This window comes from Platalea leucorodia (genome assembly GCF_965183815.1).
Source record: "Platalea leucorodia genome assembly, chromosome: 14".
Classification (NCBI taxonomy): domain Eukaryota; kingdom Metazoa; phylum Chordata; class Aves; order Pelecaniformes; family Threskiornithidae; genus Platalea; species Platalea leucorodia.
Genome location: NC_138836.1, coordinates 11,688,220 through 11,805,769, shown reverse-complemented (window position 1 = coordinate 11,805,769; position 117,550 = coordinate 11,688,220). Strand labels below are relative to the sequence as shown.

At 58.7% G+C, this 117,550-nt stretch overlaps 5 protein-coding genes across 5 annotated transcripts; 4 read left to right on the top strand and 1 right to left on the bottom strand.

Moving 5' to 3' along the window:
• Window positions 1-779: 779 nt before the first annotated feature.
• On the top strand, window positions 780-9,198 carry LOC309597348 (TBC1 domain family member 24-like; the record flags this gene model as incomplete). Its single annotated transcript, XM_082326644.1, has 7 exons — window positions 780-882; window positions 2,736-3,771; window positions 4,063-4,221; window positions 5,681-5,744; window positions 7,235-7,330; window positions 8,041-8,317; window positions 9,053-9,198. The coding sequence occupies 7 exons, from the start codon at window positions 780-782 to the stop codon at window positions 9,196-9,198; spliced, it is 1,881 nt and encodes a 626-aa protein (XP_082182770.1).
• Window positions 9,199-11,624: 2,426 nt separating this feature from the next.
• Window positions 11,625-31,639, top strand: CFAP52 (cilia and flagella associated protein 52; the record flags this gene model as incomplete). Its single annotated transcript, XM_082326553.1, has 14 exons — window positions 11,625-11,685; window positions 12,876-13,075; window positions 13,830-13,966; window positions 14,604-14,732; window positions 15,757-15,856; window positions 16,307-16,423; window positions 23,283-23,383; window positions 24,339-24,509; window positions 26,379-26,527; window positions 27,212-27,357; window positions 29,499-29,650; window positions 30,267-30,369; window positions 30,539-30,650; window positions 31,464-31,639. 14 exons carry the CDS (start codon window positions 11,625-11,627, stop codon window positions 31,637-31,639), a joined length of 1,854 nt encoding a protein of 617 aa, XP_082182679.1.
• A 10,897-nt stretch (window positions 31,640-42,536) lies between these two features.
• Window positions 42,537-60,608, top strand: USP43 (ubiquitin specific peptidase 43; the record flags this gene model as incomplete). The annotated part of the gene is given in 17 exon segments (XM_082326552.1): window positions 42,537-43,031; window positions 46,687-46,827; window positions 50,585-50,685; window positions 54,361-54,453; window positions 54,770-54,905; window positions 54,980-55,103; window positions 55,928-56,090; window positions 56,207-56,318; window positions 56,985-57,088; window positions 57,341-57,418; window positions 57,514-57,643; window positions 57,778-58,126; window positions 58,578-58,736; window positions 59,698-59,810; window positions 59,812-59,821; window positions 59,901-60,586; window positions 60,588-60,608. Coding segments are annotated over 17 exon segments (3,015 nt in total).
• A 3,657-nt stretch (window positions 60,609-64,265) lies between these two features.
• On the bottom strand, window positions 64,266-96,243 carry ARHGAP44 (Rho GTPase activating protein 44; the record flags this gene model as incomplete). The annotated part of the gene is given in 23 exon segments (XM_082326566.1): window positions 64,266-64,414; window positions 66,722-66,773; window positions 66,775-67,064; window positions 67,163-67,235; window positions 67,237-67,255; window positions 70,213-70,434; window positions 70,715-70,732; window positions 71,297-71,477; window positions 71,770-71,861; window positions 71,992-72,105; window positions 72,191-72,271; window positions 73,199-73,280; window positions 75,153-75,264; window positions 75,401-75,528; window positions 76,359-76,440; window positions 76,518-76,586; window positions 78,718-78,835; window positions 79,970-80,046; window positions 80,839-80,950; window positions 81,396-81,472; window positions 81,563-81,667; window positions 84,359-84,398; window positions 96,191-96,243. Coding segments are annotated over 23 exon segments (2,346 nt in total).
• A 12,080-nt stretch (window positions 96,244-108,323) lies between these two features.
• LOC309597353 (cytochrome P450 2C5-like) lies at window positions 108,324-113,059 on the top strand (the record flags this gene model as incomplete). The annotated part of the gene is made up of 9 exons (XM_082326649.1): window positions 108,324-108,500; window positions 109,039-109,201; window positions 109,573-109,722; window positions 110,495-110,655; window positions 110,829-111,005; window positions 111,110-111,251; window positions 111,667-111,854; window positions 112,521-112,662; window positions 112,866-113,059. 9 exons carry the CDS (start codon window positions 108,324-108,326, stop codon window positions 113,057-113,059), a joined length of 1,494 nt encoding a protein of 497 aa, XP_082182775.1.
• Window positions 113,060-117,550: the final 4,491 nt, after the last annotated feature.

Below are 117,550 nucleotides of genomic sequence, written 5' to 3'. Positions count from 1 at the left end.
AGACTGGAAACGCCGAAGCACCAGCACCATGCCTGCAACGATCCCATTCTGTGCTCCCGCTGAGCACCCGCGCGCATGGGAGGCGCGGGGTGCTGCGGGGTGCACGTCTGCCTCGCCCCCAGTTCCCCCCGGCGGCGTTGCCGGCTGGTGCTAAAGAAGCGCCGCAGACAGGGCTGGCACAGCCCCGGCACGCCCATCCCGAAAAGCCTCCCTAGGGCGCACGGGGCGGTGGCGGGAGGCCGTCACTTGGTCCCCGTGGCCCCAGTCCCTCCCTTGGCACCCGCTGCCTGGCACTTGCTGAGGTGCTTCTCTGTCCAGCTCCCCCGGGACCATCCAGCGGGAAGCGGTTGCAAACCCACGGGCTGTGTTGGTGTTTCCTTCGTTCAAGGACAGGCGATTGCCGCAGCAGGCGGTTCGGCAGCTCCGGCCCTCCCTCGCCCCCGCGGCACCCTCCCTGCCCCGTGACGCTGGCGAAGGGAGTGAACCCCAGAGCAGGAAAATGAAGGTTATTCTTGGGGAAAAATAAATGATTAAGTTTAATGGTCGTGTTGGTGGTTTGATGGCTATCTCATCCCACAGGGTGTTTACGTCCCCCTCCCCGGCCTCGGCGCAGAATTGGGGCAGGAAGGGGCGACGCGGGCGCGGGAGCTGCTCCACCCCTCGCCCTATTTACACCAAACAACCCTGCTGTGCCGGCGGGCTGGCCCTCACCTTAAAAGTCAGGGCTGGTGGCGGGGACAGAGGGGAGCCGGCAGCGGGGTGCGCCGGAGCCTGGGCAGATGCTGCAGGTGGGGCTCAGCCTGCCCCGCTCCCCCGGGGGGGCGGCCGGCGGCCTCCCCACGGCCGAGCCGGCCGAGGGCGATAACACGGGCACCGGGCAAGGTGAGTGAGCTGCAGCCGGGGACAGCCACCCATCGCGCGCTGGGGAAGATGCAGGAGGCTCTCGCTGGCCCCGCTCGGGCCGGGGCCACATCCAGCAGAGGAGAGGGGCTGGAGCAGACCCGCGTTTCCTTCCCCGACACCCCCGGCACGTCCCGGGGCGGGCAGAGCTGGAGCCACCAGCCAGCACCCTGGGCCACGGCACCGGCGGCCGGGTGGGCTTGGGTTGATGCTCCGCAGTACTTCGGGCAGGGCAGCACCCTCGTGACATGGCCGGCTGCAAGGACAAGGTGAACTGGGGGACCACAGCAGCGCAAACAGCCCCGCTTCAACCCCAGTGTTCGTTTTAGTCTGGTTTCTACGGCTAGAAGCCTGCGTGGCTGTGCGCAGGGTTTATCTGGCTTCAAAGCAGGGCGTCAGGCTGAGCTGCGACCGGTTAAAACTGCTGCCCTTTCCCTGAACCAGAACTGAACCTGATCTGCTGGTTTTGCTGAACCTGAGCAGGGACCAAACCGAACTGGAGAGCAGGAGCCAGCGCCGGACCCAGCCTGCTGGCGGCCCGGACCCCTCGATGTGCCACCACGTGCTGCCACGCACGCAGCGCACGGGGCCGGGACCGTGCCGTGCCCCCGTGTCCCCTTGGGGCCAGAGCAGAGAGGTTTGGCTCCGTGCAAATCCATCCGAGATGCCCCGACCCAACTGAGCCCATCCAAGATCAATACATCAGAGAACTAATGGGTGCGCTAATCAACTTTATCCTTGCCAGCTCATCACTGCCCAGCAGAACTCACCCATGCGGAGACAACTCCCGTCTCCTTGTACACGGTTTGGAGCTGAGCTCTCTTGCAACCCCAGGGAAAATGCCGCTTGCCTCTCTCTAGGAGGAGCTCAAACTCTGCTCTTCCCAGAAAAGGGCTGGCGGCTGCCACAGCCCTGCCACGGTGCTGTGTGCCCCAGCCTCCCCCGAGCGTCCCCCGGGGACCCTCTGTCTCCCAGGGGCTTCCCAGGTGCTCGCCAGCCCCTGCGTGCCGTCCCTGGACGGGGTCTCTCCAGGCGCATGGGGGAAACGGGGGGAAACGGGGACCCTTCGGCACCCCCCAGACCATCCCTGCACGCCCCTCTCGCTGCAGCACCTTCTCCTGCTGCCTTCTCTCTGGCACCCGAGTGGCCGGAGGGGTCGGGAGACTTTTGCAGGAGACTTTGGCAGGAGGCAGTAAGATGGGGGCAAACACCTGAGGCCAGCTTTGCCCGCTCCATCTGGGCTCGTAGCAGCCTGGTCCTGGGCTGCCATACCCGGACAGGACATTGCCTCCCGCCCCGCTCTGCCCTTGGGAGGGGACACGATGCAAATGGTCCCTCTTGGCCTCAGCATCGCTTGGGCCCCCGCTGCCCATGAGGTCCCTCCTCGCCCCTGCAGAGCTGGGCCAGGACCGAGCTGCTCGTTATCCTCGGTGGAGTAACGCTGCTGTCCCACCGTCATCCCCGGGGGACAGGGACCCTGTCCCTGCTCCCTGCACCTCCCTCTCGGCAGGTCACAGGCTGGGAAGTCAGGAGCTTTTTGAGGGGTGCAAAGCCCCTCACGGTGGGGAGAAGCAGCCCTGACACCCAGCTGGTGCCTGGCCCCATGCTCCCCTGAGCCCCCGGTCTCACCAGGGGCCTGAGCCGACGTGAGCGGTGAGGGCAAAGCGAGCAGCTCCAGCCAGGCAAAGCCTTCTGAAAACCTTCCCTTTGCAGGGGGGAGAGTAACTATTGAAACACAAGACGTTGCTGTAAGACTTCAAAGCGCCGTCAGCCAGGGTGAAACGCTGTCAGCTGGGGTGGTGAAGCGTGTTGAATAAAAGGTCTTTGTCCTACAGAGATGTATGGCTCATCTCCAGTCACCGTCGTGATCACGTCCGAGGCTGACACCTGGGACATCGACGCCTCCTCTTGTCTGGGCTGTGGACAGTTCGTGGATTGGGACAGGATGCCAGACCCGGAGCAACAGGCCCATATCCCCGGGGACATCCTCAGCAAGCCCCCGAAGGAGCTGAAGAAGCTGGCAAGAGAAGGCTACTGGGCAGCGAGCCGCGCTCTGAGAGCTCAGGTCTACCAGCAGCTCATCCAGCAGGTCGCCTGCCGCCTCGTCACCCCGGATGCTCTCGTCTACAGGGACGTGGCGAGTCGGCTCTTTGGGAAGCTGAGTGTGAGCTCCCACCCTCTGCCCGAGTTCCTGGAAGGGTGCTCCATGCCCACGTACTGCCTCAACCTGGAGGGGGTCACCGCCTTGAAGAAGATCCTCATCTGTGTTGGCAACCTTTTCCCCGACATAACCTACAGCCCGGTCCTCCCCTCTCTGGTGGCTCTGCTGCTGCACTACAGCGAAGACGAAGCTCAGTGCTTCGAGAACATCTCTCGCCTCATCGCCAGCAACGCTCCCCACACCAGCTACATTGACCAGTCCTTCCTGGCCCACCAGGCCTCCTGCATGACTTTTGGGGATCTGGCCAACAAGCACTGCCCAGCAGCTCACAAACTCATAGCCAGCACCTCTGAGAACGTCTTTGAGGTCTACTCCGAATGGTTATCGTGGCTCTTTCACTACCTCCCCTTCAATTACGCCATCCGCGTCTTTGATGTCTACCTGCTGGAGGGGCAGAAGGTCCTCTACCGCATCGCTCTGGCCTTGCTGAAGCAGTACAGGCTCTCGGTGGCCTCCGCCGAGCCGGAGGGGACCGACATCAAGGCAGACCTGCAGGCTTTCGTGCAGAACATTGCTGAGCACGTGACTGTCGACAAACTCCTAGAGAGAGCCTTTGGCATCCGGCTGTTCTCCCGCAAGGAAATCTGGCTTCTCCAGATGGCCAACAGGAAGGCGTTAATGGAGAGGGGCATAACCATGGTGCAGAGCAGGTAAGGAGACCTCTCGGTCTGCCAGCTCTTGGGGCTAAGCAGACAAAATATGAGTTACAGTGGATACAACATGGGGGGAACTTCAGGTATCTCCCGTAGTTTGGCTATGCTGGGTGCCTCACGGCCCCTCGCGGGGGACCCCGTTGGGAGGCACTGTACGGTTAGAGCTAGCGAGGTTAACAGAAAGCTCACGATGCGAAAAGCATGACAAAACCTGCTGCGTGGGGGCTGCACCCCTCAAAGCAGACAGGCACCCCAACTTGGCAGTAATGGATGTTCTCCCTCGCGCAGGCAGTCCTTCCACCTGGCCGTGGACATGCAGAACTTCACCTCCAGCATTGTAACGGCTCAGGAGATGCGCATCATCTGGTCCTGGATCCCGGAGCGCTTCTCCCTCTTTCCCCCGCTGCTGCTCTTCTCCACCTCCGAAGATGGGTGCAGCCTGCAGAGGTAAAGCATCTGCCCGTCGGGTCAGGTCGGGTCGGATGGGCCAGGCGTAAAGCTGGGTGGTGTAGAAAGGAGCAACATGTAGTGTCCATGGGGCACGTCTGGGGTCTCCTGGGGACTCTCCTGGGCTCAATTCAAGACCTCGAGCGTGGTCTGGGCCAGCGCTGGCTGTAGGGGAGAGGGCTGAGGCTCAGTCAGACAGCAATCAGCAGCTCGGCACTGCACGGGGACCGTGGAGCCCTGCGGCTGTGCTGTGTGGGGGGTTGTCCCCACGTGCCACGCCGTGCCGGGCATGCTGCGATCGGCCAGGTCCGGCCAGCACGCCACCCCCAGGGTCCAGCTCCCTCCCAGCGGCACGGAGCACAGGGCGGCTGCTGGGCGCTGCAGTCAGTGCTGCGGCTCAAAACTGAGCTGGAAAACCAGTTTGCCGTTGACTTCCCAAGCTGTGAAGCGGCAAAAGCCTTCCAGTGGGCTGAGGCCTGAATGTTTCCAGGCAGGAAGCCCAAACCTGTTCCTCTGTAGGAGCACGTTAAGCTGAGAGGTTGCACTCCCAGAGCAGGCAGAGCTCAGGGCAGGGGCAGACCGCATGTGGGTACATCCTGCGATGGGGAAGACATCTCTAAATGTGAGTTAAGAGAGCCCAAGTGTCACAGCCAATGCCCAAAATTGCAATAGAAAGACCAGTGTAAGCGCTGGAAACAGCCCAGTGACACCCACTGCCAGGGCCGTGGAGCGAAGGGTGGGTGGGAAGCAGGGACATCCCCGCAACGCTCAGTGCCGGGGTGTTTCCCTACTGAGACGCAGCTCACTGCCGACTGGGAAGGGACGCCGGGCTGCCCAGGGACGGGATGCTGCCCGTGCCGCCCCGGTCCTCGGGGCGGTGTGTAAAGGTGGGGCTGCGACGGTGGTGCCTCTGTTAGCACCACGAACGTGCTGCCCCGGCCCGTGAGAGGCGAGCAGGAGCCCCGTGGCGCAGTGGGGCAGCCATGGGGCAGCCCCGTCCTGGGGAGCACAGCCCTGCGCCTTGCCAAGGCAGCAACGGGGTGCAGAGCCCAGATTACAAAACACCTCCAGATTAAAAGCAAGCTCGTTTGGTTAACTCCCCCCATGAAGCGTCCCCCCCGCCTGGTGCCTGAGGGTAGGGTGGGAGGATTTAGCGTTCGGATTTATCTGAGCTTCACCAAGCAAAAACGATGACTTGAGAAGCCCCATAAGCCAACTCCCTCCGCTCCTGCACAAACACTGGAGCTGCTCGAGCTACACGGCTATGAGTTTCTGCTGCTGGCCTTCCGCGAGCTCCCTGCGGGCAGCTGCCAGCCCAGCAGCAGGCTGAGAAGAGCCGCCACCGCTCTCCGCTGCCCTTGCCAGCCTCGTGCTCGCCGCACGCCCGGGCCGGCTGCGGGGCACGCTGCTCCTGGGTCTCAGCCCCCCACCAACCTAGCCTCCTTGTTCATCTCCGCAGGTTTTACACGTGCTGTGAAGGCTACGAACCGACGGTGCTGCTGATAAAAACAACAGAGGGGGAGGTAAGGACTTCCCAAGCAGAGAAGGGAAAGCACCCTTCCCAAGCACCGCCGGCTGCGCTGGTGCCGACGTGGGGAAGGGGACAGGGTGGTTGACCCCACCGGCACTCCTTGGAGCAGCCGCGGGGCTGCGTGGTCCCTCTTCTGCCCTGCTGCGGGGTCTGTCCCAGCTCCCAGGAGAGAACAGACTGCACCCCCGGCACCCAGAGCCACCTCAGACACGGGCTGGTCTAAAGGGTGCTGCTGGGGGGGAAGAGAGGAGAGGTCCATGAGATGGAGAGAGTCTTTTATTGCAAATACAGACTAAAACATGAAGTCCTTGCTAAGCAGATGTTCCTGAAGTCAGCAGATGCTTTGCCTGAGCCAGGACTTGCTTTCAATGCATGAAATGCAAAGGTCTCTCTCTGAGTGCAAGAGCAGCCACACAGGGAAATGGAGGAGAAATCAGGGCAGCTTCCACAATATTTGAAAGTCGTGAAATAACTGCAAAAAACCCCTGAGCCAGACCTCTTCCCGGGGACTCTGCGAGTGGCTCATAAACCCATATTTTATCTCTCCACTCTTCATCAACCAGCAGAGGCAAGTTCTGTAAATTGTTCAGGCTTCCCAAAGATTTATTGACCTACCAGTCCTGATTTCCCACGCCTGACACTTCAGCATGGTGCGCGGATAAACACCCTGCCACCCCCTAGGGCCTTGTGCAGACAAGAGAAGGTGACTTACAAAACCTTGTTTCCTACACGTTTTAGCTCATTTTATTCCTTAGCCAGTACCAAGGACAGGCACGAGTTCCCACCCCTTGGTAGGTCCCCTCCAGCCGTGGTCAAGTCAAGGACGGCCACACCAGGGCCAGCCTGACCGCGGGTGGAAGAACGCCTGGGACTGGTTAAAAGCCTTGTAGGTAAAAAAAAAATGTGTTACCTGAGGCTTTGCCATTTTAAAACACATTTTCCCTAAAGACTCCGAAAACAGGGAACCACCTTGTCACCGTCCAGGGGCCAGCTGAGGACAAGGGACGCCTAGAGCCCCGTCCACAGCGTGTGGCGATGCTCTTCATGCGATGCTTTGAGCCACAGTTATTCCTTTCCGTTGCGGGAGCTGCGTTGGGCTCGGGGGTGGGAGGCACGGCTCCTGCTCCCAAGCCTGGCACGGGGAACGCACCAGCACAGCCGACCAGGCCCGGCTCCATCGACCAGCACGCAGCCTGCTGCAATCGCCTCTGCTGCAAAAGAGCAACCCCCCGAATCTCCCAGAGCCCCCCCTTAGGCACTGAAGCTGAGCGGACTCACGTCCAGAGCACCGGTGACTTGTCAGTGCGGGATTTAGCTGGCCCAGCAGAATTTGGCTCTCGATTCCCCCAGGGGACCGCGCAGAGCCCTTGCCCTCCCAAATGCACGTGCAATGGCCGGCGGTTCTGGGGCTTGCTCTGGTCCCAGCCGTCTTCCCCGCTGACTCCCCGCAGCGCTGACGGCTCCCTCTGCTCTCTCCTGAAGGTGTGCGGGGCGTTTCTCTCCTCCGACTGGAGCGAAAGGAAAAAGAACGGGGCGACATCGGGCTTTTTTGGGACAGGGGAGTGCTTTGTGTTCACTGTAAGTCACATTTTATTTCCGGGTTTACGCTTATGGGTTTGTCTGTTAATGACTTCTTCCTTTACCCCGCTGACAACTCCGGGCATGGCGGCACCGAGCTGCTTTCTTACCACGGTCCCACCGCTGCCCCTCAGCTCTGGCAGGAGGCAGCAGCACAGAAATTGCTGTGCTGGACCAGAGCAAACGGCGAACGAAGTCCTGCCTCGGGTGAGCCGGCTTGGCCCGAGCCCCCGCGCAAGGTGCAGCAGCCCCGGGTGGGTCTTGGAGCATCCTCCCGGGGTGGCAGCAGGGCAGCAGGTGCGGCAGGGCGGGTTTCTGCCCTCTTTGCTCCTGGATGGAGCGTTCCCAAATCAGCCCCCGGGTTCCTGCAGAGGGAGCAGGCTGAGTTGGTCCAGGAGATCCTGGGGACAAAGTCCAGCATCCATCCAGTATCCCACTGGGGTCCATCCAGCACCCACCCGGCGATGGGGGCAGTGCAGGTTTGCCCATCTCCGGCAGTGCCTGGCAAAGACAAAACCAACTTCTCGGCCACAGCCACCTCCAGAGCAGCCCTGGCACTGCCAGGACGCCTTGTCCCTTCCCTGCCCCAGGTCCGGACCTGGCAGGCAGCATTTGGCCCCCGACCCGCCTGGCCAGGCAGCACCGTCCTCCCCCCGCAACGGAGAGATGCCCCAAAGGACCGGGCTCACCACGTTTCTCCTGCTTTCCAGGTGCGCCCCGAGACAGAGAGGTACGAGTGGGTGTTCATCAAGAAGCCAGAGCTGGCCAAAGCCGTGCCGCGCTCACGCCAGCGGTCGCCTTCCCCCTCTCCTGCATCCCTCCTCAGCTCCTCCCCGGACGGCCGCGGCACCAGCTCGAACCGTCTCACTGTGCCCACGCCGCAGAGGAAAGGCCGTCTCTCCCCGTTTCTGGCCATCAGGCATTTCCTTCTGCCTTCCAAAACAGCCTCCATGTTCATGTCCGGGTCACGGGAAGGGATCATTATCGGTAATTACCGAACGGTGGGCACCCACCCACCGACACGCTGCTGCTTTGGCTGAAAAGGGCTCTGCTCCAGATGAAAATCTGAGATGCCTGTAGAGGCAAAGACCTCCTGGTTTAGGATGTGAACTTAAAGTCAGGGGAGATGAAGTCATCCCCCTCTTCCTCAAATCAGCAGGAGAGTGCAAAGCTGCACAAGGGCAAGGATGCTCCTGAGAGCCCCAGATGGGCCCTGCCAGCCAAGGGGGAGCACCACAGCCCAAACCTCCTGGCGAGGTTTGCACCCCTGGGGCTCGCGTGTCCTTTCCCAGCCCTTTCCTCCACTTTGTGCGGGATGGAGAGGAGATGCAGATGGGGATCGGCCCAAGGAAGGGCCGGGCACGGTCACCCAGCAGCGGGATCAGGGCAAGCCTGGCTGCAGGGATGAGAGGAGCTTTCCTTGTTCTCCAGCTCTCCAAGCAGTTAATAATTCAGCTTGTGCTACCAGGGCAACCTCCCGCACCGGCTGCGTGTGCCAGCTGCCCTGCAGATAGCTCTCCGGGAGCTCCGCCGCCACGCTGACATCCCGATCAGCAGAGAAGGCGGCTCGGGGCATCCCCAGCCCAGCTCTGCGCTGTGGCCAAAGGACAGAAAGCCGAGAGGTGGGCGCAGTCCCGAGAGACCTCGTCGGCTGGGCCAGCGTCCCTGCTCGAGCAGCGATGGGGGGAGAGCAGATCCCAACCCTCTTGCTTGCTTTTGCAGGTGGAGGGGGAGGCCAAGCTCTGTCCCTCGATGCCAACCTGCTCTGGGGACGCACGGAGCACTGCGAGACCTTTGACAACCCTCCGCTCTGCCAGGAGAACTTCAAGGTGCAGCTCTTGGAAGTGTGGGGCTTTCAAAACGCCTAGGTCCCGTGGGGAGAGCCCCTCACGGGCCGCCGCGCCGGCCTGCCTGCTGCGGTCCCTGCCGGCAGCGCCGCGGGCAGCTCCGCTCGCCATCCTCCCCTCCACGGTCAGCCATCGTGGTGGTGTGGAGAGAGGGCAATGCGGTGCCGGGAACGGGGCTGCGGGCGCTGCCTTTGGGGACATTTGAGGTCCCCTCCCGCAGTTTAGACCCAGCCCACTCCACCCAGTCTGTCCCAGTTTAGGATGCTGGAGGGGAGGTGAGACAGTCCGGTGTTCCTCACACCTCCCCGGCCTGTTTGCGGCTTGGGGTCAACAGCGGTACCGCAGCACAGGCAGACTTTGTAGGCATTTTGAGCCTAGGCAAAACCCAACACCGAGGTACAAAGCTCACCAGCAACACGCTCAGACCCTGCTTCCCTGTGGTCCCAAGCCCACTGCCACCCTTCAAGCCATACGCAGAATTTTGTAGCCTCTGCGGGTTGCCAGGACTCCCCTGGGCTCACGCACTGACCACCATCCAACAGAGTGCGAGAGACTCTTTTTGTCCGTGGTGGAAACTGCTGATCAGTGATGAGTAAAGTCCGACCCCGTGTTTATACACCGGCAGCCAACGAGAACCCCCCAGCTGTGCACCTGCCTTGCCATTTTTGTATTAAACTGAAGATCTATATTCGCTGCAAAGCGCTGATGTAAGACTACGAGCAGTGAATATATATGAGCCTTAACCAACGTGTCCCAGCTCCCTGGGGTCGGGACAATGGGACACATGCCATTTTAAAACATGAAACGTGAACGTGTACGTGTAGCTCGGTCAGAGAAGGGAACCCTCACAGGAGGGTTGTAGACCACAGAGGTATCATTCTGGCTGCAGGATGAGAATGTCTCCCACGTCCAAATATACTTTCCACTTACGGTTTTATCTTTCATATATTCCACTTCTCGAGCTCTTCAGAGCAGGAGCTATCGCTGCCTCGGTGCCTGCTCCCGGCGATGGCAGGAGGACGTGGGCAGGAGCAGGCGCCGGCAGCAAGCTCACACAGCACCAGTCAGGCAGCAGACCGAGGCATTGCCTGTAGCCTTCAGAGGGTATCGGGGCAAGATGAGGAGGTGCGGCACAGCCCCCCACACCCAGCCTTCACCCACAGAGCTCAAATGAAAGAACACCGCAGAACGACTCTTTCCCTTCAATTACAAAGCCGTGCTAGGGTGTCCTCAGTACTTCTCGTTCCATGATCATGTACTGGACTCTCTGTCCGGCTGGAAGTTTCCCGTGGGAGTCCCTCTCTGCTCCCAAGAGGCTGTTTCTCTCCACCCAGAGACGTGCAGGATGGACGACATGCCTGGAAATGCAAAGCCCTTCACCAGCAGCCTGGCCTGACCTCCTCTCAGCAGTCCTCAGAGTATTTCCTCCAAAGGGCAAGCAGGCCCTGACTAATGTATTAAAACACCGGATGGTGGGGCTGTATCGTGCAGGCCGTGGATGCCTCTGATGCGGCGGCAGCGCCTGCGAGTCCCTTTGTGCCCGCCGGGTAGAGCCGCAGATCACGATGGATGTCAGCCCGCTTATTGCATTCGCTGCCTCTAATCTGATGAGTGCCTGTGCCATTTCTGAAAGGGACGCTACAGTCCTTTCTTCTTACGCTTTATTCCATTACTGAATAAAGTTCAAATCTCTTGGAGAACAAAAAAAACCAAGTCCTGAAAGCGCGGAGGGGAAGCAGAGGGCGGGAGGCGGGGGGCTGTGTGATGGGGTACGAGGAGACCCCTCGTCTGCGCCGCGGGGCCGGCAGGGACCGGGCTGCGCTCCAGGGCCGCGGCGGGGCTGGGAGAGAATCACAGGATCCTTTAGGTTGGAAAAGACCCTTAAGATCATCGAGTCCAACCGTTAACCCAGCACTGCCATGGCCACCACTAAACCATGTCCCCAAGCACCACGTCTACACGGCTTTTAAATCCCCCCAGGGATGGGGACTCAGCCCCTGGCCTGGGCAGCCTGGGCCAGGGCCTGACAGCCCTTTCGGGGAAGAAGTTTTTCCCAATACCCAACCCAACCCTGCCCTGGCGCAGCTTGAGGCCGTTCCCTCTCGTCCCATCGCTTGTTCCTGGGGAGCAGAGACCGACCCCCCCGGCTCCAGCCTCCTGTCAGGCCGTTGCAGAGAGCGCTGAGGGCTCCCCTCAGCCCCTCCTCCCCAGGCTGAGCCCCCCCGGCTCCCCCAGGGAGGGCGCAGGGCAGCGCCAGCCCCGCCGCCGCGGCCGGAGCCCCCGCAGCCGCCGGCCGGGCGCTGCCCGCCGGGGCCGGGCCGGGGCCGGGGCGGGGCCGCCTCAGGGCGGGGGGAGGCCGCCCGACAGCGCCCCCTGCCGGCCGGGGCGCGGGGCAGGGCCCGGCGCGCAGGCGCGGTTGCCATGGCGGCGCGTCCGCGCGCGGGGCGATGGCGGCGGCGGAGGGGAGGGTGGGCGAGCTGGAGCTGCGGGCGGCCATCGGCTTCAACGGTAGCGCGGGGGGCACCCTGAGGGGCAGCCGGGGGGGACGGGGCACCGGGGGGGAACCGAGGGGGTACGGGGCACCATAGGGGCAACGGAGGGGTTATGGGGCGCTGTGGGGGGGCAACTGAGGGGGTACGGGGAAACACAGGGGGCAACGGAGAGGGTACGGGGCACTGGGGGGAGGCAGCTGGGGGGTGTGGGGCACCATAGGGGCACCGTGGGGGGAAGCTGAGAGGGTATGGGGCACCATAGAGGGCAACTGAGGGGTTATGGGGCACTGGGGGGGGGGGGCAGCTGAGGGGGTATGGGGCACCATAGGGGCAGCTGGGGGGTATGGCGCACTGGGGGGGGCAACTGAGGGGGTATGGGGCACTGTGGGGTGATGCTGAGGCGGTATGGGGACCATAGGGGCAGCTGGGGGGGGGTTGGGGCACTGTGGGTTGCAACTGAAGGGGTATGGGGCACCATAGGGGCCACTGGGGAGGTATGGGTCACCATGGGGGGCAACTGAGGGGGTATGGGGCATCGTGGAGGGTGGGAGGGGGGTATGGGGGCAGTGTGGGGGCAGCTGTGGGGCACGGGTTGCCAGCAGGTAGGCTGAGGGGAGGGCAGGACCCTGCGGGGGGCAGGTGGGGGCAGCCGTGGGTCTCGCCTGGGGCCGTGGTGCTGTGGGGTGAGCCGGGAGCAGCGGGTGCGCGGGGTCCCTCCTGCCCCCCTCGCCGCCTCCTCGTGCTCCCCTTGCCCAGCACCCTGTGCCCAGCAGCCCGAGAGACAGACGCAAAGTTAAGAACAGGAAAAGTTTGACTGAATTGCAGGATTATTATTACTATTTTTTCTAATTACCTAGCTTACTAGCACGAGAAGAGTTTCATTTCAAAATAAAACCCGCTCAGGTTGCACAAAATACTGTCGTAAACACTCCTGTGACCCAGGGATGGGGGCTAGGCACTGGGGCTTCTCCAGCCGGCCGCCTGCTTGGGAAATTTATGGCTTTGCAGCTAATTTGAGGCAGGTCATGGCAACGCGGACTGGTGATGTGGCCTCCCTAAGTCAGCAGGTGCTCCTGGAGAACCCTCCCTGCTGAGGGGCTCCGACCTCCAGGCCAGTTAAATCTCCGGGTAGCTGTAGGAAGCGCAGCGCCGTCCAAAAGGTATAAAGGTGACCCTGTGTAAAACTTCCACTCCTTTCCCTTGCAGGGCATGTACCCTGTGGCCTCATCTGCCACCCCGATAAGGAGCATGTTCTCTATCCCCTGGGATGTACTGTAGTTATTCAAGACCTGGGCAGTAAGAAACAGACTTTCTTGCACGGCCACACCAATAATGTCTCCTGCGTCGCCGTATCCAGGAACGGGGTGTACGTTGCTTCTGGACAAGTCACTTTCTTGGGCTTCAAGGTGGATAACGCTCTAATTTTAACCGTGTAATATTGACCAAAGACATTGGAGTTAGCTTGCCAGCGGCGGGAACACCTTTCATTTATTTTTTCTTTTGTTAGAAAACAAATGCCTACAGTGGGAAGACGTTGCAGAGAATGGGAAATTGTGGCTTAGTCCATTGCTGGATGTGCCTGTATGTTTTTGTAAAGTATTAAGCAGTCTCCCTAGGATTGAGTTAACTAGATTGAGGGATTTCTTAGTTCCGGTCCTTTTTATCCAAAGTGGTGTGGGCATGTGGCAGCCTAAATCTCATTAGACATTAATTAATAAACGGTGTTATATTTAAAGTGAGACCTGTGTTCCAGAGCTGCTTAGGACTTTCAAAAGCCCTTGACAGGTACCTGCCTGCATTTTTAGACCTCTAAAGTTCTTTATGGTTTAATTTTTGCCTATTTGAAAAGACCCTGAGATGCCTGGAAGGAATCAAGTATTAGCGTTTTCAGTATTGTAAAATCTAAGTCAAATACTCAGTGTCTCAGGGTAAATTTTGGTTCTGAAATGAAGCAGAGCTACTCAGCCGGTAAGCTGGAGTAATGCTTCTTACAGCACCTAATCTGAAGCGTATTCATGTCAGTGGAGCCCTGGGCTGGAGAGAAGCCAACCTTCAGCTGGGCTGCTTCTAACAACGTTCCTGCCCGAGAAAGTTGTTCTGTCTAATCCCGCGTCTTAGGTTTAATGCTCCGGCTTTGACCCCTTCCGCTTTGCACCTCAGGCAGACGTCATTCTGTGGGATTTCCAGAGGAAGGAGTTACTTTCTCGGCTGTCACTGCATAAGGGTAAAGTTGAAGGACTAGCGTTTTCTCCAAACAGCCTTTATCTCGTGTCACTGGGAGGCCAGGACGATGGCAGGTAACGATTTCTGCTTCTCGGCACAAGATTCCCGACAAGTTGTAGGGCATCGAAGAGTGCTCCTAGGGAGTACTTGCTCCTCCCTCCTCCGGCAGTCCGGCTCTTTCCCCTGTTGAGGTCTCTCCTCGATGGTCCAGCTCTGTCCGATGGGAAGCCGGGGCGTTACTGCAGGCAGAGCGCAGGGAATGGGGAAGCAGCTGAGGGCGAAGACGAGGGGAGCAGCTAATTCTTAAGTGGTGTCATTGCCCAGAAACCTCAGGGAGCCTGCGCAGTTAGCTGGTTAGCTGAAGTATAAATTTCACTGAGGGCTTGCTTTGGCACACAGACAAGTAAGAGTGGAATAAAAAGTTATTTAAAATCAGATTCTACGAGTGGCCTAAGATAGGATCTTGCTCGGCAGAAGGAATCTGACAAATACACATACCCTTGCTTCAGGAGCAGGGGATGTAAACTGCAATTCCTCACATTTGCGATAAGGTTTTTCTTGGGTAAAATCTCTACAAAGTTACTTTTATCGTGCATCCTGGTGGGAACAGACTGCAGGAAAATAGCTTTTGTCTCGCTTTTGTGTTTTAGTAATTTGGTTTTAAGTAATGTCAAAAAGCAAAGCTATTTAAAGTCCTTCCTTCTCCCGCAGTGTGGTTGTGTGGCACGTTGGGAAGAGAGAGGCTGTCTGCGGGAGCCCTGCCTCGGCACGCAGCGCGGGGAGCGCGACCGTCGTGGTGTGCTCCAGCTGCAGAGACGAGATGTTTGTTACTGCTGGAAAGTAAGCTTTTATTTAGATGAAAGAAATGAGGGAAAGAACCCGTGGACCTATTTCCTTTTACAACGAGTCTTGACTTAAATACAAGGAAACTTAAACAACTGTGTGCTGGTGTTTTTTCTTTTTGCTCTGAATGGGCCCACGAATATCCATCAGCTTGTCCCTTTAAGGCATTCCTGCGTGTTCTACACATAACAATATGCTTTCAAAGCAGCACACAGGGACCCGCATGCGTCATTTCTGTTCCTGATAGCAGGATTTTGTACTCAGCATTCCCCATGCAGCGTTTAAAATATTTAGTTGCCAGTGTTTACACAAGAAAAGCAGTCAATGAGCGGCTCTGAACAATGGTTAATTAATGTAGAGACAATGATATCTTGCAGGTCGTTGGATCATCTCCTATCCTCACCAGATCTGAGGTACAGTTGGTCGCTGGCTTGTAACAAAAGCTTGTACAAAAAGTCACGTTTTGCATGGATTTGCGACAGCCCCCATATATCTAGCCTGGCATTGAAACGTGTTGAGGACCTGCGCCTCCCTTTATATCAGGGAAGGCTTTGGATGCTCTTGGCTTGCACTTACGAGTGCTGGTCTTTGCAATTTTAGCACTTTGTTAAATGTAAGGGTGACTGTGTGTAAAGATTTTATATTGGCTCCTATGTTGTCCATTAAATTGTACTAGAAAATAGTTGAAAGTGTCCTATACCATTCGTTTCCTATTCCAGGAACTAGGATTTGCAGTGTCTCTTTGGGAAGTGAAGTGCCAAGGTTGTTACATACTCCTCCGTAATCCTCGTATATGTTTTTGCTGAACCTTTAAGATTTCTGATTTACCTGAAAAAGTCACCGTAAGACACAGTGGAAAAGACAGAGACTTACTTCTGGCCTCTCTGATATTGTTCTTTTCCTCCTTATTAAAATTTCAGAATAATGTAATCTTGTAAAGGCTTTTTAATACTTCTAGTAGTGAAAAAACTTGGATGTTTCTGCATATATGGATTTGATCCCACTATATTTGTTCTTATAGTGGGACCATTCGAGTATGGGAATTGGATCTAGCAAACAGGAAAATCCGACCGACTGAATGCCAGACAGGGCAATTGAGAAGAGTGATCACATGTGGTAAGGTAAGTCTCAGCCAAAATGATTTGGCTAAACTAAGAAACTCTCTACAGACTAGAGAAAAACCACGAGCTTTTATAGTAATGCTGGAAATGCCAATTACAACTGCACGATGGCAGTGAAGTTACTAAGTGTTGGCTCATGGCAGATGGTCTCCCACTGTTTCTTTATCCTGGGAAAGAGTGTTTTGAATGCTTCTGAGGAGAAGCAGCATGTATTTTAACCACAGGCTCTAGCACCCAGAGAATCCCACCTTTGCTTCAAAATATTATCTAGATTTGGTTAGAAAATGTCTTGCATTCAGCAATGTTATGGATCTTTGAGTGTGACAGGATGAAAACATTGGCTGTATCCTCTCGGATTAGATCTCGGCAATACACTGAAATAAAGCCGTTTGTGCAGGCTTGGGACAAGTGTCTCAGTACCATCGTCTCTTTTTTTATGCTTTCCTATAGATGGCAGATGATGATAATTATTTTTATGTTGGCACATCGAGTGGTGATGTCCTGAAAGTGAATACAAACAACAAGCTGATGACTGACTATGGGCCCCAGAAGGCGAAGTTCAGCTCGGTGAGTAGCAGCTCTGTGACTTGAATTTTTTCCTTCTCCTCCTCTTTGTTAGTAACTGAAAGTAGGGCAACCTCCCGGAGAACCATTACAAAGTTGATTCACAGACTAGCCCTTGTTCTGTGCTGTTAGTTCTTTGTGTCTCAGTCTTGATCCTGAAGTCGGAGGCCGTTAGCCCAGCTTTGTTCCCTTTCATTTGGCCCAGAATTTGGGTTTTACCTGACTCTCATGTGTCATCCCACAAACTCTCTTTTATAATAAATCTGGTAAAAGTCATAAAAAGTGAAAAACAATCATAAAAATGGAGTAGTTCCTGAGTTGTTTTTTTTTTTTAGGAAGATACTAGCTGGCGTGAGACAGGACATTCCTGGGAAGACTGGTAGAAGTGCTTATTTGAGAGGCTTTCCCACACTTACCGCTTTAAGATCCTATATTCAGATCTTACAGATTTGGTAAGCTGCCTGGGCTGAAGTTTTCCAAGACAGCTGTTTGCCACAGGAACGGTATTGTGGAAAAACTTCAAAACACTACAACTGCTCTTAAAAAAAACCCAGCCCCCTGGACTTTTGTTTGTTCCCGGTACCATTCCTCCCCCTTCCCTTCAGGAGGTCGTCTTTTTGAAATTCTGATTCTGCCACTGATGAGGCAGAGGTCTTACTGAAAAAGGTAGTATAGATAATATAATTAAAGAGTTTATTATAATGCATATGCACAATTGGGACAAAACAGGGTCGCACAGGGTGCATTGATTCTGTTGCTTTTTAACTTCTGAATGCTTGACTTCCTAACCCCAAAGTTCTTCTAACATAGCTTTTTTTGTCTATAACTGAGATTCATGGGTCTTGGTATGAGTATCCTCAGACAGGAGTATCTCCTGAATAAGGAGCTTTTGGCCTTTCATTGTACAAGAATTCTGCATGCAGGGCGCTGTAATGATCAACAATCAGCACCAGCTAGTACACTTGTGCTTGATTTCTCTTTATTTGTTGCTATAAAAGACTTCTTGTAGCTTCCCGGTTTATACCCAGTGGAGAGAGTGATACCTAAGGAATTGAAACACTTGCCTGAAAAACGTTCTTGCGTAAGGTTGAATGTATTTTGCGATTCTATTAGCAACCGCGAAAATCAGTGAGCAGCAGGGGAAGCAAAGCAGATGGAAGTACCGAGTGAACCGTTAGGGATGCCACGGGAAGCTGTCCGACAAAGCAGCAGATCTTGTTTGAAAGCAAACACAAGACTAACAAGAACTGTAAGAAAAATTCAGCAGTCAACCCCAGCAAAAAAGCTACTCTGGACTTGTTCCTCTCAACCTCCTGAACTTTGCTTGTACCGACACATGTACATACAAACCATATAGGTGCCCATTCAAAATGTCGTGCTTCTTGCGTTACAAATGCAGGCCCATATCTCTGGGATAACCTGGAGCCACTGAATTCTTTGAAATATATTTCAATGTTTATCTATTCCAGAAGGCTGGAGAAGTTATTACTTGTTTTTCCCACTGGCACTGTAGGAATGTACATAACTTAATTCTGTGTACATATTAAGTGACAAGAATGTACGTATTTTGTTTTCCTGGTGGTAAGTTTGCTGCAGGTGCCTACTCCTGCGGGTACACCTGTACTGTCCGCTGTTAAGCTAGTCCTCCAGCAGCCATCCCGCAGGGTTTTGCATCCACGCAGGACCCGTGTCCTGCCTGATCTCTGCTGCCTCTTATGCCAAGGTCTTGAGGATTGAATATCACCTCCCCTTTTAAATGCTTGCATGCTTTGAGTCCTTCTGCATCTAGCAGTACCGTACCTTGCCTGGAGTACCTGGCTGAAGCCACACAAGGTCCTGAACTCCCTTGCTTTCAGGGGTGAGGGAAAGGTGCCGAATGCATTTGAAACAAAACTTCACCAAAAATATACTTCTGAGTAAATACACGTCTGAGACCATTGCTAAGCGATCAAATAGGGTCATTAGCAGGATGCCGTGCAATTTGGGGGTTGAAAAAGGGCCTAGGGCCTCTTAGGAAAAGCAGAGGCTCAAAGCCAGACCACAGTCCAGTCCATGCTGTGAGGGATGTTATCATAAGGCAAATCCATAGGAACCACAGTTCGTGGCAGAGACCTTTGGAGCATCGTGAGCTTCAGCTGACATTGCTTCTGCTAGTGAAAAGCTGAAGAAAAACAGGACCTTTGGCTACGCAAGAGACGGACAAGATGCTAGGGAGAAGAGAAGATGCAGAAGTGGATCTGGTCACAGCTGCCTGCCGGCGCTGTGGGTCAGACCTGAGATGGTAGGCATTCATCTGGCTTAAACTGTTTTATTAGTGTGATGTAATGGCAGCTACTTAACATCTACCATCGGTCATTTTGGGAGAAGGGAGAGAAAAGGAGGCATTCATGCTGGGTGGAAATAACAAGTAGTCCTTCCAACCTCCTCCGTTATCCTGTTGCTTAAAACAGACATTTTTGTTCAAAGACAGGCTTTTCCGTCAGACGCGTGCTCAACCCTATCGCCCCTTCTCCTCTTGCTTTCCTTCTCTCTGCTCTCTCCCCTCACTCCTACCCGTGCAGTTTCCATGCACCCGAAACGGGAAAGCCATCAGGGCAAACCTGTATTGTTGCAGTCAGTGGGAAGGGGCTGGTACGTTTTTATCTCCAGCTACTTTTAGATCCATTTTCATACTTCCCAGTTCTCCCCTCCTAGCTCTGTGCTGTGGTTCCCTCTCACCCACCCATCGCACACCTCTGCAGACAAATAATACCTCGTCACTAGACTGTCAACAAGTCTCTGCTGAACACACGGCGCATCTAATGTTTTATGGCAGAAATTCCCAATTGTAGCATAGCCTTCAATGCCAGAAGAGGTATTTTGCAGATGTTTTTTCAAGTCAAAAACACAGCATTTATCAAAACAAAAGCATTTGCATCCTTGTTTCTACACAATTTAGTACATCATCTTGCTAACCCTAGGAGAAGTGTTGATTTTTATTTCCCCCCCTGCAGAGCTGTCTGTATTTCACAAGACATCTGTTGTATCTTTCTGGAAAATGTACCGTCTCTTAGTACTTGTAACAAAAATTCTCACCTCTCTAGCTGTCCAAAGCAAAGCTGCCGCATAGCTCGTTTCAGAAGTGAGCCGTGTTCTTTCAGGGTAGGCAAGACTGCTCCGAAGCATGGCTTTTGGGACACGCGCTGCCTTTCCTACCCTGGCATTTCCCCCGCTCCCTGGCAGGGAGGTTGTCCGCACGGCCTCCAGTGGTGGACCTCGCCCGGCCTCCCTCCCTGTGGAAGCGTTTCCATCACTTCATGGCAATTCTATCTGAAAAGATGTGTATTCGTGCCCGAACGTCATCCTGTGTCTCTGAAAGCCTTGTTCGCCCGTCACCGGGGAATTGTGAGCCCATGGCATACCATGAAACTACACCTGGAATCCACAGCCACCCCGCGACGACTCTATCTTTAAAGAAAGAGTTTAGATACTGCTTGGGTGAGGAGAAGATGTTTATTGAAAATAAGTTTGGTCAACCTTAAAGGAACTTTGCCTTTAGATATATAAGAATGTGTTTATTATATAGGCATGATCTGAAGATTTCTTTGTTTCTGTTTTGAAGAGGAGTGGCAGAACAGTTCACAGGTATGATGAAGCAACTTGTTTTCCATCTACACGGAATTAAGTTTAAGTGCATTTCTGTAACGTCTATAAATACTGGAATAAACACCAAAATTAATTTGTATCCCCATTGCAGGCTTGAGGAGCTGTAAGGCACCCGTTCAGATGCAAAGTGGGATGTACGATTGCAAATGCATTTTCAGAAATAGTTGGAGTGATTTGCATTGTAAAAAAAAAAAAAAAAAAATTAGAGGAGTTGCACTGGAAGAGTTCACAGAGCGCTCAGGAGCTTTGCAAGAGATCAGAATGGGACAAAGAGCAAGTATCCCTGCAGGGAAGGGAATGGGCAGGCTGGATTTTTGCTGGTATTTTTATTTATAACCATACTTGAAAGCAGTGGTTTCTTTTTGTAAGAAGTAAATAATGAATGGTGATATTTTTAACCTCCTACATTAGGCTCTGCATTCATCCACAAGAGGACTGGCAGTATATAAAATAGAGTACTCATCATGTCGTTAACGTGAACTACTTGACTCCGTGAGTAACAAGTGCAACTTATAAAGCTGTCTGTTTACTCGTGGTGATTCAGAGAACAGACTGGACAAGAAAGAAGCAGAAGTGTCCAGTTAAGGTTGAAATCAAACTCTGATGATTTTTAGAGCCTGCCAATGAATCCTGGCCACTTTAAGGGTTTTTTTTCCTGTCTTAATAATACCCGCTTCCCTCTCAAATTGAAGAACTGAAGAGAACACCTCGGAAAAATCAAAGCGGTCCCGGCAGTGCTGCAAAAAGTTTAATTTATTAGCAAGTAGCAGGGAGCTCTAATCAGATAAACTACGTAGTCGTAGGTTTGATTTCTAAAGCTGCCACCTGCCATATCGCTAAACCCAAAGGGCATTTGAGGTGGAAGGCTCTTACAGGGAAAACTGCAAAACAGTAGATCAAAAGACAGCTGATGGGCCTGCGATAACAGGGGACTCGCAAAATGCTGCCAACACCTCGCAGGAAATTTTTAAAAACATTGTTCAGAGACAGTTCTGCTTGTGGATCATATTTCTAATTAAAAAGGATTCCTTTGTTCTCGTGCTTTTGCTAAGAATATTTGCATGAAACCTGGCTTTCTGCCTGGTAGTGTTGTGATAGTATGGCATCAAATCCTCTCTGGAGGTTGTGTTTTTCACAGTGAACAGTCCTGATATTACAGGAGACTCTGGATATGCTACTGGTGGAGACAGACTGCTGAAGAAACCCAGTGCGAATAAATTACAAATCAGGAACATTTTTTTCCATTTTTTTTCCTGCAATCCATATTTATTTGATCCTGAAGTGAAATCGTCCTTAAGCTGCTGCGTAGGTAGGTGCAAGGCTGCCTGGAATGCCAGTCCTGGAATGCACAGTTACGTACATGGTGATTACAATTTTTTTTCTTCAAAAAGCATAAGCAAGACTTTAAAAACAACCAGTTGCTTCTAGCTGGTTGGATAACTGAACCACAGTAATTTTCCAAATTCATCAGACCTTGTCTGTGGCTTTTGCAACATCCTTTCCAGGTTGAAATAGCTCCAATATCCATTTTGTTTTCTCTTCTTTCTTCACTTTCTCTCTCTCCTTCCTTAGAGCTTCAGTCCTTTCCACACAGAAAACCAACACTTTCTGGCTTTCATTCTTTTAACCACTCTGAAAATTTACTGGGGTTAGGCCAGATTAATGCTTGAAAAGAACAGGAATGCTGGGTGGTGCTGCTTAGATGTCAAACTTTATCATAAAGTGCTAACGCCTGGATTTGTTCAAAAATCACAAGGCAAGCGCACGACAGGGATTTCTTCCTAAAGCATAAATGCAGAATTATTCTGATTTGCCTCTTGGTTATTCTTTGACAATTCGCTTCTTCATGCTTTCACAACACCAAATGCTAGAGGTGGGGCTTTTTTTTTCCCCCAGAAAAAACTCCACCAAACGGGAATTGTTGTTTTCACATAATGGCTCTGTGAGCTCAGGCTTAATGGAAAAAAATCTCAATCTTGTGAAGCTGCTGGTACTACCCCAACAGTTGGCAGTACTGCTTATTAACCTGGGGGGTGGCAAATGTTGCTGGAGCCTGCGTTGCCACTTCAAATGTCAAGCTCACCAGACTCCGTACAAGTCCCGGGGAGCCGGGAGCCGCGACCAGCTGGCCCCTCTGCTTTGGGGAGCCTCTGCCCTCTTGGTGAGCCTGGAAGCGCCTCGTGTACGCACCTGCTTCGTCACAGAGCTGAGGTTTCAGTCCGAGTTTTGATGGCATAAAGCTCCTTTATTTCCTTTTTTTTTTCTTTCTCTTTCCATTTCGCTCAGGCGTACGTTCCCCCGAGCTAGGAGGGATATTTTTCTGAGTAAGCGTATGAGGATTTAACCCCACAGAAGTCGTTTCACCCCTCTTGCAGCCTATCTTGGAGGCTCTCGGAGATTTTTCAAGAATTAATCTGTTGTCTTGTGTACGGAAGAGTAATATTACTTCACAGGTAGCAGAACTGAAGCAGAGACTGACTTTTCTTATACTTGAAATTTTGTGGCAAGGCTGAGGGCTGGGTTTGTTTGTTTGTTCCTTTGTTGATTTGGTTGTTGTTGTTTTTTCACTGTAGTCTGGTACTTTATCCACCGAAAAGCACTTCTCCTTTTTCTAATGGCTGACCTCCTGTTGATCTGCTCATCTTAGTAAACAGCAGAGCCCCGTGTTGATGGTGGGCCGACTGATTTCCAAAGCTTTTCTGTACCAAATGTGGTTTATTACTAATAGGCGGGAGATGGGATTGCATCTTTCAGACAGGGCGAGAGGCCTGGGACGCAGAGGATCTCTCCTAAAAGGAGCTGTAGGAAAGGCTGCTTAGGCTGGGTTTTACCCCCTGTTGCTTTCACGTCTGACAGATGAAGGAACAGCGGAGGCACTGGTACCAAATGTGTGTATTGCTTGCTGGAATGCGGTAAGGGGATGTAGGCGCGTACGTGGTCCCAGCTGCTCTGAAGGATCCATGATGATGCTGTTTGCTTGCTCCTCATACTGTATTAGTTCACGTATACCTGCAATTCATAACTCTTTTCTCCCTCCTCCCTCTAGAGTCACTCTTTAGCCTCGGTCAGCCAAAGAACACTGCTAAAGCCATATACGAGTGGTGTGAGCACTGCCGTCGGGAGCACGATGGAGACTCCGTTGTGATATTCAGCATGGCTGCAGCAACAGAGAGGCTCTGCTGCCATCCAAGTGTGTTTTAATCCTGTTTTCTCCTAGGGAGTCACAGCTTTGCTTTTGCTGAAGACGGGAGATTTAATAGTCGGCACCGGAGGAGGGATTGTAGCTCTCTGTAAAGGCTCAAACTACAAAGTAATGAAGTGAGTTTGTAGATGGGAGAATCAGGAGGGTAGAGGTGACAATTCCCCCAAAGGGTCACAGTATAAGAACGAATCATTTCTACATAAAAGCATAATCCAGTTTTTCAGTCCTGCAGACAAAACAGACAGTATGGTTCCAGCATAATGAGGCTGAAGCAGACTGAAAATTACTGCATGCGTTTGCACAGAAGTGAATTGCCCTACTCATCGTTCATTTTAAACGACGACTGTTTCCTTTCAGGCCTTAGGAGTCAGATCCTCAATTGATGCATAGTGAGACAGGTTTGTTGAAATCAGTGAAATTATGCTTATTTGCACCAGCTGAGAAAGAGATTTGCCATCTAAAAAAGGGTTTGTTGGAGGACATAGGACTGTAAAGGAGGGCTCCGTTAATTTTATAGGCACGTGTCTGGCAGTGCTGGAGTACACACAAGGCTTTTTTCTGCATACAAAATAGAAAGTTGCAGGCGTCTTTTCCCCATATGCAATTTGAAAATTGGGCTCGCAGCTATTCATTTTGCGTTGTTTGAATAGCCAACTTAAGCGTACAGTTCTGCAAGCTTAGCTTTGTACAATTAAAACTATTCCCAGGAGATCTAAACTGTCTGGAAATATTCTCGAATATGGGATATTGAAGTGCACTTGAGCAAGAGTATCAACAAAGATGCTGTTAATTTAGGCCCTGGTCCAGAAAACAAAGTCTCCAAAGCACTGCCTTTGCAAGCCCGGGCAGGGTAGCAGGTGGGACAGGCAAGATCATCTGAAATATTAACATGTGGCTGGGAATGAAATGTTAGTCCTGACCATGTTCTGGCATATTGGTATCCCAGCCTCGTATGGAGCTTTTTGGGGAAGCAGGGAAAGTCAAGACTCTATAAATCCAGGGGAAAAAGGAAGCCGGAAAATAAGTACCTCGGGGTCAATGTCGGGCCAAACCTCTGCTTTCTCTTAACAGGAAAATTCAAGTTCAAGGCACTGTCACTTCCCTGACATGTAGAGGTCAGGGCCACCACTTCTTTGTAGGGACAAATGAGTGCCAGATTTATCGAATTAACTACACGGCGTTTAAAGAGGAGCTGATTGCTGCCTGTCACAACGAAGCTGTGCACGACATTGTTTTTCCTTTGTGAGTATAACTGGCTGGGATGCTTTTGGCTGGGGAAGAGGTTTGAGTAAGCTGCCAGTAAGGTCAGGATACCTATGTAAACGCCTTTTAACCAACAGGAACCCAAAGCCCGTTGACGTCCTTACGGGACGATTCACACAGGCAGTGCTGTCACCCACCAGCGAAATGCAAGGGTGACGGCGAGCGGCTGCTTGAAAGCAGAAGGCAGCAGTTCAGTTTGAGAATTGGAAAAATCATCGATTTACAGAAAGAATTCTAAATAAAAAGACTAGAATTATTCATGGTTGGGGAACGGCAGCGACGGCAACCTCCCCCTTTTCTCCTAGGGTTGGTGCTATGAGACTCGGGCCTCGTAGCCTGCCCGCAGTGTGAATTCTGAGTCAGCTTTTGGGCTGCAGCGAGAGCTGGTAGAGGTGTCTGCTTTCCTACCCCTGCAACATCAGCTGAAACCCGACTAACGGAGCTGTTCAAAGAGGCTTTTTGGGTCTCAGCCTCACCTATGATTTCATGTTTGACAATATGGTATGCTATGTTAAATTCTAGGCTTGTGACGAGAGATGCTGGGTATACTGGTGTGTCCTCTGTCTGCTTTTGTCTTGTGAACAGACAGCAAATGTTCCCTCTTCCTGTATAGTAGCGTCATGGCACTTTATTAAAAAAAAAAAAACCACAATGGATTGGTTGTTTCCTCTCCAAATAGAGAATGGGAGTTTGATCCCAATGAAAGTTTTTATTTTTGGCATGTTGTTATTGCATCGCTTCTTGACATGGCACAAAGGATCACATCTTATCAAGGTACAGCATAGTGCACAATGCGAGATGCCCTCCTCCCTGCTTGTCGCCAGCCTGAAAAATCCCCATCCTTCTGATTTAATGAGTAAATCATTTGGAGCTTCAGGGTAATCTGATGCTAATACACCTGACGGCGCATCTGTGTCACAGCGGTATCTGGATGAGCTGGATTTAGTGATGATTGTAAGGACTACAGGACTACATCCTTGCATCTATGTTTAAATTTCTTATCTGTTAACTGCTCAGGAGCAGAGCATATCACTGACGGGGAAATACAGGCTTAATTTCCCTGTTCTGGCTTATTTCAGAATACTTCAATTGCTGACGTTATCCTGCTTTATAAAGCACCCGCGCAAGCCTGGCTTGAAAGGGGCCACATTTTTGTTGTGCCAGTTTTCTCTGTCCTGGTTCATCTTTCCGGGCGTTGATGGTGATGTTGAACAAAAGCTTGTGGTACCTTTCTACATTTCACTTTCTATCGTATCCCTAGGATGTGTGGTTTAGAGCTTATTTCAAAGCATTCAGTCCCATAGCTTTTGAAGTGCTGCAGGTCTTTTTTTATTCAAACGTGTGTAACAAGTGTATTACGAACAGGCTTTTGCCATCGTTTCTATTGCCTTCAGCGATGTTAAATAGGAATCATCCAGTAAGCAAGATAAAAAATGACATCTTTACAATATGAGGCTGCTGTTAGTCCCTGATGTTAAATCTGGGCAGCCAGCACCTCTACGCCCACTTTTGTGTCTATTATATACGGCACGTGAAGTTGTTTAGAGAATGGATATGGGAAAGAAATGTCACAACTTCACCTGAAGTGGAAAGAATTCTCTTAGTTTCACTTTAATTTAACTGTTTCTTGAAATAAATCTTTGAATAGAAACCAAACCAGGGGAATTCTGTGTGAGAAAGGTGGTCCTATGAAAAAAGCCTTTGTCTTAACCGTGGTGATCCCTGTTGGGAAGGTTACAGTTGCACGTTGGAAACAGCTAAGCTTTGCAGGATGAGTTAAGGCCTGACAATGAAAGATGTGTTTTCTGTGTGCCCCTCCTCATTCTCTCTCCTCTCTGAATTTTCCAGGGGAACCTCCGACTTGTTTGCTACCTGCTCCAAAAATGACATCCGGGTGTGGCACACTCCAGAAAACAGGGAGCTCCTGCGAATCGTCATCCCCAACATGACCTGCCATGCCGTAGAGTTTATGAGGGATGGCAAGAGCATCATTTCAGGTAACGATCAGTCCAGACCCATGGTTGGGTCCCGTCTTTAAGTGTTGCCAACTTTCATAACCATCAGTATGTTGGAATGAAGAGAGGTTTAAATTGGGAATGAGTTTCAGTTCAGTTCATTGCTTGACCCAAAGGCCTCTTGCTTGCAGCTGATCCGATGAACTTGGCTCGTGGCCCCCAGCGTCCTGGTGCTGTAGTTACAGTGTCCGTGGAAGGCAAGGTTTTGAGACCTCACTTCGGCTGTGAATTCCAGCAATTCAGAACTCAGATCAGTCTTATTCAAAAGACCTAATTCTAAAATATTAACCTTTTTGTATGCAACAGATTAACCTGTGATGTGTGTAGACCACCTTTTGCATAAACCCTGCTACCCATCGCCGTATGCAGATTGCTTACACAGGAACTACTGCAGTCCTAGAGAAGCAGTGCAGTCCCCTCATTGCTACCAAACCAATTTGGCCATAGCCAGAACCAAAAAGGAATTAAATTTCAGTAGTTTATTAGGGGCTATAGCTCTCTGTGGTTATCTATAGTACAGTGGTTTTCACGTGTGTACTGGTGATCTAACAGGGTGGCCTTATAAAGGAACTTAATAACAAAACAGGTTAATTTGGAAAGGAGAGAGAGACAATAATATGAGGAAAGTCTGTGCACCCAGGTAATCTGTTTCTTATTATTCATCAGGTTGGAATGATGGGAAAATCCGTGCCTTCATGCCAGAGACTGGACGGCTAATGTACGTGATTAACCATGCCCATAGCTTGGGAGTGACGGCAATTGCTGCTACAAGCGACTGTAAACGCATCATTAGTGGAGGAGGTGAAGGGCAGGTAATTTTTGCTGCAAAACCTGGAGCAGCTCTGTGCTTTCATTACAGGGCCTGCGAATTGTCTGTGACTGCTTAGTCAGAAAGTCAGCTATTCTTAGCTTTCACTTGAGCAAAGGACCGACTTTGAAAATATTAGCCTTTGATATATGCAAATCTCTTGCTCTCAGAGGGCATAATGTAAAACAATGCCCCGATTTCTTCTGGCATGGTAGTCTTGGAAATCCTTCCAATGCAGAATATGCTCTTAATCCTTTTTGTTCATTTGTCTCTCCCCTACGTTTGGCTTATCTGCATTAGTCGTTGTTTGCAAGCCTCCATCTAACGGTGCTCTAGTGCAGATTTTCCTTCTGTCATTGCTTTGGAAGTCTTAGTCCAAATGGACCTGTATGAATCCATTTAATAGCACAAAGTTCACTTTATATTGCTGTAGTGTCTATGGGGTAACTTCCTAATTTTCTGGGATGGTACCATCTGGTTTAGGTGATGGTGTTAATAAGGGACTCTAATAATAACGCAGTTTCTAATACAATCATGGAAACATTCCAATTCAAATAACAATAAAACTCAGAAAATGTGTTGTAGGCATCATACCTGTGCAGTTCGACAATTTTTTTCCAGCCATACAAAACAAACACCATGTACTTTGGCTGCTCCATGCACTTCATATAGTTGTGGCCCTTTTCGGTCTGTAAGAGTGACACTCCTCTCCTAATGTTTAAATAATTTAAACACAGGGGGGTTATTTATATGAAAAATAAATAATTAGACTTGGAAGGCGCACGTTCAGTTTCGTGCCTTGCTTTGGATTGCCTCTCTGCGGTCTGGCAGGCGCTCAGAACCCGACATTTAATTGTGCGTGGATCCTGACTGTGATTTACGCGCTCTGCGCTTGGTTTGCGTACCCTGATCTCAAGTGCTCAGTGTGCTGTGCTGGAGATGGCACGGCAAGCGTTGAACAGTGAGGAATTGAACTTTGGTTTTCCAAATCTCCGGCTAATGTCCTGACCACTGAACCATCTTTCTGAATCATTGTGCACCGCAGCTCTCCTGTAGAGCAATAATGGCAGCACTGCCTTGTCTCGCTGCGTTAGAGATGATGAGCCACTTCAAGCCTCCACTGATAAAAGAGCAGTTAAGTACCTTGGGTGATTAGGGCTAGCGGATGCAGAAGACAGAGGACGTAGATTCTGTATCAACACACAGAGAATGGCACGGGCTCTGGTGAGTTGATCTCGGAATTGAAAAAGACAGCTGAGACAGAATTAAAGCTAAGGGTTGGTTAAGTAGAAATGAGAACGGCAGGGGAGCGCTTGCAGTATTCATTCGGAACACAAAAAAAGGTGTTCTGAAATGCTAATGGTTCTGTCAAAATCAGTCATCTGAAAGCTCTGACTTTCAGGGTTGCTTAAGGGATCTGGATCCTCTGATCATTTAGCAAGTGGGAATCGGACATCCAGGTCCCATAGGTAACTCGGCATCAGACTTGAAAACGTGCAAGGTCAGCGCACTCTGCTTTTGATGGCAGTGTCTAAATTTCTAAATTTTTACTAGGATTTGACCTTAGCAGAATGTAAAAGCGAATAGATATCATGAAGTTTGGCACTAGTGGGACAATAAACGCAAGTTGTGAAGGATCAGATCCTCAAAGCAGAAAGATTTTTGCTGTTACCACCACTGGGAAAAGAGGTGCCTTCAGGCACATATTTCACATCAAAGATTTAAAGAGCTGTTTTGTATTTACTTACTGACATTATATGTAGCACAAATAGCAGGTAGCTTTTTCATATTCCATTTCAGAAGCCTTGCTCTTTGATCTTTAAAGCACCACTGGAAATATATCATGGACTAGATGCTTTTTCCTTGTCGAGAGATGAATAAACTGAAGCATGGGAGAGTGGGAACTTGGCAAAAACAAGGTCTGGGGTTAATGGTCGGGAATCCCTGAACCAAGTGGATTACACTCTCGAGAACTCAGTTGGTTTTATGAGTCAGCTGCATGAATAACCCACAGGAAAATAGAGACGGTCCGTTGAGATCGAGTTGCTGTATGTTATAAGAAGAGTTCAGGAAAGCCTTAGGCACCCTCCTGAGCTCAGTCCGGACCAGGTGGTACCAGAGCAGATGTTTGTTGCTCATTTTCAGGTGCGGGTCTGGGAGATCGGTGAGAGGACCCACAAACTGGGGGAGGTTCTGAAGGAGCACGTATCTGCCGTGTCCTGCATCAAGATTAAGAAGAACGACCGAGAGTGTGTCACAGCCAGCCTCGACGGAACGTGCATCATCTGGGATATTGTGTAAGGAGACAGACACGTGTTGCGAGGCACTCAAAGTGCTGGTAATGTCTCTGTTGGGTCACTGTGCCCAATGGGGGACACCACATAGCGAGGAGGAGGGGACAGGGAGCATTAGGAAATCAAAATAACTAGAAAGAACACTCAAGTCAGGGAATGTAGAACCTCCAATGCTAGAAACTTCTCAGAAATGTTCAGATAAACATTCTTCTCGAGTCATTTACTTGTATTGGATCCTGCTTGGCCAAGGGGGGGAGCAGGCAATTCCCTAAGTTTCCCACTAGCTCTGGTTTCCAGCACTGTGTGACTCTTGTAGAGCTATTGCAGATCTGCAGACGTTCTGCATTGTGGTAAGGATAAGGAATTTTTTGCGCAGTGAATAGCACCTAAAAAGCATTCCGGATTAAAAAACTTTATTTCATATGACAGCAGATCAAAAGTCTTAGGAGGCAGCTGTGATGGGGAACAGAACTGATGACCCTGATAGGCTTCATGAAGCCCTGAACTCAGACCAACACCTGAAAATATCCAAGTAGAAAGAGAGCTCTGATGTAGTTCAGGCAGTCGAAGTTCATTTTTTGACCCTATTGCTCTATCCTGTTTCGGGGGTGTTTTGCAGGCGTTTTGTAAGAAACCAAATGATTCTAGCCAACACGTTGTTCAAATGTGTGTGTTACCACCCCGAAGAGCACCAGATAATCACCAGTGGAACAGACAGAAGGGTAAGCAGCACCGCAGGAAGGCTGTTTGCCGTAATTCCGAAACACGAAGTCTGGCGCTTGTGACATGATGAAACTCCTGGACCTCCACGGAAGGTTGTGTTACAGGGCAGTGCTGAAACCTGTGTGCGGTTCGTGCACGCCTGAGCCTCCTCTCTGCTCTGCTCTCTAGATTGGATACTGGGAAGTGTTCGATGGCTCTGCAATCAGAGAAGTGGAAGGGTCTGCATCGGGTTCCATCAATGGGATGGACATCACATCAGATGGGGCATACTTTGTCACAGGTGAGTGGGCGGATGAAACTAGAAAAGAGGAGGTCGTATTAAGAGCGGGAAAAGGAAGGCAATGAACCAAGGATCTCAGTAAAGAAAGAAAAACTAAAAGGAGGGGTCAGCTAAAGGGGGAAAATAAAATGAATCACTGAAGAAAAATACTTAGAAAAAGGCTGTGGTTCAGACTTGGAAGATCAGATATAATGTAAAGGTGAAGACAAGGTTCAAATGTCTCCAAGGCAAGAATACAGGGCTTCACCTTGCCCTGCTCCTCGTTCAGCTCCGTGGTGTTCCCCGTGCACTTGAATGATTTGTTCAAGTGCCCTGCTCCAGCAGCCTGGCAGTCTCTGTGGGTTTGCAAGTGGGAATGACTCCAGGCTCCATCCAGCCTCAGGCTCACATGTTCCCCACCGTCGTGACATCTCTTCTGGGAGCCTAGCACTAGCATAGACGAGCCGTGGTATCGTGTAGAACAGCTATAGTTAAAACCCACAGATTTGATGTCAGCACCAGTTCTTTTAGATTAACCTCTTAAACAAATGCTGGTTAAGAGCCTTTTGAAGGGCCTCTGTATTATCGGTACCGATTGCTGCCCGTAGCTCACCGTGATCTGCCGGTGCAGGTCCTGAGCACTCTACTGGGCACGGACTCTCTACTTCGGTTGAAAAGAAGTAGTTTTTGCCATAATGCCCAAGACAATGTATCCCTAAATCAAATGTATTCCTAAATCAAATGAATGCCTAAGTATTCCCCTGCCTGTGATCTGGGAACAAAAAGCAGCAGAACTCTGTGTAATCGTTTGTTCTTCCCTCGTGCCCAACGCAGGTGGTGATGACCATCTGGTGAAACTCTGGGACTATAACGAGGGTGCAGTGACTCACGTTGGAGTGGGCCACAGCGGCAACATCGCCCGTCTCAAGATCTGCCCCGGGAACAAGTACATCGTGAGCGTGAGTGCAGACGGTGCCATCCTGCTCTGGACGTACCCAGACTTGCACTAGCAGCTGGCACGGGAGCTGCTAGGCTGCTACTTCCTCGGCCAGGCCTAGCGATCCTCTTCTCTTACCGCTGAAGTTGTTTTAAAGCATTTATACTATTAGAGGAGATGCTATTTTTATACTCCCTGGTATGCATTTACCAGATCCTTCAGATATCCTTTCTAGCAGTGAATAAATAGGTCTGATTTTTTTTTCAGGGTGGCTAAGAATTTGCTGTTCCTTTCAGATTGGTGTGAAAGGATTCATCACTTCTGAAAATCATCTTGGCTGTTGTTATAACACTTGCATGTTGTTACTGCCACCTTTCCTGGCAGTCTCCTAGCGTAGTTTTACTTGTCTGTCTGCTCATTTGTGGGCTCTCGCTTGCTTGCACGTGGTCTCTCTTTCTCTTCCCTACCCCCTTCTGTCCCTTCCTTTAATGAATAACTTGTTGTGTAAATTCAGTCTTCTGTGTTCATTTTAATTTGTCTGCTCCCGATTAAGGAAAAAGCCCTCGGCTCCAACTCAGGCGTTTAACTGCGAAGCTCTTTGGAGTCAAGCTTTTAAATCACTGTTCTCAAAGGAGTACAAGGACGTCGAGGCTTCTTCATTTGCGGTGTCCAATTTAAAACTCTCTTCAGGGGCCTGGTTTTCAAGAGTGAGAGCGCAGTCATTTCTAAAAAGGCCTGGATGTTTCCAGCTAGACACGCTCAAATTCCTGGGCATTGGCCTAATTTTTCAAACGGGCTCCAAATTTGCATGAAATATGTATTTAGTCTGAGAATGAGTACCCGGTATCATATCTAGTATTAAACCCAACAGCTCTCAAGATACTGTTTGTTTAAAGATGAGCGTAGGCAGACAGCCTGTGAAGTGATGCACGCGAAGTAAATATTTCTTTCGCAGGCATTGAAGGCCTGTGGGAATTCGGTCATAAATTAAAATGGTAGCAAAATGTTGCATTCCTTAATGTTAGGGCTTGCAGATGTTTTAGTTAACTAAGATGAGGATTTAAAAGCAGTTCCAGCTAGATACTGTCATACCTGTATTGATATATAGATATATATTGAGAGATATGTATTGATGAATTGATATATAGATATATATTGAGATATGTATATCGATGAATTGATATATAGATATATATTGAGATATGTATATCGATGTATCGATATATAGATACATATTGAGATATGTATATCGATGTATCGATATATAGATATATATATAGCTGTTCTGGTAGGCAATGGGGGATAGGAATTTAAAGGTATGATTGCTTATTATTCTTTATATGCCATTAAAAATGTTTACTGCTCATAACACAATAGGGGTGGATCCTTTTGGACTGGCTCGGAGGGTATCTGTGCGCCCGTGTTGTCCATCGCTACGCAAGTCGTATTCCTTCTGGTTGAAATATCTCTGCTCTTACTGATGGAGTCTTTAGCAAAGGAATTCAGTCATTCCTTCCCCTTTTTCTTTGGAGTCAAGACTTGATGCTATGCAGCGATAAACACTCCAGCAGGTTTTACAAGCTCTGCAGCAATGCTCGCTGTGGTTTGGAAGGCAGGATCAAACCGCTGGAATGTGGGACGGACAGGCAAAACATTTCTGCTTCTGCCAGGAGAACGCCAACAGAAGCGGAGGCTGGGAGAGCTAACCAGGCAGTCCCCAAGTCCCGCGTCACTGCCAGCTCCCCGTGCTCTCCGAGGTGCGGGTTTTCCGATGCAGATAACTGTCCGGCAGAGTCCCACGTCAGCAAAGCAATTCCGTTCCCATCGGATCGCACCAAACCTGTCATTACAGGTGGGAGGAGAATCCAAGCACCCACCGGGGAGCCAAAGCCCTGTTCTGGTGTGGCTGTTCCTGGGGTGTAAAGCCCAAAGCCCTGCACACCCCTCCTGCACTAGCTGGTTCGTCACGGCTCGGAGGCAGCAAAGCGAGGCCTGGCCGCTGTCACCCACTGACTCTGTGGAAGACGGGAGTGGGCAGGCCGAGAGCAAAGGCTGGTAAACCACACTTTCTGTTTGTTACAGCCAGCCAGCAGGCTCAGGCCCTGTGTCTGTCACCTTACAGAGCTGAAAAGTGAGAGCACAGATTCTTTGGAGAAGTCCTGTCCTGCCCATCGTTCTTTTTCAGTGTGAAGCAGCATCACTTTATTGAAACCAGCCCAAATTTTAAGCACGGACACTGGCTGAATTCGCTTGCTGCGGCGTAGCCAGCCGATGCAGGTCGCTGCCCGGGGTGATGCTTGGTACGCTGTAGCAGCAGCACGGCATCTCCCGTCCTACGGCACGGCGTGCACCCTCTGCTCCGTTAGACCCCCCGTGTCCATGCACAGAGCTGTGCCATCACATCCTTGTGCTGCAGGGGCAGATGATTTGGGCTGCTGCCCCACATACTGTAGAGAAAATAGAGGTGATAACCACACAGGCTGTGACTGCAAGTAGCTGTGTGACCTTTCAGTCTGTTGGTGCGTTTGGAAAAGACGGGCCCCCGTGGCTGGGCCAGGCGCTGGCAAGCTCGTCTGCTTTCCGAGCAGCGCTGAGCTACGCGGCAGCTTGGCAGCACCGGTTCCCCCAGCACAACCTTCCCCCTCCCGGCACATCTCGCACGAGTGCCAAGAGCCGTGCACGCTCCTCACCAGCATGGCCGGGGTCCCCAGGGAGCCCCCGGAGCTTTACAAATGGATGTGACCTACATGAATAACGCCGGGAAGCAGACATGCAGAGCGACCTGGGCTGCTCTTCCGCCAGAACTCAGGCTGTGTTTGGAAAACATGAACTACAGTCACAAATTTCCCCATGATGCGCTTGCCTGACGGCAGGCATGTTGTATTTTACAGCATGAATGTATTAATTCCGCTATCATTAGTCATGAAGAACAGCCCGATTAATAATGGAGATCTATCATGCTTGTGCACAGTCAGCCATAATGACCGTGCTCTTGCCATAAAGCGCTGGGGAGTTTCAGTGCCCCCCTCTTCGCCGAGGCAAAGGGAGCTGACGTTGCTCCAGTCGTACCAGCAGAAGCAAAGCGGTGTCCCTGGCAGAAGGCGTCTGCGGTGGGTACCACCGCGTCCGCTCCTGACCTCCCTGCCCCTGTAGCTGGCCGCTCATCGGGAGGAGGAGCGGCCGGGGCAGGGCAGGGACGCACGGCACCGCCCTTGCACCAAGCTCCCTTACGCTGTCTTGATCGACTCCAGTGATGTTCAAGTGGAGTTAAATTCTGGTCCTTGCGGGGCTGGGGGAGCGGATGAAGGGAACGTCAGTGAAAATCAGCCATGTAGTGGGGTTTGGAAACGGCTTTATAATCCTTATTGTTAGGGGGGGAAAAAGAAAGTTATGGTAAACAGACTTCGGTGATGTCTGACTCTTGGTGAAAGCAGTCATCGGCTTTACGGCGTTGGGCCATGCGATGGGAGCCCCAGGTTTCCAGCTGTACCATCGATTCACGGCACAGTGCTGGGATCAGAGCCCCTCACCACCGGGAATTCAGCTTCCAGCCCCCTGATGCCATTCCCCTGCTGTGAGCCGCTTTCTCCTGGGCTCGGGCCACGGACACCGCTGACGTACAGCCCTGCAGAAAGGCTTCTATCGCCCTCCGTGCCTTCCTATCCTCAGCATGAAAGCTTCATAGTAAGGTTTTTTAACACGTTAGCATCCAAAGTTAATTTTTTTTGCTGTTGATTTGCACATCCCTCAGCACCTTGGGGTGTCTGCTTGTGCGGGAATGAGTACCCCGGTGCTCGTCCCGGTGGGTGCCTGAACGCATGGCTGGGCCGGGAGAGGGGGAGCCCAGCCCCGGGCTCAACGTGGGCAACAAGTCCTGGGGAATTCAGCTTACCCAGACCTTGCTGAGAAAGGTCACAGCACGGACATCTTGCTGGAGATCGCAGGGCCAAGCCATCGCAGTGCCGCAGCTCTAAACACCGGGATTTTGGGCAAAGGTTAGCAGGAGACACCCCTCGATCTGTTGGCGACGAGCGAGGCATCTCCGCTCGCCCTGAGGCTTTGACCGCTGCGCTGTGCTATTTCCAGTCGGTCTGGACTTTGCAGGTCCTTTAAGGGCTTGGTCCTGAGCAGCCTGACCGCTTCCCCCAGTTACCCGGGCTTTCCTCTCTGCCAGGGAGCGGGGCAGTGGTAGCGTTCGGCTCGGCTCTCCTCCGGCGGCTTCCAGAGCAGCCGGGCTAGGAGCCGAAGGCTGGCAGAGCCCGAGGCAGCGCGGTGCTTGCCAAACCTCCAGAGAAGGCGCTCCTGTTCTGGGGCATCTCAGCGTCTCTGGCCAGCCAGGCAGGGATCTGCTAGGAGACCTGTGAGGAATTCCAGTGGCCCCTGGCCACGAGCGATGGCTTTATGGAGATCCTCGCCGAGCGCCGTGTCCGTACCCTGCCCCGTGCGGGGCGCTGGGGTCCCGGGATGTACGGGCTCCCCTGGGAAAGGGGGAAACTTCCCATCCTTCCTCATGAACGTACCTCCCCTGGCATCGCGCGGGATTTGTGCTGGTGCTCCCTGGCCTGCCCTGTCCCCTGCAGCCATGCTGCGCGCTAGAGGGGCGAGATGAGCAGAGGGGTCCTGCCTCCCAGCACCAAACCGGTGCTTTCCCAGTCCCTCAGCCAAAAATGAGGTTCCTGGTTGAGCAAATATGGGAGTTTGTTGTATGGAGCTCTTCGAGCTGGTTTTGTTTATCCTGGAGATACCCAAGGTGCGAGGCTGGTTCCCACTCGAACCCTCTGATCTCCCCCAGCCTGGCCGCGACGCCTGGGAGAGCCCCGGGCGGTCTCCGCAGCGCAAGCCCTGCTCGCCACCGGTGCATCGGGGCTCGGCTCTCCCCTCCCGCCCCCAGTTTCAGTGCCTGCTGCCGAGATCACATCGTCTTAGTTCAGAGGGGATAATGGGTGAAAATAGCCTGGAGACACCTGCTCAGTGAGGCAGCCAGGGACCATACATACGCATTAAAAACAAAGCAAAATGGCTGCAAACAAAGTGCAGGAGTTCCTGCAGCTCGGGGTTATCCGCTGGCTTCCCGTGTTCAAAACCGACGGAGCATGTTCATCGCTGCTCAGCAGCATGAGGTGAGATCCCTGGAAAAGCAGCGTTTACCTGCCTTGGTGCTGTTCCTCCTCAGCCATGCTCCAAAAAAAGGCAGGACCCATGCATCTTTAATAGGGGTACTAAATAACTTAGTTTGCTATCTATAATTTAATTATAGTTGGAGAGGCTGAATATGGAGTGTCTTCTGCAAGGGGAAGCTTTGTCTTTGTGCCTTGAGACATAAAACTGGATGTCACCATTAGATGGGGGTTGCTGGTGACGCTGTAATCACCTGGGCAGGCTGGAGAGGTGGCCCTGTGCGAACCTCATGAGGTTCAACAAGGCCAAGTGCAAGGTCCTGCACCTGGGTGGGGGCAACCCCCGGTGTCCGTACGGGCTGGGGGATAAAGGGATGGAGAGCAGCCCTGCCGAGAAGGACTCAGGGGGACTGATAGATGAGAAGCTGGCCATGGGCCGGCAATGTGCTCTGGCAGCCCAGAGAGCCAAGCGTCTCCTGGGCTGCATCCCCTGCAGCGGGGCGAGGGGGGGGATTCTGCCCCTCTGCCCCCTCTGGGGAGACCCCCTGGAGCCCTGCGTCCAGCTCGGGGGTCCTCAGCACGGGAAGGACACGGAGCTGTGGGAGCGGGGCCAGGGGAGGCCACCGAAATGCTCCGAGGGTGGCCCAGCTCTGCTGCGAGGCCAGGCTGAGAGCTGGGGGTGCTCAGCCTGGGGAGGAGGGGGCTGCGGGGAGACCTCACTGCGGCCTTGCCGTGCTTAAAGGGGCTCAGAAGAAAGATGGGGGCAGACTTTTTAGCAGGGCCAGTAGCGATAGGACAAGGGGGAATGGTTTTAAACTAAAGGAGGGGAGATTCAGACTGGATATAAGGAAGAAATTGTTTACGCTGAGGGTGGTGAGACACTGGCAGGGGTTGCCCAGAGAGGTGGGAGCTGCCCCATCCCTGGAAACGTTCAAGGCCAGGCTGGCCGGGGCTGTGAGCACCCTGCTCTGGGTGAAGATGTCCCTGCCCATGGCAGGGGGATGGACGGGATGGGCTTGAAAGGTCCCTGCCAGCCCAAAGCGCTCTGTGATTCTGTGATCCCCCCAATACCAACACGATCAGGTTATCAGCCCTGTTTTGCCAGCAGACCGGCATTACGAATCCTCTTGAGACTTAAAGAATCTCTTAAAAACCACCGCAGGCTTCAGTCACCCTTGCTTGTACCCAGCAAGCGCTTGTCATTACCGAAATCTGCAAAGCCCTGCGCCAACATTGCTGCCCCAACCTGCCTGGTGCTCGGGCAGCGGTGCGGGCAGCAGTGCGGGCAGCGGTGCAGGCAGCGAGCCGGGCAGCGGCTGGACCATGCTGGTCCTCCCGGACCCACCTTGTCTCCCCCCAGCTCCCCTCAGCTGCCCGAGCCCCGGCAGCGGGACGGGGGCGTCGAAAGCACATTTCCACTCCGCCGCACAGATGTTCCCAGCCCGTGCCAAGATTGCGGGAGAGGCTTAAATAAAGAAAACATTGTCCTGTGGCAAAGCCCAGCGAGCATGTACGAGGATTTCTCTTTTTTTTTTTTTTTATTGTTGTGATTTGGCAGCATGAAAATGAATTTCTGCCAAGCCTGAATCAGCTCGGTTAGGATCTGTTTAGGATTTTTTTCTTGCGCTCATCCTAATACCCAAGTGCCTCCCTGGCGCAGAGACTCTTGCCCAGCCAGAGGAGACGTTTCTAATGCCATCCTGTCGCCGCGTCTCCCCAGTCCAACCAAAGCTATTTTATATTTTATTATATATGTTTTTATATCCATCCCAGCAGCCTGGTGTCCAAGGCACCGGGACAATTCATGCTGTAACAACAGGGAATTTGCCATAATAGCAAGCAGGCATTTTCCTCCCTCTCTTTGCATTTGACACGGAGATTTTCCCCACCCCAGATGTGCTCCGAAGTCTCAGCCTGGTATGCAGAAACCAGCAGCTGAAGCTGGAGCTGGAGGCAGCCAGGAGCTCCCGAAAAAGGCATTTTTAGAGAGAAAGTGCTGATGCAACCCAGCGCTGCAGGCGTGCTGCAGCGCCGATAAATATTTGATTTAGCCTGAATAAGAAGGCATCGCGTTCAGAACGATTTGAAGAGGGAGGATTGCAAATATGATATTATTAAAAGGAAGATGAGCATAGCGAGCAATCCTGGCGCTCGCTCCAGCGTGTGAATTGCTTTGGATTGGAACAAACTGGCGTTACCTGTCAGAAAGGTATCGCTGCCTGCCTGCTGCCTGCCTGCTGCCTGCCTGCTGCCTGCCTGCACCGGGAGCCGGGCGGGCTGCGCTGCCGGCCCGCAGGACGCCTGCACCCCGGGGCCTGGAGAGACGCTGCTAAATCAAAATCAGAGCAGGGTTTTAAGGCGTTGGCTGGCGCGTGCTGTGAATATTCCCCCGTCAGCATCGCGGGGGGCGGCTGGGAATCAGAGCACCTCTCGGCGCTACGCCGCTGCTGCACGGTGTCGCGGGCTGCCAGGGTCCCCGGGAGAGCCGCTTTCACCATCTAACACTTCCTAATTCGGGCAGGTTTGGGGTTTTTTGACTTGCCTCTGTTTCACTGTCGCATTTTAGACTATATTTCCCCTTCATGCCTGCATCAGGTCTCGCTTTCTCTCCATCCCCTTCTAACAAACGCCGGTTTCTGACCTGACTCCCTCCGTCTGGCTCCTGCCTCTCCGACTTTCTGGCTCCCCTTTGCTTTTTCTTTAGGCTTTTCCTTGCTTTCATTACCAAGTTGCTTTGGATTTCTGGTTCCAGTTAATTCAGCATTAAGCCCTGCTCGGGTTCCCTCTCTCGCTCCCACCACTGCTGTTTTGGCTCGGGTGGGATGCTGCCGGGCTTGAGTGTCCAGCCAAAACCAACCGGAGAGAAACAACAAGTACTTTTATTTTCAACGAGCCAGGAGCTTTCTAGATTCGATAAATTCCATTCTTCCCACACTGCGTGAAGCACAACCTGCCTTTGTCAAATAATTCAGATAGAAAAAATCCCCATATCCTCATGCAAATGCTCCGGTGGATTCCAGTTGCCATCTCCCAGGGTTTGCAGCAGGGTTTGCAGCGGGACGGTGCTGTAAGCAGGGAGCCCCAGGGAGCGCTCGGGACTTTGCTGTAGGGATTGTGACCTTTGTATAGGAGAAGTGAGCCCAATTTTAAGGATGCCTTTCCAAAAGGAGCATTTTATATATTGGCTTTGTAAAGATGGATTTCACAGCTCTCTGGCCAGGAGCATGCTGAGAAATGAGCTTTAACTGTGGGTGCAGAGCCAGCCTGAGAGTCAAACCTCTGAGCTTGGAGGTGTTTGTAGCCGGAGTTTCGGCTCAGCCTTGATGCCGTTCCCCGGCTGCCTGAGATGGTGAGACCCCCCTGCAGCGCCAGCAGCCAGCGGCTTTCCTTAGCCGGGACGGGAGCCGCGAGCCAACGCGGTGCCAGGGGCTTTCTCCAGGGTCAGACCCTGCGCGAAGCCACCGCACCGCATCCCACCAGCCCGGGAGCCTGTGCCCCAGGAGGGTGGGCTCAGTCCCCCAGGCAGGGCTGCTTCCCACCTTCATTCCCATCTCCCTGGGAGGAGAGAAAAGACCGAGCGCCCAGGCTGGCCCCAGGGCAGCAGCCCCCCGGGATGGAGATTTGGGCAGCCCCTAGAAGGGGGCTGCTCCCCCAGGAGGCCTGGCAGGGGGCAGGGGGTGCCCCCCACCAGCGCCAGGCTCTCGGGGGCCATCCCGTACCCATCAGGGCTAACTGCGGTGGGGAGGAAAACTTCAGCTGGGCTCAGTCCTCTCTCCTCTCTGGATCAGCAGCTCCTGAGCCTGCCGGCACCCTGGGGCCACCCACCGCAGAGCCGTCCCCGGAGGATCCGTGGGCAGCTGATCCCTCTCCATCTGCTCAGCATCGCCAGGCCGTGATGGATTTTGTCTGAGATCACGTCTGGCCCCGGCAGCAGCGCATGGCCCTCTGCCCGCGCCAGCCCGCTGCCTCTCTGCCCTCCTCCGTGCCCACCGCGCTGACGGCCGCCAGTCTGGCGTCACCCGGGGAGGTCACCGTCTCCCTGCCACCGCCTCGCCTGAACTCACACCCACGGCCCTGCCCCACGGGGAGGAGGGATCCGACACCCGAAAGCACCTCCTGGCCCTTCCTCCATCACCTTGCCCCATCTCTTCTGAACCCCCGTCACCTCCAGCTGCCTCCAGGGCTTGCAGCACATCCCTGTGCCCGGGGTGCCCGTGGGGCAGGGAAGGCGGTGGGGAGGCCGCCTGGCACAGCAGACCCTTCCCTGGGACACGGGGAGATGCTGCTGGGTTCCACCAAGACCCGCAGGGATGGAAGAGAGCCCGCAGCACCCACAGCCAAGCTCAGCCCCCCAGGGACCCCCTCCCCAGCTCAGCATCAGTCTCGGCAGCTCCCCAGGGAGACAAGAGCCACACGGCCGCAATGGGGCCGCTGCCACCCCGCTGCCCTGCAGCCAGGTGACATTTAGTGGCACCCCTGCCTGGCAGAGGGACCCCCTTCCCGCTCCGTCCCTCCCCAGCCCCTCGGCCCTGGTTAAGGACAGCGGCTGCCCGAGACGTGCCCGGGCTCGTCGGCACACGAGGCAGCCCTGCCGCCTCCCGCCTCCGCTCAGGGCTGGTATCTCAGCGGTTTGGGGGGGGCTGGCAAAGCAGTCCCGGGCCAGGGTTAATCTCGGGGTTGTTTGCAGAGGCGAGCGGGTCCCAGCCTCACGTGGCCGGACTTGGTTGGGAGATTTGAGTCTCCTGCGGCTGTTTGAAGAGCAACGTGCTGCTGCCGGGTTGCAGTCGAGCGGAGGGAGAGTTGCTGCAGAAACAGCCAGTCCCGCTGCAGTGCCCCTCCTTGTGCCGGCGTGGTGCTGAGGGATGGAGCCAGCTGGACCAGGGGACTGATCCGTCTGAAAACCGCCTGTCAAAACCACAGCGGGCTTCCTCTGCTGGCGGTGCTGCCGGTGGAGAGCAGGGAGCTGGTGGTGCCTGGGCACCCCGGGGGTCCCCGGCCACGCAGGGAGGGCTCAGGTGCCGATCCCTGCGGCGGGGGGAAGGTGGCACCGTCCCTCCCCGGCCAAGCTCTGCCGGTGCGGGGTGGGCAGGAGGTGGCCAAAGCCTCCGGGCTCTGCCAGTGCTGGGTTGGTAGCCCTGGTTTTGTGGCTCTGTGTGGAGGGATCCCCATTAGGTCGCAAAACCTGAGTGCGGTGGGTGCAGAGGTGACCATCGTCCCCCTGTCCCAGCTAAGAGCACCCAGAGGTGGCAGGATTGGGGCACCTCACAGCCACGCTGTGACACCCTGGGGTGATGCTGGGGGCAGCGCCGGTGGGGCATGGCTGGGGCTCCTGGGAAAGCCCTGGGGTGATGCTGGGGGCGGTGGGGGTCACTGGGGAGATACAGCTGGGACGCCTGGGAAAGCCCTGGGGTGATGCTGGGGGTCACTGGGGAGATACAGCTGGGACGCCTGGGAAAGCCCTGGGGTGATGCTGGGGACTGGGGGGGCCGCCGGAGGGATACGGCTGGGACCCCGGGAGAGCCCGGGGGCCGTGGCGGGGGCAGCGGGCCGGGGCACCCCGGGGTGATGCCGGGGACGCCGGGGCAGCCGGGGCTGGGCCGGTTACGCCGCCAGCGGCAGCTCCCCCCGCGCCTTCCTCCTCCTCCTCCTCCTCCTCCGCCCTCTCCCAGCGCCCGCCCGCTCGGGGGAGGAGCCGGCCGCGCACAAAACCTCCCGCCCGGCCGCGCCGGCCCCCGCACCGGCACCGGCACCGGCGGCGGGGGGCGCCCAGCGCCCGCCCGGGGCCATGCGCGCCGCGGCGGGGCCGGGGCCGGCGGGGCCGGGGGAGGGCGGCGGCGGCCGCCGCCCGGGGCCATGAGCTCGGCGGGGGGCGGCCCGGGGCGGCGGCGGGGCGGCGGGGGGAGCCCGGCGGGGCGGCGGGCGGGCGGCGGGCGGCGGCGGCGCGCCCTGCGCTCCCTGGGCAGCCTGGCCGGGCGGCTGCTCCGCACCTGGGCCCGCCTGGCCGGGGGCCGCGGGCGGCGCCGCGCCCCGCCGGAGGACGACGAGGGCGGGTTCCGGGGGGGCGGCGGCCCCGGCGGGGAGCGGCGGCGGCCCGGGGCGGCGGCGGCGGGGCCGGGGAGAGCGGAGGGGCGGCCGCCGGGCGCGCAGGGGCTGCGGAACCACGGGAACACCTGCTTCATGAACGCCGTGGTGCAGTGCCTGAGCAACACGGCGCCGCTGGCCGAGTTCCTGGCGCTGGGCCGCTACCGCGCCCGCGGGGCCCGAGCCGAGGTCACCCACCGGCTGGCGGCCCTGGTCCGCGCCCTCTGGACCCGCGACTACACCCCGCAGCTCTCCGCAGAGTTCAAGGTACCGGCCCCGCCGCGCCGCGCCCGGAGCGCCCCGGCGCCCCCCGCCCGGCCCCCCGGCATCCAGCTGGGAGCTGCCCGGCAGAAGGGACCTGGGGGTGCTGGTCGACAGCCGGCTGAATGCAAGCCGGCAGTGTGCCCAGGTGGCCAAGAGGGCCAATGGCACCCTGGCTTGTGTCAGGAGCAGTGTGGCCAGCAGGAGCAGGGAGGTGATGGTGCCCCTGCGCTGGGCACTGGTGAGGCCGCCCCTCGGGTGCTGTGCTCAGCGCTGGGCCCCACACCCCAAGGCGGCCATGGAGGGGCTGGAGCGTGGCCAGAGCAGGGCAGCGAGGCTGGGGCAGGGGCTGGAGCACAAGGCTGGGGAGGAGCGGCTGGGGGAGCTGGGGGGGCTCAGCCTGGAGAAGAGGAGGCTGAGGGGAGCCCTCAGCGCTCTCTGCAACGGCCTGAAAGGAGGCTGGAGCCGGGGGGGTCGGTCTCTGCTCCCCAGGAACAAGCGATGGGACGAGAGGGAACGGCCTCAAGCTGCGCCAGGGCAGGGTTGGGTTGGGTATTGGGAAAAATTTCTTCCCCCAAAGGGCTGGCAGGGGCTGAGTCCCCATCCCTGGGGGGATTTAAAAGGAGGGCAGACGTGGTGCTTGGGGACATGGTTTAGTGGTGGACTGGGCAGTGCTGGGTTAATGGTTGGACTTGATGATCTTAAGGGTCTTTTCCAACCTTAACGATTCTGTGATTCTCTCCCTCCACTCCCAGCACCCACCGGCACCCCCTGGTCACATCACCCGCTCCCCTGCCTCACACACCCCGCTGTCCCCCAGCCCCGCTGTCCCCCAGCCCCGCTGTCCCCCAGCCCCGCTGTCCCCCAGCCCCGCTGCCATCACCTCGCCTGAGTTCCCAGCCCTGGTCCCCCCGTGCAGCCGTAAGGGTGGGCGCGATGCTGGCCGTGATGGTGAGGTGAGGCGGGATGGTGCCACGGGAGCCCAGCTCAGTGGCCTCGGGCTCCGTCACTGAGTGCCTGTCACATCCCTGCTGGGCATGTGCCAGCGTGCCGCAGGCCTGCGCCCGGCTTGGGGACAGGGACAGGGTGGTGGGCGCAGGGCAATGCTTTTAGCCTGGCATTGCAGCCCCCTGCGCCCAGGGACGCGTGCCCGCAGGTGACATTTTGCCAAGGACCTGCTGCTGCAAATAAACTTTGCAGAGCGCTCTGGGCACCGAGGAGCTGCTCGGCCCCCTCCTGGGTTGGGGTTTCCAGCAGCGCTGCTGGCTCCTGTGGCGGCAGCCAGGCTGGTGCTGCCGGGGTGGGGGTACCCGCTGCTCTGCCCCCCTTTCCTGGGGGGACCTGCCTGCCTGCCTGCCCTGCCTGGAGGGTGGCAGCGCCCACCCTGCAGGGACTGCCGGGGTGCAGTGGGTGCTCCTGGGGGAGCAGGGTGCTTGTTGCCTTTAATTTCCTTGTAGCAAAGTAACCAGCTCTTGCAGTGCCGGGCACAACATTTCCGTGCCCTCTGCTCCCAAACACGCACGTTCCTTAGGCACAGAGCAAAAAAAAAACCCAAAACTTCCAGCCTTCACTTTGAATTTCCTCCCTCCGGGTGGTTATCTGCATCTTCCATGAATTTCCACCTTATGTTTTGTTTTTTGTTTTTTTTCATATCTGCCTAAATAAGATTTTTAAATAAGAGCTGAGTCTGAGACTCATTTTGCTTGAAGCCCATCCGTGGTGGCCTTGCTCCCTCTGCTTGTACCGGGATGCGTGTACCGGGATGCCTGTACCGCTGGGAGCGGGGCCGGGGGCGCGCGGGCTGGCGTGGCGGGTGGCCGGAGGGGGTCTTGGCTCGGGGTGTTTCCCGGTGATGCTGGAGGTCTGATCCCTGTCCTGGCAGGTCCCGGGGTGCTGGTTAAAATCGGCACAGATGGCTGGGGTTTAACTGCATCAGCTGGTTAAAATCCACACGGATGGTCAGGATTTCTGCTTCTCGGTGCTGGTTTTGGGACTGAGCTCCCAAATTGTCCTTTCCTGTTCAGCTCTGAGCAGCCACTGCCAGCCCAGGCTCAGAGATGGGTCCTTGGGGACCCCCAGCTCTGCCTTTTGGGGTGCTCCCTGGACCCCCAGGCTCCCTATGGGGAGGGGTTTCCCAGCCCTGTGCGTCCTGCCCTTTCAGGGTTAGGGACCCATCCTGGCTCTGCAGGTGCTCAGGGCAGAGAGGTGACCCCAGCCTGGGACCGCTGGGCTGGGAGCTGGCGGTGGACCCCCCGCGGGTGCCACCCAGGTGGGTCTCAGAGGAGGGACCCCCTCTGAGCCGGCAGCGCCGCCTCGCCAGCCCCTGCCTGTCCCCGGGTCCCATCCTGGCTCACAGCCCCTTGCCTCGGCCCCACGGCATTTCCAGCCACGTTCTTCCCACCGCAGCCCCTCGCGAGGGGGAGCCCCTGTAAGGTCGTCGCGCCGCTTGCCCAACGGTGCAATTAATGCTAATTAGCCAAAATGCTGTGGCGTGGCTGGTGGGAGGCAGGCACAGAGATTAGAGCCTGATCCAGGTGTGGGCAGGGGCATGCTCGGGTTGGTGGCACGGGGGACCTGGGATTTCAGGGCAGGGCATCCAAAGGGAGCATCATGGTGGCTTCATCCCCTTCATGCCTGCTCTGGGCCCGATTCCTGTGCTGTGCACGGAGCTGCACGTTTTGGGGGGGGGGGGGGGAGGGGGAGAGAAGGTAAGGGGAGGGTGAAATGGGGGGATGCACCAGGGAGCCCCGTCAGCACCTCCTGGGGGGACGGAGGAGAGGGGGTGAGCAGAGGGCAGCCTCGGGCAGGGGGAGCTGGCAGGGCTGTGGGTGGAGGGACGGAGCCTGGCAGGGCAGGCAGCAGCACTGCCCTCGGTGCGGGGGGGCTGGTGGGACCCCCGGCATGTGGCTCCATCAGGGACATCTCTGGTCCCTGTCCCCGGTCTCACCTGCTCCGCTTCGGTCAGAGGGTGCTGAGTGCTGGGCTGCGATGGGCCGAGCATCCCCAGTTTTGGGATGCAGGAGGTTTGCTCAGGGGCTTCCCTCCTGCCTGTGCAGGCAGGGCTGCAGCTCCCCTGCCCACGGGCCACACGTTTGCTTGACTGTATGAACAGCCCTTGCCTCTTCTGGGGACTTGGGTGGCTGAGCTGGCACCGCCAGCATCGCCTGGCTGGGGAAACTGAGGCACGAGGAGGCACTGGTGATGGGGCAGCATGTGCAGGCAGGGGCAGGCAGGGCCTGGGGGAGAGCTGCTACCTGCCGAGTAATCCCAACGCTGGGAATTGCCTTCCCCTGGCTGTTACACCGAGTTGATGCCATCAGAGTGTGTGGGGTGGGTGATGCTGGTGGGTCCCCGTGGGCTGGGCTTGTATGGGTTTGTTGGGGTGTGCCCTGTCCCCTCCGCTGCAGCAAGCTGTCCCCTCCCGGCCTCACCCTGGCAGCTGAAAGCCGGGACACCTTGGTGATGGGCCACCGAGCTGCTGTCTTGGCCGCGTGAGCCACTGTCCCCACTGCTGCTGTCCCCGTGGTGTCCCTGCAGAGGCAGCGCAAGGGCAGATGCTGTTGCAGGCAGGAAGCGGGGATGGGTGCTAACGAACCGGCCCTTCATTAGTGCCGGGCAGCGTGGCCCGAGGCTCAGCACCCTCCCTGCCCGTCTCTTGCAGAACATCGTCTCCAAGCACAGCTCGCAGTTCCGGGGCAACGCGCAGCACGACGCCCTCGAGTTCCTGCTCTGGCTGCTGGACCGCATGCACGAGGACCTGGGTGCCGCCTCCCCTGCTCAGCAGGCCCGTGTCCCCGAGGAGGTGGGTGGCCCCCGCCGGGGTGGCCGTGCACCCTGGCTTGGGGTGGGGGTGTCCACGCCAGGTCTGGGACCGGGGAAGCCGAGATATCCTGGGAAGGGACGGGCTGGGGTTGTCCCCCCACCCCAGTACGGGATGGGGATGCGGGTGATGGCCGGTGTGGTGGGGGAGGATGGCGGGGTCCAGGTGCTGCGGGGCTGAGCAGGGTGGCTGGGGCGCTGGGAGAGCGTGGGGGTGTCAGCAGGAGCCTGTCCAGCTGAGCACCCCGGTTCTGCTGGGCACCCTGGTTCCTGGGGTTGCCAGGTCAGGAGGAGATCCAGCCCCGCCGTCCCTCCCCGCCTCCAGCTAAGCCCGCTGTAATTACAGCACTCGGTGGCTTTACTGCTGGCAAAACGAGTAATTAAGTCTCCTTCCATCCATCTGCGCTCATGGCATCGCCCTGGCCCTGCCTGCTGCCTGCCGGGGCGCTGCCTGTTCCAGCAGATGGGTTTGCGCAGCCGGTGTTTGCCGCGCCGGCTCGGCTCAGCAGCGTGCTGTCCCCGCGGCGGGGGTGATGCCCGTCTTGGGCACGGGGGTCCCGGGAGCAGCTTCATCCTCCCTGTCCCCAGCCTGGGGCATCGCGGCTGTGGCTGAGGGGCTGGGGACCCCGCGGCAGCCCCAGCCTTGCACGGGCACAGCCCCATCCTGCGTGGGAGAGCTCGGCTGCGGTGCCCATCTCCAAAGCTTCTGGCCGGGGCAGCCCTGTGGCTTCCAGCCCTTCTTGGCTGGGGGGCTGCAGCCATCCCTGCAGCGAGCTGAGCCATCCTCAGCCCTGCCTGCCTTTCCCCGGAGGCACTGAGATACCCCAGGCTGTTTGGGAGAGCCTGGCAGCGGGCAGCTCCCCTTGCTCGCTTGTTCAGTGCGAGGTGCCAGCACGTGCCGTGGGCTGTGGCGTGACGCCGGCGGTGCCCTCAGCTGCCCGCGCTGGAGGCGGTGGCGTGGCAATGCCCAGGGTGCCCGCCTGGCTCTGGGGACGGGACCCTTTGTACCCCCCCCAGCATCCTTGGTTTTGTTCGGCATCCCCCAGTCTTGGCCCCTTTTGGGGGCTGCCACCTGAGCGGCCCCCGCGGGCCCGTGTCCTTGGGGAGGGGGTGCCCGGCGGGGCCGTGAGCCTGAGTGAACGGCTTTGAAGTGTCTGGATGGAGGTGGGCACGCAAGCGCCCGTCCCCGTTTTGGGTAGCGTGGGCTGGAGGAGGAGGAGGCTTTGTGCAGATACCGAAGGATGGGGGTGGTTTGCTCCTGGTCAAGCCCGTGCCAAGGCTCGTGGACCGGGGGAGCTCAGCTGGTGGAAAGCAGAAGATGAGGAGGTCGGTGGTCCAGGGCACAGAGCCAGGCAGGCTGGAAGGGTGGAAATACCGTCCTGGCTGTTCGATGGATGCCCAGGAGGGCTGTGGCACCCAGGTGGGGCCCAAGGCTTGGCTGCCCGCAGGGCTGGAGGAGGAGGAGGCATGCCCTCGGGTTTTGGGGGGATTCTGGGGGCTGTGTGGGGCACAGGCGCCATCCAGGTCCCCTCTCTGCCACACCAGATGGACCCTGGCCGCAGGCAGACTGTAAGGCCACGTCAGGCTCAGCAGGACCCAGTGCCAGCAGATGGCGTGAGGAAAATCCACCTCCTGGCCAAACACCTCATTGATTTTCCGTCTTGCTCATCATGACACTAAAAACTCCATTTCTTGCCCCAAAACAGCCCAGTCCTTTTCCAAACTATCAAGGCTCCTTTCTGCGATGTCTCTTCTGCCATCGGGCTCCGTGTGCCATAGCAGGGGGTGAAGCCGGTGGCTCCTGGCCCCTGTGCGTGGGGACGGGGGCTCCCCGTGGTTCCCAGGGCAGCGGGCAGGCAGGGAGGCGTCTCCTAACCAGGCAGGTCTGGCTGTGTAACGTGGTCGTGTCCCAACATCCCTGTTCCCTACGGAGCGGAGCAGAGGACCCGGCTCCTCTCAGGGCGTCCTGGGTACGGGGCACGTCTCACCTCCCCCAGCCGGCGCTGGCATCCCCCGAATTTGTCAAAGAAGGCTGCCTCCCCGGCCGGGCATCCAGCCTTTCCTCGGGATGGAGGAAAGGATCGTGTGCCGTCCCTGGGAGCGAGCGGCAGGGACGTGGGCAGCCCACCAGCGCCATGCTCGGCGTCAGTCCCTGTCGAGAGCAGAGGCTGTGCCTCAGTTTCCCCATGCACCACGCGGGGGGATGGAGGGAGAGCTCCCCCGTGCAGGGCTCCTCGCCCACCGAGGCAGCGTGCGGCCCGTGGCAGAGCCGGTTTCTCTCGGGGAAGGGGGCCCGGTGTCGCTCCTGCTCTTGCTCAGAGATGTGCCGTGGACTTGCCCGGGGGGAATGGGTGCAGGCACCCAGCCGGGGAGCGTGGCTGGCTGCCGTGGCTCAGGGTGCCGGGAGCTGGTGCCTCAGGCCCGGAGACAGATCTGGTATCTGCGGTGTGGGGGGAGAGGTGGTTGCCCCAGCATCCGTGGCCGAGCTGGGGGACGTGGTGATGTGGGGAGGTGGCCGAGGGATGGGTCATCAGCGGAGCCAGCGCTCCCCATGGCTGCCTCCCCTGCCCCGCGGGGGATGCTGGTGGGATGGCATTGCTCCCACCGCCTGCGCCGGACACGCGGCCCCCGAAAGCTCTGGGGCAGCGAGTCGGGGTGCTGGGTGCCGTGCCTGGGCTTGGGGTGCTGTGCCAGGGTGCTGTGCCTGGGGCTCAGGCTGCCATGCTGGGGTGCCGTGCCTGGGTTCAGCGTGCCACGTGCTGTGCCAGGGTGCTGTGCCTGGGCTTGGCGTGCCGGGTGCTGTGCTGGGTGACCTGCCTGGGCTTGCTGCTGGTAAGGGCGCTGGGGGAACACGCGGCGGCGGCGCTGGCAGCCCCGTGCTGGCACACCTGCCTGGGAGGGCATCGTGCCAGCCAGGGCTTTTTTTGGCTCCCTGGTTCTGGTGATTTGCATGTGGTTACTTCACACCCGGCCGTGTCTGCCTCGGGCGGGTGCACGCACAGGAACGTGCACACCCGCTCCGGGAGCTCTTCTCACAGACACGTGGACACGCACGCAGACACACGGACACCTGCTCGCTGCAGCATCCCAGCCCGTCCACGCCCCAGCTCCCCGCAGCACGGCTGCTCCCAGCACCCATGGGTGCGTTTGCCGGCACAGTGGGTGCCGGGGTGCTGCGGGTGCTTCCCTGCCGGGGCTGCCGCCCCTGCGGGTGTGTGCCCGTGGGTGCTGGGGCTCCGTGGGGGGGATGTCACAGGGGGGCCTGGCTTTTCCCCCGCAAGCTTTCCCCTGCCAGAGGTGCCCGTGTGACAGCATGGATGAGCCGTCCCAGCCGACTCCCCCAGGATTTCCCTCCTGGAGCATTTCAGCTGGGCTCGAACGCGTTCCCAGCTCCAGTTCCTTGGCGTCCAGAAGCTCCGGACACCGGGGCTGCGTTGGGTGGCCCCTGGGGGTCTCGCTGCTGCAAACCCGTGGCCAGGTGCTGGGGTTATCCCTTGGTGCCCCACGCTGGCTGGTGGATGGGACGTACCCCAAAATTCCACGAGAAGACACGCAGGGAGCCTGGAGGGCATGAGGCCGGGGGGTGCTGGGCAGGGGTCACTTTGGTGTCACCTTCAGCTCGTTCGTGCCATGGGGACACTGAATCTGGGCTTGGTTCACTGGGACGTGTCCCCAGCCACTCAGGGGTGGGGGGGTCACCCCGGCGCCTCGCTCACCCCACTTGTCTCTTGCCCCTGCAGCCCGGCGAGGACGGGAGCGGCGGTGCCGGCAGCTCCCCACCGGCCGCCCAGCATCCCCGTGGGCAGAGCTTCGTGCAGAGCCACTTCCAGGCGCAGTACAGGTGAGCGGGGAGGGCCAGATCCTGCCCGGCCGTGGGCTTCGTCCTCCTGCGAGCCCCGGGCAGCATGGAGGGGCTTTGCTGGTGGGTGGCCGGACTCTGCGAGCCAAGGGAAAGGATGAGCTGGGGAGCGCTCAGCCCTGCAGTGAGGCTCCATCCATCCATCCATCCATCTATCCATCCATCCCACCCAGCTGGGGTGCTGGAGCTGCTTCCCCCGCGGGCGGTGCAGCCACGGCTGAGGGCGAAGCGCAGAGCGAGGGGTTTAAGGACATTTCTTAGTCCGCTTCAATGCCAGCAAATATTTTTGCAAGTGCCGTAAAAGACACGGGGAGGGTTGGAGCCTGAATCCCCATGGCAGCGAGCGGGGAGTCCTGCCCGCTCTCCACCCCTGTCTGAGCCCTGGGCTCCCAGGGATTAGCTGGGAAGCCCCGGGAGCAACGAAATGAGGACGGAGCCGTGTTTTGGTTGCACGGTGCAGTGCTGGCAGCGTTGTCCGGGCTGTGTGGGTGCAGTGGGGTGGGGGTGACGGGCCGGGCAGCTCTTCCCAGAGGAGGCAAATTGGTTTTAGTGTGGACTGATCCGGAGCAGGGTCTGAACTGCGTCCCGGGGGGTGGTTTGGTGCAGGTGGATGCCTGGGAGTGAGGGTGCAGGGGGTGACATCAGCCACGTTCAGTGTCACCTCTTGGCGTGGACACGGACATGGGCAGACCCCAGCCCTGCCCCTGCTTCCACCCACCGCGCCCCTTCCCTGGGCGTTTCGTACCCCCTGCCTTTGGGGGCCCCGCTGCCCGCCTTGCCTTGGCCCTAACGAACCCTTAAGTGGTTCCCTTCCTCATCACCGCCCCAGGGTGGGGAGGGCCACCAGGAGATGGCTTTTGCTGGGACAGCGGCTTTTGGGCCACGATAGCAGTTCGCTGGCAAAAGCAAGGCGGCTGCTGAGCTGGCGGGGCTGGGAGGGCTCAGCCTGGGGCAACGGGCAGGGCTGCAGGCAGGGGTTGGGCAGGGAATGCCCTGGTTGTCCTCTGTTGGTGCTGCTGGGTTGGTGGTGGTGGCTGGTGGAGCAACCCAGTAAGGCATGGTGTCCCTCAAAGGTCCATACTGGGACCAGTGCAATTTAATTTCAGTGTTGGGCCCCACACCCCAAGGCGGCCATGGAGGGGCTGGAGCGTGGCCAGAGCAGGGCAGCGAGGCTGGGGCAGGGGCTGGAGCACAAGGCTGGGGAGGAGCGGCTGGGGGAGCTGGGGGGGCTCAGCCTGGAGAAGAGGAGGCTGAGGGGAGCCCTCATCGCTCTCTGCAACGGCCTGAAAGGAGGCTGGAGCCGGGGGGGTCGGTCTCTTCTCCCCAGGAACAAGCGATGGGACGAGAGGGAACGGCCTCAAGCTGCGCCAGGGCAGGGTTGGGTTGGGTATTGGGAAAAACTTCTTCCCCCAAAGGGCTGCCAGGGCCTGGCCCAGGCTGCCCAGGGCAGGGGCTGAGTCCCCACCCCTGGGGGGATTTAAAAGCCGGGGAGATGTGGTGCTTGGGGACATGGGTTAGTGGTGGCCTTGGCAGCGCTGGGTTAACAGTTGGACTCGATGATCTTAAGGGTCTTTTCCAACCTAAATGATTCTGTGATTCTGATATCTTTGTCAGTGACATGGTGGGATTGAGCGCAGCCTCAGCAAGTTGGCAGGTGGCACCAAGCTGAGTGGTGCCGTTGATCACCAGGGGAGGAGATGCCGTCCAGAGGGCCCTGATGGGCTGGAGGGGTTGGCCCATGCGAACCTCATGAAGTTCAGCCAGGCCAAGTGCAAGGTCCTGTGCTTGGGTTTGGGCAGTCCCCAGTACCAGTACAGACTGGGTGATAAATGGAGAACGACTTGGGGATGCTGGTGGATGAAAAACTGGACATGAGACGGCAATGTGCACTTGCAGCCCAGAAAGCCTGACAGATCCTGTTGGATCCTGCGTGGCCAGCGGGTCAAGGGAGGTGATTCTCCCCTTCTACTCTGCTCTCGTGACACCCCGCCTGGAGCACTGCGTCCAGCTCTGGGGCCACCAGGGCAAGACAGACACGGGCCTGTTGGAGCAGGTCCAGAGGAGGCCACAGAAATAGCCAGAGGGCTGGAACACCTCTGCTGTGGAGGAAGGCTGAGAGAGTTGGGGCTGTCCAACCCAAGCCATTCCGCGGTTCTGTCACAGGACTCAGGATCCGGGTTGTCCCAAGCCTGTCCCAGCGGACCAGCGTGGGGATGCCCCCGCATGTGGGTGATTGGACACCCCACATGTTCATCCAGCTGAGACTCACGGGATGCTCGGGTGGGCCAGCATCTGGCCACCCCGTCCCCATCCCATGGCATGGCAGGCATGAGGGGACGCATCTGGCACCACAAGTCCTTCCTCCTCTCTAAATCCCTCGCCCTGTATGAAAAAAAATTCTTTAATCATCCACCCCCTTCCACATGCCGGAGCCCGTCTGTGCGCAAAAGGATTTATTAATTGGTGCGGCTGCTTCCTGGGGAGCTCGGTGGCTTTTCGAGGTGACGGATAACAAGGGCTCAGGATTTTGATTTGATTTTTAATTTACTTTTCCCTTTTTTGTTGAACAAAAAGGAGGGGAAAAAAAAAGAAATAAAAGACAGAATTGAAAAGAAATAGGGCCTAAGGTGGGTGTTGGTAGTAAAGGTTCACTTAAGCCGGGCTTTGGTGGAGCATCTCCTGCGGGATGCTGTGGGAGATGGGGAAGCCTCCCCACTGGCCCCATGTCCCCTGGCAAAGTGGCCGTGTCCCCTTCACTGTCCCCAGGGCTCCCCTGGAGCTGGCGGCTGTGCCGTGGTGGGAACCAGCCCTGCACCGGCAGGCTGGGAGTGCTGGGAGCACAGCCCTGGTGGGTGCAGCATCTCTCCCTGTGGTGCTGATGAGGATACCAGCCCGGCGGGTGCAGGATCCGGCCCTGCGGTGCTGGTGGGCAGCTGGTTCCCAGCAGGTGGACGGGGAGTGTGGCAGGACCGCGGTGTCCCCCGGGGCAGTTTGCAGGTGGGATGGTCACCAGCCGGTGCCACCACCGCCCCTGCCTCTGGCTGTGGGTGCCAGCGCGGGCAAGGGGCCAGCGCTGCCTCCCTGGGGAATGCACTGGGGTTTGTCACGGGGCTGCAGGCAGCTGCCCGTTTGCTGCCCACCACCGTCTCCTCCCTGCAGCCCAGCCACAGCCCTGTTTTTCAGGAGGGGTCCTGTCTCCTCCCAGCACCCCAAGGTGTTGTTCCCACTTAATGCCCAACTCGGTGGGCTGGGGTCACCCCAAAGCCTCCAGGAGCCAGAAGCCACCCTGGGCTCTGCGAGCCCTTGGGAGGGGAAACAGGATTTGGGGGGATTTCGGGGCAACAGCCACACATGGCAGTGGGAAACCCTCCAGCCCCAGCCCTGGGAGTTCACTCTGGCTTCTGTAGCACAAGTTACTGCAGGCACCCTCATTAGGTTTCAGAGTGAACAGACCGTTCAGCTGGGCAGGTGGGTCCGGGCTGCAGTGCCTCGCCCTGCAGGAGGTTGTGCAAACCCTGCGTGATGCTGGGACCTTCCGAGCCCTGTGGGATGTGGTACCCGGGGTGCGGCACCAGTGGCAGGGCGCTGCAGCCCCAGGGTGGGGACTCCGGGGGTGCCATCCCCACGCCGGTGACGCGCCCCGGCTGTGTTTCGCAGGTCCTCCCTGACGTGCCCTCACTGCCTGAAGCAGAGCAACACCTTCGACCCCTTCCTGTGCATCTCCCTGCCCATCCCACTCCGCCAGACCAGGTGAGTCTGGCCCCGCGCCTCCCCAGCCGCTCGCCAGTGCGGTGAGAGGCATGGCTGCTGCTCGGTTGGGTTTTGGCTCCAGTGAGAGTAATTTGCATATTTTGGGGTAAATGATTAATTTGGGAGGTTGTGGCAGCACTGGGACAAGTGACGGTCACTGCTGCAGGAGCTGTGTCCAATGGGTGTTTGCTACCCAGGAGTCGGAGCTGCCACGTTGGGATGTGGATCCCTCCGGCGTGGTCACGAGCGGTGTTGGGTCTCAGCACGGCATGCGGTGGCTTTCCCTGCTGAGGTGTGTGTGTCTCCGTGTCCCCAGGGCTCTCAATGTCACCCTGGTGCTGCAGTGCGAGCGCTGGCGGTTCGTGCGGGTGGGGCTGGCCGTGCCCCTGCGCGGCACCGTGGCCGAGCTGCGGGAGATGGTGGCGCGGGAGGGACACATCCCCCCGGAGCAGGTAACGGGGCGGGGGTAGGGGGCGGGGGACACCCCCGATTAGGGACACTGAGGGTGCCGGGTGCCATCTCGCAGGTGATCCTGGCCGAGGTGTCCCCGCGGGGCTTCCTGCGCTCCCTGGGCGACGCGGAGGAGCTGGGTGCTGCCGGGGAGGGGGCTCCCCTCTACGCCTTCCAGCCCCCCCCCGCCCGCCGCACAGGTACCACCCCCTCCCGTCCCGATTGGCTGGCAGCTGGCCACCTGCGCAGCCCTGATTGGTTGGGAGCGGCTTGTGAGGTGCTGGGGTTGGTGGGATGGGAGCTGTGCTGGGGGAGGCGGGAGCATCCCCGGGATTGGTGGGAGGCGGTGGTTCCCCCTCACTGTAATTGGTGGCTGGGAGGTGCGCTGTGATTGGTGGGGAAGTGGTGTCCTGTCTGCTGTGATTGGGTGGAGGGAGCTGCTCTCCACTGGGATCGGAGGGAGGTGGTCTCTACTGGGATTGGTGGGAGACTGATATCCTTTGCTGTGGTTGGTGGGAGGCAGGTGTGCTCCACTGTGATTGGTGCGAGCCTTGTTTCCACACCCCACCCCCCCCCCATGATTGGTGGGAGGCAGGTGTACTCTGCAATGATTGGTTGGAGGCAGGTGTGCTTTCTCCTGATTGGTGGGAGCCTTGTTTTCCCTTCCCCCTAGCCCCATGATTGGTTGGAAGCAGGTGTGCTCTGCAGTGATTGGTTGGAGGAAGATGTGCTCTGCTGTGATTGGTGGTGGTCTTGTTTTCCCGCTCCCCTCCTGCCCCTGATTGGTGGGAGGCAGGCATGCTCTGCTGTGATTGGCAAAGGCTATGTCCCTGGGCCGTGATTGGTGGGAAGGCTGGGGGTGCAGGCGGCAGCGCTGCAGGCAGGGGAGCACAGGCAGCCCCAGCAGCAGGCAGGGGACCCGGCAGGGGACCCCCGCACACTAATTAACGCTTGTGCTAAACGAGAGCCCCCTAATTACCCCGTGCGGCGCTGGGCGCTGACCCCTGCCCTGCCCCGCCCGCAGGGTGCCCCCGCAGCCTGCCCGCCTCCCCCGGGGCGGCCCGGCCGGAGGGGCAGCGCCTGCTGCCCGCTGCTGCCCGCTCCTCCGACTGCCTGCACCGCGGGGCGGGCGGCCGCATCCTGCTCCTGCTCTGCAACACGGCGGGCGCCGGCCCCCAGCTCGCCAGGTACCTGCCCGCCCTGCCTGCCCTTTGCCTGCGTGCCGCCCTCCCTTCCTTGCCCCCCAAGGGTGAGGGGGCGCGGGGGTGTCCCCCCCTCAGCTGGTGTCCCCCGCTGTCCCCAGGTTCGGGCCGCCGCTGGTGCTGCGGGAGGAGCGGGGCATCTCCTGGGAGCAGCTCCAGCAGAGCATCCTGGCCCAGCTGCGGGCCCTGCTGCGGGGAGAGGTGCGGGCGCAGGTGAGCCGGAGGGGGGGACACCGCTGTCCCCTCCCGGGGACACGCTTGGACGCAGCTGCTGGCAGCTGCTGGCACTGCGGCCGTGGTGGGGAAGGAGCCAAGGGTGGCTGTGGTGGAGCTGGGGGTGGCTGTGGTGTCTCCATGGGTGGCCATGGTGGCCCTGTGGGTGGCCATGGTGTCTCCATGGGTGGTCAGGTTGTCCTGTGGGTGGCCGTGGTGTCTCCATGGGTGGCCGTGGTGGCCATGTGGGTGACCATGGTGTCTCCGTGGGTGGCCGTGGTGGCCCTGTAGGTGGTTGCATTGTCACTACAGTTGGCCAATGGTGTCACCGTGGGTGGCCACAGTGCCACCCAGCTCCCACGGCAGAGCTGCCCCGGCCCAACCACCCTTCCCAGCGCCCAGGTGTCACCGCCCCACGGGCACTGGTGTCCCCGTGCTGCCCCTTTGCCCCCCAGCCACACCACAGCCAGTGGGACAGCTCGTCCCCCAGCCCTGCCTCCCCATCCCCACGGGTGTCCCCTGCCAGCCCGGCCACGGGGACCAAAGAAATCTGATTTTGGGGGCTTTTTTTGTCCCATGTCACAAAGCACGGCTCCTCCTGTGTGATGGCAGAGGTGGGGGGGCTCTGCCCCCCAACCAGCCCCACAGCCCCCTCTCCCCTTGCAGGGCGCGGGAGCCCTCTTCCGCATCCGCCTGGCTGGGGGCTCGGCCCCCTGCGCCTACCTGTCCCCGCAGGACCCCCGCCCTCTCTGCCACCCCGCCATCGACAGGTAAGGGTGCCCGCAGGGATGGGATTGTCCCCAGACTGTCCCCTCATTCCCCGGAGGTGGCCAGTGGTGTCCCTGTGGGTGGCCATGGTGTCCCTGTGGGTGGTTATGCTGGGTCCCCAGCCCCATGTCCCCACCATGGGTGCCGCTCGGGGAGGCGGTGGCCATCCCTGCCTGCCACCGTGGGCTGGCAAGGAGGTGGCCCCACAGGGACAGGGGGTTTTGGGGGACTTCTCACCTCGTCCTCGCCCCCAGAGCGCTGCAGCTGAGCGGGGCGGGTGGCCCTCCCCACGTGAAGCTGACGGTGGAGTGGGACGTGAGCACTAAAGAGCGGTGAGTCCCCTGCACCCAGGGTGGGGGGACACCCCAGCACCCAGGTCACCCTCCCTGACCACCCCGGTGTCCTGTGTCCCCCCCGTCCCGTGCAGCCTTTTCGGCAACATCCAGGAGGAGGTGGTGCAGGACGCGGAGAGCGTGCAGCTGCAGCAGCAAGCGCACCGGCAGCAGCACAGCTGCACGCTGGACGAGTGCTTCCAGCTCTACACCAAGGAGGAGCAGGTACGGGGCACCCTGCCCGCACCCTGCCCGCACCCGGCAGAGCCGCCACTGAGGGCAAGCCCTGCCAGTTGGCGGTGCTGGGGGTGGCTTTGGAGGTGGCGGGGGGGAGGTGGCATGGCATGTGGTGTCCCCAGCTGGCCCCGGATGACGCCTGGCGCTGCCCGCACTGCAAGGTGCCCCAGCAGGGCACGGTGAAGCTGAGCCTCTGGACGCTGCCCGACATCCTCATCATCCACCTCAAGCGCTTTCGCCAGGTGGCTGAGCACCGGCACAAACTCACCACGCTGGTGAGGTTCCCCCTGCGGGGTCTGGACATGGCTCCCCACGTGGCGCAGCGGGGCCAGGCCGGCGGGCAGCTGTTGGGGCGCTGGGCGCCCTGGCAGCCCCCCCGCTGCCTGCCCCCGAGCTGCCCCCGCGACTACCTCTACGACCTGTACGCCGTCTGCAACCACCACGGCAGCATGCAGGGCGGCCATTACACCGGTGAGCGTGGCGGGGTGCGCGGGGGGGCTCGGGGCGTGGGAGCGGGGTGGGGGGCACGGCAGGGGATGCGCTGGGGGGCACGGCGTGGGGTTCGGGGGCACCGCAAGGGCTGTGGTGTGGGGCACGGCAGCAGGGTGGGGGGCGCTTCGGGGGACATGGCGTGGGGTTTGGGGGTGCTGTGGGGTACTGTGGGTTTGGGGGGACCTCGGGGATCTGCTGTGGGGGCACGGCACGGAGTTGGGGGCACCTCAGGGGTGTCTGCTATGGGGTGCAGGGGACACACAGGATGGCGTTGCAGGCATGGCACTGGGACCTGCCCCCAGCAGCGTCCTGCACCCCCAGGCCGTCCCTGCACCGTGGGGCTCACGCTCCCCCCTGCACCCTGGGGCTGGGGAGGGCCAGGGCAGAGCCCCCCTCACCCGCTGTGCCCCCCCTCACCCCCTGCCCCCAGCCTACTGCTGCAACGCCCTGGACGGGCGGTGGTACAGCTACGACGACAGCCGGGTGGAGGGGGTGCAGGAGGCGGAGGTGAGCACCCGCAGCGCCTACATCCTCTTCTACCAGCGCCGCAACGCCGCGCCTGCCTGGTCGGCCGGCAGCACCATCAGGGGTGAGCACCCCCACCTCCCTGCCCGCCTGCGCCCCGACAGCACCCGGGTGCTCCGAGGCCACCGCCACGGGCACGCGTGGCACGGCCGAGGGCACACACGGGCACACAGCGTGGTGCATGCACATGCAGCAAAGCCAAATGCGCGTGTGTCCAGCACATGTGCACACACACAGAGCACTAATGCACATGCACACGGTATGGTGTGCACACACCGCACAGCTGCATACACATGCATGCACGTGGACACGCGTGCACACCTGGGCACGGACAGTATGGCAGGCACATACGCATACAGCATAGCGAAGGGTGCACACATGCGTGTGCATGCCTCTGCACACTGGCACGGTGTCGTGCACACACAGCACAGCCAAATGCACACGCTTGCAGATGCGTGCGTGAGCAGTGTGGTAGGTGCCTGTGCACAGTCGCAAGGCACAGCTGAGTGCACATGCTTGCACACAGTATGGTACGTGCAGACGCAGCAGAGCCAAATGCGTGTGCCTTCAGCACGCGCACACACAACACAGCTAAGTGGACTTGCATGCACATGGACACGCATGGACAGTGCAGCAGCAGGCACATGCACACAGCCTAGCCAAGTGTGCACCTGTGCATGTGCAGGCCATGCACACCGGCATGCAGTGCTGTGCACACACAGCACAGCCACATGCACACGTGCATGAACAAGGATACATGCACACAGTCACACAACTCAGCTGGGTGCACACATATGCACACACGTGTGCCTGCAGGTGCACAGCATCGCAGGTGCATGCACACTCGTGTGCTGGAACTGCAGCCACATGGCCCGCAGCACTGCGCGCTTGCCACGCACTTGTGCCCGCACACGTATGTGATGCACACGCAGCTGGTCGCAGCCCCGTGCTCCCCCGTTGCTGAGCGCCCCGGGGTGCGGGCACAGGGCGCCCCGCAGCCCGGCCCAGCCTCCTGCTCCCCGCAGGCTCTGTGGCCGCCTCGCTCCCGGATCACTGGCTGGCCCGCCTGGGCGGCAGCACCCAAGACGCCTCGGCCACCCGGCCCTCCCCGCCCGGCACCCCCGATGCCACCGCCGCCCCCGGAGAAAGGTGATGCTGAGCGTCCCCGCCCCAGCACCCCAGGGTGGCTCCCGCTTCCTCCCAACTGATGATTTTTTTCTAATTACAGGTGGCTTCGAGGCCAGGCCCTTGGTGCGGGGTGTCCAGGGCCGCAGCCTCAGCGTCAAGCTCTCGCCAGCCAGTGGCGCCCCCAGGGCCATGCCCCCACGCTGGTCCTTCACCAGCAAGGAGCGGGGCCGGCCGGGGGTCCCGGGGGAGCTGGTGGCCTACCTGGAGTCGGGGCGCCGGCCCCGCTGCACCCGCCGCTCCCTCCTCCCGCTCGCCACGGCTGGGGAGAGCGTCCCTGGCACCCCCCCGGCCCCCAGCCCCGCGCCAGCCGGCCCCTCGAAACAGCCCAGCAAGGGGCAGGAGGAGCCGGGTCCCCCCCGAGCCCCCCGCCGGCCCCTCCGTGTGCCCACGCTGCGGCGAGCCGCCAGCGCTGGCGCCGAGGGGGCCTTGCGCCTGCCCCCCAAAAGCCAGAGCAGCCCGGAGCAGAGCGGGGGGCTCCATCGCTGCGGGCTGCCGCGGCCGGCGGGGGACGCGCGTGTCCCCCTGGCACAGCTGTCCCCCGGCCCACTGGCCCTGGCGCGCTCGCAGAGCTCAGCCAGCTTGCCCCCGCGCCCCGAGGGGGGCCTGCGGCGCTCGGCCCTCGTTGGGGAGGGGCGCAGGGGGGACCCCCCCCTGCCCGGCCAGGGTCCCCCCGGGGCCACGCTGCAGCGGGGACGGCAGCCCATGGGCTCCCTGTGTCGCCCGGCGTGTGCCCGAGTCCAGCTTCTGAGCCACGGCCAGTGGCCATGGCTGGTGGGCATCCCCCACCCGGAGCAGCCCCAACCAGGGGCCATCTTGAACTGGGGGCTCCCAGACTGGGGGTGTCTCAACCCAAGGGCTCCTGAACCAGGGAATCCCAAACAAGGGCATCCCAAAGCAGGGTCACCCCGAACCAGCAACATCCCAAACCTGGGGGGCTTCCCCAAACGGGGACATCCCGACCTGGGGGCTCCCAAACCAAGGCACCCCCAAACTGGAGGCATTCAGGTATCCCGAAGCTGGGTCATCCCAAACCAGAGGCTCCCAAACTGGGGGCTTCCCAAGGGGCATCCCAAACTGGAGGCTCTTAAAGCAGGGCATCCCAAACAAGGGGCTCCCAAACTGGGGGCATCCCAAACTGGGGCCTTCGCCCGCTCGCCTCCCCCGTGCCCCTTCCCGGGAGCGGGCAGGGGGGCGCGGGCTCCCCGGCTCCGCCAGCTCTGAGACGCGAGAGTATTTATTGTACCAGGAGAGTTTTATTCAGAGACGCTTTTTGTTTTCTAAAAGGCGACTATTTCGGGGGGCAGGCGGGTCCCCCGCACCAAGGTCTATGCAATACGCTCCTGCCAGCTTTTGTACGTGGGCGCTGCGGCCCCACCGCCGGCGGTTTCTATTAAAGACACGTGAAAGGAGCCTGGCACGGTGCCTGGGGGCAGCGTCCATCCCGGGGGGCCTATCCGGGGGGTGGGAATGGCTTCGTGTCCCATCAGTGGTGGCCACGGTGCTGTGGTGCGTGCTGTGCCCTGGGGTGGTGGCAGAGCGGGGTTTGGAGGGGTCAGCGCGGGCCCGATCCTGCCCCCGGTGTGGTGGCCGTCTGCCTGGTGGGAGGTCCTGGGGGTGGTGGGAGGTCCTGGGGGTGGTGGCAGCACCGAGAGCACTGGAGTCGTGGTACTGTGCGGCTGTGCCCACCAAGGAAGGGGATGTCTGGAGAAACTTGGTGCGGCCACAGCAGGAGGCAGGGATGGAGGTGGGATGGAGGTGGAGGCAGAAGTGGAGGAGAGGAAGAGGGTGCTGGAGGTAGACATGGAGGTGGGATCAGGGTGGAGGAGACGGAGATGGGTGTGGAGGAGGTGGGATTGGGGTGGGGGTGGAGGAGATGAAGGTGGAAGTGGAGGAGGTAGGGGTGGATGAGGTAGGATGGAGGTGGAGGTGATGGAGGAGACAGAGAGAGATGGAGGTAGAACTGGAGGAGATGGAGGTGAAGATGGATAGAGATGGAGGAAGTAGGACTGGGTTGAGGTGGAGGAGGAGATGAAGGTGAAGGAGACCGTCCCTTGCTGGATGGCTGCTCCAGGCTAAGGCCCTTGCTGTGTCACCGCTGGTGCCATGGCTGTGACCCAGCAGGGGACAAACGTGGGTTTGTCACCCAGGCAAGCAGCGTCCCTGCACACAGCGGGTTCCCCAGGGCACTGACCAGGGGATGCCACCAGTCACAGGGTGTGATCGGCCATGGGATGTCCCTGACGATGGGATGTCACCGGCCATGCAGCGCCATGGCATGCCAGCGGCCATGGGGTGCCGTGGATGGGGGCAGCTGGGAGGGACGGCCGTGCTGCCCGGGCCTTCGCCCCCGTTGCTGTTGGAGTTGGAGGGTGGGAGGTGCTCCGAGAGACGCTGTTGGGTGGGGGGTTTTGATGCCACCCTTATGACCAACCCGAACAGCCGCGACCTTTCGGCTCCCTGCAACGTCCAGAGTACCCAAGTGTCCCTGGCGCCGTCCTGGAGCAGCTCCCAGAGGTGTCAGAGGTGGCCCTGGGGCTCCTGGTGGCGTGTCACGCGCTGCAGAGCCCCAGCAGCCCCCGTACCCCACAAGCCACCCCCCGCACCCCGGCCTTGGCTCGCGTGCGTTGCACCGGCGGCGGGGTGCTGGGGGAGCAGTGCTGAGCCCAGGGGTGGCACGGGGGCTGCTTGGGGTGCGCAGCCCTTCCCAGCCGTGCAACCCTTTTTGGGGTGGGGGATTTCCAAGCTCTCCTTCACCAGAGGGGCCCCCAGGCTGGGGACCCCCCAACAACGGTCCCAGTGTAGGCAGAGCACCTCACCTTCCCCAGTCCCTGCGTCTGCCCGCAGGCAGGACGGGACGGCCCAGAGGTGCCTCCCCAGGCAGCAGCATCCCCTCCCCGCACCCCACGGACGTGCCCCTGCGTACCCCACGAAGCAGGGTCCCGGCCCCATCCCCACCCCGCCAGGCTGGGGGTGCCCCTGGTGCCATACAGCCCCATCCACTGCCTGTCCTCCACACACTGCTCAGCCCCCAAATGCAGGGATCACCCCAAATCCAGGCTGGGACCACCCCAAATCCAGGCTGGGACCACCCCAAGCCCGGTGCTGCCCCATCCCATGGGACCAGGACCACAACAGGCTGCACAAAGCAAACCCCATCGTTTTACCACCCCAAACCCTCCTTAAACCCCATTTCCTACAGCAAACCGCCCTCCGAGTGTCCATGTCCATCTCCATGTCCACCAATCCAGGCTGGGACCACCACAAATCCAGGTTGGGATCACCCTAAATCCCAATCCAGGCTGGGATCACCCCAAATTCAGGCTGGGACCACCCCAAATCCAGGCTGGGATCACTCCAAATCCCAATCCAGGCTGGGACCACCCCAAATTCAGGCTGGGACCATCCCAATTCCAGGCTGGGATCACCCCAAATCCCAATCCAGGCTGAGACCACCCCAAATCCAGGCTGGGACCACCCCACGCCTGGCACTGCCCCATCCCACGGCACCAGGACCCCACCACCCCGTGCAGCCCCCACCCCACCATTTTACCCCCTCCACCACCGCCGCCGCCACGGCGCTGCCGGTGCCGACAGGCATTAACCAAACGCCAGCGCGGCCGGGCAGGTCACAGCCAGTGGCACACGGATTTATTGATTGCTTTGGGGTGCTGGTGCCCCCGGGGGCCCGCCTGGGGCGAGGGGCACGGCACGAGCGGGGCGGGGGGCGAAGCGCTGCCATTTCCATCCTCCCTCTGTGCACCGGGCGGGCGGGAATGGCTCCAAATAAAACAAATCTCTATATATTTCTTCTCTATATATACAAATATATAATATATATATATCTCTGCCGATATATATATATCTCTCTCTTATCTCTCTGGAAAGGATAAAAGGTTAATTTGTCTTCGCATGCACGACCAAAGCCACCAACCCACAGGGACAGCGGGTGCCGAGGGACGCGTGCCCTCGCCCGCCAGCACCCCGCGAGCCCGGGGGGGCCGCATCCTGCATCCCCAGGTTATTGCTGGTCAGGTCCCATCCTGCTCCGGCAAACAAGCGGAGGGGGAAGAAGCCAAAGAAATGAAATCCCGCTGCAAAGCGCCAGCGAGCTGCTTGTCACCTGGCCGGTAGCCGGTAGCACCCGCCGCCGGGGCACGGAGGAGATGGTGGCGTCACCGCAGGACCGTGGGTGCTGCGGGGTGGGGGGGCGCAGGCACCCGGCCGAAAGGCAAAGTCTGGATAAGGCGAAAAAAAATGAAATAAAGAACAGCGACCGCCCCCAAACCGGGTGCTTTGCCACCCAAAACTGGCGTGCCGGTGGCCCTCGGTGCCGGTGGCCCTCGGTGCCGGTGGCCAGTGCTGGCCCCTGGGTGCCGCAAGGATGAGCATGGGGACAGGGACACTGTCATAGGGCTGTGCTCTCCGATTCCTCCTCCTCCTCCTGCCGGGTGGCCGGGCCTGGCCCCGAGAGTCTCTGCGGTGCCTCCGGCGGGTCCCGGCACAGGGTGGCATCTGGGGGGACGTGGAGGGAGGGGACCTCAAAACGGAGCAGACCTGCGGGAGGGCAGAGTCAGGGGGACGCCGCGGCGGCAGGACACCTCGCCGGGGCTGGCGCCACGTCAGTGCCACAGCCAGGGATGTCACCGTGGGTCCCTGCTCTGTGCCACCCCACCCCAGCTGCAGCCTGTGACGCCAGCCCCGGTGTCCTCGCTGTCCCCGCACGCTGCCCGTTCCACGCAGGTGACGCCGCTGTCCCCCCTCCCGAGGGACGCGCAGGGTGAGGCAGCACGTGCCAAGTGACACAGGGTGACCCACAGCTGAGGCTGGCGGTGTCACCGCCGTCCCTTGCTGAGAGCGGAGCAACCCACCCCCAGGTAGAAAAAGCGCTGCTGCCTGCGCTGCCAGGCCCTGCTGCCTGCTGCCAGCTTGGGGACCCTGCGACGTGGGGACGTGGCGGGGGAGCTGCACCCATGCCAGGGTGCGATGTCAGGGCTGCACCCGTGCCAGGGTGCAGTGCCAGGGCTGCAGCGATGCCAGCGTGCAATGCCGGGCTACACCCATGCCAGTGTGGGATGCCAGGGTGCGATGTCAGGGCTGCACCCGTGCCAGGGTGCAGTGCCAGGGCTGCAGCGATGCCCGCGTGCAATGCCGGGCTACAGCCATGCCAGTGTGGGATGCCTGGGTGTGATGTCAGGGCTGCACCCATGCCAGGGTGCGATGCCAGGGCTGCAGCGATGCCAGTGTGGGATGCCTGGGTGTGATGTCAGGGCTGCACTGCTGCCTGCATGCAATGCCGGGCTGCACCCATGCCAGGGAGCAATGCCAGGGTGCAATGCCGGGCTGCACCCATGCCAGGGAGCAATGCCAGGGTGCAGTGCCAGGGCTGCAGCGATGCCCGCGTGCAATGCCGGGCTGCACCCATGCCAGGGAGCAATGCCAGGGTGCAGTGCCAGGGCTGCAGCGATGCCCGCGTGCAATGCCGGGCTGCACCCATGCCAGTGTGGGATGCCTGGGTGTGATGTCAGGGCTGCACTGCTGCCTGCGTGCAATGCCAGGGTGCAATGCCGGGCTGCACCCATGCCAGGGAGCAATGCCAGGGTGCAGTGCCAGGGCTGCAGTGATGCCCGCGTGCAATGCCGGGCTGCACCCATGCCAGGGAGCAATGCCAGGGTGCAGTGCCAGGGCTGCAGCGATGCCCGCGTGCAATGCCGGGCTGCACCCATGCCAGTGTGGGATGCCTGGGTGTGATGTCAGGGCTGCACTGCTGCCTGCGTGCAATGCCAGGGTGCAATGCCGGGCTGCACCCATGCCAGGGAGCAATGCCAGGGTGCAACGCTGGCATGCAATGCCAGGGTGCAGTGCCAGGGCCTCAGCAATGCCAGGGTGCAATACCGGGGCTGCGCGGGTGCCAGGGTGCAATGCCAGGCTGTGACGCCGGAGCCGCGCCAAAGGCCGGCTGCCCGCCGGGGGAGCGCCTGGCCGGGCTCTGCGGGGTGCCCGGGGGCTCGCTGCCACCCGTGCTGCCCACCCCGTCGCAGGGCTGGTGGGACCCGGAGGAGCAGGCCCCCCATGGCCAGCTGGGCCAGAGCCAGGGGCTCCCAGCCGTGCCCGGCCCCACGCTCCCCTGGCCTCCGCGTCCCCCGCTGTCCCCGATGCCACCTGGCACTTCCAAAGCATCGCCCTGACGGTGCGCCCCCCAAAGAGCGCAGCCCCCACTGCTGCAGGGACACCGGGGCGGGGGGGACACCAACAAAACGTGGGGACAGGGAGGTCAGGACAGCGGCACAGCCTCGTGGCGCTTCCCGGGGACACTGCCACCTTCCCGGGGACACTGCCACCTTTCTGGGGACAGTTCTGCCTTGCCAGGAACAAACATTGCACCTTCCTGGGGACATCACCGCCTTCCCGGGGACACCACCACTGTCCCAAGGATGCTGCCACCCTCCCAGTGACATCGTTACCTTCCTGGGGACACTGTCACCTTCCCAGAGACATTGCCACCTTTCTGGGGACATCATCACCTTCCGGAGGATGCTGCCACCTTCCCAGGGACAGTTCCACCTTTCCAGGGACATCATCACCTTCCTGGGGACACCGCCACCTTCCCAGGGACAGTTCTGCCTTTCCAGGGACACTGTCACCTTCCTGGGGACATCATCACCTTCCGGAGGATGCTGCCACCTTTCCAAGGACGTTGTCACCCTCCCAGGGACAGTTCCACCTTCCTGGGGACACTGCCACCTTCCTGGGGACACTGCCACCTTCCCCGGTGATGCTGCCACCTTCCCAGGGACACCGCCACCCTCCCGGCCCCCCCCCCCCGCCGCCCCGTGTCCCCCCCCCCCCCCCCCCCGGGGTTACCTGTGGCGGTGCCGTCCCCGGGGCCTGCGGCGTCCAGGCGGGGGGGCTCGGGGGGCGGGGGGGGGGCCGGGGGCGGCGGGGGGGGGCTGGGGCGGGGGGGGCAGGGCGGGGCGGGGCCGCGGCTTGGGGGTGGGGCGGGACTTGGGGGGGGCGGCGGCGGCGGGGGGGGGCAGGGGCGGCGGCGGAGGGGGGCAGGGCTGCGCGGCGGGGGGGCAGGGGGCGGGGGGGCCGTAGGGGGAGGGGGTGCTGGGGGGGGTGGGGGAGAGGCTGGCGGGGGAGGGCTGCCCCCCCCCCTGCTCCCCCGCGGCCGCCCGCGGCGGGATGGGCGCCAGCTTCTTGGCCCCTGCGGGAGAGACGGGGGGGGGGGGGGTCAGGGTGCGGGGGGGGCCCGCACCCAGCGGGGGGGACCCCTCCCCCCCGTCACCCCCGCCCCGCTCCTACCTTTGCGCGGGGCGCGCGGGCTCTGCTCGGCGGGCGCGGGGGGGGCGGGCGGCGGCGCGGCCCCGGGGGGGGGGGTCCTTGGGGCGGGGGGTGCTGGGGGGGGGAAGGGGGGAAAGGGGGGGAGAAAAGGGGGGGATGGGGGGAAAAAAGGGGGCGAAAAGGGGGGGAGAAGGGGGGGGAGAAGGGGGGAGAAGGGGGGGAAGGGGGGGAGAAGGGGGAAAAAAGGGGGGGAAAGGGGGGGAGAAGAGGGAAAGAAGGGGGGAGAAGGGGGAAAGGGGGGAAGGGGGGAAGAGGAAAAAGGGGAAAAGAGGGAAAGGAAAAGGAAAGATTAAAGGGAAAGGAAAAGAAGGAATTCAAAGAAAAATAAAAGGAAAAGAAACAAAATGAAATAGAATGAAATAATGAAGAAACTGGAAAATGACAATAAAATTTAAATAAAATAAAAAAATAAACAAAACAAAAACAAGAAGCATAAAATAAAAATTAGAAAATATGTATCATTTATAATAACTTATATAAAAGAAAAAATTGAAATGAACACAAAACAGAAATGAAATTAAACAATAGCAAAACTTAAATGAAAAATAAAAATTAAAAAATTAAAAATTAGCAATAGTAATAAAAAAAGAGAATAAAAAATTTTTAAAAAAAGTTAAAAAGTTAAACATTAGCAATAATAATAAAAATAAGAAAAAATAAAAAATTCAAAAGTTAACAATACTAATAAAAAATAAGGAAAATAAAAAATAAACAAAAATTTTAAAATTACAAATTGAGAATAATAATAAAGAGGAAAATAAAACACTAAAACTGAAACCCGAACGATAATAATAACCAAGAAAAAGGAAAATAAACCCCAGCGAAGGCAGGAGGCGGCAGCGCCCTGAGGCCCTGCCCCCTCCCCCCCCCCCCCCCCCCAGCGGCGACCGGGCCACCACCCCCCCCCCCCCCCCCCGGGGTTGGGGACCCCGCGGCCGGGCGGGGGGGGGCCACCCCGGGGGGGGCCGTGCTGGGGCCAGGGCGGGGGGGCGAGCAGCGAGGAGGAGGAGGAGGAGGGAGGAGGAAGGCTCCCGCCGCCTGGGGACGGGGGAGGGCGGCGCAGCCGAAGCCCCCCCCCCCCCGTCCCACTGCACCAGGCTCGGGCCCCGCGGCACGACCCACCCGGGGCTGCCACCCCCACCCATGGGTGCACCGCGGGGCAGAGCGCGGCGCGGGGGCAGCTGCAACGCTCGGCTCCCCTTTTGGGGCAGGACAAGGGGAACTTAGGCGCTTTCCCCCCCCTGGCCCCTGCAAATTGAAGTGGGACACAGGGCAGAGGAAGGGCTCGGGCTCCGTCAGGCTTCTCCTTGCACCCCCAGCCCAAACTTCGCTACGGCCCGGCGACACCCGCTGCGAGCCGGCCTCGGGACCCGCAGGAAAATCCCCCAGGATGGGGACGTTGCGGTGGTGGCAGGGATGCTGGGCATCCTCCTTCCCGCTGTCCCGTGGATGCTGCTCCTCTCCCAGGGATGCTGGGCATCCTCCTTCCCGCTGTCCCGTGGATGCCGCTCCTCTCCCAGGGATGCTGGGCATCCTCCTTCCCGCTGTCCCGTGGATGCTGCTCCTCTCCCAGGGATGCTGAGCATCCTCCTTCCCGCTGTCCCGTGGATGCTGCTCCTCTCCCAGGGATGCTGGGCATCCTCCTTCCCGCTGTCCCGTGGATGCCGCTCCTCTCCCAGGGATGCTGAGCATCCTCCTTCCCGCTGTCCCGTGGATGCCGCTCCTCTCCCAGGGATGCTGAGCATCCTCCTTCCCGCTGTCCCGTGGATGCCGCTCCTCTCCCAGGGATGCTGAGCATCCTCCTTCCCGCTGTCCCGTGGATGCCGCTCCTCTCCCAGGGATGCTGAGCATCCTCCATCCCGCTGTCCCGTGGATGCCGCTCCTCTCCCAGGGATGCTGAGCATCCTCCTTCCCGCTGTCCCGTGGATGCCGCTCCTCTCCCAGGGATGCTGAGCATCCTCCTTCCCGCTGTCCCGTGGATGCCGCTCCTCTCCCAGGGATGCTGAGCATCCTCCTTCCCGCTGTCCCGTGGATGCCGCTCCTCTCCCAGGGATGCTGAGCATCCTCCATCCCACTGTCCCGTGGATGCCGCTCCTCTCCCAGGGATGCTGAGCATCCTCCTTCCCGCTGTCCCGTGGATGCCGCTCCTCTCCCAGGGATGCTGGGCATCCTCCATCCCGCTGTCCCGTGGATGCCGCTCCTCTCCCAGGGATGCTGGGCATCCTCCATCCCGCTGTCCCGTGGATGCCGCTCCTCTCCCAGGGATGCTGAGCATCCTCCTTCCCACTGTCCCGTGGATGCCGCTCCTCTCCCAGGGATGCTGGGCATCCTCCATCCCGCTGTCCCGTGGATGCCGCTCCTCTCCCAGGGATGCTGAGCATCCTCCATCCCACTGTCCCGTGGATGCCGCTCCTCTCCCAGGGATGCTGAGCATCCTCCTTCCCGCTGTCCCATGGATGCTGCTCCTCTCCCAGGGATGCTGAGCATCCTCCTTCCCGCTGTCCCATGGATGCTGCTCCTCTCCCAGGGATGCTGAGCATCCTCCATCCCGCTGTCCCATGGATGCTGCTCCTCTCCCAGGGATGCTGAGCATCCTCCATCCCGCTGTCCCGTGGATGCCGCTCCTCTCCCAGGGATGCTGAGCATCCTCTGTCCCGCTGTCCCGTGGATGCCGCTCCTCTCCCAGGGATGCTGAGCATCCTCCATCCCGCTGTCCCATGGATGCCGCCCCTCTCCCAGGGATGCTGAGCATCCTCCATCCTGCTGTCCTGTGGATGCTGCTCCTCTCCCAGGGATGCTGAGCATCCTTTCCCGCTGTCCCGTGGATGCTGCTCCTCTCCCAGGGATGCTGAGCATCCTTTCCCGCTGTCCCGTGGATGCCGCTCCTCTCCCAGGGATGCTGAGCACCCTCTCCCGCTGCCTCTGGTGTGGCGGTGGGGTTGGTTTGCTGCTGGATTCATACGTGAGGAGGATGCCCGGGCTGGGGACACGGTGGGTACCGGTGGCCTTACCTTGTCCGCTCGGCTCCCGGGGGGAAGCCGAAGCTGGTGGGAGGTGGGGAAGGGGTAGCTGAAATATCCGGCGATTGCTCGGGAATGGGCGAGTGGGGCGCGGCGGGGAGCTCGGCGGGCGGCGCGGGGGGCTGAGCGGCCGGCGGGGTGGAGGACGCCTTGCGCACCCCCGAGGTGCCTCGGCGAGACACCCATGAGGTGTCCATCACCCTGACGCCCATGCTGCGGGGACACAGAGACAGGCGCTCAGCACCCGCCCAGCCGGAGGGGACCGCCGGCACCGTGTCGCGGCTCCTTTGGGGTGCCTGGTCCCTAAAAACGCCTCTTCCACAGGGAAGCTGCTGGGAATGAACCTCCACGGCAACAGGGCAGGGGTGGCAGTGTGGGACGTGCTTGTGTCACCCACCGGCCACCTCTCCCTTCCCCAGGTACCAGCATCCTCCCAGCACCTTCCCAGCACCCTCCCAGCACCCTCCCAGCACTGCTGCAGAGGATACAGTACCTTTGGATTTTCCTAAGGCTGCATGGGCAGAAACACACGATTATTAGTGCAAAGAAAGCCTAAAACTTGACAGTGCCCAGGCTGAGAGCCCACTGCTCGGAAAGGAGCTGCGGGGGCAAGGGGCTTTGAGCGAGGGGGCGGGAGTGGCACGGGGGGCCCAGGCTCTGCCAGAGAAGGGGAGAGCCCTGGGGACATATTTTTTGAGCTGGGGAGAGCCCTGGGAACATTTTTTGGCGATGGGACGAGCCCCAGGGTGTTTTCTGGAGCCCACCCGACCGGCTGTGGTCCCTGTGAGGCGGCACAGCAGGGGACACGCACAGGCTGGGAGCAGGGAGCTTTGCCCAGGAGCGGAGCCCGCAGAGCTTGGGGACACCAGGGCACCCGACCCCGCCACGGCACAGCCCCGGTGCCACGCCATCTCCAGCGGGCTGGGGGCAGGCATCAAGCCCCCGGCCACCTGAGCATCCCCAAGAGCCCAGCATGGGGAGCAGGGCGTGTTCCCGCCCCAGGACCACCCAACCTCCCCCAGCTCAGTGCCACCACCTCCCTTCTCCCCAAACCCTGGCACCGCAAAGACCCTACCCATCCTTCTTGTAAAACTCCAGCATCATGTTGTCCGTGGCCACGCTGAGGGGCCGCCGCGCCTGGTCGTGCTGCCGGCGGTCTGCGTGGTCCATGTCCGGGGAGGGCATGGAGCTGTAGTTGGCGTTGTGGTTGACGTGCATGGGGCTGCCGTAGTTGCCCGTCACGTTGAACTCGATGTCTGCGGTGGGGGAAGGAGAGGGGAGGGGAGCTTGGGTTGTGTGTCCTCAGCGAGGGGTGGGATGGGGGTATTGGCACTGCAGGAATGCTCAGGGGGTGCCGGAGCGGCTGGGTTGGGCTCACTGCTGTGATGAGTCTTGCCAGATCTCTGCCTGAGACCCCCCCCTCAAGCCAAGGCAAGCAGAGGGGGGTGGCAAAAATAACTACGGGAGCTCAGCACCCCCTCCCCAGGGAGGGCTGGGAGGTCCCATGAAGCCCATCCTGCCCCACCACAGCGATGGGGCACAGCCTACCTCCAGGGAAGAACCAGTCGGCATGCTGGATGAGCGGCTCGATGATGCCCACGATCTGCAGCGAGACGGTCGTCATCATCTCCGTCATGTTCCTGCAAGGCAGCGGGCAGCGGCTCAGCAACCCCGCCACAGCCCAGCATGATTCCCAGCAGGATTTTGGCCCCAGACACCCCCTTCCCCAGCAGCCCTCTGGCACGCTCGCTTTCCACCCGGATACCTTACCCATCCGCCTGCGGCCAGAGGAGGTTGGGTCCCAGCACGATGGCCACGTTGCTCGGCGTCATTTTATTTGTGTCCTGGTACTCAGTCAGCTTGGCCAGGAATTTAATCAGGTACCTGGCAAGCAGAGCCAAGCCGTGTGGGTGTTTCAGGATGGCACCCTCTCCGTCCCCTCCCTGGGTCCCGCTGGCCCCGGGCTCACCTGATGTTGTTGTAGTTGGCTTTGGGCAGCTTCTCGCAGGCGTTCCAGAGAGCCTGCAGCCGCTTCTCCTGCTCCGGGATGCTGCGAGGAGGTGGGCGAGAGGGTCGTCCCCATCCCCACCCCACCCCAGGGCTTTGGACCCCCCAGCCCTGCCCTCAGGGACCCTGCGAGACCCTGGGGCTGCTGCCAACATTATAGAAATAAATTAACCCCCAAAACCTGGCCAAAATGAGGAAACCTTTCGGCTGCAGGCTGGATGCTGGTCCTCCCCTCACCTCTGTGCAGCCCCCCCGAGGTTTGTGTTTCGGGGATGTGTTCTCTTTGGAAGGGGAAATTACTGCAAACAGCCCCCCAAAACAAGAGCCTGCTCCCCCACGTGCCACTCTTGGGGACCGTCCCCTCCGTCGAGCCACCACCACATCCCTGCCACGCTCCAGCACTCCCAGGACAGGGGGAGGACATGGTCAGACCCATATTCAGGCACCCCTGAGGTGGTTCCCACCCTAAAAGGAGATGCTCCTTCTCCCACCTCCCTCTGCCCCTCACTCCCTACCCCAAACACCTCCCACGGTGGAGCAGGCACCCTGGTGCCACCTCAGCTGGCCCCATCCTGCTGGTTTGGGGGTTTCAGGGTGCAGAGCACCCCAGCAAAGCAGGTGGGAGCTCCCTTGGCCAGCTGTCCCCAGGCTTTGCACGCCCATCCAGAAATGGCCCCAGCGCCCGGCACCCATGGGCTTGCCGAAAGATGCTAGGAGAGCTCAGCCACCATCCAGGGTGCTCTGGACCACAGTGGGGACATCAGGGGTGGGGGACATCAAGGCCACCCTTGCTGCTGGGACCCATGATGCTCAAGGAGCATCACAGGAACGCTCCTGGCTCTCAGACCCCAGAGGAAACATCCAAAACGCTGTGAGCCATGTCAGAAATCACTCACGGTCCCCAATCCACGGGGACCCGAGGTGCTACCGCCCGTGTCATGGAGGAACGGGGGAGATGCCCCAGACTCACTTGGAGGCCTGGATCCACTCCTCGTACAGCTCGAACGTCATGAGGGGCTCTGGCAGCTCTCGCAGGTAGGACTTGAGGGCTCCTGCGGCATGCAAGGGACACAGGGCTCGGCACCGCGGGAGGCGTCACGGGTGGCACTGGCCACCAGGCACCGAGCGGTTTTGCTCCTTGGCATTTTGACTCGCATCCCTCCCAGCCTCCCCACCCACACGTCCCAAAGCACCCGTTAGTCCCTCCAGCCTGGCAGAGCCCGTCGCATCCCCTGACCCCCAGCAACCACCTTGCCACCTCCACCTACTCCCTCCGGGCACCTCCCCAATTCCCTCCACCGTTTTTGCCTCCCTCGGGTGTTCACCCAGCTCTTCAATACTCGTTTTTTGTCTAGGACATTCACCGCTCCTTGCGGTGAGAAGGTTCCCATTGCAGTCAGTAGGAAACCAGGGTCCAATCCTGCGTCCGCTGGAGAGCCCAGCCCAGGACAGGGGCAGCTGACTGGCAGTTAAACCCAATTAATGCTTAATAGCAGCCCTGCGGGCTCGGATCTGTGCTTGGAGAGGGTCTTCACCCCACAAGAGGTAGAGAGAAGACGGCTAGCTTGATGATAACACGTGTGAAACATCCCGACCGCTCCCTGCTCCTGCGGAGCCACTCCTGATCAGCATCACCCTCATTAGTGTCACCCTCATTAATGTCACCAGCTCCCCAATGCCACCTTGGATTACGATTGCATCCCTGTTTTCTTCCTTGCTTGCGACCAAAAGTGCTGCTCGAGCCCTTGGCTGGGGAGGGGACGTGCAGGTCAAGGTTACGCAAACTTGCTTGTGCGCCTTGGTGGATGGCAACTCCCAAACGCCCCAAGAGCTGTATTTCTGCACCTGCATTTGTCCCCCCATATATGCTGTCTTTGCTGTTCAAAGGCTTTGGGACAAATCACAGACGGGTTGAGGTGGGAAGGGACCTCCGGAGGTCATCTGGTCCAACCCCCTGCTCCAGCCGGACCATGACTGTGTCCTGGTGGCTTTTGAGTATCTCCAAGGATGGAGACTCCACCACCTCCCTGGGCAACCTGTGCCAATGCTCGGTCACCTGCACAGTGACAAAGTGTCTCCTGATGTTCAGAGGGAACCTCCTGTGGTTCAGTTGGTGCCCATTGCCTCTGGTCCTGGCACTGGGCACCACTGGAGAGAGCTCGGACTTCTTGGCACCCTCCCTGCAGGTATTTGTATCCATCGATGAGATCCCACCCAAGCCTTCTCTGCTCCAGGCTGAACAGTTCCAGCTCCTTCAGCCTTTTCTCCTAGGAGAGATGCTCCAGGCCCTTCATCATCTTCATGGCCTTTCACTGGAGACTCTCCAGTACATCCATGTCTCTCACAGTGCCCAGCACTGGACCCAGCACTCCAGGTGTGGCCCCATCAGTGCTGAGCAGAGGGGCAGGATCACCTCCCTTGACCTGCTGCCATCACTCCTCCCAGTGCAGCCCAGGACACTATTTGCCTTCGTGTTGCTGGCCCACGGTCAGCTTGGTCGCCACCAGGACCCCTGGGGCCATCTCTGCTAAGCTGCTTTCCAGCTGGGTGGCCCCAGCAGGTCCCAGTGCCCAGGGCTGCTCCTCCCCAGGGCCAGGACTGGCACGTCCCCTGGCTGAACTTCTCCAGGTCGCCCTCAGCTCATCTATCCAGCCCGTCCAGGTCCCTCTGGACGGCAGCACGACCCTCTGGAGCATCGGCCACTCCTCCCAGTTTGGTGCTGAGGGTGCGCCCTGCCCCATCGTCCACGTCATTAATGAAGATGCTAATGAGGACCAGACCCCGTATCAACCCCTGGACTACACCCCTAGTTACTGGCTTCCAACGAGACTTCGTGCACCCTCTGGGTGCCCAAGGTGGGTGCTTGGGGGGCTGGATGGGCCATCCTGCTCACCCCAGCCCCCCGGCCCTGAGGCAGCCCCTACCTGCAATGGCGTGCGGGTCGGCCGAGTACTCCTGCACGTCCACCACACAGCAGTCCAGGGCGGCCTTGAGCTTCTTCAGCTTGGAGGCCGAGGGAGCCACTCGGAAGAGACCCTTCGCAGAGGACACGGGAGAGCGTCGGACAAGCTTTGGGGCCAGGGATGTCCCCAAAGCCCCCCGGTTCCTTATCCCCTTGCGCCCATGTCCCTTCCATCACGCCCAACCCAGGGCGGTAGGACATGGGACCCACCTCCTCCTGCATGCCGCACTCCAGCAGCATCGTCACGCACGCCTCCACCGGGAAGGCGATCTCCCGCCCGCTGACAGCCAGGTGCTCCTCCAAGGGCTTCCCAAAGGAGGGCTTCTCCATCCACGCCTCTGTGACGGGCAGAGGGGGTGAGAGGAAGGAGAGGACACGGCGGGGACGGTACTGGATCCGTCCTCCCCTCCCCGAAAGGCCCTTGGATCACAGCGTTTCAGCAGCAAAATATTCCGTCTGGGTGTTGCTAAAACAACAGGACCCCGCACCTCTGTCCTGGGCGGCTCGGGAAGTGATTTTTAAAGATGAAATCCAAAACAAAATGTTTTCCAATCATCACACGGGACATTTCAATGGGGCTGGATAATGTTTTCCGGGGGGAGCACTCACAGGCAAACCTTTGCAATATATTCCCCCTTCTTCCATCACAGTTTGAGGCAGGAATATTTTGTGGGATCAAGAGAAAAAAATAAAATACAGATCACTCCCTGCCCCGGCAGCACCCCGAGCCCTGCCCTGGGGAATGCGCTGCTCTCGGGGCCATCGTGCGGGGCTTTCCCCGACCTCGGTCTCCCAGCCCAGCTCCTGCGGAGGTTGCGCACCGCAAAGCGAAGCCCCAGGATCCCCCTTGGCGCTGGGTTCCCACCTCTGGCACTGCGCTCGATGGGGATATTTGGGCAGGTTTCCCCCCGCCCCGCTCCACGCCGCCGGCTGGATCCTGCCCCCCGCCACCAAGTGGGACGGGGATGCCCTCCCCAGCGCCGGGGCGGGCGGGATGCAGACGGGGCGAGCAAAGGGAGGATGCTCAGCCACAAACCCAGCACCACTCCATGCCACGGGGTGACACCGCAGCCGGCTCATCGCTGCGGCGAAGCCCCGTACGGCTCCGGCGTGACGTGGAGTCCTCGGCATTGCATGCAGGAGCGGGACAGACCCCGCCGGCACTTACCCTGCTGGGCTTTAATTTGAGGCAGGACGTTCTGCAAAAGCGCTAAGGATTTCCGATGGTACTCTGCCTGCACCTCGATCAGCTGGGGGGAGAGACGGCACCGGCTGTCACCCCTACGGACGGGGACGGAGGAGTCCCGTGGGGACGGGTGGCACTTACGGTTTGAAAATAGTTTGCATAGTCTACTTCTTTGGCCACAAAATTGTACATGTCAGCCGAGAGCTGGTCCTGCGGAGAGCAGAGAATTAGTCAGCGTCCCGCTCATGCTGCCCTGATACCACCATGATGGGCTTTTCGGAGGCCACCGGGAGGGACCGGCTCGGCCACACCAGGAGCCAAGGTGCAACGTGGCATGTTGCAGCACCCGCTCAAGATGTGCTTGGGATGCCGCACACACGGCAGCATTGCAGGGGTTTGCTTTCTGCTGCCCTCCACCCTCACCACCCCGCTCCTTCCGGAGCCCACAATTAGCCAGCACCTTGCAACGAGCTCTCTGGAAGCGAGAATTACTTGGAAACAACCTGTCAGCCTGTGCTGGTTTGGCTGGGAGAGAGTTAATGTTCTTCACGGCAGCTGGTGTGGGGCTATGGTTTGGATCTGTGCTGGAAACAGCGTTGATAACACAGGGATGGTTTCGTTCCTGCTGAGCAGTGCTGACACTGAGTCAAGGCCTTTTCTGCTCTCACCCCCCCACCAGCGAGGAGGCTGGGGGCACAGGGAGCTGGGAGGGGACACGGCTGGGACAGCTGACCCCAACTGACCCCAGGGATATCCCACACCGTATGGCGTCATGCTCAGCATGTAAAGCTGGGGGAAGAAGAAGGAAAGGGGGGACGTTGGGAGCGACGGCGTTGGTCTTCCCAAGTCACCGTTACGCGTGATGGAGCCCTGCTTTCCTGGCAATGGCCGAGCACCTGCCTGCCGATGGGAAGGAGGGAATGAATTCCTTGTTTTGCTTTGCTTGCACGCATGTATTTAGCTCAACCCACCAGTTTTCTCACTTTTACTCTTCCACCGGGGGGGGAGCGAGCAAGCGGCTGCGTGGGGCTCAGTTGCCAGCTGGGGTTAAACCATGACACAGCCAAAGGCTGCACATCCCGGCGGGCTGAACGGCGCAAATTAAACCCCAAGTTTGCTCGTCCCAGCACCTTGCAGCATTGCTCCTCGCGTGCAAGTGGCTCATTAACCACAGGGCTAATTGCTGCGTGGCAAAGCAGCGCGCCCGGCTCGGCAGCCGCGGGTAGCGTCCCAACCGCTTGGTGTGGACCAGACTGACGGGGCATCGGGTGCTTCTTGCTCCGAATTGCAACGAGCCCGTTAGCACCAGGACACGCGTCTCTCTGTCCTCATGCTCGCAAATAGACTTTGCCACTTCCCAAATTGCTCCCTTCTGAGAATCCCCTTGGATAACTCAACTGGAGGAAAACAATCAGGATCTCAAAACACTGCGAGCACGTCCCGGTTGCAACACCCACCATCAGTAGGGTGAATATACTGGGGGGCAGCTCCTGGCTGAGCTGGTTTGCTGGAAATTGCTGGGCACGTGGGGCTGCGATGCTCGAAGAGGGAGAGAGCATGAGTTTGGGACTGGATGTTAAAGGCAACACGGGTTCTAGTTGTGCTCCTGGAGAAAAGAGCCAGGATTTGAGACATGCACCCAGCTCCATCTCCTGCCCAAAACTCATAGCGCAAAGTTCAGCTGAACCTTTGCATCTTCTGCCCGGGGGAATTTAAAGCCACACAAAATTGCCTGCAGGTTTCATCGCTGAATCCCGCAGTGCATGATGAAGGCGCTGGCAGCAGCGTCCCCCTCTCTTGGACACTTTTCACACCCAGTGTGACCAGCTGGGCGGGTCCTGCTCCCACAGGATGGCGGGGGAGACGCGGCTGGGCGGCACGCGTGGGCTCGGCACGTGCTGGCGCTTCCCGCAGGTCTCTGGGCCAGGGCTGGGTTTACTCCGTGCTGAGCTTCTGGCTCCTGCGGGGATGGGTCCCCTGGGAAGGGGATGCTCTCTGGCTCCGGCAGGGTATGGATGGGGACATTGGAGCTGGGGTCGCCCTGCTTGGCTGGCAAGCATCACCCATGTTCAGCAGCTCCGGTGCAGCTGCTGTCTCTCAAGGGTGGCACCTCGAGCACCCGGCGAGCCCCGGCAGCGCCCGGTGGTGATGGGGGGGTCAGGGCTGCCGCCGGGCTGCCTCTGGGCATGGGACCACCTGGAGGAGGGGTTCCCATGGGCACCGGCATAGGAAGAAGGTGAAGAACGGGGTAAGAGGGGAGGCTGCGGGTTTTCCACAGTGCCTGGGATGCCGAGGTCCCCCCACCCCAGCAAGAAGCGATCCCCCCAGGACCCCTGGGTACCCTGCAAATCTCCACTCTGTTGGCCGCCTCCTCCATCTCCTCCCTGAGAGCGTCGGCTTTGGCACCCGAGGGCTGCAGGTTGCTGGCCAAACCCGAGGACTTCGCGGACTGCTGCCACCTGCGGAGAGAGGGCAGAGCTGTCACCGGGAGGGACGGGGACCCGCAGAGCGCTGGCCGGATCCCTGCGGACTTGGAGGGCAGCCCAGGGACCCCACTCAGCCAAGCCCACCATGGTCCCCAGGGCTGAGCACCACGGAGATGGTCCCAACCCAGGCTGGGATGCAGCACCTGCTCCCAACCCTACACATCCCCAGTCCCCACAACCGGCTGCACGCGCTGGGCTCTAATTAAGCAATTATTTTCAGCAGAAGAACAAGGCTCATCCAGGCGGGAAGAGAGAGGAAGGTGATGGGAGAGCCTGGACATGACGCTGGGGACTACGGACACCTCCCAAACCTCTCCCCAGGGCACGCCGCGATGCGTGGGGCTTGGCCAACTCAACAGCCCAGGCAAAACCCAAAGCACAGCCTGCTGGGTCCCACCGCAGCGTCTGGGACACAGGATGGTCCCAAGGGTCATCCCAGCTCCACCCCAGAGCTACTCTACAGCGGCAGGAGCACCCGGCTCTTTGCCATCATCTAAGAATTGATGATCTTAAAGGTCTTTTCCAACATAAACGATTCTATGATTCTATTGATAGGACGAGAGGAAATGGCCTCAAGCTGCGCCAGGGCAGGTTTAGGTTGGATATTAGGAAAAATTTCTTCCCCCAAAGGGCTGTCAGGCCCTGGCCCAGGCTGCCCAGGGCAGGGGCTGAGTCCCCATCCCTGGGGGGATTTAAAAGCCGGGGAGATGTGGTGCTTAGGGACAAGGTTTAGTGGTGGGCTTGGCAGTGCTGGGTTAGTGGTTGGACTCGATGATCTTAAAGGTCTGTTCCAACCCAAACGATCCTATGATTCCATAAGAACTCACCAAGATAGGGAAAAGAGGAAAAAAATAAAGATTTGTGCCAGAAAAAAATACTCTTTTCTGCAGAAGGCAGGCAAGGAAAAGGGGTCTACGGATTCTGCAGACAAGAGAGAGAAATCTTGGCTCATTGCAGAGCTTGACTTCAAGGCACATGGTGACACGGCTGACATTTATTGTCCCAAGGGAGCTGCGGTACCAGGGCTCTGGGACGTGCCCTCCCCGGCACTACCCATTGCTTGCGAATTTTTATTTTTTATAAAGCAGCTTTGAAGCTGCTGCCCACCGTGTCCTGGAGGAGTCCATGTCCAGCACGAGCTTCGCCAAGTGCTTCCTCTGCTTTTGGATATTCGGGATTTCCACCTGCAGCAACACACAGGAATGGGAGGAGATAAACATCCCCGGGGAGAGGTGCGGGGTAGGTCATACCTGACTGCGACGCTGGGAGTTTGGGCTGGTGCAAGCCCGGCGGGTAAGGATGCAGCTCCTTAGTTAAACATCGTTAGGGAGATGGCAGGGCTTGTCCCTCCTCCGCGTCCCCACCCGGGCTGTGCCACCCCCTGACAGCTCCGACCGCAGAACCCGCATCCCGGAGAGGAGCATCCCTGCGGGATCAAAGCCTCCTGCAATGGGGAGCTGGATGAAGGCAAGAAAAGGGTTTTTGGGGAGGGCAACGCAAAGCCTGCCATGCATGGGCACTGTTTGCCAAAGGATCTGGCAAAATAAAGCTGTGGTCCGGCTCTGCTCGCCCATCCTGGGCACCAGCAGTGCCATAAAGCTCTTGCTGTTTCTGCCAGGGAAGATAAAATCAGAACCAAGTCCGAGACATTTTGTGAGATGGAAAAGTGGGGGAAAAAAATTGTTGGGTAAAATAGAAAAACAAAGTTGGCAGCAGAGGGGAAAAGGAGGAAAAAAAAAAAATCCCAAACAACAATGGTATGTGTTTGGAGCTTGGAAAAACGGGTCAGAAATAAGAGTGTTAATGCCTCTGCCCTCAGGAGGGGCAGGAAGGAGCAAGGGTGGTGAGGGCAGGCGAAGGGGCCCGACAGGGACCACCGCCCCAAATACACCACCGAAGCACCGAAACCCTGCTTTCCCCCAGGCTTGTTTCAGATGCGACACCCCGACCCAAGGACCCCCCCGCCCGCCGCTCACCTCGGCCAGCACGAAGAGGGGCTCGATGACGTCCCTCTCCACCTGCAGCTCGAAGTGGATGAGCTCCTGAGCCAGCTTGTCCTCCGCCTCCCCGCACAGCCGCAGCATCTTCCTGCAAGGCACCGGCGGGGAGCGATGGGTCCTGCGCCCACGGGGGTGGGCAAGGGCCACCCAAAGCCCCTGGGGTCTCGGCAGCGGCGCGGGGCAGCCCGTCCTTGGCAGCGGGCTGGAGGGAGGGCAGCAGCCCGGGAACTGCGGGCACCCCGGCTGTTAGGAAAAACCTCATTCCCTATTGTACCAATTATAGTCTGAAATTGTACAAACTTTCTTAAAATATATATAGTTTACATTGTATACTGCATGACTAAAGGACCCCAGCTCATCACAAGAATAAAGCACACCCCTGGGCTACCGAGATCACACCACCATCCCAGCCCCTCCGACACCGCTGTGAAACCCCCCCATTATCCGGCATCACAGATAAGGAATGGCAGCAATTCCCGGCAGCGGCATCCCGGCAGCGGCAGAGCACCAGGGGAGACCCAGGCCCCCCTTACCCCAGCAGGGAGTCGTCGCCCAGCACCGCCGATCCCTCCATCAAGCACTGCGCCAGCGTCGTCAGCGGCAGCTTCTTCTGCAAAGAGAGGGCTGCGTTTCCCACCGCGCCGGCCCCGCCGCCGCCGGCAGCCCGCCCGCCGTCCGCAGCTCCCCGCCAAAGCCTCACCGAGCGCTTGTCGGCATCCACGCCTTGCTGGCCCTGCAGACATGCCGTCAGCTTCTTGTGGGTGCTGTGGGAGACCTGCTTCACCAGCTCCAGGCGCTTCTCCACCTGCGGATGCAGCCGTGCCCATCACCGGGGTATCCCGCCTGGTCCCACGCCCGCCGCACAGGGACATAAGAGACTTCTTGCTTTTCAGTTAAAGCAATTTTAATTGCTGCTGTCTTGGATGCGACGGCCCCAGAGGCCAGCCCCTTCCCAGGGCAGGGATGGGTTAAGCAGGAGAAGGTTTCACCAGGCTGAGGCTGCCCCATCTTAACGCTGGATCCCGAGCAGCCTCCACGGCCCTTGTGTCCCCGGGCGAGGTGTCTGTCCCCGCCGAGCCCTGCCACAAACCAAACTGGCCGCAGCTCCAACCCAGCGCTGCAAATTGCCTTATTCGCCACTGCATCGATTAAATTAAGAATTTCATCCCAAAACTCAGCGAGATGAGCCATTCAATGTAAGCAAACAACATCTGCTGAAATACATAGCTGAGAGACTCAGGGAAAACATGGGAATCTCAAAATCTTGGGAAACAATCTGGAAAAAAAAACATTCCCTAAAGCTCAAAATTTTGGGAAATATTCTGGAAAAAAAAGAAATGCTCCCTGCCTGGGGGAAGTGGGAGAAGTGCTGAGCTTCTCCAGCGCGCGAGTCCTCGAGGCAGGAGGGAGCCACGCAGGGACGGCAGAGGATGCTCTGCCTCAGCCAGGCATCACAGAGATCTATTATTTTAAAATATATATATATAATTTTCATAATATATATAACTATATATATAATATATATTATTCTTATCTATATAGATATATACGTGTCCATGTACATGCTGAAAGGAAGGGGTGTGATGTTCAGAAGGGCACAGCCGCGGGCGCACACCCATCTGGAGGAGCCGGACTGGAGGCCGTTAGAAGGCCCAGAAGGGTTTGGGTTCCCCACCACCCCCGGAGACAGACCCCCGTGAACGTGGCGGACTCTTCAGGAGACACCCAGACAAGGCAGCACCCGCCACCCTCCCCGCCGAATTACCCACCCCTCCAAAAGATGCAAAACCCCCCGTTGCCGAAGCCAAGCCTGCCCTCGCCGGTGCCGGCGCAGATGCCAGCTGGCGCCGGGATGTCACCGGACAGCTGTAAGAGCAGGGTCTGGCTCTCAGTGCCGAGGGGTCATGGAGACCTCAGAGCTTGCAAGGAGAAATGCCCAAAAAATTAGAAATAAAAAATAAAAAGGTTCATTATCGATGTTCCCCCTGGTTGCTGGTAGCAGGGAGCACTCAGCTCCCCTCTGTCCTACTGGGGCTGCCCAGCCTTGGGGACAGCGGGGCACGTCACCGTCGCACCCTGCCCATCCCTGCCACCAGCACTGGTGAAGAAAGGAGAAAAGCCCAAATCCCCAAGGCTGGAGATGGACTCGCAGGGGTGCATACCACGAGGACGGCGCTGCCGACCAGCAAACCAACCCACCAACGCCCTGGGAGCCTGCCTGGCCGCTTCCACCAGCGATTCCTCACCAATGCTGGTGGTACCAGAGACCAACCTCGCTCCCCCCGCACAGGTCGGGCTGGTCCCAATGGAAACGGCCGCTAAATCCCTGGTAAAGCAGCAAAAGGCCATGGGAGGGATTAACCGATGCGGGCGGCTGGGACGTTTGCACCCAGAGCTTCATTTCACCCTCTTCCAGCACGGTTTCACCTTCAGTGATGGCTCACTCAAACCCTGCTCACGTTTTTGGCTAGGACACAGCTCTTGCTAAAGCCCAATGTGTGCAGGGAGCAGCGTCACTAGGTCCAAGCGAGGGCACACATAGGCAGGACACGGCGGCCAGAAAGAGCTAAAGGTCACCCTGCAGTCACTGTCACCTGCAGGCCACTGCCTCCTGCCACCGGCATCCTTGCACACCGGTTCTCTGGCTGTTTCTGCAGAATCCGTGACCTGACAGCAACGGCACAGACCAAATCCCAAGCTGGAAGGCACAAATACATCAGCTTCCCCCTAAACCAGGTTTTGAAGTGGATCCAACAGCAGCCGGCCCGGCTGACGCCAGGGGCTGCCCGCGCCGAGAGGGAGGAGGAGGAGCGGGGAGCACCCTCACCGACGGCTGGGCAGCTGTTTTGCTCATCGGTGCCCAAGTTACGAGTGATGATTTAGAGAACGTGTGAGTTAGAAACCTCAGGAATTCAGTGATGGATTTGGGAATTCACATCCCTTTGCTGGCAATTTCTCAGCCGCCTCCCTCCCCGGGGCGTGCAGGAAGCCCTGCTCCTGGAGCGAAAAGCACCAGGACGAGACGTCCCCGACAGGCCGTGACCCGAGCATCACGGCCGATGCTCCAAGGCACCGCGGGAGGTTTTTGGCTCGGGCTGTTTTGCTGAAGTCGCCCAACCCATCAGCTTTGGGGACCGTCCCCTGCTGCCACATGTCCCTTCCCCAGGGAGGGTTTTGCAGCAGAGACGGGAGACGCGGGCGCCCGCAATCCGGCCGGCCCTATCAGGTTGCCATCCTGGCAGAGACATGACTGGATCCGATTCCAGCTGACCTGAAAACCAGGCTGCGAAAGGGCTGGGAGGGTGCGTGGGAGGGAGACAATGCCGCTTCCCAGGCTCCCACCCCCCTCCTCCTCCTCCCAGCCCATGTCATCACTGCGGGACACCGTGGCACCAACCGGCACGGAGCTGCTGCCGCATCCAGCACCCATGGGTGGGCTGCCTGGGCACCCACGGGCACCCTGGGCACGGGTCGGACCAGCTGCAGAGGACCTCACCTGCAGGAGATCTTCGCTCAAAACCTCCGTCTTCTCAGCCCTGCAAGACAAGAAAGAACATAAAGCGTTGGCGAAGGGTCCGGCACACGCGGCAGTGCCAGGGCTGCACGCCGCGGTACCAGGCACAGCTGAACGTGCTTTTCCATCGGGATGCAACCAGTGCTTCGAGGCTCTCTGGTCCCACCAGCCATCCCCTCACCTCCTAAATAAGCAGAGGAGGGAGACCTTCACGGCTCACTGCAAGCATGCCACGTCCCAGGCCACTGTAGGGTCCTCCCCTGATCTCCCCCTTATTTTTCCACTATCCCCAGCAAAACAGGGATGCTAAATTCCCAGGAGGATGTGGCCAGTGCTGCACAGGGAGGTGGGCTATCTATGCATGAAAGCAGCTCCTGGGCCATGCCGGGCTCTGGCACCTCCTCAGCTCCGTGGATTTCAAGGACACAACGCGTCCGCACGACTGAGCCTCTTCACGACTGAATCCGCAGTGGCAGCTGCGGCCCAGGGCTTTGCTGTTAACCCTCCCCGCTGCTCGTCGGAGCCGGATTTCCCGCTCCAGAGCTCGTGTCATCGCTGCCTTTGCCAGCGAGGAGCACCGGGGATGCAGAAGGAGACACAAACCCACTGCAAGACCCTCCTCGGCCACGCACGGACCCGTGGCATCCCTGCCCGCCAAGCCCCTGCGGCCGCTCCTCACCCGATCTGCTCAGGCTTAGTTAAACCATCACGCTCTGGATCATTTATAATTTTCTTCGGGGTTTTTTTACAACTTTAGTGCATCATCTCTCTTTGAAAAATGACCTCCGTCAAGATGTGCTCGGGCAGAGCTGTGATTTAGCCAATTAGGCCCTACAGGTTCATTAACAAACAACAAAAGCTCGGTGCTCTTCAAAAAATACCTTTATTGCCTGAGCCCTGGTTGCTTTCTGCTATCCAAGCTGGTTTCTCAGCTTTGAGAGACTGAGAGAAGCATTGAAAAAGTGGAAATAAGGAATAAGCACCAGCAGAGCGAGGTTCAAAGAGCGAGCCCGGCACGGCAGCAGCGCCAGCCAGGGCAGGGCTTGGTCTACGGGCTCATCCGCAAATACACCACGTCCAAAGGCTTTTAAAAAGCATAAATTAACTGCATTAAATCAGGTTTGTGTATGAAAGTTGTCCCAGTGTCTGATTTAAGTTGGTTTTAAAAATGAAAGAAAAAATCCCTGTTTATTTTAATTTAAAGAAAAAGGGATTTAAATGAAAGCATTATAATATCTTCTATATGACACGCAAGCGATGCGCTGGCCGCCCTGGAGCAAGGGCTGCTCAGGTTCTCCTCCTCTTCTGCAAATCACCTTCGCTATCGTTTACGGACAGGGTTGGAAACGCCGCAGAATTAGCACAAACGGGGAAGAAAGCACCAAATATCCACCGGCACCGACCCAACGGCCGGCCCTGCTTCCCCACCCCGGCGCAGGATGTATTTCGCATCCCGAAGGAGAAGGAGGTGGCAGGGATGCAGGCGAGTGTTGTGCACCCCAAAAATAATTTCCAAACTTTAAAAAAAAATGCCAGGGGAGAAAGAAGTCCCTCCTGTCCTTGCACCATTGGGAAAACATGCCCCCAAAAGTGATGCTTTTAGTGCGTTTTCTCCTCTTCCAGCCGGGCTGATGGATGGGTTTTGCAGACCCCACGGTCCCGTGCCAGCAGGTCTCCCTCCCAGCAGCCGCAAACCAACACGTGCTACGCTCTGCCGTGCGTTCGGGAAGCAGAAAATGATGTTTCAAACAGGATAACAAAAATCTGGCCTAGTTCTGCTTTTAAGCATATCCTCAGCATGAGAAACCTCAGCGACTCTTAACAGAGAGCATCCCCCAGCCACAGCCCCGGCACAGACGCCCGTGCCAGCCCTGCCACATCCCGGGATGCTTAAGCAGGTTGGGGAGCCTGCCAGAGATTATTTTGGCTTTAAAAAGCGGGGGAAAAAAAAGGCTGCAGCATTTTATGGAGAGGAATAAGCAAAGAGGCTGTTGGAGCCCTGTGACACAGCTGCCCAGGACGCGGCGGAGCGATGGGCACGCCGTGGCAGCATGGGTTTCCCTGCCTGGTTTCGGCATCTGCGGGAGCTGGGATGCTTTCTCCTCCCCTCTGGCTTGCGATGGGGATGGGGGTCTCTGCGTGGCCTCAAGGACACGCTGCAGCCACCGGCGGTGGCATGGGCACGTGGCAGGGCTGCGGTGGACCGGTGTCGCTCGCGGCGGTGGGAGCCGGGTACCGCGTCCTGCCAGCACTGAGCGCCGGCACCCGGAGCCGGGCATCACCCTGCTCCGGCACCTTGTCTTGCAGAATGGGGTAAAACGTGGCCCCAGAAGCCACCACGGGGTGTTTTCACAAAGCCAAAGCAAGGGACGTCTCCTGCCTCGGGCAGCTGGACCCTATGGGTGATGGCACCAGCAGCCACGGCACAGAGCTCCCGCGGCAGAGCCCGGCCCCGCGGAGGTACCGGGGCAGCAACCCGGCCGCAGCAACATCCAACGCGGCTTAGCAGCTGCGAGCGGGACGGATCCTGCTGCTCTACATATGCACTGTCCTGCTGACAAGGTGGCTCTGCTGATGTCCTGCCACCCCACCTAAAGCTCCTTATTAACTTTCCAGAATGCACCAAAAAAATACAAATAATTCCCCTTGCCTCCGTACTTGCTCCCACCAGCAGCACTCCACAACCTGCAAATCATATCCAGGAGTGCGAGAACCGAGCGGTGCCTCCAAACCCACAGAAAGCCCAGCCCAAGCTGCTCTGCATGGCCATTTTACGTGAAAAGACTAAAAAATATTCTAAAAAATTCTACACCACTGACATCGCATTGCATTATAGCTCCGTGCTGCTAATGCCACCGGGAAAAATCCCATTATATCCGTTATGTTTCTAAAGTCTCAGCCTAAAGTTAATACGGTTTTACGGGAGCTTATATGGTTTTATGAGCCATCCTGCGAACCTGCAGCAAGCGATGCTTGGCGGCAAAACACACGCCCTGCCAGGGAGCAGCCGGGGCGATGGAGGCTCTCCTGCACGCCCCGGGCTCCGTCCTGCCTGAGGGGTATTTTTTGGGTGCTGAGCCCTTGTCGGCACTCAGATGCTGAAGGAGAATCCCGGTGCCCCAGTGCCACCTCCCTGGTACCCAGGGATTTCCCCGGGCCACCCAGCAGGGATGGAGGAATATCCTGCTGCCTTCTCTGGGGACGGGATGGCAGCATCGCTCCAAGGACTTCGGCAAAGCATCTTCAGCGGGCTCAGCCCTGAGCAACTCCGCTCAGCCCCTCCTCGTCAACAAACCTTTCTGGTTTGTGCTTTCTTCTCTCTCCCCATATCGTGCTCCCTCCTGCTCCAAACAGCGTCCCACTCGAGGGGGCTGTGGGTCCCCGCGCCTCCCCCGAGCCCTCTCGCCTTGGCCTCCCATCCCCGGGGAGAACCGCTCGCTGGAAGCCCCTGGGGTTCAGGAGCCCCAGCTCTTGGGTTGCTCTCAAGTGCTTCGTCCAGGCCACGCGGGACTTTGGAGCCCAAACCGCAAAGGGGCTTCCGAAACCGCAACCCTACAGAAACCCATTAACAGCGTCAAGAGGAACCAGTTTGGATGCGACCGATGCTGGGAAACGTGTCTGGCTCCAGCAGAGATATTCTCCCTGTTCCAGCCTGGCATCTTGCTCTCATCCAAGGAATCTCTAGCTCCTCCTGGCATCCCCAGCCCCTCCAGGCACACCCCAGCCCATCCCCAGCACCCCCCAGTCCATCCCCAATACTCCCCAGCCCCTCCTGGCACCCCCCAGTTCCTCCCCAGCACCCCCAGTCCACCCCAGCACCCCTCCTTGCCCCGGTGCTGGTTCCGTACAAGCAGCCGGAGCCGAGCGGGGATGAAGCTGCTCGAGGGGTCGCACAGAGCCCCGAATTCAGCCTCTGCTGTAGCAGCAACGGCCGCCCCGAGCCCAGGGTCCCCCAGGACCTGCTCCCTGCCCGTGCTGCTCCAGTCGCGGGTGGGAGGCAGCCGAGCTCCTGCCTGCACAGACCCATCTCCTTCCCAAATTGCCATCACGCCCGGGAGAATTCCCAGGGGTGCCAGGACCTCAACGCCGGGCGGGCAGAGGGACACAGGCTCCCGTGCCCTGGGGCAGCTGGGGAGCTACATCAGCCCCCCCCTCCTTGTGCCCCGGCGGGGTTCAGGTCCCATCTGTGGTTACCCCATAACCTCAGCCCCACGAATGATGTTCAAGGGTCTGATGTGCAGCAGAGCCCTGGGAAGGGGCGATCCAGCGGCTGCGGCATCCCACGGCCCAACCATCAGGGCAGGCAGCTGGCAGCACCAGTGAAGCATCTCCTCTGTGCACCAGTTTAAACCAGTATCAGCTTTGTGCAATTCTTTCCGCCCATTCATTTTTACGTGGGTATTCCCATCCCCGTGTCTCACGGGGTGGATGCAGCCAGGGCTCCTGCGCTGGGACACAACCGCCCCCGGGGAACCGCAGACGGTTTTTGCTCATGCAAGGTGGCCTCAGCAAACAACAGCACCCAAACCAGGGGTGCAGGAACCCCCCCAGTTTCCCTGGCTGGTCCCTAATCCCCCAACACTTCATACCTTACGAGTCAGATGCATCCTGCAGGAGCATCCCTTGGAGAGGCAGCCAGGATTACTGGCTTTCAATGCTTTCTTTCATCTTTCCTTTAGGCAAGTAAAAGCCCGCTCCTCCCCTTTCCCTCCCGTTTTCCACCCTGGAGCTGTTTTTCTCAGCACAAATCCAGGCAATCCTCAGCCTCAGCCAGCACCCAGACACTCAACAGCTGGGAGAAGAGGGACAATTAATACGGAGAGTTAAAAGCAAATGAGCGGGGGATGCAGCTACAATTTGGTTGGGCATTCGCTTCTGCAAAAACTAATTGCTGCCAGCAGAAATCAACACCAATCAAGCCAATTAAGTTGATTTCCAAATAAATACTACGTGAGCTTCCAGTGCCTTGACCTGGGGAGCTGTAGCAAATCTGGTGCTTCCCTGGAGCATCTCCTGCTGCCAGGCATCTCCATCTGTGGACCATCCAGTGCCTGCCCCGTGTCCCCGCTACCGGCCCCCTCTGATGCCCAAGCCACCCAAGACAAGGAGCTCCCAGTCTTGGACTTGACCCTTAGCCAGCAAAACTCGAAGCATGAGGGGGACTTCGCAGCGATATTCCCTCCGAAGGGGGAAAACCATCACACCTGGCTTGCGGGCAAGTGCTTCACCCAGCACGGGGACGGGCAGGAGCAAGGACGCGTCTCTGGAGGCAGGGTGTGTCCACGATGCCCCAAGGACCCCCTTGCCCACCAAACACCCCTTTCACCCCCGTCCCCAGCCACCCGCTTGCTGCAGCGTGCCCAGAAATATTTAATTACTGCCTCCAGCTGGTTCCCCTGATTTCTGTTTGCTCCAGCCTAAAAATAGCCTCATGGCCAAGCGCAGGCGGAGGGAGGCACGAAAACCTGGCCAAGGCCGTCCCGCGCCGGGAGTGTTAACTCCCACGGATGGGTCTGCTCCGCCATCCCGCGCCGGCTCGGGGACGGTGCCCGGCTCCATCCCGGTCCTGCCCGCATCTCGCTCCGGTGCCGCCGCACATGCCTGGGGGCTGGTACCCGCGGGAAAATTCAAGGTCCTCAAGCCCCCAAAGCTCAGAGGTGAGGTTGGTAAGGTGAGGCTCAACCATGCAGCTCGGACAAGGTGCTGAGCATCCACCGTGTGTGCTGGAGGGAGGAGAAAACCCCTCGGGTCTCATCCAGGCAACCCCTGGAAGCGCCGGGCATCATGGTCCAGGCTGGATGCTGGTCCAAGGACCACGCCGTCCCCAGCTTCTGCCGCCATCTGAGCTCTCCTCGCCACCGCATCCCGGGGGACACGCGGCCCGATGGCTCGTAACCAGGATCCGGCCGAGGCCAAACAGAGCTGCGGATTTTTCCCGGTGCCTTTTTTGCAGGCGAGAAGCGAAACATCAAATATTTATATCTTCAAATTGCTGCTCAAATCCCCCAGGGAGACAACTCAGGGCTGCAACATCCAGTGAGCTGCGGTGGGATGGCCCCGCCAGCGCCTCCTCCAGCGCATCCCGGGCTCGTCCTGCCCCAGCGGGTGACCCGGAGTGATGGCCCCCGTGTCCCAAACCGGCGGCTAAGGGCAGCGATGCCCACCCAGCAGGCACGGTGCCAGGACAGCCCCCGGCCGCTCGCCTGCCTTTGGCGGAGCCAGGCTGGAAAAGTGGGGTGAGATGGGTTGGGGAAGGCTGGTCCAGCTTTCCTCCGTCCTTCTGCCCACCCTTGGGAAAACCAAAGGAATCAAAGCAAAATGGGGAACAGAGTTTTAAAGGCAGAAAAGCCTCTTTTCCTCTCCTCCTGCCCCTTTCCAGGCTGCGAGCTCTCTGTATCAGCATCCCTTCGGCACGGGATGCACGGGGCCCTTTGCTCCTTGCTCCCGGCGCATCCCCGGCAAAGGAAAACGCCCCCCAGGGTCGCATCCTGACCACGCTTCGGTCCAGATTTGAAAATCATGGAGAAGCCCCTGCAAAGCACAGGGTCCCAAGGCTGCTGGCCACGGGGACAAAACCTTCAGCCCGCTCCATGAATATTTCAGTTTGTCAGCGCTGCCGCCTTGCGAGGAGGATAAAAATATCCCCGGGGCTGCAGGGATGCTGCCGGCACCATCCGAGGGGTGCGGCGGCGCTCGGCAAAGCCAAAAAGCCCAGGGGGAGTCTGCTGATGGCGAGCCCCCGGCACCCCAAAGTGCCGACGTGGAACCCAGCTATTTAAAGCATGTTGTCCCCTCTTGCAAATCCCATCGGAAAAATCCCAGGTGGTGCTTTTATTTCCTCCGTCCTTATTTTGTACATGCAGAATAGAACATCCTTATTTCTTGCAGAATATTCTTGCTGCACAGAGAATAAAACCTCACCATTTCAAGGCTTTATAGTTACGTGCAGACGTCCTGGTGCTTGGAATAACATCTGCCTTGAGAGCCACCGAAGTGACAGCCAGTCCAAAATGCCACCGCTGTCCCCCGGGATGGAGGATACATCTTGGGATGCTCAGAAAGGACCAGGAGGCAAAAACCAACCCCCCCGAGCTGACGGTGTCCCCCCACCACCGGCCATGCCGTTCGGGAACCCAGACGTGCCATTCTGCACGCGGCTGCGAGCGTCTGTTTTATTCCCGATGGAAGAAAAAAACCATATCGAGCTAATTCTGGAAAATTCACGGGGCCGTTCCGGCCGCTGGAGCGAGCGCTGCGGCACGCTTGCGCCCATCGTCCTGCGACCTCGAGGCGAGGGTGCGAGCTCCCGCCGGCTTGGCTGCCGATGAAACAGGTAAATAAAGAGAAATAAAAAATAGAAGCACTTTGCAGAGAGCATCTTCAAAATGTTTTACAGCCACTTATTGATTTATCTTCCCTTTTTCCACCCCACAGAGATAAATATTATGGCCCCTTACAGACTGGGTGCAGTCGTTCTCCTGAAGTTGGGTACCAAGCACGGGTCTGGGCTGGGACGAGCATCCCCAGTTCTTTCTATCTAGGGATAGATAGATTCTATCTAAATAAATCTAAATAAAATAGAGCAAGTAAATAAAATAAGAAAATGAAATAAAATAAATAACGTGCTCAGGGCACAGCAGAGCGTGGTGTGCTCTGGTTGGCCCCGTTCACTCACGCACCGGGCACCCTAACCCTGATCCTGACCCTAACCTTGACCTCAAGCCTAATCATGACACTAACCCTTATCCTGACCTTGACACTGACCTTAACCTTAACTCCAACCCCGACGCTGACCTTGACCCTGACTCTGGCTCTGACCCTAACCCTGACCCTAACCTTGACCCTGACCCTGGCCCACCCCGCCCGCTCCCCATGCAGGTGAGCCCTGTCCCTCGGCCGCTGACGGCCACACGCTCCCCCGGCACAAGGGCCAGCTGTGGCCACCTCACAGGGACAAAGGGCTGCTCCTGCCTGTCTCCTGCCTGTCCCCTGCCTGTCCCCTGCCAGGGTACTTCTGGCAGCTCTGGCAGACCCAGGGACAGGGTTTTTCCCTTCGGCTGCCTTTTTTCTTCCCCTTTTTAAGGAAACCGCATCACCAAAAGCAGGAAAAGCCACCAGGGGCTGGGACCTCCCTCTGCACAGCTCGCAGGGGAGATGTCACCCCTGTCCCCCGGTCCTGCGGGACAGAGCCCCAGCCCCCCGGGCTGGTGGGGGGAGCACAGCCGCCCCCGCGGCAGCGGGATCTGCTGGGCCGGGTGCTGCTGGGAGGAGTGGCACCAGCTGGATGCCACCACTGCCACCACCACTGCAAACTGTCCCCCACGCCCCCATCTCCCCCCGAGGGACAACCTCCATGTGCAGCGCAGACCCCAGCCCCGGGGCACCATCCAGCCCGGTGGTCCCCAGCGCTGGACTCCGGGGCGCTGGCACCGCAGGGTGATGGTGGCCCACTGGCGTTTGGTGACGAGCAGGAGGGGACCCCCCTCAGACCCTGGAGGGTTACGGCACACGTACCCCAGCGAGCCTCTCCCGAGGAAGACAAAACACCAGGTTTCTCTTATTATTCCTTATTTCCACTTATTATTCCTTATTTCCATTTATCATTCCTCATTTCCATTTATTAGACCTCATTTCCATTTATTAGTCCTCATTTCCATTTATTAGTCCTCATTTCCATGTATTATTCTTCATTTTATGTATTATTCCTCATTTCCATGTATTATTCCTTATTTCTATTTGTTATTCCCTATTTGCTTTTATTATTCCCTATTTTCCACGTATTATTCCCTATTTCCATCTATTATTCCTTATTTCCAGCTGCTGCTCCGGGCTCTGCAGTGGGGAAGAGGGATAAAACATCAGCCCACGCCTGCGATGGAGACCAATGGAGCTGGGCCGAGGAAGGGGATGGTCCCGAGCTCCCGCCAAGCCCTGCAGAGGCTCTGGCCACCCCGGCCCAGTGCTGAGCAAAGAGGGGGCCGCCTACCCCCCCAGTAAACCCAGCCTGAAGAGCCTGGCAGCACAGGCAGCTCTGCAGGCAGCAGACATGCTGGGGTACCGACGGAGCCGGCGTCGCAGCGAGCCCGTAAGAGGATTAGGGGTTTAGCGGCTGCAAGGCCCGCGACCGCCGTCCCCGCTCCCCAGGCTGCGAGCAGGGCGCTGCAGGGAGCCCGGCCCGGCCCCGCGCTCCCGGGGGATGCGGGAAGGAGGATGCTCGCCTCGTCAGCGGCACCATTTTGAAGCCGGGCGTGCGCGCGGTGCCCGGCTCACGTCTCCCGCGCGGCGGTGGCGGGACCTGGGGACACCCCTCCCCTGCGACCCCCAGCCGCGGGTGGGAGACGTGTCAAACCTCCTCGGCGCGTCCGCAGAGCAAACCCAGCCCGGCGCAGATGCAAGGAGAAAATCACACGCTCTGTCCCCAAAACAGCCTCCTCCTGCCGCTCCCCCAAGGGAGGCAAGTGCCGGTCTCCCAGCGCTCCCGCACCGCATTCCCACACTGCCTTCCCTATACCATGTTCGCTGTACCACGCTCCCACACCATGTTCTTGCACCGCATTCCTGTACCGCGCTCCCACACCGTGCTCCCAGTACCACGCTCTTGCACCACGTTCCTGCATCGCACTCCTGCACCCTGCTCCCACACCACATTCCCACACCATGCTCCCGCACCGCGTTCCCGCACCGTGTTTCTGCGCCACGCTCCCGCACTACGCTCCTGCAGCGTGCTCCTGCACCGCGTTCCCACACCACACTCCTGTACCGGATTCCCGCACCGCGCTCCCGCACCAGATTCCTGTAGCACACTCCCAAACCGCATTCCCATGCCGCATTCTTGCACCATGTTCCTGCCACCACACTCCCGCACCGTGTTGCTGCACACTGCTCCTGCACCGCGTTCCCGCACCAGATTCCTGCGGCGTGCTCCCAAACTGCCTTCCCACACGGCATTCTTGCACCGCGTTCCCGCACCGTGCTCCCGCACACCATTCCCGCACCGCGCTCCCGCACCGCCCCGAGCCGGTGCCCCGCGGCCATCCCAGCCCCGTGCCCATGTGCTGGAGCGTGCAGCAGCACCGCGGCCGAGGCAGGAGCTGCCACCACCGACCGCCTCCAGCCCAGCCGAGGACGCAGAGCCGGTGCGGTGTCCCCCATCGCCGTGGGGGACGCGGCGAGGGGGGACACGGGGCAGCAGGCGACAGTCCAAGCCCTCGGGTCCAGGAGGGGACGCTGAGCCCGCCGCCCCGGCTGTGCCGATGCCGATGCCCCAGCGCCACGCTGGGAAGTAAAAAATAAATAAATCCCCCTCCCAGCTGCAAAATCTCCGGGAGTTACACAACCGCCAGCACCAAACCCGGGCCTGGCCACGCATCGGCGCGCAGCAGTGTCCCCGCGGGCACGGCTGCTCCACCCGCACCCCGATTCACCCCTGCCCCCTGCCTCCCCCCTGCCCCACAGCCAGCCAGGGCCACCCATGGGTGCTGGGGGGAGCAGGCCAGTGGGGCACCCCACAGCATCAGGGCTGGGGTGCCCGGGCAGCGGGTGTCCCCGCGGCCTGGCCCTGGGACACGGGGAACGGGCAGGGGCAGAGGGGCAGGCAGGGCGTGGGCAGGGGCAGGCAGGGAAGCAGTGGATAAAGGGGGCAGGTGTGGGGCAGGGGCAAGGGGGGCAGTGGGGCAGGGTGCGGGCAGGGGGACAAGCAGGGGTTAACAGGCAGGCAGGGGCTGCAGGCAGGGGAGGAGGCAGGGAATGGGCAGGGAGGGGGCGGGGGCGGGCATTGGGGCAGTGGGGCAGGCAGGGTGCAGGCAGTGGGGCAGGCAGGCAGCAGGCCGTGGGGCACGGCGTGGGCAGAGGGGTGGTCAGGATGCAGGCAGGGAGCAGGCAGGATGCGGGCAGCAGGGCAAGGGGCATCCAGGGAGCAGGAAGGCTGAGAGCTGGGAGCACAGGCAGTGGGGCAGGCAGGCTGCAGGCTGGCAGCAGGGGCAGTAGGCTGGGCAGAGTGTGGGCAGGAACAGGGGCGATGGGAAGAGGGCAGGGAGCAGGCAGGGTATGGGAAGGGAGCAGGAGCAGTGGGGCTGGCAGGGAGCAGCCAAGGAGGCAGGCAAGGGATGGGCAGGGGGCAGGGGCAGTGGGGCAGGCAAGGCACAGGCAGGGTGCAGGATCAGGGGTAGTGGGGCAGGCAGGGGAGCAGGGAGCAGTGAGGGGCAGTGGGGTGGCAGGGCACAGGCAGGGAGCAGGCAGGGGAGCAGGCAGGGTGTGGGATTAGGGGCAGTGGGGCAGGCAGGGCTCAGGCAAGGGAGCAGGCAGGGAGCAGGGGCAGTAGGGCAGGCAGGGAGTGGGGATGGTGGAGTGGCAGTGGGGCAGCGGGATGCTGGTGGGGTGCAGGATCAGGGCAGTGGGGCAGGCAGGGAGCAGGCAGGACACAGGTAGAGTGTGGGATGGGGGCAGAGGGGCAGGCAGGGGGCGGACAGGGAGCAGGGGCAGCAGGGCAGGCAGGACCCTCGGAGGGTGCAGGCTGAGGGCAGCGGGGCAGGCAGGGAGCAGGGGCAGCGGGGCAGGCAGGCCACAGGTAGGGCGTGGGACTGGGGCTGTGGGGCAGGCAGGATGCTGGCAAGGTGCTGGATCAGGGGAGTGGGGCAGGCAGGGAGCAGGCAGGATGCAGGCAGGGTGTGGGATGGGGGCAGAGGGGCAGGCAGGGGGCAGGCAGGGAGCAGGGGCAGTGAGGCAGGCAGGGAGCAGGCAGGATGCAGGCAGGGTGCGGGCTCGGGGCGGGCAGGGCGCAGGCAGGGCGCGGGCAGGGCCCGTCCCCATCCCTACCTGCCCACGGTCTGGTTGGCGAGCTGGCGCATGCGGTTGAATTGCTTCTTCATGGTGGCGGCGGCGCGGGCGCCCCTTACGCGGGCAGGGCGGGCAGGGCGGGCAGGGCAGGCAGGGCGGGCAGGGCGGGCAGGGCGGGCGGGCAGCGGGGGGCCGCGGGCCGCCCCTCCCGCATCCTCGCCAGGCCGGGCCGGGCCGAGCCGAGCCGGGCCGAGCCGAGCGGGCCCGCCGCCCCTGCGCGGCTCCGCGCCTCCGCCTGCGCTCCGCGCCCCCCGCTCCGCGCCGCTCCGCGCCGCCCCGCGCCGCCCCGCACCGCCCCCGGCCGCGGCGGCGCTGGGAAATGTAGTCCGGGGCCGCCAGCCCCCGCGGGCTCTGCAGGGCAGGGGGGGCCTTGGAGCGGGCCTGGCCCCGAGCATCCCCCCCGCGGCATCACCTGGCGTCCCTTGGCACGGCCCCGGCATCCCCCGGCATCCCCCCGGCATCCCCCCGGCATCAGCCGGCATCACCTGGCATCCCCCAGCATCCCCCAGCATCCCCCCCGCATCCCCCCCACATCCCTTGGCATGGCCCAGCATCACCTGGCACCCCTCAGCATCCCTTGACATGGCCTCAGCATCCCCCCCGCATCCCACCAGCATCCCTTGGCACGGCCCCAGCCTCCCCTGGCAGCCCCCCAGCATCCCCCCTGGCATCAGCCGGCATCACCTGGCATCCCTGAGCATCCCTCGGCATCCCCCCCAGGCATCCCCCCGGCATCCCTTGGCATGACCCAGCATCCCCTGGCATCCCTTTGCATCCCCTTGCATCCCCCAGCATCCCTTGGCACGGCCTCAGCATCCCTCCAGCATCCCCCGGCATCCCCCCAACATCACCTTGGCATCCCTTGGCATGGCCCCAGCATCCCCCTGCCATCCCCCAGCATTCCCCTGACACCACCCCAGCACCCCTTGGCATGGCCCCAGCACCCCATGGCCCCAGCATCCCTCCGGCATCCCCTGGCATTCCTTGGCATCCCCCTAGCGTCCCCCTGACATTCCCCCAGCATCCCCCCGCCATCCCCTGCCACCCCTGCCGGCATCCCCCATCTTTTCTCTCCGGATTTGGGGTGCTCAGGGTTTAAACCGCCTCTCGCTACTGCGCATCCCTGGGCAGCGCCGGATGAGCCGGAGCAGGAGCCTGCCTGCAGCCCCCGGGCAGGGCAGCAGGAGCCGGGCCCAGCCGGGACAGGGCTGGGGTGGTCAGGGGACCTCGCTGCTGGGCTGCTCTGCGCCACCCAGGGGCCGCCAACCCCGGGGGAGAAGGTGGGGTGATGCTGACCCGTACCATCGCCCCAGCTGCCTGCCCAGGGCACAGCGCTGCGCCCCGAAAGGGCTGCTCTGCCCACGCTGGCATCGCTCCCGGTTTGAAGGACACTTGATTGATGTAACTTCTCCGTAGCATCTCGCTGTGGAATAAAAAAATTAAGGCACTGATCCCTGTGACAACGGGAAACCTGCTTAGGAAAAGCCTCAAATGGGATCAGGAAACCTGCACTCGCTGTTGGAGCTTGCAAAGCATCTGCTCCATCGCAGCCCCACGGCCCTTGGCCTCAGCCTTCCCGTCTGCAAAATGGGGCTAGAAAGGTGCTCCCAGGATTTTTACAGCCTCTTTTAGGACCGATGGGATTTTCTGGTAGTCAGCGGTTCCCATGAGCTTCTAGGCACACTGGTGATCATCCCCCAAACTGACACGATGGGATGCTGCAGCTGCTATTTCGGGCAGTCCGAACAAACCCCTGAAATAGCATTTCCCTGCCGGCTCCAGGGCGGTGCTCGGTGCAGGCAGGGCACGCTGCCTGCCAGGCGCACGGAGGGCTGCCCGTGCACGCCAGACACGCGGGTGTTCGTGGAGCACAATTCCTTAAAAAAAAATGATCAAGCCTCAGCCATGCTCCTTCCAGCTCTCTGAAAACCTGGGGGAAAAAATAAATCAATGCTCATCTAATGGAAAAAGCCAAGAAATTTAACGTTAGCGGAGAGCACAAGCTGCCCTGGGCGGACCGTGCTGGGGGCAGCGCTTGCTCGCTCCCCGAGCTGTGCTGTGCCAGGGGCCGCGCAGCAGCCCCTCTCCTCCCCCTCTGCTCGGTGCCACCTGAGGACATTCCTAGGCTTTTCTGGGTTTTCGATTATTTGTAAAATAATGGTTCTTCCTCCCCGTTACCGTTTTCTTGCAAAACCCGCGCCCGCGGGCAGCACCACACCACGCCTGATCCCGGCGGTGGGGCAGCTGCCTGCGCTGCCTCTCTCCTGAGCTCCTCAAACCAGGCAGCTCCCAGGGACGCTTTACTGGGGGTCTAACGCGTGGGGCTTACAAAATCAGGCTGTTCCTGGGAAAACCCGTAACAACCCCCCTGGAGCTGTTTGGGGAAGAGCGAGGATGCTCTCAGTTAATATTAAGCACCGAGGAGCGATGATGGGCATCTTCAGCAACCAAACCCCCCCCGAGACTGCCAGGAGGTGGCAAAGCGAGAGTAACATCTGTGGGAACAGCGTCGCTCACAGTAGCCCCGGGCTTGAGCTCAAACCCAGCCTGATTTTGTGCTTTCCCTGGCCCTACAACACAGCTCCTTCCCCTGCGTCGCACCCTCTGCGGGGTTGCACTGGCTGCCCCAGGAGGTGAAGCCCCAGCCCAGTGTCTCCCAGTCCAGGGGAGTCTGCAGCACCCCAGGGATGAGGTTTGGGTCTGTCGACCCCTGTGCCTGGGCAGGTCAGGCAGGGACCCCCCCGGTGCAGGAGGGCAAGGACCGATGGGGGAACACCCCTGTTTCAGGGCTCACAGGTGGCTGGCGGGGGGTCTGGGCTGCTGGTGGGGGGTCTTTGTGCTGGGGAGCCCTGGGACCGGCAGCGAGGAGGACGCTCCAGAGCTCCTGCATGCATCTGCCACTAAATTTGGCCGTTGTCACGTGAGGGCTGAGATTGGGTACCGCAGGCTCGCTGTGATGGAGGGGAAGGCAGCCGAGCTCCGCGGCTGGGCTGGGACACACCAGGAGCAATCCCAGCAGCAGCCCCAGCTCCGCTCAGCCACTCCTGAGCCCCTCCATCCAGTGGGATGGGGGTGAGGGACCGGGGCTCCTGCTGCAGCAACCCAAAGCCTCGGACGGTGCCCCGGTGGGGGGTCTGCCCCCGGGACTGTGCCCACGGGAGCGGGGCGGGAGGCTGCACCCAGGGGTGCCTTTCCTCCCTGTGCTGCTGCGAGGCTTTCGGTGCATCACAGGGCGCAACCTGTCTCAGGATCCGGGTATGTTTTGCAGCCAGGGAGCTCCTGGCATCTCCCCTGGCATCAGCAGGTGCAGGCTCAGTGCCTCCTCTCTCTTTTTCCACTCGTAATTGCACCGTTACTGCTGGATGGCAAAAGGGGACATTTTATGGGATGTCTGGGGATGGATATGGGGAATTTTGGCTCCTTGGAAGAGGTACGGAGAGCCGCACAGTTCAGAGCTGTGGTTCCCACCATGTGATGTTTTGAGACCTTGCTGGAGAGATGGTTTACAACCTTTCACTGGAGCAGGAAGGATAAAACTTACGGACACAACCCTGGGAAAAACCTTGTAGGGCACAGTCATGGTGCCCACCTTCTCCTGGCCCAAAGGCAGCTTCAAAACACCATGGCAGGGTGGATTCTTCTTGTCTTCACCAATGTGGTGGTGCCAATAAGGTCAATCTGACCAGCCCAGCTTGCTTCTGGCTTCAACCCTCTTGCCTCATCTACACGGTGACCGAGCTGTCCCTCCCGTCCACCCCCCCACCATCTTGGCACTGTGAACCTCCGAGATCAGATCGTGTCAGCCCAGATGGGTCAAAGCAAATTAGCGTCAAAGAAACCCATTTTAGTGGAAAACCATATGACAGTTAACAGCCCTGACATGAACCGAGCGCTGGCCCAGTTGCCCCTACCCACAGGTCCAGCGCGGGCTCCTCCTGACCCACATCGATCCCTCCATGACCCGATCTGCTCCCAAAACACCTCACCAGCAAATGTCACATCCCACCGTCCCTTTTCTCAGGCGTTGGTGGGCACCGTGCTTGGGCTACGTGATGTGAATGTACCAGGAGCAATAGCCCCTACTGTGTTGATGCCAGCCCTGCGAGCACCAAGGATGCTGTCTCCCAGCAGCGATGAAGCTAATGGCCTTTCTGCAGGCTGATAAATTCCCCTGGGAAAGGGCTTTAATCATATTTCCCTGTTTTCTGTTCCAGGAGGCAGAGATAACGAAGGGCGTGATGGAAGCCGTGTCTGTGCAAACCCTGCAGCAGAAAAACAGGAGGAAAGGGAGGCGGGGAGCCAGGGAAGTGGCCGGAGAGCTCGCAGTAAGGTCCCATCCCTTGTCATTTGGTTAGCGGGCACCCGCCTGCTGCGGGCGAGCCTGGCCGAACCGGGCTGGCACCCACCGTCCTGCGACCGCCACCAAATCCCTGTGGCCGAGCTGCTGCTGGAGCGCAAGCCTTCATCCTCTGCAGGACACCGTTCCCCAAAAACCAGGAGGCACCGGACTCTCCGCTTTCTGGTTTATTCCTGTGCAAGTGTAAATAATCATTTGGGCACTAAAAAGGAACAAAGGAGCAAATTCCCAAGCAGCAGGGCTTCGCCGCCATGCCGACTGTGCCGCAGCCCTCTTCTCCCCACGCCCGCTCGGACTTGGCCGCTGCTGCCTGGCACAATGCCGTGCCCCCGCAGCCGCTCGCCCAGGGAAGGGCAGCTCCGCTCCACCTGCCATCTGCTTACCTGGCTCAGCAGCGCCCGTCCCGCCGCGTCGCATATGGCACCGGAGCTGCCCCTTCTTGGATGGGTAACGAGTGCCGCTGCTGCTCAGGGCTGTGCCGGTGGCTCCGGCGGAGGGTCCGACTCCCGGATCCCTCCTGCTTCCACTCTGCAGGGATCCCTCCCTGCCTTGCCTGCGGCCAGTGGGGACACAGATGCCAGGGGTTAAATCCCCTGGGAGAGGGGACCTGGCCGACGACGTGGCGCAGGAGGTGCAGACATGGCCAGAGCCCCTTCTCCCCAACCCAAAGTCCTACGGCTTGGTCGTACGGGTGTGCAAGGCACACCGAGCCCCGCTCTGCCCTCCCCAGCCAGAGGGAAGGGGCAGGGAGCCCCGAGCCCAGATCCCAGGACCTGTTACCTATCACAGACAGGCAGATGATGGAAAGCCCCAGCGGAGGTGCTCCCTGTCCCCAGGGAGCGTGCCATCCCGTCTGCCGGGACGCGGTGCCAGTGCCGGGTCACCAGCCCGGCTCCCGGGCTGCATCGCTCCCAGCCGTGCTCGGGAGGGTGCAAGCATCACGCTCAGCCACGTTGAGTGCAAGTGCTATTTTTATCCTTTCTTGGAATTAACATATTTTAATGAGGTTTATAGATGTGGTAAATACACACACGCACAGAGCAAAGGAACGGCGTGCCCTGGATAAGGACGTGGCGTGTTTGCAAGGTGGCAGAGGAGAAGGGGGGGGATTTTTTTCTCCTCTCCATAATTAGTACAGGAACGGTGAAGAGCAGGACGGGAAGGTTTCAGGGCGGCGCAGCTGTTCTGAGAAATCCCATGTATTTTACATCCTTTGAATGATTTTTATAACAAGTTACTGACGTCCCCGCTGGGATGCCCATCTCACTAGCATGGAAAACGGGAGCATGGCAAGGCTCAGCTAATTTTCCATGTGCACGGTGCAAGATTTACCCTCTCCAAACATCATTTAAAAATACACCCATGTTTACTGAGAACTGGGAGCAGGACCAGTGCAACTGCTCCATTAGGAGCGAGGCTCCAGGGAGAGCAGCGGGCTCCCTCCCTGGAGTGATTCAGAGCACAGAATCGCACCCTTTGTCCGTAATCCAGAGCCGCTACAAGCGGCACGAACCGATCCCCCCTGCCACAGCCAGCCTCGCTCTCCAGGGAATTACAGGGAGGGATTCATGCTGTGCAATTAAGCAAGCGGAGGCCGTATGGGAAGCGCCTGGTGCGGCTGTAAATCCGCCACGGCCGCCCCTTGCTCCCCGTGCCCGGCTGCGGCCAACACACATTGGACAGGCGGCACGGGGAAGCAGGGGGAAGATTAAAAATGAAAACATTATAGGAAATTTTAATCCCATTTTTCGGTTCAATCACAAGCATGGTGCTTGAGATCGTGTCCCCCAGTGGTGATGAATTTCCACCCGTTGGTGATTCAGCCGACTTACTTGGTTTACAGTGCAGCAGCAGGGGTGGCCGTGCACTCGCAGACCAGGATCACGCTCTGTCAGTGCGTGTCTCCGGCCAAATATTAATAGATATTTGGGCTGTCTTCACGCCTGGCTCTCCCGGGCCAAGTGACCTTCAGGGCATGCCCGCCTTTGATGTGCATTGCTTTGGAGCAGGATTGATCCTGCAGGCACTTCAAACACAGTCTACTTTCGTTTGCCTTCTGTGCAAACTCTGATTAACAGGCAAAATGTCTGTCTCTCTTTTTTTTTCTGTCCACTGAAGAAATCAAAATGAAGGCTGGCAGTCCCTGATTAGCCGCTACCCTTTCCGTGGCTGTTCCCAACACTGGGATCGTGCTCTGCTCTCCCTTGCCACCGCTGTACAGATCCCCTGCTGTTGCTGCTCTATTAAAACGACCACCATGGTAGACGAGAAGCAAGCTGATGATGACATTTATTGAATGCAAATGGGAATTGCTTCATCTCCCTGCATGAATTATGTCTTCCTGCTTGGCAAGATGGGAGGCAGGAGCACCTCCCTGCCTCTCCCGCTTGCAGCAATGTCCCCAATGTCCCCAATGTCCCACAGGGCTCCCAGAGACCTTTGAGATATTCCATGGACAGGGGGACCAGAAGAAACACGCTGGCACTGGAGAAAGCCTTGTCCTCCCCAGGGGATGAGCAAGCCATGGAAAACCAGACCAAACCGTCTGCTTGGTTTAACTGCGACGTGTAGATGGATGAAGGAAGGGCCCGATGCTTCTCCAGTGCTGAACCCTCAAAGGATGCAGGGTTGGGCTTGCAGGTATCTCAAAGGGCCCATGCTGCCAGGGCTGTGACCAGGAGCTAAGACCACAACACGCTGAGGCCATCCATCGCCAACGAGCAGCCAGCGTGGCGGGTGGCTCAGCCGAGGACCTCAGCTGAGACACGCAGGTGAGTAGTAACAGCACGAGGACAGCAAGCGGGCGAAGGGTTCCTGCTCCACTGCTTTGCCTGCCTCACACTGGAGGAAGCCCTGGGACCAAAGAAAACACATTTTTATTACTGAGACAAATCAAACCGTACCTCTCTTACACACCAGAGCAGGTCTGGGTTGTAAAACTGGATTTTCTTGAGAGATCCCATGGCAAACCCCAGAAATGATCCCCCAGGAGTGTGAAAGGGGCTCTAGCATCACGCTGCTGTGGAGCTACACCCCAGCGAGAGGAGATGACGGTGATGACAAATGGCACTCGCCCTATAATTATGGCCAGATTCCGATGCAGCGAGTACTGCTGCATTATTAAGAGCAACCAAAAATACTCCCAGCTTAGTCATTAGCTGGCCTGGGCTGCGCAGCGAGCGGCCGCCGGGGCTGTCTCACCCCTGTGCTTGCACATGGGAGAAGAGGAGAGACTAAAATGGTTTGCAGGTATTTTTCCGCATCCTTCGTTCTGCACAGTCGAGGTCCCAGGGTCAGCAGAGCACCTCGAGAGTGCCCTGGCTTTGGGCTGCTGACGGGGGGAAAATTGCATTAGGATAATATTAATTGCCTTAGTGTAAGTGTACGAGCTTACTCTAAGCCAGCAGAGCTAAAGCAAAGCACGAGGTCAGGGAACCCGTGGGCATAGCTTTGCTTTATACCTGAGATGGGATCTGGGCATCAGCCTTGAAAAATGGTTTCAATGGGAAGGGTGCGAGGAGGAGGGCATGGAGGTAAGGTGGGCTCCAGAAAGCCCAGGCTGAAACCTCTCACGGTGTAAGAGCTACCCAGCGGCACTGCCCCGAAGGCTGTGTTTGAAAGCCTGTGGACAAGAAGTCTCCAGAAATGCCTGACATCTGCATTGGTGATGTGGATGATGGGGCAAGGCTCACCCTCAGCATGTTGGCAGATGCCACCAAACCGGGAGGAGTGGCTGATGCTCCAGAGGGTCGTGCTGCTGTCCAGAGGGACCTGGACGGGCTGGAGAGATGGGCTGAGGGTGACCTGGAGAAGTTCAGCCAGGAGATGTGTCAAGTCCTGGCCCTGGGGAGGAGCAGCCCCGGGCACTGGGACCTGCTGGGGCCACCCAGCTGGAAAGCAGCTTAGCAGAGATGGCCCCAGGGGTCCTGGTGGCGACCAAGCTGACCATGGGCCAGCAATGAGCTCTCAGAGCAAATATGGCCACCAGCCTCCTGTGCTGCCAGAAGCATCACCAGCAGGTTGAGGGGCAGATCCTGCCCCTCTGCTCAGCACTGGCGAGAAACATCTGGGGTTTGTCTACCACGTTGGGCTCCCCAGGGCAAGGGAGACATGGACATGCTGGAGCGAGTCCAGCAAAGACTAAGGGCCTGGAGCATCTCTCCGATGAGGAGAGGCTGAGAGAGCTGGGATGGTTCAGCCTGGAGAGGAGACGGCTAAGGGAGATCTTATCCACATGGATAAATGTCTGATGGAGGTGGGTAAAGCAGGCAGGGCCAGACTCTTCTTAGTGGTGCCAAGGGACAAGGGGCAATGGGCAGAAACTGAAATCTAGAAAATTCTCCTTAAACATAAGAAAACACTATTTTACTGTGAGGGTGGTCCAACATGGGAAGAGGTTGCTCAGAGAGGTTGTGGAGACTCTACCCTTGGAGATATTCAAAGCTCCATGGCCTGGAGCAGCCTCCTCCCACCGGCCCCGCTGGAGCAGGGGGCTGGAGCAGATGCCTGACCTCCAGCGGTGCCTCCAGCCTCGGGGGCCTGGTGTGGCTGAGCGGGGAATCCCAGTCAGGCCCCATTCCCAGCCCTCCCGTGGCTCTGCTCCCCATCCTCCTCCCCGTGAGGTGGGACATGTCCTGATCCTTGCCAAGGTTTTTTGACACCGACTGCAGAGAAGCGCTAGCTGAGAGACAGGAACAACCGTTACGATTTCCTCCGGCAGATCTTCCTAGATCTAATAACCCAGACAGTTTATTGACTTCTTTTCTTTAACTGGTTTCATCTTCTCTCCCTTCTGTGCTGCCGTGTTTGCCTCGCAGCTTTTCCAAATACACGTCTACACCGAAAAATACTCCACAAGCATTATTTCTTCTAATTCTTTGAATCTACCCCTCTGATATACCCGATTTAGCGACATGGCTATTTAATTGAGCAATGCTTTTCCTCGTCCCCTTGCAGAGCCGCAGCGTGGCAGGCAGGAGCCGGGCTCCATCCCGGCGCTGGGACCGGGCACGGCTGGGACCAGACGTCCCCCTGCGCCCTGGGAGCACCCAGCCCAAGTGGGGCAGGCGTGGGCTGCTCTGCTCCTCGATTGCTTTTACAGATTATTTCTGCATGAGTTTTGTCCCAAAACATGACTTTGAATTAAAATCCAAAGGACCTGGCAATCTCCAAATGGATTTTTAAATTTTTTTTAGAAGTAAAAATATTCTCCCTTTTTTTGTTCATGTCACATGGGTCCTTCCACGTGCGTTTTTAGCTGACCCGTCCCTACTATTTTAGGTTTTTGGGGCAGAAAGGTCTCACCGACCGCTCCTCAAGGGATCCCAAAGCCTTGCAGCAGCCTGCTTCTCTACAGACCCCTGCTCTCCACAAGCCCTTATAAGAAAATCAGTAGAAAGACAGACAAAGCACCAACAGGTCTGGGTTCATATGAAGTGGGTTGGGCTCACCTGAGGCCCCAGCTCTCCAAAGTGCAGAAGCGGCTGTGCCGAAGCCCACCTGTGCTCTTCCCTCTTGAGATGCTTTCAGGCAAAGCGGCGTTTAGCTGCTAAAAGTTTAGTTGACAGCTTCTACCTTTCCCTTTTTTTTCTGCACACTTGACAAGAGATACCATAGGGACACTACATTGCGGGTCTTTTGGTTTAATTTATTCTGTAGATGATGAAGAGAAACTTAAAGCAAAGTTTCATCAAGCAGTTCAAGAAGACAAATACAAAATTTCATCGTCCCTGGGAGTTTTTTCTTGTTAAACTGCTTGTCTGGTGACCTGGACTCACACACTCCTAATGCCCAGGGTGATTTGTTTGTTTTCTCTATTAATAATGCTTTTTTTATTGCATTAGAGACATTTGTCTTTCAAAAAACCTGCTGTAGCAATAAGTGTCGCACCAAAATGCTATCCGTGTCCAGGCAGGCGGCCACGGGCTCTGCCTGAGCTCGCCCGGAGAAGAGGGAATTTTCCATCGGATTGAAACTTTGCAGCTCAAATGAATCCCCACGGCTGTTTCTTTTCCTGTTGTTTGAGTGATTCCTTTGTATTGTTTGGCTGCCATGGAAAAAACGGTGTCAGTCACCGAGAGGCTGTTCACCCCCCTGCCAAAACCCCAGTCACTACATCACCTCCCCGAGCAAAGTTCCCCACTTGCAGGCACCCGAGCCAAGAATTTAGAGCAATCCACGGGAAAAGCAGGGACGGGACGGGATGGGACAGGGTAAACAAGTGAGTCATGGTAACCTCCTGGCCCCATCCCCAGCGGGTCTCAGGTACAGGGCTGTTGGCACCGCTGTGGGGCTGCCCATCCAGCCGCCACCACCATCTCCCCCAAAACCCCTTTTGCCGAGCGTGTTTGCAGTGCTGGTGGAGGCAGGGGTGTCCTCCAACCCCCAGCAGCATGGGGCGGGGGGTGAAAAATCAAAATATTGAAACAAAGCAGTCCCGGGGCTGCAGGAGGTTCATTGTCAAGTCACTTTTGGGTGATTTGAGTGAGATTTGGTGCGTACGTGTAAAGAATCGCACTGTGGCCACGGGAGAGCATCCCCCAGAGCCCGGCTGGCACGAGCCCAGCCGGCGGCACCGAGCACCCCTGGCCCGGCACCTGCGAACCACCCCACTATGTGGCCAAAAAGGGGTGCAGGTGCCGAGGTCCTGGCTGTTTCTACCAGCCCTGCCCAAATGCAATCCTGGCTCCTGGCCATTCATCCTGCGCTGGATGCTGGGGGATGCCGCCTTGCTCTGCTCCGGGTGAACGTTATAATTCAGGCTGCTCTCAGCGAATACCACGTAACGCTCTCTGCTGAGGCTCTCCTTCCCCTGCAGAGACTAGCATGGAATCAAACCTTCTCCGTCTTTTCCTCCAGCCCTCTCCTCCAGGAGAAATCGCACCCTTTGCTGGGAACTGGCTTGTGACCAGCCTGCTCGGCCAAGGGCTGCAAGCGCTCTCGAGCAGAGGTGCGGTGGCCGAGCCAGTGCCAGATGTGCTCGTGTGCAGCCAGATGTGCTGGTGCTCAGAGCAAGATGCTCAAAAGCATCAGAGGAGCCCAGGGAAGAGTTAACCCCACACCTGCAACAACCGCAACACCCTGGGTTGACGTTCCTCCAAAACCCAAGTGGAACCCCAAAATATTTCAGAAAAAAATCATCGTTTTTCCCAGGACTGACCCATTTTCCATCAGAAAGGAGTTTGATGGAAAATTATCACCTAACCTAAACCCAAGAGGTACCCAACCAGCCACACGTGCCCTGCTCCCGGGCTCCCTCAGTTTGTATTTAGAAGAACGTTCCCTCCGGGGTCAGTGCACTGGTAAGCAAGGCAGTGACAAAACGAGCAATGACCTGGCGATGACATGCAAGGTTTTGCCAGGACGGTGACATCTTCTTCCCTGACATGCCATCAAAAGGGAGCACCGAGCAAAAACTGATTCAGCAACGCGGGGAGGGGAGAGCCGCTATCTGCCCCGGCACGCCTGCGGGGTTTTGCAATGCTTCCACCACCCTGTGTCAGGTCTTTGAGATCGGTGTTACAACACGGCGGGGCCAGGTATGTGCTTGGCCGGGAGCAACCAGCATTTCCGTGTCACTGACCGCCTGGGGAGCGGAGACGACCCCGGGGGTATGGAAAGGCTGTGCCTATATAGAGGGCAAGGAAGGCCAGAGGCAGCAGGTTTCAGCTCCTCGCTGCTCACTGCTCGGTTGTGATTTTCTCCTTGAAGGGGGAATTTCTTGATTTTTTCACTGCTCGGCAGCACGGGGCGAGGATGGATGCTGGATCGGCCGGGGTGCTCATTACCCTCCTCCTCCTCTCCATCCTGTCATTCCTGGTCTGGAGAACCGACAGGAAGAGAAGCCGGCTGCCTCTGGGACCGACCCCGTGGCCCATTCTGGGCAACCTGCACCAAAAGGATGTCCTGCCCCTCTACAGGACCTACGAGAAGGTAAGAGAGGAGCTGGCGGTGTCGGACCCGCTCCCAGCCCTGGCAGGGCAGCAGGAGAGACAGTGGGAATGTCCCATGTCAAAATAAAAGGGGAATTGTCCAGGTGACTCTTTTCCCACCTTTCTTTTCTCTTTGTCTACCTTTCTTTTCTCTTTTTCCCTCCCTCTTGTCTTGCTCTGCCAGAATTGCCTAAATCCCTGCTACTGGAAGCATAATCAATACTGTTACTGAAGTCTTTCTCCTCCTGTGAGGCACCCCCGGTGCTGACACGAATCCCTCTCCGGGCTGCGGCACTGCCACCATCCAGAGCTGCTTCCTGGAGATGGTGCTTCGAACCCCCAAAGTAGCAGCGGGATCAGAGCCCCCCTGGGGACAGGGCTGGGGCGGGAGCGGGGCGAGGATGCCGGCTTCGAGGGAGGCACCTCCCCTCCCTGCTCGTGCATTCGCCAGCGCTGTGGCCACGAGACCTACTTTAAAATTAAACTAATGACTGGGGTGTGGGACCCTCATTCACGGCAGCTTTCCTGTCCTCCCCCAGCTGAGCAGCACGTATGGCCCCATCTTCACCGTCTGGCTGGGGCTGAAGCCAGTGGTGGTGCTCTGTGGGTACGAGGTGGTGAAGGATGCTCTGCAGGGCCACTCTGAGGAGTTTGGAGGAAGACCTGAAATACCCCTTCTGATGAAGCTATCGAAAGACTACGGTAGGCATCTGGATTTCTTCTAGGCACTTTATTGCTCTCCTGGTGAGCAGAAAGTCCCCAACTGCAGCTGGCCATGCTCATGTCTAGTGAAGGACTCAACACCCAAGACCTCAAAAACGCATTTCCCACTCTGCAAGTCCTTCCAACTATTAAGCCTCTTGTCCGAGGACATTAATGCCAGTTAGCCAGTTCCAGCTTTTTCCTGAGTTTCTGTAGAGATCCTCAGCCTTTCAAGGACACTGTGCACACACCGGGGTCATTCCCTGGCTTATTGCCCTATTGGTCCTCAGCTGGGCTCGGAGCAGGGTCCCCCGTTCCCGGGGAGGAGTGGTGGGGCGGGCAGGTGAATGGTCTCCACTGCCTCCCTCCAGGTATTGTCTCCAACAACGAGAAGAAGTGGCGGGAGCTGCGGAGGTTCACGCTCAGCACCCTGCGGGACTTCGGGATGGGGAAGAGCTCCATGTCGCAGCGGGTGCAGCAGGAGGCCCAGCACCTGGTGGAGCTGCTGGCAAATCTCAAAGGTGACGTGAGCCCTGTCCATCCCGGCTCCCGGGGCAGGCGGAGGACACACAACAGCCTCATGGGACACGTGTGGTTTCTGGAGCTTTTTGCAATGGCTCGTGTGGATGATCCTTGTAGAGAGAGGGCTTAGACCTAGCTCCATCCCACCCAGAGGGGACAGACATGGTACGGTCATGGCTTAAAGGCCAGGGTGGAAGATCCTGCTCCTGAATTGCTGCATGGGGTGGGGGACCACCGAGGAACATTTCATGCCAAAAGAACAGAAATAGGAAACTAAACTGCGTGGCACTGAGAATGCACAAATAAGATACTGCCCTGGTGACAGGGGGGTAATCAGGGCGATGTCTTTCTCTCCAACAAAACTGAGCTGCTGCCAGTGCCACCACCTCTTCTGGGGCTTCCTGAATACAAGAGGAGGCTGAGTTGTACGCTGGCCCGTCTGCCTCTGATGTGCGGTGCTGGCGAGGGGCTGGTCACCGCAGGGAGATGCTCTGCAGCCCCCAAAACCCCAGGACGCTTCAGCAGCAGCCCAAAGCCCCTGGAGGTGCCTCAGCTTTCCTCAGTCCCAAGCACTGGGGAGGGGTTTAGGAGCAGGGAGGTAGATTTAGAAGCCCACAGCTCAGGAGGGTTTTTTACTTCGGCTGTTAGACCTGGCAGATTCAACCAGGGCTCAGAGCTCAAAGGAAGGGGGAGGAAGAGTGTTTTCTGTGTTGAAGCAGATAAATAACTGTTGACTTTTTGACACCTTTCTTGCCTCTTCTGTGGCTGCAGAAAACACCTTCGAGCCAGTGACGATGTTCAGACATGCAGTTGCCAACGTGATCTGCTCCGTTGTCTTCGGGAGCCGTTACAGCTACAGCGACACGGCCTTTCTGGAGCTACTGAACATTATCGGGAATTACACCAGCTTCTTCCTCTCCCCCTTCGCCATGGTAGGTGTCCTTGCTGTGCTCAGTGCCCTCGCGTCTGGCGCGCTCGAGCGGTCGAGGGATGCTCCTTGGCTTTGGGTCACTCCTTGGCTTTGATGGGACAGCATGGCTTTGAGGGAAGGTGCAGGAGGCTCCATCCAGGCACCTGAGCCCTTCTGTGCCTCCTCCATCTGCAGATCTACAACACCTTCCCCAATATCATGCACCACCTCCCGGGGCCACACAGGAAAGCCCTGGCCGAGTGCGAGAAGCTGAAGGACTACATCCGAGAAAAAGTCGAGCTTCACAAGCAGACACTGGATCCCAGCTGCCCCCGGGACTATATCGACTGTTTCCTTATGAAAGCGGAGAAGGTAGAGGTGGTGCAAAGCAGGGCGAGGGTTGCTCTCCAGAGCTGGCTGCAGCCTGGAAAATCACCTAGACCATACTGAATCCCCTCCCCACTGTATCCTTGCAGGAGAAGAGCAGCCCGGAGAACATGTACAGCAATGAAGACTTGGTCATGTCAGTATTCGACCTCTTTGGTGCCGGGACACTGACCACTAGCAACACCCTGGTTGTCTTCCTCTTGATCCTGGCAAAATACCCCCATATTCAAGGTAAGGGCAGCAAAATGTGACTGCTCCCTGTGCCTGAGGAGGTCACGGTGCAGCAAAGGCACAGACAGAGAGTCACGGCCCTGGAGGGTCCTGTCTGGGGGGGAACCAAAATCATCCTGCATGGGTGATCCAGGAGTGAGAGCTGCTAGACACAGATGGGCCAGAGGGATCTGGGTACCTGCTCCCGTCTCCCCATCCCTGCCTGTGCAGATGGCCCCGGACTGGCCCATGAGAGATGCCTTACCCTGCCTGATCCAGGGGGGTATGGGGGCTGAGACCCTATTTCTGGTCTCTGTGAGGGGTTGCTCCCTCTCTGCTAGGTCATCCTTTGGCTCTAGGATCGGTGCCCATGGAGGGCAGTGAGAAATCACGGGGGTGGCTCTGCACCACAGCCCCACGCCTGCCTATTCCCCAGCCAAGGTCCAAGAGGAAATCGATGCGGTGGTGGGCACCGGCCGTGCTCCCTGCACGGAGGACAAGCTGAGGATGCCATACACCAACGCGGTGATCCACGAGATGCAGCGCTTCCAGAAGACGCGCGTGGAGAACTTCCCGCGGATGACGACGCAGGACGTCGTGTTCAGGGGCCACACCATCCCCAAGGTAGACATCGTGGCCCTGGAGTCTCTGTGTCCCCAAGGGGAGGGGTGGCAGGGGGGCTTGAATGAGATTCGCCTTTGCCCCTGGACTGTTTGCTCACTCCTGAAGGTCCTGGGTCTTTCCCAATCCTCGGTGGGGGGAGATGGCGATAACCTTTTAGTAGAGGAGTAGAGGGAGGTGAATGCTGCTGCCAGTTCTGCCCACACACCCGTGTCCCTTGCCTGTCCTGGAAAACACCTCTTGCCACCAGGCAGATGTGCAGGGTTGCTGGGGCTGGGACCCTGAGCTCAGATCTGGGGACGGCCGCCGGTCTGGGTTTGACTGCAAGCATTTTCTACAGCACCCACCTTGAAGGAACATCTCCCCCCTTTGGACTTTGCGCAGTGAGAGGGGTTTTAACATAAATCAATGGGAATAACTCAATCATTTCTGTCTCATGAGCTGCACAGAGACCAGCAGGACCATGGGGGCCATGGAGCCCCACGTTAGTTGTACCTGCCAGGGACAGAGCCATCGCTCCGGGCTGCCTCACGGGCATCTGGGTGGGCATCGGGGTGTGCACCCAGCCTCCCCCGTGTCCCCCAGATGCTCCTCACTTGCTCATTCAGCTCAGCAGAGCCCGATGCCATGACACTGATGTCCCCCCTTGCTCCCCTGCCTCTCCTGCAGAACACAACTGTGATTCCGGTATTTGCTTCTGTGCATACGGATCCAACCCAGTGGGAGAACCCCAAAGAAATCGACCCAAGCCACTTCTTGGATGAGAAGGGCGAGTTCAGGAAGCGCGAAGCCTTCATGGCTTTCTCGGCAGGTCAGTGCTCAGCCCCGCATGCTGCCTTTGCGGGCACCCTGCCTGCAGCGGCCCCGCTCCAGGGACCGCCAGCATGTGTATCAGTTGGCACCAAAGCTATACCCTTAATATAAGCTTTCTCGCTATCCTTTTATGCCCTTTTTTCCCCAAACGCTGGATGAGGCCATCAGCCCGGTGCTCACCCCCCCTTTCCGTGCCCGCAGGGAAGCGGATGTGCCCAGGAGAGGCGCTGGCCCGCATGGAGCTCTTCCTTTTCCTCACCACGCTGCTGCAGAGCTTCACCTTCCAGCTCGCCGTCGAGCACAAGGACACAGATATATTCTCCCTATGGCTCGAGATAGAGAGGAAAGCGATACCGGGCACGTTCTTCGCTATTCGGCGCCCGGTGTCCTCTTGAGCAGAGAGCAGCGGGGAGAAGGAAGAGGTGTTCCAGGTGCCTTCACTTCTGAAATCAGAGCAAGCCTTGCAACCATGAATGCTACAGCAGCAGCCACCAAGCAGGAGGGTCGCTTTGAGCTTCGAGCTTCTCTTCAGAGAACTGCCAGGCATCTCCACCACCATGGACAATCTGCTCCCAACCCTTCCCTCCCACATCCCAGTAACACGAGGAAGACAGCACTGGTTTTCCTCCTCCCATACCTGTCGGCTCTCACTGAGCCTCTAGCTCCTTGTGGCAGGGCTGCATGGAGCTCCCCGGGCCGAGCTGGGCGATCCCTCAGTTTGGTGAGAGATTAAAAGTGCTTCTGCAATAAAAATAACCATCGTAACTGGATGCTGGTGTTTATAAGGACACTCGCGGTGCCTCTTGACGTAAGGGCGGTGATGCTCAGGCTTCCCTGCCCTTCACGGCTGGTGTCTGAGCCAGCCACAACAGCCAAGGTGACAAGCCCCTCATGCTTCTGCTGCCCTGCTTGGACCCCTCTCGGTACCCTCCAGCATTACACAAGGTCTGCAACACTGCAAACCGCGCTCACTCCCATCCCCGCATCCCACCACACAGGGATGAAACCCCGGTGAGCACCCTTTAGCCCATCAAAACGTTAAAAAATGATGCATAAGGGGGAAATGTGCTATAGGAGCAGGGTGCCATGCTTGGGAAGCGAGAAGTGTTTTGCCACCAAAGTCACTGCTTCCTTCTCAGGGTGCTGGATAAGTCTGCCGTGCTTGCGCTGCTTTAACCACCCCTGCATGAAGAGGGATTTACTTGCTAGCCCCCAGGAACGCTCCAGCCTTTATTCCAAAACATTGGGACTTTAAAGAAAAGAGTTTTTTCTTTAAATACCTGTGCAAGGGGAAAATGACCCAGACACATGCCCAACCTGCCTGGCCTCAGCAATGGCCTGGGCTTCTCCTTCCACTGGCGGGCAACTGAATGTGCCTCCAGGCCTTGGAAAACCAGTATGTTTCCCATTGCGTCCAGTTCTTCCCAGCGCAAACCTCCCAGATACAGGACTTCAGCTCCATGTCTGTTCCCGGGGTGTCTTCATCTTTCCCCGATTTTTGCATGTCCCAGGACAGACTGAGCCAGGCAAACATTCAGTTTGTTTTAGCTGATTTGCCTCCATGGCTTTAATCTTCAAACGAATCTTACACATCTCAGGAATTTATTGCTTGCTTCGAAACACTAATCCCTACGGCTCTGCCCACCGGGAGGGCTCCCCAGGCAGGCAGGCAGGCAGGCAGCCCTGCCTGCACCAGGGACACCCCAGCTCTACCAGCAGCAAAATGGTTTCAGCTGGAGAAGGAGCACAGGTTTCCAACAGAAGGGCTGAGCTGCAGCACAGCAGAGCTGTAGCTCAGGAGGGCTATGTGGGAGAGTAGAAGAGATTAAAAAAAAATATCCAGCTTGCTATCTCAGCTGCTGGGCTGTGCCTCTCTGAGGTCTCCCATGTCAATATTTACCTCTAGCAAATACCCTCAGGTGCCCGTGCAGCTTTGTGTACTCGTGTGCAGCTGGCAGAGTAACGCTGGGCGTTATCTGAGAGGAGCTGGCAGCGCGGGACGTGCGCCCAGCCCTCCCGTGCTCCCTGCGTCAGGCTTGCTGCAGGGCGTGCGGCCTCAGCGGCGGGGCTGGGGGTCTCCGTGAAGGCTGGGACCGGAGGCAGTGGGGGTTATATGGGGGTCTCAGGGCTGGTTTTGGTGGGGGCTGCCTTGTTGGGGTGCTTGTACCTCCTTGGAGGCATGGAGGGGGGGGTGGCAGGGATCTGCCCTGGGGAGAGGTGGCTGCTCCCTGCAGAGCCCTCCTGGAGCTGGGATCGGGGATGCTGAGGGCTTCTCTCACCCTGGTCCTCAGGGGTGGGTGCTGCCATCCCAGAGGGACTATTTTGCAAGTAAAGGTTATTTCCTAGATACCATGAGGCATCTAGGAGGGTAGGTAAGAGGAGCGTTTCTGTGCATAGGGAGCGAAATGCATCCCTGGCGAGGGGCTGTGGCCTCTGCAGAGGGGAGCTCCAAGCTTTGACTTAGTTTAACAAGCAAGCACACAGCGGCAGCCCGTAGCTGGGTTTGGAACCGGTGAAAAGGGGTGGGCTTGCTGTAAGTAGCTCTTTGTGGCAGGAGAACAACCCTGCACTGGAGAAGAATGGCTGGGGCTGGAGCCCTGCTTTTCTCTGCTCGCTCTGCCCGAGAGCTACGTTCAAATCCCGCGCGGGGCTGTGGGTGGGACGGCGGCTCGGGTGCCCCAGCCCGCAGGGCTGCCAGCTCCGCGTGGCGCGTTCGTTTTGCACGCACCAAACCTGAAACCACTGCGCCGGCAGCGCTGAGGTCTCTGCAGGGCGGAGAGCGTCGTGTTCCCATCCGGCGCTGGTTTTTCCGTTCCTGCCTACAAGTGAAAGAGCCAAATGGGCACAGCGAGAGCCCCAAACCTGCCGCGCACAGAGCAAGACCCAGGTACGTAGCCCCACCGTCCTAATGCATCTGTGCCCATCCCCGCACGGGAGGAGGGGGATACGAGTTTATTGCTTGGGGAGTTACAAGTTCATTGCTGCCTGCCTCTTCTGCAACGCTCTGCCTCTTGTCAAAAGGGGTTTTTTTTATGACCTAGTTAATCTTCCTACCTTCTCCCAAATGATGGATGAACCAGCCTTTACTCTTATTCTACGTGCATTTTTGACTCGTTAAATGACTAAATGAGGGTTTTTTTCAACCTGGGGAAGCTTGGGATTTGGGAAACTAAGTAAAAAAATGTGCGTTTGACCAAATCAAGCTGATTGTGAAGCATCTTTGCACCATCTCTTCCCAACATCCCCCTAGATCAGCACTGTCCAGCTTCAATTCATTGCCTCCGGGCTTGTGTGTCCGAAAGCCGCACTCTGTGATGTCCGAAGGCCACCGGTGCTCCCGCTTCCCCAGCACACTTACACCCGTTTGCTTGTGCTCCGGGGGCTCTGGGGTGCGGGGCCGGGGAGGGGGCCGGAGTCACCCCGAAACCCGCCGGGGTTCTTTGCCTGCGGGCGGGAGGGGCGGCTATTAGCAGCAATACGGTCGGAGCTTTACGGTAGCGGTTGTCTCCTAGCAGCCGCGACGCGGCGGGGATGGGCGGCCGGGGGGAGCCAGCCCAGCCGCCGGCCGAGGGCAGGGCAGCGGCCCCGGGACCCCCGGCAGCGGCCCCGGCACCGGTGAAGGTACCGGTAGCCGGCCCTGGCACCACCGGCTGCGCGGGGGACCCGGGGACAAACGGTCTTGTCCGGGGGGGGGGACACCGGGGCAGGGCTGGGAGCTCCTGGTGATGCTTCGTTCCCTGCCCATCAGGCAGAAAACAGCGAGCCCAAAACCTCCCACCCGGGGCAGCCAGGCCGGCGGGGTCTGATGCTTGCTGAGGCCGCCGTGGTTTTCCCTTTAGTTGTTTTTTTTTTTTTTTTATTTTTTCCCTTTTGAGGTTCTCAGCAGATGCTGCCTCGCTGGGGCTGTGCCGGGTTCCCCTCGGCTCCAAAAATCGAGTTGAAGGCGCACTGTCCCTGCGGCAGGCTGGAGGCTGCCACCCGTCACGGGGGCGCGTGGCTTCTGGCAGAGCCCTTGGCGGCAGGGCCGGCGGCGGGGAGGAACGGCACGCAGCCCCCGCCTGGGTATCGCTTCTCTGGGCAACGAGGTCTTGTTTGCAGAGTGGCAGGGCTGGGATTATCAGTCATCCTCCGTCCCGGAGATCAAGATCTGCCTCTCGGCGTGCTCAGGCCAGGCTCTGGGCCGGGGGAGATGCCCGGGCTGTGTCAGAGCCACCCCTCGGGTACAAGCACCGTGGGCCAGGGGTGATGCTAAGGTGGAGGTAACGTTCCCCAGGTTCCTTTCTGTCCCCTGCAGCGCTCCGGCAGCTCCCGATGCCGCTGCTCTGGCTGCTCCCCTCTCTAGCCCAAATTTTATTGCGTGGGGCAAAATTCCCCGTGCAGGCGGTACAAAGGGTAACTGCTGAAAGAAACGGCCCAGCCAACATAACTGTTAATTGTAGCTTTATTTGCCCTGCGCTATTAACCTTCTGGTTAATACTGCAACTCGGTATTGCTCAGGTCTCTGATCCTTCCAGCTGTAGGAAATGAGGGGGCAAAGCCGGGGCGAGCGGAGGTCATGGAGGGAACGGGCCGTTCCTGGCAGCAGGCACGGGGCCAGGCGGGACTCGGAGCCGACAGCTTTATCCTGACCCAGCGCCAGCCGCCCGGGGCCAGCGCTGCCTCAGGGCCGCCCGTGTGGGTGCACCGGCGTGCAGTAACCCTGTAAATGAGGTGGTCATTAACGGGAAGAGGAATATGGCTTGTAATGGAGTATAGATGGCAACCACGCAATGAAAAAAAGTTCCTCCTGAACTCTTCTGGGCCACACATCTCGGGAGGGGTGGTTGTGAATTGAATGTTTTAAGTAATGAAAACCATAATAAAGAAAGCGCTGAAGGGACTAATTC